Source organism: Colossoma macropomum, unplaced genomic scaffold, assembly GCF_904425465.1.
Source record: "Colossoma macropomum unplaced genomic scaffold, Colossoma_macropomum, whole genome shotgun sequence".
In the NCBI taxonomy this organism is placed as follows: domain Eukaryota; kingdom Metazoa; phylum Chordata; class Actinopteri; order Characiformes; family Serrasalmidae; genus Colossoma; species Colossoma macropomum.
Genome location: NW_023494788.1, coordinates 25,444,346 through 25,545,290, shown reverse-complemented (window position 1 = coordinate 25,545,290; position 100,945 = coordinate 25,444,346). Strand labels below are relative to the sequence as shown.

At 38.4% G+C, this 100,945-nt stretch overlaps 1 protein-coding gene across 1 annotated transcript; it reads left to right on the top strand.

Moving 5' to 3' along the window:
• Positions 1-32,445: 32,445 nt before the first annotated feature.
• Positions 32,446-100,084, top strand: glra4a (glycine receptor, alpha 4a). Its single transcript, XM_036567735.1, has 11 exons — positions 32,446-32,517; positions 33,161-33,276; positions 59,242-59,375; positions 62,398-62,465; positions 74,720-74,943; positions 79,513-79,595; positions 84,879-85,016; positions 85,116-85,330; positions 85,478-85,627; positions 94,018-94,334; positions 100,003-100,084. The coding sequence occupies exons 1-11, from the start codon at positions 32,446-32,448 to the stop codon at positions 100,082-100,084; spliced, it is 1,599 nt and encodes a 532-aa protein (XP_036423628.1).
• The last annotated feature ends 861 nt before the right edge of the window (positions 100,085-100,945 follow it).

Below are 100,945 nucleotides of genomic sequence, written 5' to 3'. Positions count from 1 at the left end.
CATGATGCTAAAATCAAAACACGCAAAAAACAGTTACCATCAAGCTTGTCTGGAATTCAGCCTCTGAGCGTTCCGGAGATATTCTAAATTCTTGTGATCAGTAAGCACTGTAAAAGGATGGTTAGCCCCCTCAAGCCAATGTCTCCACTCTTCTAGGGCTAACAGTTCTCTATCTCCAATACCATAATTCCTTTCTGCTGGTGATAACTTGTGGGAGAAAAAAGCTACTGGATGTAACTTGAGGTGAACCTGTTCTCTGTGATAAGACTGCCCCCACGCCAGTCTCTGAAGCTTCCACTTCTACTACAAATGGTTGTGTAGGATCTGGGTGTGTGAGAATGGGAGCCGTGGTGAAGGCATCCTTGAGCTCTTGAAACGTCTCCTCTGCTTTCTCTGTCCATCTGATCCTCTTTGGAGAACCTTTGAGTAGTGATGTGAGTGGGGCTGCCTTAGTGCTGAAATTCCTGATAAACCTTCTGTAAAAGTTTGCGAATCCCAAAAACCTTTGCAGTTCTTTGACAGAAGTGGGAGCAGGCCAATTAACTACAGCTTCGACCTTGTGATCATCCATGATAACACCTTGACTACTGACTACATATCCTAAATTTACAGATTCTAGGTTAAGTTCACACTTTTCTCCTTTAACATACAGATTATTGTCTAATAATCTCTTCAACACCACCCGAACATGAAGCACATGAGTATCCTTGTCTGAGGAATAAATCAAAATGTCGTCCAGGTAAGCAATGACAAAATTTCCCCAACATGTCCCGCAATAACTCATTGATGAACGCCTGAAACACAGAGGGCGCTATAGAGAGGCCGAAAGGCATCACAAGGTACTCATAGTGCCCCCTAGTGGTCATAAAGGCCATCTTCCACTCATCTCCCTCTCTGACACGTATCAAATTGTAAGCACTTCTGAGATCTAATTTGGTGAAAATTCTAGCCTCTTTTAACTGTTCTAAAGCTACTGGAACCAGAGGAAGTGGATAGGGATATGGTTTCAAAATCTGATTGAGTGCTCGGTAATCTATACAAGGGTGAAGTCCTCCATCTTTTATCTTAATAAAGAAGAAACTAGAAGACATTGGGGATGTGGATGGTTGGATGAACCCCTGTTCAAGAGCCTCTTGAATGTACACATCTAAGGCTTTCTGTTCTTCCTGGGTCAAGGGATAAACTCAGGCCTTGGGGAAAGTAGGATTTTCTATCAGATCGATAGCACAGTCATATGGTCTATGTGGGGGTAACTTGGTAGCATTGGTTTTATTGAAGACTTCTCTGAGATCGTGATACTCAGGCAGAATTTGGATCTGGGATTCTTTGTTGGGGCTTTCGACAGATGTGGACAGAACTGAGAGTGACGGAGGAATTATGCATGTACGTAAGCAATTGTCTGACCACTTGGTAATCGTGCGTTCAGACCAGGAAATCGAGGGGTTATGTTTCTCTAGCCATGGGAGGCCTAAGATTAGGTTAAATTCAGATTCAAAAAGACAAAGTTTCTTGATGAAGGGCACTGGTGTCCATGACAATGGGCTTGGTGATCTTGGTAATGGTCCCGACGCCAACGGCTCCTCCGTCCAGCGCTGCCTCCTTCAACACATTCTGAATTTCCTCCACTGGAATGTTGAGTTGGTCCATGATCCTGGCATGAATGAAGTTCCCCTCCGCTCCGGAATCTAAGAGGGCTGAAACAACAATAGAATTGAGATGACAGTAGATACTAACAGGTAGTATGAAAGACTTAGATACCAACCCTTTTGTGGGAACACTCACCACATTAGCACGTGCTTTCCAAGGGTTGGTGCCTTGCTCATTTGGGGCCTTACAGCACAGTCCTTGATGTGATGGCCTGGGTTCCCGCAGTACAAGCAAAGGTCATTTGTCATCCTGCGGATCCTCTCTTCGGGTGCCAGACGCAAAGAATCACATTGCATGGGTTCTGAGGCTTCATGTGATTCCAGGGAACTTCTAGTTCTAACAAAACTCCTTCTGAAGCTCCTGTCAGGCTTACTTTTCCCACTGTTTTGCAGCAAATGATCTATCTTAATAGCTAGACTAACAAGTTCATCCAGAGACAAGTCATCATCTTTACACGCAAGTTCATTCAATATCTCTGGTTTGAGTCCTTGTCTAAATATCACTAGTAGTGTGGCTTTGTTCCAGCCACTACTGGCAGCTAGAGTTCGAAATTCAAGGGAGCATTCTACTACTGAACGACCACCTTGTCTTAACTTAGCTAATAATTCCCCACTGTGAATTCACTTAGAAATTGAACATAAGATAAACGGTGAATCCTACTCCAGCTGGCTGTAGCCCACTCCAACACTTTATCAGCCAGCCCCAATCAGAATATTGGAGCAAAATTCCTCAGCACTTGTCAGGGTTACCGTCAAACTTATCAGGTTTGCTAACAGGGAAAGTCACCATAGAGTTTATAGCAGGAACTACCGGATTAGCAATGATAACTTTAGGTTCTGTTACACTAAGATTCTGTAACTGGTTGCTTAGTTCTTTAACACTGGCTACGAGCTGCGCCAACCGTGACTGGTGTTCAGCTTGCTGATGAGCTAAAGACCCCAGTGAGTGAGTTACCCCAGAAAGAACCTGCTGATGTCTGCCGACTAGTTGTCCTTGTTCCATTAGCGCCTTTTGGAAGGTGCCCGGGTCCGCCATCTGCATGACAGGCGAGGTATTCTGTAATGTTTGACCAGTAAGCAGACGCTCGCGGATATAAAACACAAAAGAAGTTTTTCTTGGGGATTCTGGCAAGTATAACGTCGTCAAAAAACAGGCATGGGTCAGTTCCAAAGTAAACAACAGAAGACACGAGGCGACCATAACCGACAAGGGAAAAAACAGAGCAAAGTCCAAAATACATGCGAATAGTCAAAACCGAAAATCCAAGAAACCAGGCAACAGTACAGAAGGGCAAATCCAAAAACAGAGTCAACGAGAAAAAGGGTAAGCAAACGGTCATACACGATAAATCACAACAGGAAGAACGCTCAGTCATTTCACAATGGAAAGCAACACCTCGCACGAACCTAACTATAGCCCGGGCTAAAATACTAGCTAGGTAAGTCATATGACATAAACCCACAGGTGAACATCATTAATACTCAGGCGAACTTGAGCGGTGATAGGCCGCTGATGACCTTTCCGGAGTCATGTGAACAGGTGGAGGATTCTGGGAAGTGAAGTCCAGAGTCATGTGAGCAGGCGGAGGATTCTGGGAATTGTAGTTCATTGGTTGACTAGCCGAATGCGTGACAGGTTGCTCGAGTTTAGCTAATTTGTTACCCATTTTGATCTTACTTTATGAATTAATACCCTGAGCCTCCTTATGAATCAATGCTGTCTGTGTTTGAAGCTCACTGTGTGAGGGTGGAGACTCCTGTGTTCCACACGGGAGGGGCTGTTAGCAAGCACGCAATTCCCTCCTCCTTTCTCTACTTCTCTCCCTCACCGCTGGAGCACACTTTGTCTCTCCTGTTAAAAACAAGATCTATTACCATTTCATATTTTTTACCTTTATTTTTGACCTTTTCAGTGTTATATCTTATTACAAACTTCAAAATAATTTAAACAGTTAAGCTTTCATCAATCATGCTCCCACATTTCCCTTTCTCTCTCCTTTAGTTCAATGGAAGAACATGAAAGTTGTGACACCCACAAAGTGTGGTCACTTTTGTGTTAGTATGTTTTCTTTATATTATTATTATTATTATTATTATTATTAGTTACATTTTGTCAAATCTACCTTTTTAATCCTCTTCTCAATGCACTTAAATTCTAAGCTTGGTAATAGAATGCGGGTATCCCTGCTACCAGAAGGGGGCAGTGTAGCGCTGGCTCTGCTGTGATTATCTACGGTAGTCTTGAAATTTCCTCTCAGACCAGAGAGGCATTCGTGAAAGCAAGCCACGTCTTCTGTCTCATCCTTTCAACCCTGTTTGTCACGCGAGCACTGTATTAAAAATACACTAAAATTCTCCTGAACTAGTTAGTACAGCATACGGATACGTATATTAGTACATTTGTGCCAACTTACGTGCACTGAGTCGAGGTTTAGTAGGTTATAGAGATGTAGACGTGCCGATTCTAAGTTGTAAAATGTGGGACATACTTTTTAGTTGCTTGTGTTTTAGCTTAATTTAATGATGAAACTTGTTTGAGGAAGTTTGGTGATTTTATTTTGACAGGGTGAATGAGTATCAAAATGTGTTTACATGTAAGAGATGTTCAAAGAGATTTGATAGCGCCAGTTATTAGCACTTTGAACATGTTTTTCTTTGTTCCCATGTACCACAATTATTAAGTGAGCCTCGTCTGTATCTCTGTCTTTGGTACATAATATGTAATGTTATAGACTACATATACGAGCTTTAGCCATTCTTTTAGCATATAGACATCCTGTTGTATTTTAAGAATATTGTCTCCTTCAAACCTAAAAAAAAAAAAGTGAATTGAGGATGCTGTATTCTGCTACTGGACAAAGATGCCTAAATGGGACTGTAGTATGCAGCTATCTCCCTCTGATAGGGACATGTTCAGCCTATTTTAACATATGTGAGAAAGCAAGCTAAGTATTTGTATGTTTTGGACTGAATTGTGAGGTTTGCTGGGCAAAGAACAAAAGAAAAATAGGCAGAGATATTTTTATAACAAGAATTGTTTAAATTAACCCGAGACCAGAGAGGCATTCGTGAAAGCAAGCCATGTCTTCTGTCTCATCCTTTCAACCCTGTTTTTCAGGGGCAAAGTCTGTCCCACGGGTCCCAAGCCTGGGACCTGTAACAAAGTAATCTCCTTTAACCAACTCATTCTGTGTATTTCTAATGACATGTTGGACTAGAGCTCCATTCCAATTCACTACTGCCTTTATCTTACTCTTCTTACTGTGATACCTAATTTCATTAACAACTCACAATGCTAATATAGCCTCAAATCATTAATTCCATTCCTCAATATGGACATTGCTGATCCTCTTTCCCACAGCACCTCTCTCTTATCAACCCAGAGGCGAATTTCCAACTCTCTACATTGTCTGTTATCTTCCGGGGGCCCGAAGTGACCCCACGGTAAATTATCTATTTTAAGTACAGCCTCCAATGCTTCCTCACTAGTCAACAAAGTATCTAGCACTGGTGCCAAAAAAGCCTTGCTCCAAACTCGTTTTATCCTGTCCTTTAATCTACGAAACACTGCCTGGACTTCGTCCCAATTAGCCCACTGCGTTAATCCCCACAGTTTTTTATTAATTACTGTATCTGACTGCCAGTACTCCCTTCTTCCTTTATCTTTATATGTTCTCTCACGCCACAAGTGTGTGAGAATTCCCTGCGTTTCTATTAATAGATCACAATCCATGAAACGACTACAACTGATACACAAACTCCAGATTGACACTCGTAACGGCCGTCACTGTAACTGTCAACTGTTTGTATGTAATCCTACTCTTATACTTCACCTCAAGTATCTCAATCATTTATCCTCTCCTTTTTCTCCCAAACAACCGTATTTTTATTGCTTTAAATGACAGTGCTGGTACATATTCTTGTGTTGCTGGTATTAAATGTGTGTGTGTATATATATATATATATATATATATATACCTGATATCCTGTTATTTTTATTTCTCTATCAGTAACTTTGTTACCCCTTCTCGTAATCGTAATAACTCTTATCACAACATGCTCAAAATTTCTCAAGCTTCTAATGGTTACCTTGACCTCTACATATAAAGTATAATTCTACATTCCAATCTTCTTATACTTCTGTAATTAATTAAACAGCAACCTTTAATTTTTTATCCCCCTTAACATTCATGGCCACACATCAAGACAAAATCACACAGACATACACATAACATTTATCTCTCAGCGCTTTTCTCTCTGTAGTGTTAGAAATTCGGCAAGAAGAGTCAGGAGACTGGAGCTTCAGTGTTGACTGGAGTTTATTTTCACATACAGAGTATGGGTACAGCGTGGTCGATTAGCAGTCAATCAGCAGGATCAGGAGTCTAGTCTTATTCATGTGCAGACAATCATGCACGGGCACAACTTGGTTATCAGTGTGTCACCAGTCTGGTCTGGTCACCAGTCTAGTCTAGTCCAGTCTGCGGTCCAGTCTGGAGTCCAGTCTGATGAATACATGGTCTGACATGGTTTAAGTAGAGATACTGGGGGTTGGGGGAGGAAGCAAAGAGGGAGGGGAAGTAGGTGACAATCAAAAGGTTGGGGAAGAAGGGGAAGGGGGTCTGGGGTCAGGGAAGACCCCAGGGGTAAGGTGAGGTTGTTCTCACCTCAGGGGGAACAATACAGATAAAACACCAAAAGGCACACAACTGTAAGACAAATACAGCTGACACAACAAAAAGACAACATGGGTTAGAGCATAGAAGAAAGCAAATGTCAAAAGACCTATACTTTCTCTCAGTAGCATGCTTTTTCTCTTTATCTCAGTCTCTGTACAGTCTCTGTATTTCTCTGGTGCGCTTTTTTTTCTTCGTACACTGTTTTTTGGTCAACCAGCGGCTCGCTCCAATCACTATATTATTTTCACACACAACATAAAACTACTTAATATGTCCACTCAGCCTTTTCTATTACTCCTTTTTATGATTTTTCTTTTTTCTTTTACATTTTCCTCCTTTCTCATACGGCTCACTACCCTTATCACTCTATTATCTCTTCAACACAGTTACAAATCTGTCTTTAAAATAGTTTCATTTAATATAAGCGACCACATAACCCAGTAAGCAAAGTCTGTTCACACATATATAGCAGAACTTTTATAACAAGTGTCTGCTTACCTTTTTCTCTCTAGCGCACGCTGTGGACAGACTTTTTTGTCACAGAGTCACATGGTGGCCCACGATGGCAGTCCTAGCAATCTGGTGCAGATAACGATCTGTCAGGTTGGTCACTCATCCCCGTTACAGGGCCGCCCATTTATGTCAGGACTAAGTGCGATTCCTGCTCGCTCAGAGCCCCAACATATGGATAATTAAACACTAATCCGTTCTATAACTATGTTTCAGTTTTTAATAAATCTGATTGCTTGTTCTCATCATAAATGAAAAATAAAATAAAGTTCAGTCAAAAATAAAAGAGAGTTGAATAAAAGACTTCAGCCATTGAGTTCTTTTTGAAGGAAGGAAAAGGCCCTCTTCTTTTATTAAGCTTCAAGTAGCAAGATGGCTTCCGGACAGCCAAATGCAAAGTACATTACAGAAACATCATTTTTTATACCCTGTTTGGGGGCGATGAAGTAATCGCCCCCTCCCTCTCACCTTTTCCCATATCATTTTGGTTCCCATTATTTCCTAAGTCTACACTTCAGTTGGAAACCCTTATTTCCAACCGCACCTGTCCTTATTTTTAAAAACTTTCCATGCTCAGCTGTCCCAGGCTGCCCCCATCCTTTCAAGGCTACGAATTAGCTCTTGCCTCATTAAACTGGTTCCAAAACTGATTATGACTGGTTCCCTATCAGCTTACCTCACTCTTTGCGGGTCAGCTTGCCCTCACAACAAAGTACACTAGCTTCTAGATGCTTCTGAACTTCAGGGACTTTCCTATGCAAAATCCCCTAACCTACACACAGCAAGGCCTATCCTTAGTGAGAGGATTAATACACTTTTGTTAATCAACTTTTTAGCATATGATTATGGATTTCTTATTTATTAATAGTAATATATTCATTAAAATACTACAATGGGCTAAGAATGAATGAAAGGCATAATGTTATAATTGTTATTATTATTAGAATGCAATTTTTCTAAAAATACTATTTGATTGGTGTGGATGGGAACTTTGCAATGCTTGTGCACTTTTGGGGTGAGAGCCCTCCAAGCGGGGATCAAACTGCCAACATGACAGATACCAAGGCAGGTATCAAAATGAAATAAAAAGTAACCAGAAAACAAGGCGCTGATTAGCTTCTGGGAACTGGAGTTCCTCAGGCTTATAACAACTTGCCATCATCACCCTCTGTTGGCAGTCGGCGGCATGAGCTGGACCCTTACAGATTTATGTAAAACAAGGCATAATGGGTACAGCAAAGAACTCGCAGCAGAGTTGCTGGTTCTATATAACATCAAAAATGGGTTGGCTATTGATGTCAAGCTTGTAACAATAGAAAAACCCTTTTGATGCTATAGAGAACCCTTTTCAAAAAGATTCTATATAGAATCAAATACAACACATTCTCCATCAATCTGGAGAACAATTTTACCATGCAAAGAACCATTTAAGCATGCAAGTGGTTCTTTGAGTGTTCATGGTTCTCTATAGAACCATTGTCTATATTAAAGAATCTTTGAAGATTAAGAGTGTAGTGTTGTAAATTTCATAAAGGAAATAAAATGTTATTGCTAACTTTACCAGACTGACACAGTTAATACCTAGAACAGTGTGCCTATTGTCAGCTCAGGAGATCTGTGATCTTAAAAAAAAATTGTTCACACACTAGTCTAACACACCTGATCTGGTTAATTAAGGCTTTCAGTAACACTGAACAGTCAAGTCAAGTGTGCTGAAAATAAACTCTGCAAGGAGAAGTAGATCACCAAGAAGAGAGAGGATTTTAAGGAACCCTCCGAGTGTTAAGGCTTGTAGGCCTCGATGTACATGTCAGAGTTAAATTAAACTAAACTTTTCATGAAGATTACTAGTCATTTTCACTCATTCTAATATAAATGCATGATGCATGTTTGATGTCATTTTTTTCTATTTGCTGGTTTTGCTGCTACATTTTTTGCTTCTAGAATCGCTCTTTTGGTTTGGAAATTTTTTTTTTGCTTCTGACTTTTTGCACTTTTTAACAGGGGGTGGATCTCAGAAGAGGGTGTTTGCCTGCACGCTCTATTGGTCAACTGATTTAGAATGACAGATATTCTGAACATGTAACCACTCAGGATGAACCGCCCACATCGTGGCAGAATACGCTGTACTGAGTGCTGCTATGAGTGCAGTGTTTTAATGGTATATCTGACATTGTGAGTGATGTTAATCGTATTCCTCAATTTTCCTTTCAATATTAATATTACACAAATTCATGCGTGATATGGAGCAGCAGCAGTCTGTAAACTAGCATGCTGAGATAGGAAGCCTGTTTCAGTGGCCAACACAGGCTTTCTGTGGGTAGAAACAACAAATGACTGACAGTACAGCCTTCATAATCCCCAGAACTTATGTGCAACCATGACAAATTGAATTGATTCCTTTGTGGTGATTAAACATTACCACCTATCAAATATCTCACGGCAGCAGTAACTCGTAGCTGGCAGTAATCAGAGGTATTTTCCACTCTTCACTGTGTTTAGGTGCTGCATTATTTCCGTCAACCACACAGCACCACAGATTTAATGAATTCCTGACCCAACACGCCTGATTCAGCTGATGAAGTGCTTGATAATCAGTAATGAGCTGGATCAGGTGTTGTAATATAAGGAAACCATGGCGGAGCTGTAGGTCTACAGAAACAGGGCTAGTAAACTGATTTAAATAGCTGCAAAGCTTGCCAAGTTAGCTTTTTAGTAGACATTGCAACCTTAGGTAGCGCTAGCAGTGCAGGTAAATGCCCACACCTTAAAAAGTGCCAAATGTCAGAAGCAAAAGGAAGATTTCAGAACCAAAAGGGTTATTTCAGACATGAAAAAGAAAAACTATCAGCAAAATTAGTAAACAGAAAAAACCTAAAGCAAAGACTGGCAAAATGAGTACATTTATATCAGAATGAGTAGTAATCTTTTTGAAAAATCAAGTTTGATTCAACTCATCATTTGTATTTGCAACATATTTTGGACATTTTGATACTTAATATTTTGCCTGTGGATTTTATCATTTTATTTGAAACTTTTGGCACAAGTTAACTTCATACATGTCCTATACTATCAAATTGTTATATAAACCAAATGAGATTTATTGATTTATTATTTATTGTTATTATTATTATTATTATTTATTGATTTATGATTTATTATTTCTTTTATTAGAAGGTGTTGCAACAACATTGAAAACACACAATTACATTGCCAATTAATTAATTTATTTATTCAACCAAAATAATTAAATTCAGTGCACTTTGAGAGAGTGGTCATAAGCTTGCACTAGATTCAGCACTTTGCTCCCTCCTTTGAGTGAGAAAGATCAAGCCTAACACCAGGATACAACTGAGAAAGTTGAATGGAAGAGACTTTTAGCTTGCTGTTTCTTGTTTAATGAACAAGAGCCAAGCACATGGTCAAGCACAACCATATTACATCACATGGCACCACTCTTGTCAAGTTATTGTAAAGCTCTTTAAAGATGAAGCCAGAAACTTTGATTTTAATTGTTTATTTTTTCATTTGTTAGATCTGGAGATGTTTTACTGCCAGCTACTGATGAGATTTTTTTTTTTTTGTATCGTTAGCCATTCGCCTCAGTTTAAACCCAATGCTTACGTTTATATATATTTCACTTATATTTAAAACTCTTCAGTCACTGTTCGCTCCTCTGTTGATGCCGCCATGTTCTCGAATCCTTGCCGGCATGCAATGAACCTTGGGATATGTTGGCTGGCGTAGGATGCACCCGTTGGATCCTTTGTTGCCGTGGACAAGAAGGACACATTGCTCGGCCGCATATGAAGCGGCCTTCGAAATGGGACAGCCTAGTCGTGCCGCTGTGATGCAGTCAGCCTTCAAATGCAGCCTCCAAAGGAGGCAGCCCCTGAATTAAGACACACAGTATGGCATGCGCCCGTCCCCCGGGCCCGATGACGACCGTGAGAGCAGGCAGGAAGGCGAGGCCTGAACTTCAAGCGAGGACGAAGCCCTGCAAGGACAGCGGGGAGAGCGCAAATCCCAAACACCGCCTAGGGACGCGAGTGATGGCGGGAGGAGGACATCAGCCACCAGAGAGGGGATGACGACGACGATGATGGCCACTAGAGGCACGAAGGCGAGACGCGAATCATACCTCACGTTCGATCCAGGCCGAGCTGCCAAGCGCGGGTGGTGACAGGGAGGCGGAGCAACAAGCTCTCGTTCCCTCTCAGCTCAGGTGCTCTTAATGAGAGCCAGCTGATAGTGATCTAACTGGCAGCCTGAGCCTTGTTAAAAGAGCAAAGAGGAAACAGAGAGAGAGTGAGAGAGAGAGGGACGAGCAGAAGCAGACTGTGGACTAAAGAGCTGAAAAGCTCAAGTGCGAAAAGGACTGAAAAGTCTTTGAAAAGAAGCCAGTGAAAAGAAGACTGAAAAGAAGCCAGTGAAAAGTGGCTGGCTTAGCATAGGTTTTGGTTGAGTTGGTTTTGTTTATTTGGTGTATGAATAAAGAATATGGATGCTGCAACAGTGAACCCTGCCTCCAGCAACCTCCTGGAGCCTGGGGTATGTAGCATATGATGTGCTACAATGACCATAATATATGATTGCTAGAATATTTGGTAGAAAATTAAAGTTTAGGATTTATTCAAAAAGATTAGTACTGAGAGAAGACCACAAGACTGCAACACTGATTAACTGAAAAGATCAGGTCTTTCCAGAGGGAGACAACCTGGTCCTTTCAGGTAATCAGTGTTACACTTAGTGTTGTGGTCTCCTCTCAGAACAAATTTTTCTGCATTAATCCCAAACTTTAATTTTCTACCAAATATTCTAGCAGTCATATATTATGGTCATATAAAATATTATTTTTCCTTTTGTTCAGCAATTACCCATTTTAAATGCATCCAGTAGCTGCTGCTATTGAATGATAGAAAGCAGGTCAGCAATGTCTTCTTGCCTTACGTATTGAAGGTCATCTATTGATTCCAACCCAGAGCATTTTAGCTGGCTTGTCGACTTCCGAACAGTGTTTTCATCAAGAGTTGGTAGAGCCCACAGGATGATCCCCATCAAGTCTTCTAACAAGGTGGTCATTGTTCCTATGGTGAGAGGAAGGAATGTTGAAGCACTACAGTTGTCATATCAAGTAGACTGTCCCGTTTAACACAACAATAGCATCCCTGAATTGGTGTCAGACAGTAAATACCCATGTTATAAATATACAATGCTTTATGCTTTTCAGTGATTAAATATACTGCTGAATTACTGTGGAGTACTGTCTTGACAATCTTTCCAATCACAAGCTCTTCGTGGCCCTCACTGATAACAAGCATGTTCTTTCTGTATTTTGTGCCTCTCACAATTGCTTTATGAGATCAAATCAAAGTATGCGTAGGCCGAAAATCCTAACACAGATTCCCAGATAGCATCATTGTAAGAGTTAAAAAAATTTCTGTGGCCCTATCAAAAGCAATAGTAGGTGGGAAAAGATGCCAGCACCAAGAAATGCCTGTAATATTCATCTCTCTCTGCAAAAGTTAAGCACAAGTACTTTAAAATTATGCACTTTCCTTGTACATTGTTTGAAGTAAACGTGCACAAAGTCCACAAATGAATAAATGATCCGAAGTGGATAATGAGCTCTGGATAATGGATCGGATAGTGGTGCTTGGGTTTCAGTTCATGATTAGGAAAAAATTTTTTCCTGAAATGCCAAATATTCATCAATAAAAACTCGCAAATAATCTATCTGGCCTGTGGAAATGGTGCACTAACAAGTGCAACAATTTCTTTTAGTTGTAAAACTAGTTGCCGCACTTGATTCTCATCAGATGATTCAGTTTTATCTCCAATTAGCACTGATAACAATCTCAGAAAACACACAGGAAACAACACCTTCAAACAAATCATCCCCAAGACATGGAGGCAACTCTGACTGACACATATAAAAGAAAGGCAGCTCATTGAATAGAGTCCAAATTGATGCCTCCACTATGGACTGAACCGTCTTCAAGGTTCTGAACATGCTTTTGTATGACTGTGAGGTGTGGCTTTGAAGTGAGGATCCATATGAAATGTAACTTTGTCAATTTCACAGTATCTGCAGAAGTATATACCTAGACTGAAATGTTTAAGAAAACCTTGATTATTGTGTGACCCCAGGTTGTCACCAGCAATGGCATGCAGGATTCCCTTGCATCATTGTAAGAGACTTGTCCATCTGGCAAAACTGTGCCATTGTTCTCAAGGTCTTTATGGCCATTCACCAAACACCTCAGGACCAATTCTTGACCAAAATACTTAAAAACTTGCTCTCAACAGAAAAGTACAACTTGCAGCTGATCAGTGCTTGAGCTGTTGTGTAGCAATAGGTCTGCAAGTGTCAGATATATGGCAAGTATTTTGTGCTTTTTTCCAGACTCCACAGGGGTTTACAACTTTAAAAGCATCCTGATAAAGGATTAAGCTTAATGATGACTTACCTACTTCAAGGAATTTTTCATCAATGTTTTTACCATCCCACACATTTTTGATAACCTCCTTTAACTGGTTACATCCATGTATTTTATGATGCCATTCCTTTACAGATGTGCACTGAAAAAGAGCCCTGGTTGTTTGTCTTACTGGGACATACTGAGCAAAACACTCTTTCCCAGCATCATTCTTTCCTAGACAAACAGGATTGGCTCAACATAGTTAAAGCTATTCTTGGACACTGTCTTTCTTTGCTGATCTGTTTTCAATGTCTGGCTATTGCATGCCCCGAAGAGATCTGCTGCTTTCAGATCATTAATTACAGTGTTTATGGTAGCCTCTGGAACCCCAAGTGCAACTAACTTTTCATTCAGCTTAAAAAGTAAATGTGATTGACTGACATTGTATATTGACTGCATATCTTCAATGATTGTCTAAATGACAGAAGATGGAAGCAATAATTTTGCTTGTAATTTAAGATAAAACTGCCAAATTCTTCAAAAACAAGTTCTCATCAATATTTTCTTAAGTTGTAATTCCTTTTCTGAAGACATACAACAATGAAATACTACATTAGGGACACTGCTGTGTACTGTCGTATGTTTTACATTACACCACTATGACACTAGAATGATGTCTACAGATCTGACAAGGTAACATACCAATAAAACCATGTGACGTTAAGCTACAAAGTCAACAAGCAAAGTCATCTACTACAACTTGTTTCCACGAAATTGAAAATGACTCCAGCACCACATTAGTGTCGCACAACATTATGCAGTACTGCCACTGAACAGATGCCTTAATTTTCCTTCTTCAGACTTCCCTCTTCAGACTAACTTAACATCAGCTATAGGCTAACAATTGCACCTTGCTGGTCAGTTGTTCACAGTGGTGGTGAACTGCGCTGTACCAGGATGCAAAAACAAATGGAGAAAATACACTACCATGCGTTTGTTAGTATTTTTTTTTTTTGGTTCCCATTACAAGTACCAGAAATCTTGAAGTTGTGGCTAATTGTTTTGAAGCTAATCAAGGTTGGAATCAAGGTAAAAAACACTTGTGAGTGAAATAAATTAGTCGTCATTAGCCACCATGCATATATCACTGTTAGGCATTAGCTTAGAGACTGTCTGAAGTAGGCCATGCAATAAAATAACAATCTACCTCGCTGTCCTGCCCCATAAACTGGTAAGCAGAGCAAGTCATTTGTTGTTGACACCACCAATTTCCATTGACCCTGGGTTCTTCTGCATCAGCACCGACGGGTTCTCTCTCTCTCTCTCTCTCTCTCTCTCTCTCTCTCTCTCTCTCAAACAATGCATTTATAGCCACTTTGTGTAATAACTTAATGGGATGTAGTTTTAGAGCAATTAAATGCTTGAGACGTCTGGTTCCTAGTACTACAACGGTGAGCAATTTTGACTCTGTAAATTTCTCCAGAAAGCCGCATTTCACACCGACCTACTTTTAATGATTTGGTGATTTTTATGATTTTGATCTAAACCATTGAATGGTTAAGTAATTTTGCAAAATCAGTGGAGTTCCCCTTTAAGGGAATGCAATGTTAAGACCATAGACGATATCCAGCCTCCCAGAGTTTGATGGCTAGTTGCTGAATATGCTAAAAGCACCAAAGAAAAGCAGTCTCCTTAAAATTGGTAATCTAGATGGCTGGAAATGTTATAGATGAGCTTTATATCAGTGTTTCTGAACCTTGGTGCTGGAGGCCCTCTGTGGTGACCTTTTTAGCATTTTCCCTGCTACCAACACACCTGATCCAACTAATCAGCTCATTAACAGCCCCTTATTGAGTTTAAGTGGGTGCGTTAAAGCACTAAAATGTGTATGTCAGTGGGCCTCCAGAACCACGGTTAAGAAATGAGGATGAATGATAATCAAGAACTTGAACACAAAGAATTGCGACCAGCTGCTACCACACCAGCTCCATATCACATTGCTCCTGCAATGCATTAGTTTTACAGGAAATAGCTGTTTTTAAGAATGACTGGATAATACAGTCAAAACTGGCTGTTAATTTACAGCAACAATTCATTTTACAGTAAAGAGCCATTTTTGTGTATAACAGGAAAATACTGTGGAAAACTGGCTGTTAATTTGCAGCAGTTCTTTATAGTGTAAGCAGCTTAGGACATTTATGGACAGTGCAGGACAGCATGACATAGTACAAGGGCTGGCCCAAATAGCATTTTATATGCTTTTAATACTTTTAATATAAATGTAATACTCGATTACTCTTCCTCAATATCAAGCTTAAAAAATTATATTTACATATAATAATGAATTATAATTGTATGTTCATTTTGTTTTTAATCAAAATATTGAATTATATATTTATTATTGTATGTCTACAATATATTGCATATTATATATTTATAATTAGATATTCAATTAAAATCCAATTGTTTCACTTATAACAAACAGTTTTATACATTTATACATCAATTTCTAAAATGGACATCCTAAAGATTCCATGAAACAGATGTGCTGTAATTTTGTGTCAGATCAGGAGACAGATGAGTCTGACTGGATTTTTACTTATTCAGATAGTAGCAATGATACAGAAGTTCAAGGTGTAAATCTTTTTAAATCTTTGTTTAGTGAAGTGTACTGATTTACTGAAAAGCCAAGTTTGTATTCCACTGCTAACCTGGTGGTCCAAGTTCAGATTTCATTGTGCGTGAAATAACTTATATAGTCTCATCCAGAATCAAGAACTTGACTCATTTCTGTGTTTTATAGTAAATTTGTATGGACTTATTTCCATTTCTAGAAATATAAATCGGTTAAACTGGTTGTCTAACCTGCTATTTCTGTTTCCATCACTCAGCTCTGTGCTGGCTAAACTTTGATAGATGAAAATACATCTCATCCAGGATTGAGGACTCAACTTATTTCTGTGTTTTACAGTAAATTTGTATGGATTTATGGCTGTTCATACCTCATGAGAATCGGCTAAACTGGTTTTCTAACCTGCTATTTCTGTTTCTGTCTCTCAGCTCTGTGCTGGCTAAACAAGTGGGTGAAAGTCAACTTAAAGGTCTTACTTCCATGGGTATTGTCATGTGAAATGAACACAGGCACTCCATCAGATTATGCATAGGTCTGAATTTGCATTAGTAAATGTACTATGCCTTCTCACACTGTATAGTGAAAAAGCTGTAAGATTGCTTGTGTCTGTGACTATCTGAGATGAAGATCATGATTTATTTTGTAGAAACCAAATATTTTTGAAGCAGTAGCAGATCATTGGGCCAAATCAAGGTAGTTTTACTTAATAAGTAATGCATTCATGAGTTCATAGAGTATGTAATTTATAGTAATTTAATTACCATGTTAGTCAAACTACTTAATTGCTTTTGTTTTATGATTATGAACAACTAGAACAGCTCATCCAGCTTCTACAGTGCACAGGTGAGCATTCCACCATACATTTTTAGCCATTACCCAAAAACAAGTGAGGATAGTGGAACTGGACAGAGGTTCTCTGAGATAAAATACCACAGGTGTGTATAGTGGAACTGGACACAGGTTTTCTGAAATAAAATACCACAGGTTAGGATAGTGGAACTGGACACAGGTTCTGTCAGTTAAATACTACAGTTCAGTCTTGAATAGCCGTTTCTCTGATTTGGCATACAACTGATGAGTTTAGTGGGACTGGACAGAGCTTCTCTTAGTTGGCATATGGCTGATAAATCTAGCACAGCTTCTCTGAGTTGGCAGGTCCTGGAATACTGATTGTAGGTGAGTAATGAAAATTGTTTCATTGAGACAATACATAACTGTGATTCCCTTTTTTTACAGATTGAAATTGGATATTGGTATCATGATTATAAAACAATTCTCCATGCATCTTGATGTATTTACATTTGTGATTTCTATAGCCCCCATTATGAATTTAATTTCATTTTTTACATGAACTTGTTTAATGAAAATTGTGTGGAAATCATATCAAATAATATAAAGCTGAGTGACTGCATTATTTAAGCAAAAAAGCGACAAGAGTGCTAATAGTGCCCACTGCTGAAGAAATTTCAAACTGATATATGTGCTTGTGTAAATGAATGAGTTCATGAGAGACACCATGAAGTCTTAGACTTTTATAATTTTACAACTTCTCTGAACCATCAACACTTAGGCTGTACAGAAAATGCTGAAAATTTTCCATAGGCAGTATGTTGCACTCTGGAAAACCAAATGAAAATATTGCGATTTTCTGACCAATATTGAGATTTAAATTGTAATTAATAGCCTGTCATTAAAATGACATTTAGAATAAAGTATGATTAGAATCATAACTGTTGCAATGTGAAAATCTCACTCTTCCACATTGTGATTTCAATTTATAAAAAAATCGTTCAGCCCTGCATATTTTAGTTTTTCCAGCTGTGCTGATTATTTATATCAGGTGAATTAGAACAGGAAAACAAACAGATATTACTGACAAGACAAATATGGAATACCAGAGACATAAAGGCAAAAAGGGTATAACTCTTAAAATTAAACAAAATTATATGTATACCACCAAAGGTAAATTGTGGCAAGACAAGAATTTGTGGCAGCAGTTCCCTGTAGCAGTGGCACATTGCTGCCTTGAGCAACTCACAATGTAATAACAGTTTATAATGTTTTTGCAGGTTGTGTCCTAGACTGGTTGAACTGGTCAAGTAGCAGAGTAACCAGCTCACCAACTGGAGCTGGACTGAACTTGTCAACTAGCACAGTAACCAGTTTACCAGCTAGAGCAAACTGGTCAAGCAGCTCAGTAACTTGCTTGTCAACTGGTAGATGGTCAAAATGGTCAATGAGGTCAAACATAGCTTGAACTGGAAAGCTGGTCACCGGCTTGAGCTTGTCAAGCTGGATTTTCCAACAGGGTTAGCCTGTATTTAATCATAGTGTGGATTCCGCCTATGGCCCCTTACAAGCGGTTGTCTGTAGGGCATCTGCATCCCAAGAAAGAGAGACAGTCATGCCAGTTTAATTTTCCCTTTCCACCTTAAATGGTACAGCAGCTGATGAATCAAAAGCTGATTTGAGCTTCATGTTAATGTTATAGTTGAAATGCAAACCCTTCGATTAGTGGCTAAAAAACAGAAATCTGAAGTATAGGCACCTTAGTATGGCCATCAGCACAGCCTCAATTGTATTACCCCGAAGAGGGAGATTCTGAACAAGAGCCTGGCCCTGAAAATCACAGCCTTGCAGCAGCTTCTCAGCAGCAGCTTCTCAATGATTTACAGCCAGATTTCTGTTTGCTAATCAAAAGTTTTTCATTTTAACTATAGTGTTAACACGAAGCAGAATTTAACTTCTAAGTAGCCAGTTTCTTGTCCGGAATTTCCCGTTCCACCTTAAATGGTACAGCAGTTACATTCTACCTGTGCCTGCCCATTCTATTGGTTGGTCCATGCCCAGAAACCTCTCTTTAATGTCGTTTTTAGGGACAATTTAAAATGACAGAGTGGGGTGAGCGGATGCTGAGGTGCATAGTGCGCAGAATGTGGCAACTTTCTGCAGAGTCAATCGCTACAGACCTCTAAACTTCATGTGGCTTTCAGATTAGCTCAAGAACAGTGCGTAGAGAGCTTCATGGAATGTTCAGTTTCCATGGCCGAGCAGCAGCATCCAAGCCTTACGTCACCAAGCCCAATGTCTGACTGCATTGTGCCAAGTGTAAAGTTTGGTGGAGGGGGGATTATGGTGTGGGGTTGTTTTTCAGGAGTTGGGCTCGGCCCCTTAGTTCCAGTGAAAGGAACTCTTAATGTTTCAGCATACCAAAAGATTTTGGACAATTTCATGCTCCCAACTTTGTGGGAACAGTTTGGGGATGGCCTCTTCCTGTTCCAACATGACTGCGCACCAGTGCACAAAGCAACGTCCATAAAGACATGGGTGAGTGAGTTTAGTGTGGAAGAACTTGACTGGCCTGCACAGAGTCCTGACCTCAACCCGATAGAACACGTTTGGGATGAATTAGAGCGGAGACTGCGAGCCAGGCCTTCTCGTCCAACATCAGTGTCTGACCTCACAAATGCTCTTCTCGAAGAATGGTCAAAAATTCCCATAGACACACTCCTAAACCTTGTGAAAAGCCTTCCCAGAAGAGTTGAAGCTGTTATAGCTGCAATGGGTGGGCCGACATCATATTAAACCCTATGGATTAAGAATGGGATGTCACTCAAGTTCATATGCGTGTGAAGGAAGATGAGCGAATACTTTTGGCAATATTGTGTAGCACAATTGAAATGTGAAACTAGATGAAAATGTACATCTGCAGTTAGAGTTATCATAGTGTCATATGTGGTCATATGCAAAGGTTTGAGCACTTCTGGTCAAATTACTTGTTTTGTTGCTTTTCTACGTGAAAATCCATTAACACATCCTCTACAGGGATTGCATTTTTCTGCAGATTTTAGTGCACTGTTTCTGTTTATTTGCATAGGCCACATTTACAGTGGTGCTTAAAAGTTTGTGAACCCTTTAGAGTTTTCTATATTTCTGCATAAATTGATCTAAAACTTCATCCTAAAAGTACATAAAGAGAAAATGATCCAATATTACATATCTGTGACAGGCAAATGTATGTGAACCTTTGCTTTCAGTATCTGGTGTGACCCCCTTGTGCAGCAATAACTGCAACTAAATGTTTACGTTGATTAGTCCTGCACATCAGTTTGGTGGAATTTTAGTTCATCCTTTGTACATAACAGCTTCAACTCTGTTATGTTGGTGGGTTTCCTCTCATGAGCTGTGTGCTTTGGTTCCTTCCACAACATTTCTCTTTTGACTTGGCCATTTCAAAGCATTACCTTTTGTTTTTGTTTTTTTTTTTTAATATTTTTTGGTAGAACGACTTGTGTGTGTTGGTTGACCACTCCTGGGGAGCGTAACAATTTCTTCCATTTGTACGCAATCTGTCTATCTGTGGATTGGATTCTTTAGAGATGGTTTTGTAACCTTTTCCAGCCTAATGAGCATCAACAACTGTTCTTCTGAGGTCCTCAGAAATCTTCTTTGCTCATTTTTAAACAGATTACATTTCATGTTCAAGCCTGAATCAATGTGGTATGTAAGACCCCACAAGAGCTGGATGTCACTTTGCATGGCTAAACAGATTTGCATAGAGTCTTAACGCAGATGGCAATAGCAAGACTTTTGTTGCACAGAGAACATAGGTTCTGGGATTGTGTGAAGTTATGTGATTTAGGAGCTTTATGTTGTGCTCTTTCTTACAACACAGAAACTATGGGCCACAGTGAGTCCAAGCAAAAGTGCATACCATTTGTCACTGTCTATGTAACTGTACTAGATACTGGCAACAGAGGAAAAGGACATTATTTAGTTTCTGCTCTAAAGGGAAGGGGAAACTACTTTTTCACACATACCACAAAACAAAAAAGACATTTTTGAATCATTATCACTAAAAGAATAAATGCTAACTGCAGAATGCTAAAATAATTAATGTATTTCATATTATGGGACATGAGTGTGCAGTAGTGTCCCAAATTCCTCACAGAAACAATGGCGTGACTGCAGAACTGGAGTGCTGTAAGGCACCACAAACTAGTGTAAGGACTAATGTCACTGGGCAGTTACTGAATTGGAATTGCACTGTTTTATTTCAGTAAATGAATACTGGTGATATGTGATAGGAGTACACTGCGTATACCAGTAATTGTCACCATCTGTTGGTTCAGTTTGCTTCTTACAGTGCCACCATGAGGACATACAAAAGACCTGCATATGTGCAGGACCAATCCACCAAATCACTACAAAGAGTAATTCACCCACTTTGAAAAATCTGCTCTTTGTGGGATGACATTTGAAAAGTTCTTTTGTGAACTTTTTCCTCAATCACTATTACAGAAATAGTTTGTTTTTCTTTATAGCACACAGTGCCTAATGGGCTGCCATTGCGGTGCAGCCGGAACCCATCCACTTAGTCATGCACTACTGTAATGCAGTAATCAGCACTCTCTCTCAAGCCAGGAGTAATGCTTTAGACAGTTTCATGAGCCATAGCTGACGAAATGACAACCATTTTGCACCAGATTACCATACTTAACCTTCAGCAAGGTCAGTAACTTCCTGCACAATGCCTCACAGGGAAAACTTTAAAACATAATAAAAACATAAAGTGTTGAAGATTCATGGTAATTGAGTGATATAAGTAATACAGCTTGGTATTGTCAGCCTAGTCCTGAACTATTAACCTACTCATAAAATGAAACTCACACAGACGAGTTTGCTGTTATGCATGTTTTTTCTCCACATCAACACAGCTATGAAGGTACATCACTTATTAAGCTTACCCACACTATATGTACAAATGTTAATGGACACCTTACTCATCCAACATTTCTTCCAATAACAAGGATATTAATAGGGAGTCTGCCTCCACTTTCCTGCAGCAACAGTGTTTACTCTTAAAGGAAGTATTTACACAAGATGTAAGGCTACTGCTGTAAGAATTTGATTGCATTCTGTCACAAGAGCATCAGTGAGGTCAGTTGCTTAGGCTGGATCATAGTTCTGGGGCAAAAATGGCACTCCAACTCATCCTAAAGCTATAGTGCTCCATCACTCCAGAGAATAAAGTATCCTCTGCTCCACAGCCCAATGCTGTGGAGCTTTACAGCCATCTAGCATTCCATTTCATTGGAAATGCTTTGCAATTGAGAATATACATGTGAATTTGTGCATGTATGTGTGTGTATGTGTACATTGCTAGCAATGCTGGCTGAAGTAGCCAAATTTACAAATTAGAAGAGGTGTCTGGATACTTTTGGACATACAGTGTAAATCAAGTTAGCACAGCAGTGTTTAAATACAATGTTTTAATGTTCCACATTACATATCCAAAAGAATCCAGACAGCTCTTCTAATTAGTGAATTCAGCTAGACTATATGACCAAATGTATGTAGACACCCCTCTACATTTGGGTGTTTCAGCCACACTCATGGCTAACTGGTGTATAAAATTAAGCATATAGTGGGGTTCCCAAAAAATCACTTATCCTCTGTTGCATCACTCATTACAGAGTTTCAAACTGCTTCTGGAAGCATCATCAGCACATAAACTGTGCTTCAGCAACTTTATGAAATGGGTTTCCATGTCCAAGCTGCTGTGAACAAGTATAAGATCATTATATGCAATGCCAAATGTCAGCTGGAGAGGTGTAAAATGCGCCACCACTGGACTCTGGAGTAGTGAAAACATGTTCTCTAGAGTGATGAATCAGGCTTCACTATCTGGAATTTTGATGGATGGAATGTTTAGTACCAAAAGTAAAGTTTGGTGGAGGAGGGATAATGGTGCTGGGGCTGTTTTTTGGGATTTGGGCTAGGCTCCTTAGTTTCAGTGAAGGGTAATGTTAATGCTACAGCTTACAAAGCCATTTAGACAATTGTATGCTTTTAATTTCATGGTAACAATTTGGAGAAGGCCCTTTTCCTGTGCCAGCATGACTGTGCAAAGGTGACATGGTGAACATGTTTTGACAAGTTTGGTGTAGAGGAACTCCAGTGACTTATACAAAGCCATGACCTCAACACCACCGAATACTTTTGGGATGAATTAGAATGTCAATTGCGAACCAGGCCCTCTCATCCAACATCAGTCCCTGACCTCACAAATGGTCTTTTGACTGAATGGGCACAAATTCCTATGGATGCACTCCAAAATCATATGGAAAGCTTGCCCAGAAGCATGGAAGCTGTTATAACAACGGGGAGGGGTTAACGTTCATGGATTTGGAATGAGATGTCAAACAAGCTCATATCTGTGTGATGGCCAGGTGTCCACATAATTGTGGCCATATAGTGTACTTTTACGTGCACACAAGTGTGCAATATACTGTATCTAGGGCTATGAGACATGGCACAAATAGAATCTATTCCTCAATTCCAGGCATTTGGGAAACACACGTTGACTTCAAAGCTTTGGACTAAATTAAAGTGCGAGATATTCTTCTGGCAATATTTTTAGACAGACTGTATGAAAAATGCACTTTCTACAACTCACACATCAATAATTCAGCTGTATTTTGCTTTTGACAAAGTGGAAAACAAAGTAAGATGTAAAATTTGTTATGGAAATTTTGTTACTGGTTTATTAAGTCAAGACAGAGCAGGTACAACTTAGCCAGCCCCTGATAGTCAGCTAAGTTAATTTAGCTAGCTCTGCAAATTTCTTTGCTAATGTCAAAGATAATATTGTACTTTTTAATTTTTCCAGATGTCCTTCTGTATGTCTTGGTTTTTAAAGTCAAGATTGCTGTGTGGAACTAACTCTTGAAATTGACTTCATTGATTTTTGTCACTTGGAATTGAAATTGGAGAATTTTTTGGAATAAACAGCACTACCTGTATCTAATGGTTTTATCTGGTAAAAGCATGGAACAGCTCTGTTAAATTAAGTTTTGTCTTGTCTTGTATTGTACTGCCTGGTGAGGAAAGAAGCTTGTATGTTGTGGCTTGTTTTAGTGGTTCTAAGTATTGTAGCCTGTTTTATTATTTACTCTTCTGTGCAATACTGAAGAGTCCATAGCCTGTGGCATTACATTTGGATTGCCTCTCTCTCACTCTCCCCCTCTCCGCATATTTCACACACACACGCACACACACACACACACACACACACACACACACTCGGGCTAATCTCTGCCCTCAGAGGAATGACAACTAATGGTATCCAACACTGCCAATAGAGTCCCAAACACAACTTAACCACCACTTTCCTCCTAGCCATTCACATAGCTTTAAAACCTTCTTTAATGTCCTTCCAAGAACAACCCCACCACCTACATTGCCATTTGCTCCCATCCACTGGTGCATCTTGATGATCACACTGCTGGGAGGCAAAGACCTCCATGGGGAATAGAAGTGCAATTGCAGCATTTCCAAAGGCTATAACAAGTCTGGACTTTTCTCTTCTGTTCATGGCCCCTCGGAAGTAGGCTGGAAATGACAATGGTCAGCAATGCTGAGGTAGAGCAGTAGCCGTTGTGGCAAAATGGTTGCAGCAACACTAACTTTTCTCATCACATGTGTGGAGGAGCCAGAATGGTAGAGCAATAAAGACTGGAGATGGTTCACTTTTTCATCACAGAGGGGAGCTCAATATCCACAAACATTTATGCAAAGAACATGTCAAGTGGCCAACAAAAGTAGAAGCATGGACGGTTTTCATTAGATCTTAAAGTAGAGTAAATCATACCAATGGTGAGCATATACTGGTCCACAAATAAGCACGCTGTTGAGTAATTTACCATATCATAACTAAGATTAAAATTTTGAAATGTATGAAAACGTCCATTTATAATTTCTGTGATGCTATATATGCCAATACTAAAATGAGAAGACCACATATTGAATTTAAAAAGTTATTGCTGAAGCTCCCTCTGGTGGCTGGAGAATATAGGATTAAGAAGTTTGAATGAAGGCCTCAAGGCTCAGGTGATATAAGCCAAAACATAAAATGTTGCTCTACAGTGCCACCATAAGGCCAAATGGGGTCATTTTACTTGCCATAGTAGTAGGGAGGATACTACACCTACCCTCCAAGTTTGGTGTTCAGATGACTTATGCTGTCTTGTCCTCAATCAGTTTTAGGGCAGAAAATGAAGAAGAAGAAAGACCTGAGCAAAAACAATAGGGCTCCATGCATCTAAAAGTGCTTGGACCTCTAAAAACATATGCTATGTACAGCAAGCTAAGTCATTTCTATTAACAGTACATCAGAAGGAGTGACAGAGAGCAGCCTAGCTTATGTTTATGAATCATCTATCTTTGCAGCACCTTTGACAGACCATCGCAAGATTTGATTGTCTTTAAAACCTATATCTTGCAGTTCGTTTTTTAGTCATGTGTAGTCATATATAAATGTTAATTGAAGTTTTTCACAGAAACAAATGGGACTTCCTTAAATTTAAACTTAGAGAGTATTCCATCGCATTAATTAAAACCTTAGGTAAACTTAGGAAACAATTAGAAAATGATCTAATTCATAAGATAAATTATTATTGTAATTTGGCCAAATTAAATGATGCTGATAAAGAAAAATGTAGGGAGCTGCAATCTAATTTAGATTATATTTATGTTAAGAAGGCAAAAGGAGCCTTCAAGATCAAGGGCTAAATGGATAGAAAAGGCAAAAAAGTACCTCAAATTTAAGTAGATTAGAGAAACAATGAAAGGAGAGGAACACTAATCACTTCATTTTTAATCTTAAATCATTAGCTACAGAAATATATTCTGATTTTCTTTGATAAAGTTAAAATTCACATTTCCTCAAATTCCTCAGAATTTCATACTGTCATGTATAAGTAAAGCTCCAGGTCCAGATGGAGATACATCTAACTAAATTTTTTGTGTGGAAAATTCTTTTTCCTCCAGTATGCAGCAAGGTATACTTACACTTTTACCTAAGCCAGATTTATAGAAAACCCTAGATTTATAGAAAACCTGCATACAATAACATTACTTAATAGTGACTACAAGCTGATTGCACACATGCTTCCAAATGGACTTAAAGCTAGTTTATTTCCATTTATCAGTGAATCTTAGTCTGGTTTTCTTAGAGGCAGGTCAATTCATAATAACATCAGGTTGATAATTGATTTAATGGAGTATAGTGATTAGACAGAAGCTCAGTGGAACATGGTTTCATTTTTTTAATCTTTACATCTTTATTTTGGCTTTGGTGTCAGATTTATAAATGTTGTCAAGATGTATACAGATATTAACAGCTCAGTCTCACTTTCTAATGGAACTCCAGGATTTACTGTGAAGTATGGAATTAGATGAGGGTTGCCTTGTAGCATCCTTTCTGTTTATTCTAGCTACAGAGATGTTAGCCATTTCAAATGACAACAGTGTAGCCAAACTCAGTGTCTTTTGTCAATCTGTTAATACTAGTCAGCTGGCAGAAACTACCACTCTTTTACTTAAGGAGGAAGAGCAGATAATAGCCTAGTTAGTATCTTGGAAATTAACCTAGTTAGCATCTTGGAAGTTGTTTAAGATTGAATGTGAGTAAATGTGAGACTATGCCCATTCTTAATTCAACATTCCAGTTCAGTATACAGTAAAATATTTAGATACTGTAATTACAAAAGATATTACAAAATTATTATTATAAATGATTATCACAAAAAATCAACAGACATTCTCAGGAGTTGGCTACAAAGAGAGAAATCTATTTTTGGCGAGTCTCTAGGATGATTTACCCAGCTACAGTGCTGAGAAATAGTATTTACCCGATTACCTGATTTCTTCTACTTTTGTACATACACAGATACTTAGCGTGTTTTGACAGACCAGTCACGTTTTAACAAGAATTTGAGAAGATTTTAAATATCAACTAATAATATAAAATGATGTGCCCATTCAAAATTTGTAATTCTCTATAAATAACCAACAATATATGTACAAACATTACAAAACTAAGATAAGGCCATACTGATTCTTTCTAGTTTGGGAATACTGGGAGTGTAGTCATCAAAAAAATCTAAATGAATTAATGGATTTTGCACTTGTTTCATTTTAATGTTTTTTTTAACAAGCATGCCTAAAAGATGAAGCTCACATTCTTTTTTTTTTCTCTGTTCATCCAGTTCTGCTCTCTCTCTCTCTCTCTCTCTGCTTTTTTTTCTCTCTTTGTTACTCTTTTTGCCCCCATCTTATCCTTTCACTGTTTTCTAAAACCACTGCAGCAACTTTAGCGACTGTGAACTTTTTAAACACCACTCGTGGCTGTGCCCAAAGTGACTGAACAAAAAATGAAGTGTTTACGATGTGATGGGTAAGGCCTTAGTAATTTCCTCAGTGTCCATCGGTCAGTTTCACTCAAACTATAGACAGACACAAATCCACCAATTACAGGTAAGAGGCAGATGACAAACATACAAGCCTACGAGTTACACACAGTGAGAGGCTGGCATGTGTCTCAACTGATCTTCATTGGCTCATAACTCCAGATATGAGTCATGTACAATCTCACAATGTGATAAAATTGAAAGGGCAGACTCTACAGATTCAGGAACAGTTTGAACTGTTTTTCAGCACAGTATTATCACAAAGATCTTAATAGAAACACTGAGAAAAATCTAATTTGGCACACCCAACCCCAGAGGGTTACTACACTGAGAACAAGTTGACACAATGTCATAGTTAAACTGAACTAATGTTGATATACCAACATTGAAGACGGGATGACAAACCATCATAATAAAAATGGGCCATGGAGGGCCTTTGTCAGGTTATCTGTGGGCTAGTCTAACAGCGTACTGCTCATCCAAATCCATTAAGGACCCACAGTGGGCTAAAAGATGTGGACTCAGTGTGGAGAGGCCCAACACTGGCCTGTGTCAGGTTATCTGTGAGCTAGTCTAACAGCGTACTGCTCATCCAAATCCATTAAGAACCCACAGTGGGCTAAAAGATATGGACTCTGTGGAGAGGCCCAACACTGGCCTTTGTCAGGTTATCTGTCAGCTAGCCTAACAGTGTACTGCCCACCCAAATCCTTTTTGGGCCCACAGTGGGCTAAATGATGTGGGCCCAGTGTGGAGGGACCCACACTGCGCTTCTTTCAGGTTATCTGTGGGCTAGCCCAATGGTGTATTGCCCACCCAAATCCATTAAGGGCTCACAGTGGGCTAGCTGATATGGGCCAAGTATGATGTGACCCACAGTGGGCCTGTGTCAGATTATCTGTGGGCTAGCCCAACAATATACCACCCACCCAAATCCATTCAGGGCTTGCAGTGGGCTAGCAGATGAGGACACAGTGTGGAGTGACCCACACTGAGGCTGTGTCAGGTTATCTGTGGGCTAGCATAGTGGTTTACTGCCTACCAAATCCATTAATGGCCCACAGTGGGTTAAATGATGTGGGCCCAATGTGGAGAGACCCACAGTGGGCCTGTGTCAGGTTATCTGTGGGGGAGCCCAATGGTGTACTGCCCAAACCCTTTAGGGCCCACTGTGGGCTTACTCACACTGGGCCAATACAGGGTTATCTGTGGGCTAACAGGCATGTTTGCAGGGCTGCTTTGCGAGCACTGTAAAAAACAAACAAACAAAAACAAAAATAATAAAAATAATGAGAAGAAGCCAAGAGATAACAATACAGTGCTTTGCCAAGGCATAACAATATAGTGCCAGGCGTTAACAATACAGTGCTTTGCTTAACAATACACTGCTTTTCTTTGCAAGCACTGTAATAATAATACGAAGAAGCCAAGGGATAACAATACAGACCTTTGCTTTGCAAGCACTGTAATTAATGATGTTATTTTCAGTGACAGCCCTACTGCCCATTAACTCCTTGAACATTAGCTTACACTAACTCATAGGTGTCACCCTCTAGAGACAGTAAACATCATATTCACAGACCTCAAACTGTATAAATTCACTGATGCCTGTATAGTACATTGTACAAAATGTGCCACCTTGGCAGGAGGAAGAACACTGGAGACAGGAGAGACAGTCGCAGCAGCAGTTATTTTAGTTTATTACGCACAAAGCACAACAAAATCACAACAAAAACTCAAAAATGGGCACTTTTTAGCGGCCTCTTGTTAGACTTCTCAGTAGGTTTCCAAATGTTTTTCAATTCATCAAAGTTCCTGCTGCTGCTTGTTCCTTTCCCAGCTGGGCTTGGGCAACCCCTTCCTGCCATCACATGGCACATACATGTCTGCCATTAAAATCATTGTCAACAACAGCGATTTATCCAGTGTTGATATCTGCCTCTGGCAGTTATACTAATTACTTCATACAGAATCAGAAATTTAGTTTTACATTATTTGACAATGAAAGGTAAACAGCTTCACAGCCTCTCAAACAGTTAAAGATGAACACAAAGGCAAAGAAAGCACAGAGCCAGACTGTGTTCTGTGATGAACTGACAAAAGTATCTAATGTATCCTGCTCTAAAACTGCAGGGGTGTGGCTAAAATATGGCTCCACCAATGGATTAAAACTCTTTGTATTCAGTAGTGGCATAAAAACATGGGACAGCATTTTTTGATTTAAGTTTAACTTCACTTCCAAAGAAATTAAATGCTTTTTCAAAAAATGACACAAAGTAACACCAAAAAACATTAGGGGTTAGGGTTTGAGCCATCTTCCAATAGAAAGTACCCTATGATGATTTTGTATATATTTAGCTTATTACTATCTCTATCAGTGCTTTAGCTTTAAATAAATCATAACATAATCTATGTAAGTATCTACATACTTACATAGATACGATGGGGACAGTCATGGGCTGGAGGTTAGGAAACCAGCCTTGTGACTGGAAGGTTGCTGGCTCAATCCCCTGAGCCAACAGTACGTGACTGAAGTGCACTTAAGCAAGGTACCTGCTCCCTGGGCACTGTAGATAGGGCTGCCCACTTCTCTGGGCAAGTGTGCTCACTGTCCCCTAGCGTGTGTGTTCATTAGTGTGTATGTGGTGTTTCACTGCATGGATGGGTAAAATGTGGAGGTTTAATTTCTTTTTGTTATGGAATTAATAAGGGCCTCTTAATGTCTGAATACTTAATTATTTTTTTAAAATAGTTGGGATGACAATATGAACTAATTTGGTAGAGTGGTCCATATAGAGCTGAAACTGGAAGGACCGTTTTTTATTGTTGCTGCACAGAAGGGACCAGAAGGAACGTAACTTTTTATAAAATGCTGAAATCTATAATATTATATGAACACTGGCCAAAATGAAAAATAAAATCAATCACTACATCTGTTGTAAATAAGCCTACTCACATCCTAAAGCTGTGGTGCAGCAGTTATTAAAGAGATTTTCTTGTTTAAAGACAGAAAACTCATTTCATGATGTTTCATGAAGGTAGGAGAACCTTTTAAGAGTGTTAACCAGTTCTTTAGCCCATTTTCTTTGGCCACATATACACCTACCATATATGAGCAGTTTGTAAGTCTACAATCAGTAATTGTGTCCCATCTGTTGCTAAACGCAATTTTTAAACCACTTTCTACCTGTCCATCAGCAGAAAGGGACTACAGTAGGGCCACCACTGACTATGTGTTTGGTTTTTAGATCATTCTCAGCACAGCAGTGACACTATTATGGTAGTGGAATGGGGTTGTTTTTTTGTTGCTGAGGTTTTTATATGCTGGCCACAGTATTAGATGCACCTAATTTGTTGGTAGTACAAGAGAGAGACAATAAATCTCTCTCCATTCAGAATTCCAGACTGTTCTCAACCTACCACTGACAATGAGGTGTGTGATAACCCCAGCAAAACTGTTGTGTCCAATGCACTTGTACCACCAATACACACCTAACCATGCTACTACCATATCACTGTCACTGCTGTGTCGAGCATGCTTTACCTCTCAAATAATACATGATCTGTGGTGTGCTTGTAGATGTCCCTTTCCAATTGTTGAATGGAATTGGGTGGAGCAACAGATTACAAACAGAATACAATCAATCAATCAATCAATCAATCAATCACTAAATATCTAACAACTATACTGGGAAATTACCTGGACTAAGAGCTTTCAGGACCAGAACCGATGATCATTTGTCTAACCTATACTTAAATATTCTTTATTCCTTTCTGAAGTTCTATGGCTATGGAAGTTGGGGGAAAATTCATAATCTATCTATCTATCTATCTATCTATCTATAGAATACATAACATCTAATTTAATTAATTTTATGGTAATGCTACCTTGCTTGAAAATAAAAAGTACTTGAAATTGGTTATATAGATGTCATTAGCAAGTTTACATGAGATTTACTTATTGCTTTGCTTCGGAGTTAACAGTTCACCTAAGATACAATAAACCTGAAATTAATTTATTAATTTACTTAGGCAACTGGTTTTCTCACTTTTTTAAAGTAAACTCAATGTGTTACGCTTTTCGAATTAACAGAGAGATGTCATAGAAGTCTATAATTCATATCCACTCTACACCCTGATCATTTTACCTGCCTCTGAGCCACAGTAAGCGCAGTAAGCCACTTTGACCCTCTTGTTTTTGCTTTCAGTGAAGATAAGCACACATAAATAAGAAAGACCCTCATACAACATGGTGCCAAGGTTAAGTTGACAAAAGCATTAAACTCATAAACTCTTGTATGAGTGTAAACACAGCCAGAAACACACATACATACTCATACTCACATTATATTGTGTGACTTTTATTCTATGACAATAATGAAAAAAAGAACTTTAGTGAGAAAATACATTGTTGGATTAATCTGCAGCCTTGTCTTATAGCACCACCATGTGGCTTCTAGAGAGGTGTTTTTTTTTAACAGTTCTCAACCTTTCTCATATCCCCAGTGTTCAAGTGATTGGATTACTCTTTAGGTGCCGAGAGCTTTTACTGAGGTGGGAAAATCTGCTTTTAGCTACAGTGCACCAGCAAGGTGGAATTCATTACAGGAAACTCTAAAACTTTTACTTTTACTTTTTTTAACTTTTTAATCATTTTTTTTTATTCCTTTTATTTCTTTTATTAGTATTATTTTAATTTATTTTACTATTGTCAATTTATATCTTCTATTTCTTTTATTTCATTAATTTATATTTTTATTTATTTTATCTTTATCTGATCTGTTACTTGTTAGGTTACAATATTGTAATTTTAATGGTTTATTGATTTAATGGTTTATTGGTACTTTCTTGTTATTAAATTGTACCATTATGATTTTTACTGTTTTATTATAACATTTGATTTTACTGTCCAACTTCTCAATCCCTGATTTCTGTATTGCTTGGCTACATTGTAAATGAGGCTCTCCCTCAATTTATTCCGAGTTTAAATAAAGGTTGATTGATTGATTGAAATAGATCATGTGCATGTGACATATTAGCATGATTCATGACTACTGTTTAAGATACAGCATATACCTAAACTGACATTTGATTTGACAAGGATGTAAAACTGTGTATATTAAGTCTTACTTAATATATCTTAATAACATAATTCAGTATTAACTAATGTTAATTAACTATCAACAGTATTTACACAATATACATCTTTAAAATATTTTAAAATAAATATTTAATCTTCATACATTGTGTCCATTAACGACAACACATTATTCAAAGCGGGTGCCCCCAGTCCTCTCCTGGGCCATGTCCTTGGCAGAGCAGCTCCTCGGCGTACCTCGCTCTGGTTGCGCTGTCCTCCTCTGGCCTCTGGCCCCTGTGAGAGCCCTAGAACCTTAGTACTGGTGTATCACATGGGTGTGTGCTCTCGGGTCTAGTAATAGCAGGCAAGCTAATGCTTCATTGGTCAAACAAAACGTCAGCTGCAGGGCTTTCTTTTCAACGAACCACTCACAACGATTGCGCTGCCAGTCCAAATTGCACATGGAAAGCCTCCCAGTCTGCTTTACTGGAGTACTTTGGAGACTTAAAGCTTACCACTAAACGTGGCTCCTGGGCACCACCATCTCTGTTTATATCTGCACCAGGGTTTCCAGTTGACTTCACAGAAGTTTTCCTTCACCACCACTGCTCTCACACAGCTCTGACAAGTGATATGACTCACCCCCAGTGGCTGTGGCACGCCTGAAGATGCAGACATGTTGTTGTCCTCCTCTATTGTTGTACAAACAGAATGCTCAGGCGCTAGCTTAAGCCCTAGCGGCCAAATTGTTGGAATGCCTCCCATCAGTAAAACGTTTAATTCTGAACACCAATTGTAGCATTCACTACTATTAAAAGAAACAGCTTTTGCACAAGACATGTTGCTTTTTTCTCCAGCTTTTGTTGGCCACAGCTACACCATACATAAGCAGAATTTTCTCTTAACTTACAGCTCGTTCTGCTCATGTCTGACTCTCAGCTATTTCTGCTTACACACACATCCCCCCAGTCGGACTTCAACACCAATGACTTGGACTTTGACTCAGACTTCAGCCTTATGTCTCAGAAAGGCTCAAGATTCAAAGTGGAAGAGACGTGGAGACAGCAGACAGGACTCTACACAACCACTTACTTTTCATATTAATGAATTCATTTCCTGCCATCCTGAGACCTGGTAACTCATTTTTGTCCTCTGTGGGATATTTCAATAACCACATAATTTACTGTGCTGAAACCTGGTGCATCATGTAGAGGACATCCTGGCCTTTCCTATGATATGTCATTGGGGTGTGTCATTCGCAACAGGAGTTCTGCCTTTTCACAATGGCTGCCATCTCAGGAACCATGTTTTAAGGGTGCAAGAGAAGTAAGCAGTTGAAAAATATGCATTTATGGTATGAGCTTATAGTTGATATTTTTTCGGTAGAAAAACATTTTAGCCAATAGTCAAAGCAATTTTTTTATTGATATGCATAAAAGTTTAACCAGTATACTTTTTTGATGTCCTTTGTGGTGGACACAAAAGGACTTTCTAAATCTGTTTTACATTAAATTCATGGTATCACAAGTGATAGAAAATTGACTGAGGCAGAGAAATTTAAAGGATGATCACACCTCTCATGATCCAGTTAGGGTTAGAAGCAACAACATGTAAGTTTAGCAGTTAAATATATTACTGTGATATTACTATATCTATTTTTTTTTCTTTTTGGTCCTCATTTTAGCTGATTTTACTCTTACTGCTAATTGTACAAGAGGAATAAGTGTTGGCAGTCATTTAAGCTAGGGATCTCTTTCCTAATTGTTTAGAAAATCCCCTTTTACACTGTTGTACATTTAAAAATTTCACATTAAAAATAAATTAGTTCTCTTTCATCTCCATTCATAGCTAAGATCCTTCATCCCTGCATGGAACAGTTTGCTGCTAAATGACAACACCCAAAGCTTGGGTGCCATGGAATAACTTTGAGCAGTACATTGATAATAAGGACTTTGAAGACTGATGACAAGGTTTTTGAAGATGTGGCCGCAGGGTTTTGGTCTGATGCAGTAAAGGAAACAAGAAATATGACACCAACATAATGCAATGTCCTGCTGTCCACTATAAAGAACATTGCATAAAAGTTGACTTCTTCGTCAACTTCGTATAGGAATTTGTCGTTCCACCTTAAATGGTGCAGCTGGTGCCGGAACCTAACATCATAAGGTAGGGCGGAAAATTTGACTAAGAAGCTGCCAATGAAAAAAAGTCAAGTCTTTTCTGGAAAGTGTGTTCAGCTCGGTTGTTTTGGTTTCTGTTGTCTAAACTATCTTGACTTGGAAAATGTCTCAGGACTTGAGTGTCAAGACTTGAGACTTACTTGTTACTTGCAACTTAGTGACTTGTTTCCACCTCTGTTAGTTTATGTCTCTGGTCATACTAAGCACGACTCATCATTTTATATCACATGTACATACACAGTACCTTTGGAATTGTTTCATATCAATGCTGAATACATGTAAATGAAAGGAAGCTGGTTTATTCACACAGCACACCTCAATTCCATTAAAAAGACTGTCAAAACAAAATCCAGCATTGATGGCCCACAGAATGAGTCTGTTTTGAAATGATATTTAGAGCAACATACATTTCTGCATTAATTATTTCATATGATCAGCTGAAAATGACAGACATTGGACTTGCCACTGGGTGGCAGACAAACACAGTATTAAAGTAAACAAGAAAAAAATACAGAACCACTAGATCTGATGGATAGTGATTTATAGTGCACTGTCTTCAAAAGAGCTGAATACAAAATGAGCAAAGCATCAGAAGACAAATGTATCAATGTTATATGTTCTGCACATTCTTGTGTACTGTAGCATACTAGGGGTGGGAATCTCTAGGCACCTCACGATTCGATTCGATTACGATTCAGAGGGCTGCGATGCGATTATAAAACGATTATCGATGCATCTCGATGCATCTTTCTTCTCTATGTAGCATTTATATTTTCTCACTGTGTGAGAATTTGTATTTGTAATGATCCATAATGAATTTACTTCCAATATCTATTATTAATAAATCAAATGGAAGTGATGTGGCAAGTGAACTAGAAGGCTCTCTTGCTTGGAGCACGAGAAGCCGCTTTAAATGCGATAAAATGCGCAGTTACGGTGAAATAAGATCCAGTGGTAGCGGATGTCCACGCAGCACATGTTACAGCTATTCTACCCGTTTTCTTTAGTGATTTTATAACTTCGGTTTTGGTCTCGTTGTAGTGTGTGTGTGTGTGTGTGTGTGTGTCGCTTCTCTTTCGAATTCTCCCGTTCCACCTTAAATGGTGCCGCATTTACATTCGGCGCCTCAGTCAGAATTTAAGGTGGAACGGGTAAATTCGAACAAGAAGCTGGAGGATGAGAAGCGTCTTCAGCCTCATAAAACAGTCGAACGTTGAGAGACATTTAACCGATCGACTTCTGAGGAAACGTTTTCTGGCGGAGATGGGAGGAAAGCGGCTATAATCGAAGCTTAAAGTAGAGCGAAGTATATCTGCGTTTTCGTTTATATTGTTTAGTCTATACAAGGACATTAGCACATACTGAGATATACTGGACATTACATTTTGTGGCTCCCAAGGTGGTTTGAATTTGTTGAAAGGACAAAATGGCTCTTCTTATCATTTGTGTTGTGACTCCTGACCTAGCCTGGCTTTAATGCGGAGGGAGCCGGTCGGATTTCTCGCTCACCCAGTTGTGTCTTTGTTATGTGCCACTACAGACTGTCCGGGCGCTGCACTTCCACACTTCCAAGTTCTGCCTTTTGCGTTCCGTCAACATTACGTTATAAATTAAATATTTAGAAAATCGATTTTTGACATTTGTGAATCAATTCAGAATCGTTCACGTCCGCATCGGCGATGCATCTAAGAATCGATTTTTTTCCCGCACCCCTATAGCATACTCATACGTGCACAATAATTGTAAATGTCAATGTAAATTGTCAATGCACAATGCTCGTAGGGAAAAAAAAAGATTTTTGAAAGATCATTTAAAAGGTCTAAATGACAGCAGGCATTTTCTTTCTATTAAAGTGAGGACTGTTGTCATCCATATTTTTTGTGTCTTTTTAATACTCATTCCAAGAAATTGCCACACAACAACTCTTAACTGACTGTGAATATATGGCAGCCAGTAACAGGCTTTCAGCATCTATTTTTAATAACCTCATAGCCAAAGGATTGTGCTTTGCTAACAGGATATGCACATAATTATGGTTGCTCAGCCTATAACAGGGTATACAAATATCAGAGATTTCTTGTGCATTGCTCATAAAATGTTCAGTAAATTGAAGATGGTAGAATATATTCACCAAACACTGCACACACAAACACTCACACATACACGCACAGATATACACACACCACATTGATATCATGACTACTGCAAGTGTCGAGGATGCACTGGGCTCGACGAGAGCCTGGCCACACTGAAGAGTGATTTACAATGTATGGACAGGTCGTTAGGACCACAGAGAATCTGAAAGAATGATCTGGAAGAGACAGTAGATTAAAACGGCTTGTCCCTTCTTTTCTTCATTTTACGGAAGTATCCAGACACTATTTAGTGAATTCGTTAGTGAATTCAGATGCATTGAAGTGCACAAATAGCACAATGGTGTTCAACTGTGTACATGCAGCTTGCATAGTAAAACATTGCACAGAGAATGGTATGCTCTGAAGCAGCCACACGTGAGTCCTACCCAGTGTCAACCATCAAATAGCTTTGGGATGAGTTGGAGTGGCGTTTGTGAAGAAGTAATCTAGAACTAATCATCGAACATCAATACCTGACCTCTCAGATGCTTTTGTGGCCAGATACACTCAAAGTCTAGCGTAAAGCCTTCCTAGAAGAGTAAAGGCTCCTGTGATTGAAGAGATGAATGAGCTGGTGTCTAAAAACTTTTGGACATATAATGTATCTTTTAATACCACAATTTAATCATCTTTACTGAAATGTGAAAACTGTAGTAACAGTGTTAGCCTGGACAGTGTATAGGAGACATAGCAAAGAAAACTTTATTTTCCTTGCTAGTTCACATATATGTTACATGTACTTTGTATCTGCCATCCCAGAAATTGTGAAATACAAATTGTCCCCCATGAAATGGACAAAAAGTCTGACATTATTGCATTGTCTGCTTGTTTTCCTTTTACAGAAAATATAATTGTAGACACTTCAAGTTGCTATTTGAAGCCAACATCCAAAGTAAAGGTTATGTTGCTTGAATATCTGCCTCATCTGTCCATAATTTGCCAGAATTCTTAAACTCTCTAGTTAAACCACTCTGATCTGTTATTTAAACGTCACTTTCATCGCTGCACAAAACATCATTATGTCTCCGATGATGATCAAAGTTGTAAAGAGTTTGGTTTAATTGGATTACAATAAAGATGATAATTATTTTAATTGTCAAAAGAGCAGGCCAATGTTATTGCTGTTAAACATTTTTGTAATAATACATGAGCACTGTTGGAGCAGCTGCCTGAGGGTAGTGTTACCAGCACGCATGTCATGGGTTCAATCTCCAAGCATTGTTCTTAAAGTGATGAAATGTATACTGTAAGCTCCTTTGGATACAAGTCTCTTATGAACCCGAAGGTTTAACTTCTCCTTTGGTGTTAAAATTATGAGAAATATTGAGGATATTTTGCGGAGTCAGCCACAGGTTTAATTTGTAAAGGAGCGTTTAGTTTAAATCTAGTAGATAAAAAAGCAAATGAAACTGGATTCACAGGCAATAATATAAGGTTTATCATATTTTTGTAAGACATTACAAAGTGCTAATGTTGTGTAAGAGCACCACATAGATCACAATGTCTGCCACAAAATGTTATTGTAAAGTGCATTAATGGATTTAAACTGTGGAAAAATACTAAAAACCTGTAAAATGACATGTATCAGAAATACATTACTATGCTGCAAAGACATTTTACAGTAATAAACTGTTCCTAATACCATGCCATCAAAAGTAGTTCAGGAAGGAAGAGATGGCTACTCGTTTCTCTCAGTGACTGCCTCTGGAACTAACAGTATGCATTTTACAAGACAGCTGCTGGGCTGAGGCTAACTTCGTTTGGTTATGATCACAGAAACAGTGTTTGTTTAAAAAACAACTTACTTGCTGCATTGAATTGTGCTTTTTATCAGCTTGTACTTGTTACAAATGACTGCAAATGTAGCTAATCACCATAGATATGGCTAATTACTATAGATAATCATGAGTTAGCTAGCTAGCTTATGCTACTACAACACATTTACTGTTTGGCACTTTAGGCTCACCTGTTTTCTGAAAGAAATGGGTCAGAAGCTGTTTGCTGTTTTGTTGCTTTAGCACTCTCTGCTCCTTCTGTTTGCTTTCATTTTAACCGGGTCAGAATTGGCAGACAACCACTAACAATATATGTGAAGATCAAACCACTTTTGCTTTTGAGGTGGGGGGAGGGAGGGGGGTCAGGTAAACAACAGCAGATAAGCAGAACTTATCATGGAAAATGCAGTCTTGTATAAGCTATTGCTATAATAGTAGAGAGTAACAAAATTAGAAACCAAAATCAATTTATTTCCATGGCTTTTGGAGGGCCCCCATCCAGGAAGGGGCTCTGGTTAGTCAGATTCATCATTACCCACTGTCCGACGCCCCTGCCAGGGGCTGCAAGGACCATTCCAGAACCTTCACTTTATTGTAAAGTGCTATTATTGTCAAATGAAAGCATCTAGGACCAACAACAGCACATATGCATGGCAGTACACCTAAATGTAAAACTAATAGAGTAAGCTTCTGAGTGCTGAAGCTTATTGCTTGTAAAAATTGTCTATCCTCTGTTGGATCACTCACTACAGATTTCCAAAATCCCTCTGGAAGCAACATCAGCAAAATAACTGTGCATCAGTAGCTTTATGAAATGGGTTTCCATGGCCCAGCAGCTGCACACTTCACTATCTGGCAGTCTGATGGACACATCTGGATTTGGCGAATACCAGGAGAACGTTACCTCCCTGGATGCATAGTGCCAACAGCAAAGTTTGGTTGAAGAGGGATAATGGTCTGTGGATGTTTTTCAGGTTTTGAGCCAGGTCCTTTTGTTGTAGTGAAGGGCAATGTTAAGATAAAGACATTTCCGACAATTATATACTTCCAACTTTGTGGCAATGGTTTGTTCCATCATCACAGTACCCCACTGCACAAAGTGAGACCCATAAAGACATGGTTTGACAAGTTTAATGTGAAGGAACTCCGCCTGCACAGAGTGCAGGGTTGGGATGAAATGGAATACAAGTATTCAGAATATGTATTCAGAATACAGAAATTAAGTATCTGGATTTAGTCCAAGTTACATTTTGTAAAGGCAGTAATCAGTTAAATTTTACATTTACGAGAGAATACTTAACCATAAAATAAAATTAATCAGTTCATGATTAAGTACTTAATCATGAAATAAAAATAAATCTTCAAAAGAAACACCATCAATGCTTGTTTACTATTTTAAAACCAGCACATGGCTTGTAGAAAACTAACTAATCTAGGACCTGAATTAGCGGCTTTTTTACAAACACAGAAATTCCTGTTAAAGCTTGAGTAGACTGATAAATTAATATTACTTATTAATCTCAGTGTTAATAAACAAACTAATGATCAAACTAATAATCTCCTCATTATTAGACATTTGTTAGTGATAAGCTTAGCAGGGGTTTGGAACTGGACTCCTGCTCAGGGTTATGGGTGCATCAGTGCACAGAAGCAGGCGATGACAGAGAAAAAAGTAGAGAATTTCAGACCTTCATTTAAATAACAAGCAAATCTTCCATAAAACACATCAATAGAAAAATTACATGAAAAAACTGCCAACCAGTTACAGTGAGGAATAATGTGAGTTGAGTAAAAATTACAGCAGTTTTTTCACTGGTCTTATCAATATGTATGCTAGATGTATTCTAAATGTATTCTGAATGTGTTACTTTTTTATATGTTGTAGCGTGTACTGAATACATTTTGGACAGTTTATTCAGCATTCAGCCATCACTACTTTTTCGAAGTATTTTGCCCAACGCTGACAGAGTCCTGAGCTCAACCCTCTGGATACCTTTGGCATGCATTAGAATGGTAATTGTCTTTTATGGCTCAGGAGACTTAAAGACCCTGTTTACACCTGGTTACTTCATGTGTCTTGAGTATCAGGATTATATCTTGATAAGGCCATGCCACATAAAAATGGAAGTGTAAACGCACCCAAGATGCATTTAAAATGGATACAAATTTGATCATTCAAACCACTACAGGAGGTGGTTTGAGACGCACTTGAGCCATGTGTTATAGCTGTGTAAATGCATTTGTCTCTCCAAGACACATTTAACACCCAAAACCCCTCCCAGTACAACCGAAACTCCTCCCTATGCAGCACTTCACTGGGCATGTGATCCATTTCTGCGAAGAAGATAATCAAGGAGGATGCACATGGTTGGGGACTAGACGAAATAAAATGCTTAATAGCAATATGGACAGACACTACTGTGCAAAACAAACTGAAGACAACTTACAGGAACTGTGCAATGTTGAAACAAATATCTAAACAGCTTTGGTTGCAGTGCAATGAGCGAATTTGTATATTCTGTCCCACACAACAATCGTATCTCAGTCTGACTAACTGGAGATGCATCTGACTACCAAGTGTAAATGCATGTGGCTAAAATCTTACCAAGATACAGTCCAGATACTAGTCACATGAAGGCCCAATCCTATTTCACCCCTTGCCCCTACTACTTTGCCCTTAGCCCTTCTTTTTGTACATTTAAAAAATACAATAACCATTATATAATCTCAAATGTCATGGTCCAACATGCATAACAAGCATCAAAAATCCCTAGTAGTATGCTGATGTCTCTGTAGCTAGCTTACTAAATTTCCCGTCCCACCTTAAACAGTCCAGCAGTTACATTCTGGCACCTCAGGTGTCGGAACTGCTGCACCATTTAAGGTGGAAAGGGAAATTAGAACAAGAAGCTGGCAAAAAGCTGACTTAAGCTTTATATCATGAAAGAATTAGGGGTGGGCAATAACAAATAAGTGTTACACCCCCCTTCTTTGAAAGCATATGATGCCCTAAATTTAACTAAAACCAGCAGCAAGGCTCCTGAACTTTACCGCTCCTCTGCTGTCACTGCAAGCTGGCAGAGTCGCCTACAGAGCACCGCTAGTAGCCTGTTAATGAAGTAATGTTCTTTTTTATTTGAGTACCCCTTGTAACTCAGTTCCAAGGGGCAAGATGACACTCGAAAACAAGGGTTAGGGGTAAAATTAAGAAATGGGATTGAGCTGAAGTGACTTGGTGTAAACAGGGTCAATTTCTTACTTGGACACTTGATGTCACACTGCTAATACTGCATATTACATTCATATTTAATGCAGCTAGTCTTAGATCATAAATTGTTCTAAATTAACCAATACCTAAAAATTTTGGCTAATTAGCAGCTCTTTTGGTTGTAATGAATAGAAACAGAATATTTCATATGTCATACTTGGCATTCTCTATGTGATATCTAGCTTTCATGAACTGGACAAGGTTTATGTACTTTCACCTTTGGAATCAAGGCTTACATACCTTGATTCACCTTTCTGCACCACTACCATGCTTAAGCAAGTAAAAGGAACTATTTGATAGTGGCAGAGGATTAAATGTTATTGTCTCCTTTGCGTGCGATTTGCACTTAAATATCTCCCCTCGTGTGAAAATGTAAAAAAATATATTGCTAATAGATTGTTCAAGAATGATGATTAGGAGTGAGAATACATGCATGAGTGATTTGTATGATTTATGCGATGGAGCATATTTCAAAATTATTTGTTTCTTTATTTTTCAGTGACTAGATACTCCCTCGTGCAATACTGTGAAGAGCCATGCTACAGTGCTTTTGTAGCCCGTAATGTCTATACACTTTTCTCTTTCTAAGTTTCTAATTTTATGTATTTGCATACCTTAATACAAATGATCAAGGTTGATATTATTTTCTTTTTCTTTGAAAAAGTAATAATGCTAGTTCACACACTTCCAAAGTAATGACTGTAAGCTTTCATTACTACATTAGGCTTGTCACTTCTGTACAGACCTAAAGAAGCAAACTGAAGTATTTGACTATATTGGAGTAAGTGAACAAATCATGTAAATCTGATTATTGGCCAAAATGTCACTTTAAGGATGTCTTGATGATGAAAGTTATTTACAGTGTGTGCACATTAGGCATAGCCGTCAATGCACTGAAATTAACACAGTGCTTTTTGAGTGCTTCATGTATATTTTCCAGGTTTGTTGTTGTACATGTTGAGCAGAAATTGAGTGGTATTCACCTCTTTCAGCATGATCTTTCTTGGAAAGTGAAATAATTGGGTCAAGGGGGATGGCCAATATTTCATCATTTCCCTTTGCCTTAGAATGGGCCAGCACACCATAACTTTCTGCCTTTGTTAGATACAGAAAGGCAACACAATGTGTGTCAAAACATCAGAGTAGCTTAGAGACATAATGCACTCCCACCTCTTGTTGCTGTCAGCCTGTTAACTCCACATGCCTCCAGCTAATGCAAACTGACACTGTGCCTAAATGTGAGAGCCAACTGAGTTTTAAAAAATGTAATTTAAATTATAATTAAAAAAAAAGAAATAACACATTTCACACAGCACAAAGAAATCATCTACCACCTGTAATAATGGATTAATGGGGTTACTCAGAATAAGCTTTCACATAGTCTGTTTAAGAATCAATGTAGTGGTACCTGGGTCATGCCCTGGGGCATATCCAAATGTATCTGGACACCATTCTAATTAGTGGTTGTGGTAACAGGTGCATTAAGCCATGCAATGTCCATATATCAAGGGTTCTTCATGTCAATGCCAACACCATAGAAGATGTCAACAATTTGACTTGATGTCTCTGGTTCTAATGTTTTGCCCACAAAGTTATGACTGGCCATGTGTAAGCCATGTTAGTGCAAGTGTATTGCTGGCACAACATGAACGCAGGACAGGAAGATGTTTAGACTAAAGTGGCTTATGATTTTATTTAATATCATTTTTATTAATTTGTTACATTTTCAGTGCCTAAATTCAGTACAGCAAATAGGCTTAGGCTAGATTTCTGGCTGGCTTCTACTTGTCACTAGAAGGACAGACACCCTTGGAACTGAGGACTGTCATAGGACTGAGGAACAGGGAGGAGATGGGGTGGTGGTGGGGATTATGAAAACTTCATCAAAGAAGACAGAAGGTAATGTGAGTTTATAGTGTTAGATTTGAAGGAGGTGGGGCATGTTCCTCCTCCCAAACTTCTTTTATTCCATATTAACTCCATTTTGTGATTTAAGACCGTGGACATGTGGTGGTAGTAAGGGAAGACTGATTGAAGGAGGGGAGAGAACTCCGAGAATGGACTGGAGTTCTGGTTGGCTTCTGCCTGTCACTTTGAGGGCTAGGCCCCCAAAAGAACTTCAGGATGAACTCAGAACTAAGCAAGGTGTATGAAGAGTATGATTGAGGGACCTTCACGTGATGAGAAAGATCTCTGTCCTGCAAGAGCTGATTCTGACATGGTGGCAAACTGTAGCTGCTTAGGTACAGAACTTGGTATTAATGTATGTCAGAGGGATATGGAGGAGCTGGATATAGAACAAGGAGTTGGTCAGATGATCTAGCATTTAGGTATCTGAGTAAGGTGTGGTGAATTTAATTCAGCTGCTACTTTTTTATTTAATGTGAGTTTTTTAAAGTATTAATACATGCTTATTTGGGGACCGGTCTTGTAAAAAGTTGCCCTTTTTTTCTTTATGTTTATATTCTGATTGGTGTATAACAAAAAAGGTTTGAAGCTTTGAAAGTTTACAGTGATGGTCTTTCTTTCCAAGGCCAAATCCTTGAGAAAAGTAAAGTAGCTACTCTACCCTGTCAATGAAAAATTTGTATGCCTTAGCAAAAAACAGCCTAGCCAACATCAGAAGCTTATCAAAGTCACACTGGGGAAAAAAGAAAATATCGGCTCAGCTCTTTCCGCTGATCATCCCCTGGTGGAAAACATGCTCTCATTAAACTACTTCCATAATACAGGAGAAATTACACAATGGATGCCTGCAAGGAATTCATGCACATTTGAGAGAGAGAGAGAGAGAGAGAGAGAGAGAGAGAGATTATTGATCTCTCACAAAAAGTAATAGGAAAAACTCAAGAAAGGAAATTTTATTCATCATCTGGACACATCTGAACAGTGTACTTTAAGATGTTTTCTAAACATCTTAATCACTGCATGTCCAAATGTTTGTAGACACGCACTAATCCAACATTTATTCCAAAATAAAGAGTATTAAAAGAGTTTTTTCCCTCATTGTTGCAGTAGCAGCATTTACTTTTCTGGGAAGGATTTACACTAGATGTTGAAGCATTGCTCTAAGGACATTACCGCAAACTTAAAAACTGATATTTGACCTGTCATATACAGTACTAGCCTCAATACATTGATGATGCTTAATTCAGTGTGGTATTCACCATCTTTTGTAGAATTCACATTTGACCTACACGGGAGACTGGGTAGGGTTGTTACACAGAGTAAGTTTTATATTTTATATTTATAAATAAATAAATAAATAAAAAATTATATTATAGTATAATATTATTTATATATATATATATACAAGGCCTTTTCAGCACCACAATGGCAACATACAAATGCTGGTCTTATATATGTATACACACACACACATACATGCATATATATATATATACATATAATTATATAATAACTATTACATACAGAATATTACAGGATGATATGAACATTTGTTAAAAAAAAATCTATGTTAATCAGCTGTGCAAATAGGCATTATGTTCAAGAATCAAAGTGAGAAGAGTTTTTGTTATTCTTTCTCATCACAGATGTGCTGAGAAATGAACAAAATGTAGTTTCTCCAGGACACAGTGCCACATTTAATACAGAACAAAAGCAGATAACAGTGCAGCCGGGCAATAAAAAACCCTCATATGAGTAGGGGTTGCCAACATAGGGGCCCTAACATGGGGCCCAGCATGTGCTCGGTTGCACGGCTGACCGGGGCCCCACTTTGAGAATCCCACATTAAGCCCTCACATGAAGGCTTAGAGAGGGGCCAGTAACATGCCCTTGGTTTCACAACTGACTGGGGTCCCACCTTAGGAAGCCCATACTAAACCAACATATTAGGGGAAACCCATACTGAGCCTTCATATCGCATGTGCTGGCAACCCACACTTAGCCCTCATATCAGGGTTTATGGTGGGCCGCTGACATAGGGGCCCTAAAACTGGAAGCCAAATTTTTAGCCCATATTTATGGGCCATTGTTGGGATGGCCTGCCAACACTGAGGCCCACATGTTCCCACCATTTCATATTATATGCAAGCAACCCACATTTAGTGCCTTTTAAATGGGCTAGGTATGGGTTTGGCCGCTTTAACACTCTATCAATATATATATAAACATTACCACAACGTTTATTAAGACATAATGTCTGTTCTAAATATCGAATATTAAACTTTGCTCAAGTTTAAACATGACAACAAATAAATTTAGTTTATTAAGTGAGTATGTTAGTTGTTACAGTTACTTGTGAATTACAATCAGGATACAAAGCTTGATGTGTCCACAGATACGGCTCACAAAGGTTTCATTTGCATGTTAGGTACATAACTGCTGCAGTAGAAGAATGTCCAATGTCCAGAAACTTCCAACCTGAGAGACCTTCTAACTGCACAAATCTCAACCAAACACACAAGCTCAAAAACACTATGGAAGATAAGGTCTGCTAATGTGAAAAATAAATAAAATAATAAACAATAAAATAAATAAATCTTAAAATGAATGCAAAAACATGTAAAAACACAAATGTATACATAAGGTCTGACATTAATGCCTTTGCATGCATCAATAAATTATTTATTATTTTACTTAAAAGTTCTATTAGATAATTACACTAATTATGTAAAAATGTATTATTATTAATATTGTTGTTATTAAGTCATGTATGAGATCGGATTTCGGTGGTAATTTGTTCAACTGGTAGTGAGTTTTTCCATTCCACTTAAGTAATGCAGCAGTTACATGCTGGCACCTGCACATGTGGAATAACTTAGCTGCTAGCTAATATAGGAAGTTGTAGATGGTAAAAATAGGCAGTAAAATATAAACATAGCTAAAGTCATACTTTTCCTTTTAATAACTACAAACTATGTTTATCTTTCTCAGTTAAAGAATCAAATTTAATTGTCAGTTAGTTAGCTAACTAAAATAGCTATGGTAGCTAGCTGACTACACTGAACGAGGCTAGTAAAAAAATTAAACTCAAACTGTCTTCCTTGATAAAGTCTTCTCCAGTTGCTGTTTGCCTCTTTACATCATCACACAGACAAAACTTATTAGCTATTATAAAAATTTAATTCAGTTCATTCCATATTTTGTGTTTTTACACTTTCACTCTTCTTTGCTCGGCTTCTCTCTCCACAGGTAAGCTTTTAAGTTGTTGTGCAGATACGACGAGAAGGGTCTGGTTGCAGTAGGGCTCTGCAGTGCATGTGTGACGTACATGCATCCCCGACTGTTGTCATGTTTTTCTCAGTAATAATATCACAATTCATGTGTATATTGCATTTAGCATGTTTGAATACAGTGCAGTGAGCTAGCCTACATAGTGATTTGGTAATTTCTTGCTATACAGTGTTTTGTTTTTTACTATAGGTTAAAATTTATATGACTTCCTAAGTTTAACATGAAATACCAAACTATGCAATGTAATGTTACAAGGTCATTCTCCATTTGGAGGGGGGAACCCATGTTTTTTTTGTTTTAATAATAAAGAGAGTTTAAGAGTCCTGTGTTTTCAGGACTCTTAAATTACATTTTAACATAGTATTTTTAACTCTATTAAACTGCTTCCTTGGGTCAAGGCATCTTAAGGCATCTCAAGGCATGAGAAGGCGAGTCTATACTTGCTTATTATATTTCATGAATTTACTTATTTTCATTTCAAATCTACTCTGGGCCCACCATGGGTTAACTGATGACTGATGTGGGCTCAGCAGACTAGGTGAGGAGTGACCCACAGTGGGCCTGTATCAGATTATCTGTGGGCTAGCACAGTGGTGTACTGCCCAGACAGAAACCCTTTAGAGCCCACTGTTAGATCAATGATATGGGTCCACTGTGGGCCAGTACAGGGGTGTCTGTTGGCTAGCCCTAGCCCACACAGCCCACAGAACCCCTCAGTGGGCCCACATGGGCATGTTTTGCAGGAGTTAACCACTACAAACCTGATGCGCTTCAAAGCCAATCCAGATCCTTAGTACAGTGTAACGACTACAGAGAGGCTGTGATAATTTACCTTACTTAAAAAGCTGTGGTGCAACAACTAAATTCCTACTTGCATAGGTATCACATACATAAAAGTTTTCAGTTTGGATTTAGGCCTCATCATAGTACAAAAACAGCACTAGTGAAAATTGTAAACAATCTCTTATTTATTTTCTGACCAAGGACAGACCACTCTATCCTACTAAACAGACTAGAAATCCTTGTAGGAATAACAGGAATAGCTGTTTCATGGTTCAGATCTTACTTGACTGATCGCTAATAGTTGTATATGTAAAAGGCAAATCATGTATTCATACAAAAGTCAAGCGTGGTGTCCCATAAGGCTCTGTTTTAGGACCTCTATTATTGGCATTGTAGGGAGGAACTAGGGAGAAGTGCATTGACACACAATTGTGGCCCAGTGCTGGAGTTGCCACAAATATACAATTCTTATGCACACTGGACATTCATATGAACAGTGCTTATTTTCCATTTTCATTTTTGTGTAATATATGGTTTAAAGGTGCTGTTATTATTGTCTATAATACCATAAATGACCATAAATTCATGCTAGTAAATTAAAAAAAATGGCCTTGATCAGTGTTACTATGATAGTAGTACCTGGCTTTTTCGATGTTTTACAGATGCTACACTGTTAGCAGAGCCAAAAATAAATCTTTATTTTTCTGCAGGATTAAATAAATACATCTGTGATTTGCTGAGAATTCTAGGTGTATATGACTATTGTATATATGTATGTATATTATAATATGTATATATTATATTTCTTCTTATTGTGGCTGGTATTACCTCCACCAAACAGTCAGCCCTGGGAAACTGCTACTGAATTCTCAGTGGTGGCCTACTCTTCAGTGGTAATGTCATGGTTGTCTTAAACTCCACATTTTTGAAATGATAATAGATTCCCCCATTGTTTCTTTTTTAGTTGTTTTTTTGATGGGCTAACATTAGACAATAACAGATAGATAGATAGATAGATAGTTGGATAGATACATAGATAGATAGATAGATAGATAGATTATTATTATTATTAGTAGTAGTAGTAGTAGTAGTAGTAATAATTAGGAGTTCATGAAAACTTCAATGTAGGGTGGGCAGCTAGTCCAAGGCAAGTGGCAGTAGCTGGGGCGTGGGCAGCTGGTCTGAAGCGGGTAGCAAGGCAAGTGGCGGTAGCCGGGGTGTGGGCAGCTGGTCTGAAGCGGGTAGTCGTTTACTCGGAAAAAGGTAGGGAGATGGAATTAGTTTTGTTCTGTTTGGGTGTATGTAAAACAGAGAATGTGAGCATTTCCAGAGTGTGGCTAATGACTCCGGCAGATCTGACTATAACAGCTTAACTAAAAGGAGAGAACCAAAAGGACACACAGATACGGGAGCACCCTGAAACAATTTGGCATCCTTCCACTTCACCGTCGACAAACCTGAGTGATTGTGTGCGAGCGGCGGGACGACAGCATCAGCGTCTCAGTTTACTATAATTCCCTGTGTCCATGGACCCCTGGATCTGCTGCCTTTATCTAAGGGGGAAGATTGACTACCAAAAGCTAAACTGAACAAGTCAGTTTTCAGCCTAGATTTGAAGATTGCGACTGAGTCTGAGTCCCGAACATTTTCTGGAAGATCATTCCAGAGTTTGGGGGCTTTATAAGAAAAGGCTCTTCCCCCAGCTGAAGCCTTCTGAATTCTGGGAACCATTAAAAAGCCAGCACTCTGTGATCTGAGTAATCGTGGTGGCTAGTAATAGGAAATAAGGTCTTGCAGGTACTCAGGAGCGAGCCCATGTAGGGCTTTTTACGTCAATAAAAGAATTTTGTAATCAATATGAAATTTAACAGGCAGCCAATGAAGTGATGATAGAACTGGGCTGATATGATCGAATTTTCTAGTTTTAGTGAGGACCCGACTGCAGCATTTTGAACTAGTTGAAGTTTACTTAAATTCCTGCTTGTGCATCCTGATAGTAGTGCGTTACAATAGTCTAGCCTTGAAGTAATAAAGGCATGTACTAATGTTTCTGCATCATGCAGGGATAAAGGTTTTCTTATCTTGGCAATGTTGCGAAGATCTCTAATATTAATATAGCTCTCTAATATTACCCTTAGTTACCTCAGACTGCCGCAGACGAATATCATTGGCTGGCACTTAGCACAAACACAGCCCCTATCATTATCACTAGAGGTGGAAAAGGGGATTAAACTAAACTAAACAAAAATACCAGCAGTAGCCATGATATTGCAGGTACTTACCGCTTATGGCTGATTTAGGAACTTACACCAGAAATGTTGCTGTAGGGGCGGGCAGTCGCTCGCACAAACGCGTAGGTGTGCAGTGCAAGCTTTACTTTTTGGTTCCCCATTGAATCAAGCTTTGCCTAAAGTTTATTCCAGATTTACCAGCTGCACAGCTACAAAAGGAACTTACAAAAGATTGGTTTTGATACAAATGCACTAAAATAGACCCAAAATTACCTTTCAGACAGACAACAATGCGCAGCACTGAGTAATTACAAAGGTTTGGGCCCAGTTTTATCCTATACACACACACACACACACACACACACACACACACACACATATATATGTTCTAGAGGTTGCTTTGTGTAAACACAAACTGGTTTTAAATGCTAACAAAACTAAGTTCATGCTGTTTTCCAGATCTACTAATACTGATTTTAATTCTGTAAATATCACTACCCTGATGGGATCCAACATTGAAAGAGTCACAGTGTATAAATACCTTGGCATATGGCTGGATGATAAACTCACTTTTAAACCCCATATTATTAAATTGATTGGCAAATGTAGACAGAAGCTCGGTTACCTATATAGAAATAAATCCTGTTTCCCCATGTATGCAAGAAAAAGAATTGTTGGGGCAACCTTGCTATCTGTCATGGACTACGGTGATGTAATTTACAAACACGCATCTGCCAGTTCCCTCAAACCACTGGACTCTATCACTCTGCTCTGAGGTTCATTACTAGAGACATATATAACACTCATCACTGCAGACTGTATGAAAAAGTTGGATGGCCCTCACTAGCAGCACGGCAGGAAACACACTGGTTTATTTTTATTTATAAAACACTCTCCGGCCATATGCCAGAATGTATTACTTCAATGATATCTGTAAATAATTATATTTATCAGACTCACTCCAGTGGTTGGATCACATGCCAGGTACCGAGGGTTTTTACTGAACTGGGAAAATCTGCTTTTAGTTACAGTGCACCAGCGAGTGGAAACTCACTACAGGAAACACTAAAGCTCAGCTCGCTGGTGTCACTCTTACTCTCTAACCACCTCCACTCTGCCTGCAACTGTTTTACCTGATTTTTTACCATTTTTATCTTATTTTCATTATTTTATTATTTATTTGTTAGTTTATTTATTATTATTCATATTCTTATTTTAATTATGATTATTTTATTATTATTTTAGTCATTTTAATAATTTTTTCCTTTCCATTTTAGCTATGTTTTAATAATTGCTTTATATTTTTTACTGTATTTTTATGTATTTTTATTTTTAATGTTTCACTTCTTTTTATACGTACCTGATTTGAGTCTTTTTTTATTAATTAAGTTTACTTTTATTATTTGATACGTTCTTATACATTATCAATCCCTTGCTCTGTATCAACTCGGCAACTTTGTAAATGAGGGTCACCCTCAATGTTCTCCAAGATTAAATAAAGGTTGATTGATTAATTGATATGTACATGCTGTCAGAGTGTAGCCATTAACACAGCAGCAGCCATTTCAGACAACAGATGTTATACCAAATTCTGACTCCTACCACAGAACACGACTCTTTTTCACTCTATGCAAATCACTCAGACATATGGACCAGATTGCATTCGCAATTTCTGTTGTTTCTATGTGTAGAACAAATGAGATTTTTCCTGAAATCCTCCTTTTTTGTTTTTCCTTTACACTTACCTTCAACAGAAACACACACCCATGCACACATACATGCATACTTGCATGACCACACACAAACACACAGGCCACAGGTATACAATCTTGTTTCCATAAGTTGGGACGCTGTGCAAAATGTAACTAAAAACAGAATGCAATGATGTGCAAATCATTCAAACCCTATATTTAATTGAAAACAGTGTAGCTTTGAAAGGGAAGTGTTTTCCCATTCCTGGTTGATATAAGATTTTAGCTGCTCAACAGTTCAGCACTTTGTCACATCTTTCGTTTCATAATGCGGCAAATGTTTTCAGGGTGTGACAGGTCTGGACAGCAGGCAGGCCAGTTTAGCTCCGGGACTCTTGCACTACTGAGCCATGCTGTTGTAATATGTGCAGAATATGGTTTGTCATTGTCTTGCAGAAATAAGCAAGGTCTTCCTTGAAAAAGAAATCATCTGGATGGCAACATATGTTGCTCCAAAACCTGCATGTATCATTCAGCATTAATGGTGCATTCACAGATGTGCAAGTCATCCATACCATGTGCACTAATGCACCCCCATACCATCACAAATGCTGACTTTTGAAGTGTGCGATGATAAAAAGCTGGACAATCCCTGTCCTTTTTAGCCCTGAAGATGTGGTGTCTATGATTTCCGAAAAGAATTTAAAATTTTGATTATTCAGACCATAGGACATTTTTACACTTTGCCTCAGTCCATTTTGAATGACCTCGGGCTCAGAGAAGGCAGCAGCATTTCTGGATCTTGTTTATATATGGTGTCTTCTTTGTGTGGTAGAGTTTTAACTTGTATTTGTCGATGCAACAATGAACTGTATCATAGACAATGGTTTTCATAAGTGTTCCTCACTGTGCATGAAAGCAAAACACACATGCTTCCTTTTTCATGTCCAGTTGATTGAAATGTCTTTTTATTGCTCTTATAGTGGAGATGTAATTTCAGGTGTAAAGCTATGTATATATATATATATATATATATATATATATACATATATCTTTCAAGATAAAAAAAAACAAATAGGTGAGCAAATTTTTTACAAAACAAAACAAATGTGTTTTAACTGAATATGTGATTGAATCGTAAATGTTGCAGGTTTCTCAGTAAAGTAGTACCAAGGCATTGTGTAGCAACAACCTGAAGTTTTCAGCAATAGCAGCTAAGCTCAGTAATTATGTTTTTGAAACCTCCACAACCCAGCCATGTGCCAGGTAAAGCTCCAAAACATGAAATTTTAAGGCTAACACTGACATATATATGTGTCTAAGAGTAAATGTACTTCAACTTTGAGGGATGAAATTGACTGACTGAGCTACAACAAAGAATGTGGGATGTTTTGTCGTACCTTCTGTGTGCATCACAGTTTGGCTGAGAAGTAAGAAGCTACATTAGCTGCCAAAAGTAACCCATCAAACCACATAGCTTGTTTATTGGTGTTTTATTCTGTACATGAAATGGAAAGAAAAGCTAGATTTGTGTGAATAGAACAGGGTTTAATACTAGTTAGCCAAGCTCTGCTTAAAAATGGGCGTTTAAAGCATTTGAAGCTTGTCATAGATGTTCAAGTGGTTTATTCTTTACATTGTTGTAGTTTGGTAAAACATAAGTGAATCTTATTGAAAGAGACTGTTAACTGTCTGCTGTGCTGTTCAGCCTAGACCTAGTTAAACAAAGCATTTCACTTCATATCAGGGATGTAGAAAAGTGTTTTAAGTTAGGGGTGCTGAAATTTTTTGGCAGCATATAGGTGACATCACGCTAAATTCTTTGTATGTGTGTGATTTTTAGTTGAATTATTTGAATAACATGAACTGAACGTATCATGGTAAGAGACAACAGACAAGCACATACGGCTGACACAGTAAATGCTAAAGCACACTCTCTGTTGCTAGACAAATTTTATGCAAATGAGCTGAGTGTCAACCAATCAGACTGTTGATATGAGACGTGGAACCTATTTGTGTCACACCCATAGTCAACCTACAAATCTAGCAAGAGCTAGTTAGAATGGTTAAAAAAATTAGACAAGGCAGGGACAGATCATGGTGTCATGAGGCCACTGGGCATAAGTGTCTCTGTAGGTCCCAACATCCCTATGCTTCGACAACAATGCAAAAAAAACCAAAACAAAACAAACAAAAAAAAAAACTAAAAAAAAGAACTTTAAGAAACAGTTTACATTGGTTGATGTGCACTTTGAACAATGCTGGAAAAAGGTGAAATATAAACAAACAATACCCTATTATTTTCTGCACAGTTATACTTCTATTTAGTCAGGGGGCTTTTTAATTATTTTAAATATTGCAGGGTGTGGGTGGGCTGATGGGTCTTTAAGTTATTTCATAGCAACCAGCAAATAACAAGGGCTTTTTGTTCATCCAGTAGCCATCTAGGTCCTTGTGGTCTAAGCCCCTCTGAGGCCCCTGAGGTCCCTGGCAGTCAGAGGCCCCTGGGCACTGGCCCTATTCCAGCCCAGTTACCAGGGCACAGAAATAGCCTACAACTCCTACTTGTGTTTTAGTGACATGCCACCAAAACAACTGGTGATGGATTCACTTCACTCTAAAATGCAGCATCAACGTAAACAGTGCATTGCTACTGCAGATTCTGAGCATATGTAAATAAAACAAAATAAAAATTCACACAAGGACCTTTGCTATGCTCAAAGTAAGTTCTGTTCTTTAGGTTGCAAGATGATATCAGAATTCCCAGGGTTCCCAAACTTGCAGCCCACACAAACACCCACAAAAACTTCCACAGCCCACAAGATTTTACCAGCCAGATTGTTTTTTTCTGACGTGCCTAATGAGAAGGCTGATTTGGCAGCTACTGTGTGCTGCAGGTCAAGCTCAAGAGAGGAAAACTGCAAACAGAGTTCTGGCTCGATTTGACAAGTTTAGATACGTATTCACTGTGTTTGGTTTCTAAATGATGGTGTTATTAGGGTGGTGCATCATTCCAATTCATGCAGTGACACTGACATGGTGGTGGCATATTAGTGTGTGTTGCACTGGTATGAATGGATCAGATATATTACCCACACTGCACAATGCGAGAAACACTAAGCCAAACTCAGCCAAAGTTGCTGCAACAGTGTAGTACAGAGAGAGCCAGGGCTTTGGGAAAGCTATTGTAGTGGTTGTCCGCAGCTCACAGCAGAGGGGGTCATAACTGGTTCACTAACAATTTAATCAAAAGCATAGCAGGAAATCAGCTGTGTTCCAGTGTGGCAACCACAGATAAAGAGATTCATCAAAAGCCAGGCCTGAGGGATCCAGACTGTTTTGCTGTGGCCTGAAAGAGCTGTCAAAAACAGAGTGACCCCTGCTGGAGCAGGAGCTTTTTCTCCCTTGCAGTGGTAATCGAGGCAAGGCAAGACAAGTTTATTTATATAACACCTTTTATTACACTGCGGTCATTCAAAGTGCTTTGCAAAAGATATAAGAGAATAGAAATTAAAAACATGATTAAAACAGGATTATGAACAACGCTTACATGGCCAGGGCCTGCTAGTGGGTAGTCTGTAAACTAGAATAGCTCAACTAGTTTGCATTGAGGTTCCTGTAGTAACTGAGTAGTAAACCTTAGTATGTAATATGATGCAAGAAGAAATAAACGTTACATTAAAAAAACAAAAACTAAATTGGATAAGAGAGTGCCATTACAATGTAGAAGAACAGTGTTTTAAACTGAGCTAAAAGCCTTAAATAGGAACATTTTCAGCCTAGAGTCTAGATTTAAAGGTATTTAGGTGTCAAGGCTCTTCAAATGCTCTCTATCAACTGGGTTCATTTAACAGCAGCATAGCTAAATGTTACTTGTCCACGTTTAGTGTTTACCTAGGTAGGACTAACTGACTAATTCCTAACGACCTGAGAGTTCTGCTTGGCTCATATTGCTACAGCATATAAGCAGTACTCTGAAGAGTACTTAGCTTTAAATGAAGCCACCCCGACAGGCTATAGCTATGTACATAGTCCTTGCTTAAATGGTCGGGGTGGAGGCGTAGCAACCATTTATACCAATACTTTAGGAATAAACCAGAAAGCAGACCATAGTTTCTCTTCTTTTGAAATTTAGTTTCTCAATGTTAGCAATCAAGGAACAAATGAGAGCTCATTTTCGCTCATCATAATCTACAGGCCACCGGGCCATACTCTGAGTTTTTACAGGAATTTACTGACCTGTTATCTAGTTTAATAACAATCTTGAATAAAGTAATAATTGTAGGAGATTTTAATATGCACATAGACAAACCACAGGATCCGCTAAGTAAGGCATTTGTATCTATTTTAGACTGTTTTGGCTTCACTCAAAATATTATGGGGCCTGCTCATTACTGTAACCACACTCTAGACTTAATATTAACCTTAGGTATAGACATTAAGCATTTGGCCATCCTTCCTCAGACCACAGCAGTGTCAGATCGCTACTTAATCTCATATGAAATCAGTTTTAGTCATATGTCCATCCACACGCTATAGTGCTAAGCGTACTATAACATCGTCTACACCCCATAGCTTTATTGAAAACCTTCCAGATCTTTCATCCTTAATTAGCTGTCCGTCTGAACTTAATGAATTAGATATGCTGACTGAATGTCTGGAGGACACCTTTCGCTCTACTTTAGATATTTTGGCTCCACTAAAAAGTAAAAGAATAAGGCAGAAAAGGCTCGCCCATGGCATAATGATCATACTCGAGCTATGAAACAGACTGTTAGGTGATTAGAGACTAAACTTGAGGTTTTCCAATCTGCCTGGAAGGAGAGTCTTATAGACTATAGGAAAGCACTAAAGTCAGCACGTTTAGCCTATCTCTCGTCAATGATTGAAAATAATCCAAGACTACTATTCAGTACAATCTCTAAATTAACTAATAACCAAGCAGCTACTGAAGCCCAGATTCCCTCTGCCTACAGCAGCAATGACTTCATGAACTTCTTTAATAATAAAATTTAATCGATTAGGCGCAAAATTCAAAACGCACAGCTAACAAGTGCAGTGTCCTATAAACCTAATCTAGATCTAGAGTGCAGTATAACCACTACAGAGATGCTGGAGTCTTTTACTTTACTCCAACAAACAGAGCTTGTCCAAATTATTTCGTCTTCAAAAACAACAACTTGTATACTAGATCCAATTCTTACAGGTTTACTTGAAGATGTTTTGCCAGAAATAACCAAGCCTTTTCTATCTATAATAAACTCTTCTCTCAGCTTTGGCTATATTCCAAAGTCTCTTAAATTAGCTGTAATGAAACCCCTAATTAAGAAACCTAATCTTGATCCCTCTGAGTTATCAAACTTTAGACCTATTTCAAATCTTCCCTTTTTATCAAAAATTTTAGAGAAAGCCGTGGCAAAACAATTATGTTCCCATCTGCATAGGAATGATATACATGAAAAACTTCAGTCTGGCTTCAGGCCTCGCCATAGTACTGAAACAGCGTTAGTGAAAGTTGTGAATGATCTTTTATTATGCGCTGACAAAGGAAACATATCCCTACTGGTTTTACTTGATCTTAGTGCAGATTTTGACACAATAGACCATTCCATTCTATTAGACAGGCTTGAAAAGCTAGTAGGAGTGACAGGTAAAGCTCTTTCGTGGTTCAAATCTTACCTTAGTGATTGCTATGTAAATGGTGAATCATCAGCCCTCACAAGAGTAAAGTATGGTGTTCCACAGGGCTCTGTCATAGAACCTATATTATTTACCTTATATGTGCTACCACTAGGTACCATCATTAGAAAACATGGCATCAGTTTCCACTGCTACGCCGATGCTACACAATTGTATATTTCAGCTAAACCAGAGGACAAAATTGAACTTAATAAGATAGAAGACTGTGTAAAAGACATTAAAGACTGGATGTCAAGTAACTTCCTCTTACTAAACTCGGACGAAACAGAAGTTCTTCTTCTTGGTCCAAAAGCTGCTAGGAATAATCTGCCTACGTAACTCTTAATCTCAAAAGTTTCTCAATTGCACCAGGCACATCTGTAAAAAGCCTGGCCGATCTGGCCTTCGATGAGCACTTTACCAATATTACCAGAATAGCTTTCCTCCACCTGCGTAACATCGCTAAATTAAGAAATGCACTGTCGCAGGGTGCAGAAACGTTAGTTCACGCCTTTATTACATCCAGGTTAGATTACTGTAACGCTCTGCTTTCTGGTTGTTCTAGCCAAAACCTTAACAAGCTTGAGTTAATCCAGAACGCTGCAGTCAGAGTTCTCACCAAAACCAGGAAATTTGACCACATTAGCCCAATTTTGTGTACCTTACATTGGTTGCCAGTTAAATTCCGCATCGAGTACAAAATTCTTCTGTTGACGTATAAAGCTTTGAATGGCCTTGCTCCTCAGTACCTCAGTGACCTTAGTTCCTACTATCAACCAACACGCCCACTTAGATCACAAGGTGCTCATTATTAGTACCTGTCACCTTCTGGCTCTCCCTCTTAGTTATGCTGCCATAGCCAGGCCTACCGCTGCACTCTGTCAACTCTCTGTTCTGTTTTGTCACCCATAACAGAACTAACTATCTGTCCCCCTTATCCCCCGCTCCCACCCCTCTTCCCCCCCTCCCCCTCTCTTTCCCTAAGCTGAGCGGCTGCCCGTCCTAAGAGGGTCTGATGTGAACACCACTCAATCCCGTCCCAGGGGGGTCTGATGTGGCCAGTGCTCCATCCTGTGTGGTGCTGTCGCTTCCATACCCAATACTGTACAGAACTGTAAAACTGTATCCATTTATACTGTTTTGTGTCTGTGCTGTTATCTGTTGTCAACCAGAGGAGGATGGGTTCCCCTTTTGAGTCTGGTTCCTCTCGAGGTTTCTTCCTCCTGTTGAGGGAGTTTTTCCTTGCCACTGTCGCCGAGGCTTGCTCACTGGGGACGTGGACCCGGATTCTCTGTAAAGCTGCTTTGTGACAACATCTGTTGTAAAAGGCGCTATATAAATAAATTTGACTTGACTTGACTTGACTTCCTTTCTTTTACTCCTATAGTGAGAACTCTGGCAGCTGTATTTTGAATCAACTAAAGCTGTTTTTTGGGAGTGCAGTTAGGAGACCGTTACAGTAATCAGTCCTGCTAGAACTAATGCCGTCAATGAAATTTTACAGGTTTCTGAGAGTCCAACCCAGTTCTCAAGTCTATCTATACAAATTTTATAGTCAGTTTTATCAAAGGCAGCACTGATATTAAGCAGTAGTAGAACTGATATGTTTTCAGAGAATTTAAATGAATATCATTAATGATCTTAATTACAGCAGTCTTAGTATTATGATAAGGCCAGAATCTTGGTTGAAATAATATATAGTCAAATAGTCAAAAAGGATAGGATAGAAAGCCAGTGAGTTGCATGATGATGATTATTTACAACAGTTCAGTTATAAATCTGTCCCCACCACCCTCATTTGTGAAAACCCATCTTTTCCATTAAGGTGAAAAGTTATTTGTTGCATGTAGTATTAAAAGAAAGTAACGAGAATAAGGCACAAGACAGGTGATGCTATTTGATTCCTGTTGTTATCATGTTATGTTGTCCTCATTATCATTATCAAATCTGCTTTTCTTCTTAAATTCGCCATCAGCTTTAACTCTGTTTCTCATTTCTCTCTCTCTCTCTCTCTCTCTCTCTCTCTCTCCCTCTCTCTCTCTCTCTCTCTCTCTGTCTCTGTCTCTGTCACACTTGCAGACCAGGCTCCTGTAAAGAGGAGATAAAATTCCAGAACAGACCAGCCACAAAGCCAATGTCCCCATCTGACTTCCTTGACAAGCTGATGGGAAGAACCTCTGGTTATGATGCATGCATTAGACCCAACTTTAAAGGTGAGACAGAAGGAGGTGTTTGCAATCCATAAAAATATAATGTATGGACAGTCTACAATTTCTTATTCATCCCATGAAAGGAGCCTTACTGTTTAATATGTTATTTGTCATATCTACAATCTCTGTATGATTTTATCATGTCCTAAACATGCATACATACACTGATTATGGAAGAAAAAAACCTTACGTTTATATTTACATTTATGAAAGTGCAATCCAGAGAGCTATGAAAGAGACTGGTTGGCACAAATCAGTGTCAATTTACATTCCAACCAAATGTTAAAAGCCCAGCACGCTGGTCAGGTTATTAATAGCCTTTGACCTCAAGGACACTTTTTCACAATAAAAAGTTTTGGAAATTGGAATGTGTATGTTTGATATTACAACACCGAAACAAAATAGTGTCCATTACAAGCTAAAAATAATGCAACGTACTTGTCTTTCCATGACAGAGAAGAGCACTTCCAAGTCATATGTGCAGCACAGATGTTCTGTACCCAGAATTTCCTCATGTTCTTGATAGCTACTGCTACACTGGCTACCTAGCATTGGAGGCATCATGAATAATACTATAATATAAAAATCGGTTTTATACTACAGACATTGACCACTAAAATGTAATAAAATGAGAGGCGATATTGTATTAGCCAATGAGAATCAAACTCACAAGGAGGGGCAAGGGCAATATCTACCAGCAAGCTAAAGCAGCCCTGCTTATATAACAGCTAAAACAGTAATATGGCCAGACACTGCACGCTGGTGCCTAAGCAAGCTTCACTAGCAGAAAGAGCAACAGGGTTGAACACAGAGTTAGTTTGTTGAAGAGATCCATCATCTGGTCACACTGGTATACACAAGAGTAGCTCCTCAAGCTAGAAAGCCAGAGAAACTAGAATCAGTTAGACCAGGGGGCAAGGGCCTTGCTGGTAATAAAAGTGGCCACATACCTATACCTGTGGAAGATAAAAGCAAATTTAATCATTCCCCTGTCAGTGCAGTAGGTTGAGCTGCCAAGAAAGGGCCAAGATCTCCGTTCAAAGTATGTGCCATTAGGGCAGAGGAATGTCATTACAAATGTTCATACATCTCCATTTGGAAAATCAGCTTGAAAACAAAACAGCCTAATTACACACCACCAGGAAAGTGGAATTACCATGAAGAAATTACCATGGATAGAGTTCATTTTATGCCTTGAAACTCTTAAAAACATACAAACCCAATTGGGGTTGTACCTTTTTCTTTTTTTTGGACACAGTAGAAATCAAAGTAAGTGCTTAACATTAATGTTATTTTCCCACCTCAGGCTGTAAAATCAGAAACTATATGAGCTCTTTTCATAATAAATGACTAGGTAACAGGGTTAAACACAGAGATCATATTCCCCATTTAGTTGATATTAATACAGTAGAAAATATACAGTATACATCATCAAATAATTGAAAGTAAAAAATGGTTAACAGGGTTGCAAGTAACAGGGATGCAAATTCTGTCTAAAATAAACTAGCACTCCGATGGTTAGCTTGACAGGATACACACATTGCATGCTATCAGAGAAGTAAAAGAAGTGAAGCATCTGAATACATTGAAGTAAAAGCTAAATAATTGGGATGCTGTGCAAAATTTGAATAAAAACAGAATGCCATGATGTGCATATCATTTAAACCCATATTTAAAATTAATATAGTACAATGTCAAATGTTGAAACTGAGGAATTGTATTGTTTTTTGAAACAATATACAAATGCTAACCTTCTTTTACCCCACATCATAACCTTGTAACTTTTAGCTGGGAAGCAGTTATAGTTATATTTTAGTTGCAAACATGATGAATGCAGCATAAATTATGCTAAAAGACCATATAAATCTGCTTGAGTTTGATGTTTATCAGCACTCTTACTGTGAGAGAGCACTTGGGCAAGAAGGTTGCATGGATTGCAGACTAGCAGTCTCGAGACAGCAAGTGTCAACTTAAAAGCACAAGTCCTGTCATTTTAGGCCATTTAGAAATCTCAACTCATTTTTAGGTCCTAAAAAAGAGGATATCTGGGCAAGGGGTGTATGGTCACCCTAATTTAATTAGTGGTGTGACAGAACAGTTGAATGAAACTTCCTTTTCTTATCTTTTCACAACAATAGCAAAAGTTAGCTGCTTACCTACCAGTGTTCAGCTAACAGCTGCACTGATACAAAAGCAGCTCATACTATCATACTTAACACTTTGCACTCATGCATTCTGTTGAATTTCTCTTTGTGGTTGAAGCTGGTATAACGTTAACTGTTCACAAGTTAGCTCCTCAGTAAGGGAATCCTAACTTGTTTTATCTGGTTTCACAAAAGACATTGAGAAAAAGAGGTATATAGGCTCTCCTGTCAGAGATGAAATGGCAGGTAATATAGTATTCCTACAGCTTGTAGCTCTCGGTCCTGTACAGAGAGGAGAGTATTTCCTCCAACCAAGCCAAGCTTCCGATTAATCAGTGGACCCCGCTGACTTTTTTCTCTTTATGACATTTGTGCATCACATATAGAATTTAGCAGAGGAAGCAAAGTAATACAACAAAGAGAATATAAAGCAATTGTTACTCCAATAATCACAAGCACTAACAGAGCTGCTTTTTACAGTTATAAAGACTTTCTACATATTTACATGGATTTCTTTTTATTCTTTGAACAAAAGCCACAAAGTTTGGCTGTTTGTCATAAACATTGCATTTTCATTTGCTGTTCATTTTGTTAGGTTTTTCCATGTCTCTGTGGAACTTGCCTCAAGAGAATTGCTTGTGCACATTCCTGAGGTGCACAATTCCATTCCTGGAGGGATTTTCCTTCTCAAACACACTCATTTGTTAATTGTTAGATCTAGTGGGTTTGTTTGAGTGGGGGAACCACCAAACTGTGTGGGACAGTGGGCCTCCTGTTGTGCACTGAAGTCCCTGTAGTTACTTAATAATACGCCTTAGGGTCTAATAAACCTGGGATTTTAAATGGTTAATCGAAATACCTGTTTTTTACTCTTTCTACAGGTCCACCAGTAAATGTCACCTGCAACATTTTCATCAACAGTTTTGGATCCATTATAGAAACAACAATGGTATGTATAACATGAGTTCTGATTTGCTTTAAAACTTTTTTTTTTGATTAAGTTACATATTTTGTTGATTTTTGAAGTAATAAGAAGTGAACCTCTGCAGCAAACTAGATTTAAAAAAAAATCTACAAATGTTAATGCAATTACTTTTTATTTGATTAACCTAAAACCTAACCAAGTTGAAAGCCTGACTTTATACATACAAAATGTTGTTATTGTTTAGATAATCATTAAGTTGGCTATTGACTAGTTTCCCCAGAACCTTGGAAATACACTTTAAGATGGAAATAGCCCTGAAGCAATTAGGGTTGCTTTTGTCACCATTCTTAAAAAGAAGTCAGGGAATGGTGATTTTCTAGTCTGTTGAAATTTGGACAGTGCAAAAGATCTATAATAGGAGCAGCGATAATGGAGGCTGTTATTTAAAAAAAGAATGAATCTGACCCTGCAGGCTTTTCAGGATGAGCACAGTGATTGGCTGTATTCTTCTTTAAAAATAAAGAGATGGCTCCATGCAAGAGGCTCTACTTATGTCACTTCAGCAGTGATGAAGGAGTTGTGCTTTCTGGGTTTATGTCCAGGGGCCGTATTACAGAAATATCCTAACTCTGAAATCTTGTCTGTTTTACTCACCATAAGAACTTTAGTTAGGATTCAATTTAGGACAGTAGCTACTACAGAATAACAGTTCCTAAGTTCGTAGTCTTATCTTAACTCCACATAAGAAAACAGTATTACAGAACCATCTTAACTAGATAAAATTTCCTAAATGCTGTCTTAACTTTAGGACAAACCCAGTGGTGTCCTAACGTCTGTTTTTTGCACATTACATTTATCAATACCGCAAAATGGTGGTTTCACTTGTGAGAAGTTTTGAAAAAAATGTCTGCATTTTTCTGCATTTTAAGAAATTCAGACACTGCAGACATGATCTTCACCATGTTTACATTTCAGCTGCGTGCATATCACAAACATGACAACTGACTGTCGACGTCGATTGAGTAGAGTTCCTTGCTCGTGGTGAGATAAGATGCTGTAAGATAAGATAAAATCATAAATTAAAATAAGATTTGCTTCTGCAATACAAAATTTTGAAAAATCTTAAGTTAGAACACATTTTACCTTTTACTAATATATCTGTTAATAGCTAGGAGTTAGGATATGATTATGGACTTAGGAACTGTTGTATTTTAATAGCTATTGTCCTAAATTCAGTCCTAACTGAAGTTGATATGGTGACTAAAAAGATTTCAGAGATGTTTCTGTAATACAGCCCCTTTTTATGTTTTGATATCCTTACCCTGCTTTTGAGCTCTGACTCCCATGCTGCTTTCTCCAGTGAGCTCACTGGTAGTCTGTGCACATGTGCTATGAGACTTGCTGTAGGCTTTGGTGTCCCAGTGCAAATCTTGTTTTTAAACTCACAGGCAGTATTTTACAATAAGGGTTCATTCTTTAACAATATATAATATAGTATGATGCATTGCTAAATGTAATGTAGGTATTGATTAAATAGTTTAATTCCAAAATGCTGTATATCCATTACAACAGTTTGGGATATGAACAGCTGGCCTATAATTTAAAAATAAATTTTTTATTTCTCTAATAAAGGGTGTATTAATCATCATATATTCATATATAATCATCATATATAATGACATTACTTATGTGAGTTATGCTCATTCCCCACAACTTATGTATGTAATAAAAAAATCAAATATTTACAAAAGTGGTGTTAATGCATTTTGGAACAAAACTCTTTATTCATTCAATTAATTAAATGGTTAGCTAATTATTTTATTTAATCTTATTAAGCAGTTTATAAGTATTGTGATAGATAGATATGATATGGAATATGTTTCTTTGCATTCCCTCTAGTTGCATAATTGGTGCATATTGAGGAGATTATCTATAACTGAGCATAATCAACATATTGTTCACATCTTTGTGCAAAGTGTAAAATATATAGTGTCATTTTAGGCCAATATTACATATGTTAATGTGATATTATGATGATAATATATGATAATATATTATTTTTAACTTGACCACTGTGTTTTGAGATTTTGGCAGGAACAAATTGTCATTTACCTTTTTTAACAAAGTCAGAGAAAATGTGCTTACTTTTTACGTTATTGTTTTGACTAGTGAATGTCTCTGAGTCATTCTGAGACAATGTGCAGTTTGCGGCTATCAGTACAGCCAAGTGAAGATCAAGTATTGCAGCAAGAACAACAATGCTACAAGTATAAATAGCACAGAGCTGACATGTGAATGTGGCTGTTTGCCACATTGACTCCTTGAAAAAGCCCAGTTGTTAGAGTTGAAATCTGTGCATATAAAATGCAACCAGATGACAAACTGCTAGGTAAACATTACTTTTTGCTCCTAACAGACTTGCAGACTTATATGAAATATTCTTTTCATTACAGGCTTTTGTAGGCTGAGCAGGCAGCAGAAGCTAACCAGATATGAGGCTAACACTATAATAATAAAAGACAGACTTTAAGTCTTTAAATAAAGTGTTACTTAAAAAACGAGAAATACAAAGTAAAGAATGTCACCTACATGCCTGTTAAAAGCTAATATGTATTTAAACTAGAGCTGACATAAAAATCCCAAATAGTGCTGACCTAACCCTGCTACCCTGACACTAACATAACTGGCTAACATGGTGAAAATACAAGTGAAGTGCTGGTTTAAAAAACAAATTTCTACATTAGACACTTTCTGCCAGTAATATATTATACACAATTCAACAGAATAAAATAAAATAACATTGTATAACATAATATAGCATTGATACGTTTTGCATGTATAATGTAAGGATTTGCATATATACTCCCAAGAACATAAATGGACTGAATTAGTTCAAATTGTGGTCCCACAGTAACACTATTCAGACTTTTATAAAAATTATCTATTTCAAAGGCATTGATAGAGATAGTTATAAGCTAAATATGTACAAAATTATCATTTGTAGGGTACTTTCTACTGGGAGGTGGCCGTCCCAAATCGCAACCCCTGAAATTTAACTTGAGAAAATAATACTTACATTTCTTATTTCATTTTTAAATGTTATATTTTAAAATATCATTTTTATTTCTTTAATAGATTTACATTTGTGATGATTTAAATTTTTAAATAAAAAAAAATTCAAAAAATGCTCCAAAAAATACATGACCACTGTTTTCATGTTGCTACCAAAGCACACAGAGCTGTAGTCCATGGGCAGCAGGAAGTAAGACTGCAGCCCTGTCCCTCATGGTCACACGGTGAACAATAAGATCCCATTGTTTTGAAGTAAATGTGTCCTGAAGTCTGAAAATCAGTGTGTAACATTAAGAATTGTCACTACTGAAACACATACTTTCTGCAATAAAATACACTTGTTTGTGCTTTAATGACAATATTATAATTTTATATATAATTTTATATGTGTACAAAGCTTCAAAGCTTTGTTTGCTAGTCCTGTACTGGCTAGTATTTTTGAGTTATGATAAAAATCAGCTTAAGTAGCGAAACAGTCACTACCACATATTTTGGAGACGTTATTATTGTATTCGTTTGTAGTGGCAAAATGGAATATTCAATAATTTGTTTTAAATAAGCATTAGAAGACATAGGACCATTCAAAGGAAAACAATTTTCCAAGTATAACGCTGGGTGAATGAACAAGACACTCGCGGATGTAAAATAAGCCATAAGGTTTATTTAAAAGAGGATGATCCAAAAGAGTAGGGTCAGTGCCAGACCAGGTCAAAAATAGAATAAGTAAAATACGATACATGGGACTAGGCAAATAGGGTAGTAAATAAACAAGCAAGGGTGTAAGCCAGAAAACAATCAGGCCGGTAACCATAACCAAAAGGCAAAATCTGATAAACAGTAGTGAGTAAAATAAGGTCATAACAGAGAGACTGACAAAAGACAAATGCTCAGTATGCACTGGAAGACACAGAGGCAATACTTTGCAAAGTCTGTGACAAACAAACAGGTATAAATACTAGTAGACACAAGTGAGTAGAATTAGATCTCAGGTGACAGTGATCTGGAAACTGGATGCTGATTAACTGGCTGCATCATGTGACTGGCAGATGCATTCTGGGAATTATAGTCCATAAGATTGACGGTACATAGGAGCACCAGGAAGCGTGATATCAAGTTGGTTATGAGTCTGAAATGCATTTTGAAGCCCGACTTTAAACCATTCTGGTAAAGATATTATGAAAAAAGGAATATAATAATCATAATATTAAACTCTAACTATTGATGGTACATAACATGACAACCCTACATTTAAAAGTTCACAACAGCAGGCTGCACTATAATAAGCCACAAACTGCCCAATGATATTCACATAGCCTTATTGCATTAGCAAGATTGCAGACTTCAGTCATGAGTTACTGTATTTAACTGAAAATAATACAAAGACAACATATCAAATGTTGAAACTGAGGAACTTTATTGTTTTTCAAAAAATATATGCCCATTTGGAATTTGATGCCACGAACACATTTCAAAAAAGTTGTGACAGGGGCATGTTTAATACTGTGTTGCACCCCCTCTTTTTTTAACCACACTCTATAAGCATTTGGGAGCTGAAGAGGCCAATTGCTGTAGATTTGAAAGTGAAATGTTTTCTCATTATTGCTTGATATACAATTTCAGCTGCTCAGTTCAGGGTCTCCTTTGTCATATTTTTAATTTTATGATGCGCCAGATGTTCTCAATGGGTGACAGATCTGGACTGCAAGCAGGCCAGTTTAGCACCTGGACTCTTTTTCTACAGAGCCATGCTGTTGTAATATGTGCAGAATGTGGTTTGGCATTGTTTTCCTGAAATAAGCAAGGTCTTCCCCAAAAAAGATGTCATTTGGATGGCAGAGGATACAGCATCCATGATTTCCAAAAATAATTTTAAATTTTGATGTCCATCTTAAATGAGCTTGGACCTAGAGAAGGCAGTGGTGTGTCTGGATCCTATATTTATATAATTTCTTCTTGGCATAGTAAAGTTTAAAATGGCATTTGTGCATGCAACAATGAACTGTGTTCGCAGACAGTGGTTTTTGGAAGTGTCCCTGAGCCCATGCAGTGATCTCCACTGCAGAATCATGTCGATTTTTAATGCAGTGCCACTTGAGGGTCTGAAGATCACATCTAGCCATTGATTTTCAGCCCCTTGCAAACAGAGATTTCTCTGAGTTCTCTGTATCTTTTAATGATCTTATGTACCATGAGGAAATCCCGAAGTTCTTTGCTATTTTATTTAAAGAAATGTTATTCTTGAATTGTTACACTATTTGCCTGCACAGTCTTTCTTAGAGTCTCCCCGTCTCTCTGGTATGCTAGCATTTTACTGACCTGTTGCCAATTATCCGCCAGGTGTTTTTAGCATTATACAACTATCAGGCATAACATTATGACCACCTCCTTGTTTCTACACTCATTGTCAATTTTATCAGCTCCACTTACTATGGAGGTGCACTTTGTAGTTCTACAATTACAAACTGTAGTCCATCTGTTTCTTCTTCAGTGGTCAGGACCCCCTATGGACCCTCAAAGAGCCGGTACTATTTGGGTGGTGGATCATTCTCAGCACTGCAGTAACACTGCCCAACAACGCTGGTCTAACGTGGATCAGACACAGCAGTGCTGCTGGAGTTTTTAAACACCTCAGTGTCACTGCTGGACTGAGAAGTCCATGTGTAGTTCTATTGCTTCACCAGTGGGGATGGGGAGGTGTCCACCCCCCTACTGTCTTCTGTAGTCCACGGTCATCTCTTTAGTTTTACTGTCTCACTTATGTATTTCCTTTGTCCAGGTGGGTAAGTGCAGTGTGTGTGGCCAAGGAAATGGTATAATCAGTGGTCCTATTTGGTTTGTATGCAAATTGAAGAGGGTCCAAGGTGTCAGGGAAGAGCAAATGTGGGTTTTGACTGGTCACTCGAAGCACTTCATGATGACTGATGTTAGTGCAACAGAGAAGGAGTTATTTAAACAGGAGACCACTGGTTTCTTTGGGATTGGAAAGACGATGGATGCCTTGGAGGGGGTGGGGACCACGGACTGACTCAGGGAAAGGTTGAAGATGTTGGTGAACATCTCTGCCAGTTGATCAGTTGATCTCTGCCAGTTGATCCTGCAATTCACTCTTATGGTGTTTTTTTTTTTTTCGTGTTCAGATGGATAGTTCCGCTTCATCCTCTCATCAAAGTTAAATAATAAGCAGCTTTGACTCAAGGGGGAGGCAGAGCCCTTGCGTATTTTGTGGGGCCCTACACAACGTGCACAGTGAGCGCATAGGGCCGGCAGACTCTGGGTATGCACAGTGCACAATTAAATGACTTCAAATACTTTGTTTGAAGGAGAAAAGAGATATCTTGGCTTGTTTACTAACAGGATATGGTAAAAATTTAGTTTATCCAGCCAGTAACTTGAAGTTTGAAACACAAAAACTGACGCTCTTGGTAATATGTCCATTACTGTTCATAATGGAGGAGCAAGTTGTTTTTTTTTTTGGGGCGGGGGGGGGATATATTTGGCAAAAAAGAATTTCAGCTGGTCACTACACAGAAATGGATGAGAAAATAACTATTTCAGCCAGACTTATTCCATTAGTGGCTTGATAGAATAGTGGTGGACAAAGTTTACTGCTGCTTAGCAGTGAGTTTTTTGGTTTCTGCGGATAACAGGTGTCCTTTCCACATGCTTTTTAGTGGGTGTGACAGCACATAGTTTAGCAATTACTGATCTGAGGATTTATCTTTGAACATTCTTGAACATAGCTTCCAGTTCTTTCCACATAACTTTTACGGTGTTATAACAGTTTGTCCTACTCGTCTTGAGCCTATTGTGCATGCACATATCATTAGTATAGCATAATAACTTGTGATAAGGTGATTTAAGCTATCAAAATATCCTACCTATAGCTTAATGTAGAGATGTACCTACAAATATCTGCTGTCATAGGACATATCGACAAGACAGGATAATTCATCACCATCTGTATCATTACAGACAAAAAAGAGGCTGCAGACAGCCGCTTATGCATTCATCAACTTTTATTATGTGTCCAGTAATATCTTCTAAAGCTAATGAATCCAAGATTTTACTGAAAATCCAAAGGGGGCTGCCATTATGCCTCACTATTTTGGTTTGCAGTTTTTTGCTTATTGTTGCACTAGAATTCCAGTAGTGCTAACCACAGAAGTTTTAGTGAGAAAAATTAAATTGGCTGTGGTATGGACTACATAATTCAAACATGAAGCATGATGTGTACTGTTGTCCATGCCACAATAACTTCAAAAAATTAAAATTGTGATTAGAAATGCTTTGAACTCTACCAGGTCCTTAAAGACCATCCGTGCCCTGCATGCTATGCGTTTCATTCCAGACCAAACAAAAAGGAAGGGAAACTGGTGTAGCTTGTAACTGAAGTATTCTCCAAAAAGGATATAGGTGGCAACTAATGCGGCGCATCAGAGCAGAGCGTCGCTACTAAGCTAAGTTGTTTTTTGGCTTAGCTTTTAGTTCGACCAGACTAACTAGCCGTATTTTTTAATTCTTTCATTTTTATTTTCTGTTTTAAGTTTTGAGTTTTATTCAACAGAGCTCCTGCACTGACTGGCCTAATATACAGACTCTTTATTTCTTGGCCTATTTTCAAACTACTGAGACACTTTTCACCATGCCTCCATTTAGCTCTCATGTGGGGTGCAATGGCTGTGTATGGCTAAGCCAAAAGATTTTAGAACTTGAAAGAAGAATTTCTGTACTTTATCAAATAAAGGATGACAAGGATCTTCTTGACTCTTTGCTGGCATCCACACAGGCAAAGACCACCGGGTTGGTTGGCAGTATTCCCCAAGCGGCTGCTGCGGCAGACCAAGCCGAGAATCCCTGACTTCTGCCCAGGGCTAAACACAAAGCTAGGGAGGCATACTGCTCCATGCCGTGCCTTAGCTGAGCTGTGGTCCACTGCCGGCGGGAGTATGTGTGGTGGTAGGTGCTCCAGTATCACAAAAGCTTCAGCTGAGTAATAGGTTCTTCATGCTGGAAGAGCCGGAAGACACCACTCCGTCCTCTCCTATCCACCTGAGGGACAAGTAGCCATTAGCAATGTGCACATGGGTGAGCTCTCTGGCCATTCACTTTACCCTGGCTCTGTCCTGGAACTCCACTGGGCAGCGGACCCGCCACCCCCTTTCAGAAATTGGTTTACCATGGTTTTAACATAGCATAGTATCCATGTTCTTTTGGCAGAAAGAAAACTATGGCATGGTTATTATGGTATGTCTGCCATGGTTTTACCGTAGTATGGTATCATGTTTTTTGTCATAAAATAAACTATGGCGTGGTTACTATGGTATTTTTATCATGGTTGTTAAGGAAAGGACTTTCTGGTTGAAAGAGTGAGGAATGCCACAGTGTGTCTGATTAAAACACAACGCGAGGATGTAAATATCCACATAGTTCATAACTGGCTTGAACAGGATGCAGATGGTTGATAACAAATAGGCAAATTGGATGAGCATGGGTGAATAAATAAGAAATGCATAGTGGATGGATAAAGAAAGGCTAGTTTACAATCTATGAAACAAAAAACCACACAGGAAACATATCCATCCTAGTATCTAACAAACAACATCTAGCATAACATCAAGAACAAACAGTATCCAAAGAAATTTGAGGAAACACATAATGCATCCATTATTAGGATTCTAAACGTGTCATGCTGCAGAAACAGATCGTTTTCAAACACATGGTAGGAGAGAAGGAAAATGACTTCCTGTTCCCTTACAAGATTTGGTCCCTGTCTACTTCCTGTCCCACAGGACTTTAGGTAATGGAGATCTCATGGCTTTACCATAGTATGGTATCCATGTGTTTTTGTCAGAAAGAAATTATGGTGTGGTTACTATGGGATCTCTGCTATGGTTTTACAGTCATGGGCTGGAGGTTAGGGAACCAGCCCTGTGACCAGAAGTTCGCTGGTTCGATCCCCTGCGCTGGCAGTAAGTGACTGAAGTGCCCTTGAACAAGGCACCTAAACCTAAACCTAAAGTGTGCTCACTGCCCCTAGTGTGTGTGCATTCACTAGTGTGTATGTGGTGTTTCACTGCATGGGTGGGTTAAATGCAGAGGTGAAACTTCCCCATTGTGGAACTAATAAGGGTCACTTAATCTTAACAGTAATTCTGCTGGAAAGAAAACTATGGTGTGATGTGTCGTGAGCCTGTCCCCCAGACCCCGATGACCGGCGTGAGAGCTGGCAGGAAGGTGTGGCCCGAACCCCTGTGCTGATGAAACCTTGTGAGGTTGGCGTTGAGAGAAAGAGAACTGCGAGGGAATGGTGGACGGCAGGCAAGTCCCAAGCCCCGCCTCCTTTGAAGTTTGATAACTGATAAGTAGCCAACTTTGGTTTGGTGGATTTTATTTGCTTTTGGTATAAAAATAAAAGTTAAAATGGCTGCTGCAGACCTTTCTCTTGCCTCCAGCATCCTTTATGTGCCCAGGGTAGCACATGGCATGCTACATTTAGTTACTATCGTATCTCTATAGAGATGGATAAAAAAGCATAGTATCCATTGTTTTTGGTGGAATGGCATGGTTACTATGGTATCTCTACTACTATTGCAGAAACACTGCTGCCGTCTGTGGGCATCCACCATAGGACCGTGCTGCTGAGCACCCTTACTGGTCCTTAACAGGCAGCGTGAGGGCCCCCCCCATCCCCACCTATGAACAACACCATGCAGCCCCCACGACTGGACTCTGCCTGGTAGCAGGAGCGCCACTCCCCACCTCTGGGCACCACCACAGAATGCCAAGCGGACTTCTCAACCTTCCGCTTCACAGGATCCTCTCAGACAAACCACCTGTTACCCCCCACTAACAACTTTGACAGTAGGTGACTCTATTATCTGAAACATTAAACATCACACAGCTGTTGTTCATGTTCATCCTTTCTGGTGCAAAAGTCTCAGATATTACACTGCAATTTTCCAATTTTTTAAAGAGATACCGTTCTGCACAGACGCTAATCATACATGCTGGATGCAATGATATCAGATATCACAGAACTGTTAAAAAGAGACTTCGCATCCTTGCTATCTTTTATAAAAGACTATGGGAAAGCTGTTTTTTATCTCTGGCCCAATCCCAAGATATTTTAAACCTTCATAATTGGCTTTAAGCTTTGAATGTTCATGTTTAAGCTAGAGCTTAGCATAAATGCCATAAACATGAATGTACACCATCACTAGTTTGCTGCTAACATAACACTGAAAATTTTACCAGCAAGCTGCCAGAAATTGTCATTATTGTAATAGTGGCTATTTAAAATGTAAATTTTGAGGTTTTGTGCTAAATATCACTAACGTTTCTGCATAAATTGAACATACAATTTCCAATTCAATCATAGGTATTGTATATAGTTTATTTCAGTTCTGCTGTGCTGATAGGAGGTGCTGCTACCCACAGGTACAGAAGAGAAGAGCTGCCCCATTCATATTTTAACCAGTGAACCTGCCTTCTGATAATAGGTACTTTAAGCATGGATTACTGAAGGGAAGGGCTCTGCAACAGGAAACAAAGAAGTCACTAGGCAACAATTCTACCTCAATGGCAGAATGGTGTGTTTCACTGTCTTTGCTCACCTGATAACATGTCTTAATAAAAATGGAAAGATCTACAAAAGTAACCAGTATCTTTGAAAAATGTATGCTGAATTCACTAAAGGAGTAATGTTGTTATTTAGTGTTATCAAGTGTTAATAAAATTCTAATTCAACACAAAAGAAAATGTGAATGTATCATGTTAACAGGTTCAGTATTAACATGGCATTACAAAAAAAATACACAAAAGTTAACACAAAATTATGTGTACATGTTAATGTCGGTATTTCTACATTAACACAAAATTAGGTGTGGTATTCCCACATTAAAACATGGGTATACCCCCATTAACACAAAATTACGTGTACGTGTTAATGTGGGTATTCCCACGTGTATTGACTCCCAAAACCTGCCATATACTGAAAGGATGTGTAGCTGTCAAGAAGCTGTTACTGAGAAAGGGAAAAAAGATAAAAAAAGAAGAAACATTGCACTAGAAATGGAGATTTTTGAAAGTAACAGAATTGCAGTATATTGCTGAAACAATGAAAGACTGTTCAAACCATATCCAAACAGGCAATACCATTTGTAAAAGATTTGCACACTGCTAAGAAGGTGAGGACATACCAAACAATAAAGTTGATATTGCTCTCAGAACATTAAACTAGCCACCACAGAGCCCAGACCTCAGCATCATTGAATGTGTTTAGGATTTCTTCAATTGTGAAAAGCACAAAATGCAAGACTAAACTTTGAGTTGTAGAAAAATATCCCTGTAGGTTTCTTTGAAAAACTGAAAGTAAGTCTCATACAAAGGTTGGAAGCTGTAATAAAGGCAAAGAGTGGGCACAATAAATACTGGAACATTGGATATTATATTTTGTAGTTCTGCTTCTGTTTAATTTTCTGCTAAACATATCATTTCTTTTTGAATAACATACTTAATGGCTGTTTTGACTGGAAATAAATAAATAAAGGATGGTCTCTGACTTTTACATGATAGCTTAAGCTAAATGATAATGATTCATGATAATGAAGCTTAATCATTTGCCAATTTTATCAGTTATTTGCTAGTGAATAAATTAAGATTTTATTACAAAATATGATGATTTAATAAGTACAATAAACACTGATAAATCAAAAAGTCTTTAGGTTTTTATTGCAATTATTATGCTACATGTTATGTAGCATAATACTTAGAACTACTTAATAATATCTAAAATAATGTTGGTTATCAATATTACTATATTATTTATGATTAATAGACACATTGCTTACACATTACCATTAAATAATGATGAATACTGTCTGTATTGTTAATTAATGTATCCTTACTGGTAAATGTGACTAACTTAAGTAATGAGAGATATTTCCAGCTGGACCGGTCTTAGTTCCAGCCTAAGTGGTTTTGATGTTTTTTGTAATTAACATTCAATAAATGTTTGTTCTACAGTTCCTGTGTGTTTTGTGGTCAGTGAGCTGCTGTTAAAGAATGTTAAAACTAATAATGTTAAAAGTGGAAATCTAAAAATGTGATGAATCACGTTTTGAATTTGAGTTTTATTTTAGAAAAGTGTTAGATTTGAATAAGTTTTCTCTATAATGATTTGCATTTTATAATACGTTTCTCTTCAGAACTACAGGCTTAATGTGTTTCTGCGTCAAGAGTGGAATGACCCTCGACTGGCCTACTGTGAGTATCCAGACACATCTCTGGATCTGGACCCCTCTATGCTGGACTCTATATGGAAACCTGATCTCTTCTTTGCCAACGAGAAGGGTACAAATTTCCACAAAGTCACTACCGATAACAAGCTACTACGGATCTTCCAGAATGGAAATGTACTGTATAGCATCAGGTAACAGGGGATAAGATTTAGCTGGGAAGAAATATGTTATCATTGTAGGAACCAATTTTGGATATTATTTGTGTTTTTAAAATGCTGCCAAGGCAACACAAAAGTCTAATTTAGTATGGCTCTAAATCAACCAAATCAGATAGAAAAGTTTGGTGACCCTTCCCCGAGGAAAGAAATAAATTAGATCTCCTCTTTATCTCATTTATGTCTCCTAGACTCTCCTACCAACCGTCAAAATTCAGAAATCATTCATCCTTTATTATTACAATACTGAGACCTGCTTTACTTCTCCTGAGACAAAGACATGTTGATCTTAAGAGACATGCTTCCTTTGGGTTTCTATGAATACCATTCAAAATTATAATTTTATAAGGCATTACAAGGTTGGCTAGAAATATGTATAAATGTACATTACACTATATAGCTAGTTTATTATGCATTATGTATTACAGTCAGTTTGTACGCTTATGTCACATGATTTGGACTTATCAAACTTTTATGTCACACATGGAGATTAATTTGACTATAACCTACAGAAGAGGTGCTATTTGGTTTGAATGAAGTTTAGTTAGCTACAGTGGTGGAACAAGTACACAAATACAGTACTTGAATGGAAGTAGAGATGCTTCTTCTAAAATATTACTCCAATAAAATTAAAAGTCCTTTATATTTCTGTGTTTATATTAAAATATTTATATTTATCTTTATATTTCTACTTGACACAAAGTATGAAAGTAATTACTTTAAAATGTACTTGAATCAAAGTACAAAATTGAAAGTACTATAAGATATTCTGGCTAAAACAGCTATTATATTATTTTAATAATAAAAAAAATCTATTAAGACGTGTAGCTGCATATGAAAAACAGAGTTTAAAAATAGGCAAATGTTCCTGTTTACTAGCAAAAAGGCATTAATCATAAACAATATTTCAACACAACTCTTTAAAACATGTTGCACGCACTTCTACAGCTCTCCTTTTTTTTCTCTCAATGTCAACACATAATAACATTTCAACATTTGTGATTTGATAACCTACTCCAAAGCCATGGTCAACACTGAATGAGACAGCACAATTTAAAGTCATATTCTTTTTGAAAGTGAACTTTCAAGAGCAAAATAGTGAAAAGATATGAGCTACAGCTATCCCGTCAAGCCTACCTGGAGGATTTTAAAACTGAAATTGCTACCCTCAGAACTTGCATAGGGACGTAGAAGCTCTTTGGACGGAGGCACTATCCAATGCTCAAAAACTATGCCATGATTTGGGGAAGGAACTCAGAAAGCTTTGCCAGGACCACAAAGAGGTAACTGTGGAGCAGGAAACCATGGCACAGAGCTCCAACATCATGGTTGAGTGGATTGCTCAACTGGACCACCAGAATGAATCACAGTCACTCAAACTGAAACTACAGATTTTCTGAAATCTGCTTGGGAGGAGGAATCGGGCATTACCAAAGTGGGCTATACCTAATGTACGATATCAATAATCACCATCCAAAGCTGCTTTGTTTCTTGGTTGATGTCTATACTGTATATTGTGTTTGTACTGTATGTGTTTCAGTGTTATGTCTGTTTTGAGTGCAGTACTATACACTTTTTAATATACTATAAAATCTGTATAATGGGCTCGTTGTTCAACTGTTAACTAAAATACCAAAAACATGTTACATGCAAGCTTTTAATTTTTATAGATAGATAAACAGATAAAACAAATCAGCCAGCAGATCCGTTGCTAAGCTGAGCTGAGTGGCTGATTCTAGTACTCTGTGCCAATGATGGATCTGGACTGGATCAGCACATTACTAGTAAGAGCATGAAACTGTTTAACATACAGTCTCTAAATTTGTATACACAGTTCTTAATCTTACTGAATTTATATCCATCATTTAGGTTGGCTTAATAGCTTATGAGTGATGGCACCTTGTGACAATGTGTACAAAGAAAATAGGAGTGGTCCTAGAGCAGATCTGTTTGGGACACCATATTTTTGTAAATTCAGAAAATTTTTCACGTGTATTAACTGGTAGCAATCAGGATCTGAACCAAGAGAGTGCCAGTCCCAGTGAGATTTTCTAGCTCATCTAGTGCACTGTTATGGTCTAGTGTGCTAAATACTGCATTGAAAACAAGTGGCATGAACAAAGAGATGTAGCACTGGTTGTCTAGCAATAGATGCTTTCTACAAGATTTTGGAGTGTGTCTGTGGGAATTGTTGCCCATTCATCGAGAAGAGCATTTCTGAGGTCAGATTCTGATGTTGGACGACAGGGCCTGGCTCACAGTTTCCGTTCTATTTCATCTCAAAGGTGTTAGATGGGGAAAGAGGTCAGGGCTCTTTGCGGGCCAGTCATGTTCCTCCACACCAAACTCACCCAACCATGCCTTTATGGAGCTTGCTTTGTGCACTGGGGCACAGTCATGCTGGAACAGAAAAGGGCCTTCCCCAGGCTGTTCCCACAAAATTGGAAGCTGTTGGATAGAAGTTGGATAGAATTGTCAAAAATATCTTGGTATGCTGAAGCATGAATTTCTAGGCCAACCCCTGAAAAACAACCCCACAGCATCCTCCACATCCTCCTCCACCAAACTTTACACTCAGCACAATGCAGTCAGGCAGGTAATGTTCTCCTGGCATTCACCAAACCCAGACTCGTCCATCAGACTGCCAGATAGAGAAGCGTGACTCCACTCCCCTCCGACGCTTGCCATTGTGCATTTTGATCTTAGGCTTGTGTGTAACTGCTTAGCCATGGAAACCCATTTCATAAAGCTCCTGAAGCATGGTTATTTTTTTTCTGATGTTGCTTCCAGAGGCAATTTGGAACTCTTTAGTGAGTGATTCAACAGAGGATAGGCACTGTGCACTTCAGCTCTTGCTGGCAACACTCTGAGTTTGTGTGGTTTACCGTGTTGTGGCTAAGCTATTGTTGCTCCTAGGCGCATCCACTTCACAACAATAGCACTTACAGTTAACAGGGGCAGATATAGCAGGACAGAAATTTCACAAACTGATTTGTGGCAGAGGTGGCATCCTATGACAACCCAATCTACTGCCAGTGTTTGTTTCTCAAGACTGCAAGGCTATGAGTGCTCTATTTTATCCACCTGTTAGCAATGGGTGTGGCTGAAACACCTGAACTCAGTAATTAGGTGGTGCAGTCCGCTGCATGTGTGTAAGCTCTCTGCAGGCGTCATGTGGGGATTATGTGATTGGTTCATTTTGTAATGTAACTGCTTAGACATATTGCATTACTTCTCTTTTCAAGTTTGGTGATGGCGGGTGAAGAATTATTGTGGACAAAAAGTGTTGTTCTTCACTGCTTGAGTGTTTGTATCCAGGGAAAACAATAAAAAGCAGAAAGCGGATTAAGATATTACCTAACACTTTGCACACCCGCTCACGGAGGTGAAAAAATCTACAATTCCTACCAAAGTCTGTCTATGCTGACTTTAATCTGTTTGACTGAGAAGAGTTGTGAGGCATAAATACATTGATACTTTCGCTGTAAAACAGGCTGTAGACAGTCCTACCATGTACATTCTGGTTATTAGCTTCAGTGCACAGCGCTGCTCAGTTTCTCTGCGTATTTGCTCAGTACTTGGCATGCAGAATGTTATTTGGAATGAAACAGCTTTATTTGAAAACAGAGCTGTCTGTAGAGGCTGCGTTTCATGTAGCATGAACGGATTATTTTCCTACAGAGTGTGAGTATATAAAATGTAAACTTTGTCCATGTATGGTGGTCTATTCAGATTTACAGTGTAACTCACCAAAGAACAAGATTTCTAAAATTGCACAGTGCATCTCTGGCTTTAGAGGATATTCAGCTACAGCTCAACCAGCCAAACAACAAGATGTAAAGCTCCACAAGTGACCTCCTCGGATGCTTTAGCCTTGGATGTGATTCCTGGTGTCACCGGGCCACAGACACTTATGTTTAAAGAGACAGATGAGGCGTACTTACTGACATGTTGACTACAACGCACACTATGCGTGTGTGTGTCTTTATATATGGCCTATTAGGCTTAAATGGGAATATCTCTGATTTTATATGTTTTTGCATAATTAAATGATTAAAATGAAAACAGTCATTCAGTGGTTTGATGTGAAATATTCTGTTCCAGAGAAACTTACCAAGTCAGAATTGTTCACAGTGGAGGTGATAGGAACCATAAGTCTAAAGTGTTTAGTGTCTCAACCTACATCATAGAACACTAAAGGAATATTAAAAAATCTGGGCCAGCTGTGTTATTATTTTATTTTTACTACAAAGCTTCTTTTATCCAAACTCCATCCAGACTGGATGATTGTTGTGGTGTTTCCCATGCTTGCTTGAAAGTCTAATGTGTCATTATTACAAACTAACAGAGGATTGTGTAAGGCATTTAGTTTGCTATTACTGAGAAGCCATGTGATCAGAAAGCACAGTAACTTATGGCTTGTTTACAGATACAATAAACAGCACTGTTCATACCAGTGTCTCTTATTATTTTTATGATCTACTGTCTCTTCCTTGACCTCATGTAATTCATGTATTTCTTCCTTCTATTTTTGCACCGTCTCAGGCTATCACTTATATTGTCCTGCCCAACGGACTTGAAGAATTTTCCAGTGGACACTCAGACCTGTATGATGCAGTTAGAAAGCTGAGTCGCCTCTTCTCCCGTTCTCCCAATCTGTGCCTTCTTTATTCTTATACTATAATGGCATGTGACAAAAGTTGATGTGTTTAAGCATAAAAGTTCAATGTGATAAAAGTACTGATGTATACTCAACGAGCACTTTATTAGGAACACCTCCTTGTTTGTACACTCATTGTCCATTTTATCAGCTCCATTTAACATATAGGTGCACTTTGTAGTTCTACAGGTACATACTCTAGTTAATCTGTTTCTCTGCATACTTTGTTAGCCTCCTTTTACCCTGTTCTTCAATCGTCAGAACCCCCACAGGACCACCAAAGGGCAGATATTATTTGGGTGATGGATCATTCTCAGCACTGCAGTAACATTTGTGTGGTGGTGGCATGTTACTGCGTGTTGCACTGGTATGAGTGGATCAGAGTGGATCATTTTCTTCTGTGTGAATATATAGAACATATATGTATTTAAATGTTTGCAGATGCCTGCTCATCCAATGTTTCTTCTGAAATCAAGGGTATTAAAAGGGGGTTTGTCACAACAACTGTGTATAGTGTACACGATGTGTTATTGTACTATTTGTTGTTTATTTGTTTCAGTTTTGTTAATGAATACCCTTTCCCTCCATTCTTTTTCATTGTGTTTTGCTATCCGGAGGTGACAAGATAGGGGATAGGTTCCCCTTTTCAGTCTTGGTTCCTCTCAAGATTTCTTCCTCTTGCTCTTATGGAGTTTTTCCTTCCTTATGTAGCCCTTGGTTGGCTCACTTTGGCTTGCACTTGGATTCTCTGTAAAGTTGCTTTGTAACAACACCTGTGGTCTTGACTTGACACTCGGTCATAAGAGCATTAGTAAGTTCATTCGAGTTCATCCCAAAGTTGTTTGATGGGGTCGTGGTCAGGGTTCTATGCAGGCCAGTCAAGTTATTCCTACCCAAATACTGCAACTCTCTTTTATTGCTCAAAACCCTTAGAAACTCGCTTTTGTGCCCCACCCCAACTTGAAAGTAAGACCCCTTCCCCTAATTTTTCTGATCATTAAAATCAAAAAGTTTTGTGATGCCAGTGAAAATATTACAAAATGTAAGGTTGTCATGGACAAAACGCTGTTTTCTTGCATTCACATGACTTTAATACACCTTAAATAGACAAAAGAAATGGAAAAAAGCTCTTCTTTGATCGTCACAGATTGTCGGCAGATGCTTTTACCGTGGCAATGTTTACACAGGTGCATGCCGCTGTAAGTTGTGCAAAAAGGCATGGAAAGATGTTTTTTTTTTTTTTAACACCAATAAAACATAGAATTAGCTTGCTCCACTGTTTCTTCACTGAGCTGTGCAAGTTTCTATAGGCTACTTTCCTAGCTAAGTAATAGTGGTTGACTGTGGTAAAGAAAAAAGTTCAATACCGTGATAAAGCAACGAGAAAATCACAGTAATCAACTACTCACACTAGACCTCTACATCAAGTACTGCAAAATGGTAGGTGGTAGGTTAATTAGCCAATAGGCCTGGACAATAGGCTGATGTAATCAGATATTGTCGATAATGAACAAGTAACCCGATGATGATGTGCAAGAGGTGATAATCGCTGTTTTGGTAAAAGAACTGGGGGAGAATTAGAGAGGACTAATTTACTATTAAACAGCTTAAAATACATTGGGAAACTAGGGTTCACGTAAGAAGTGTGCAGGTTTATGCACCAGCAGCCAGTTTCACAGAGAGAGAGAGAGAGAGAGAGAGAGAGAGAGAGAGAGAGAGAGAGAGAGAGAGAGAGAGGGAGGTTTGTAAAGAAACTGCCTGTGTTTTTTCTCTCTGCTATACACTGTAATGCAAGCTTTACTGCACGGATTCCCCTTAATTTAGTTCATGTGAATGGAATCGAAAAAATGCCAACTCTAACCTGAAGAGAAAGTTCCTCTGATCCCCGTCTATAGCCAGTGTGCAGTATTTTCTCTACAGATTAAGTGTCCCGGTGGTTAGCTGAATTATGAAAACGCTGCTGTAATGATAGAAAATGCCTTGTTTTTAATGTGGGAAGCGTGTGGGCATGGCTTTAGAAGCACACAAGTTGCCATTGAATCTGTGGCAGAAAAAGCTCATGAACGCACGTGTTTGCAGTAACATTTATTATAATGCCAGATGAAGTAGTTCTCAAAAGATATTGGACTACTAGTATTTTATAATTTAAATTTATTCAAGATTTTCATTGAAACAGTTAATATTAAAATATATATAGATTAAAACAGAATAGAAAATAGGTCAGAGACTGCATGTATTTTTTTTTTATTTATTTACTTTTTGGGGGGCTAGGGTAGGGTGGCAGTACTATCAATAATTGCAATTTCTTAACTAAAAAATGATTGTGCTAGTTATTTTTAAATATTGCTCGGGTCTATTAGCCATTGTGACTATAACACATGTCTCCGGACCTCTGGACAAACATTGTCAAGTGTAAACTGTACAGAAAGTCTTATAGCAGTTTCCAAACAGTTAAAGAATTTATAATCAGTCTATGGTGGATGTTGGAAAAGGTCTAGATTAGTTCAGATGGATGTTGGGGGGGCAGTAATCTGATCACCTCGAATGGTAACACATTACAATACTGTTTCGTAGTTATTAAGTAACTAATCAGGAACTAAGCAAGAACAAATGAGTACCTGCTGCATTAACACTTAAGTAACTACTATTAACTACCAAGAACAGACTTATAGCCGCTATTCTCACATCCCCAGCAGGATACTTTTCGTCAAAAGTAGAATAATTTCCTGTAAATATCTCTCAACGTTCAATTTTTTACGAGGCTGTAGTCAGCTTTTCATTCGCCAGCTTCTTGTTCAAATTTTTCTGTTCCATCTTAAATGGTGCCTGAGGCGCCTGAATGTAACTGCTGCACCATTTAAGGTGGAATGGGACAATTCAAACAAGAAACTAACTTTAGTTTCATGACTAGCGTTTAACAGTTTCTTATTGCAGACTAAACGTGCCAGGAAACCAGCTGAGTGCTTATGAATGCCAAATTATCGATGTTCGCCTTAAATCCTTCTCTTTGTCTTGTCGTTTGCTACTAGCTAGGTATGATTCTGACCCCTGAGCCAGCGTATGGAAGCACTTTGGCTTCTATGAAGGAAAAAAGGACCTGGACAGGAGCCACACTATATAAAAGTTGTGTCACACTAGACCAAAATATTTTGGAAAGGACAAACATGAGAAACCATATCACACGGTTGTAGTTGCTGCCAACCAACAGACCATTGAACAAGTGAGGTCAAGCTTCCACCCAACTCGGTAAGGGTGAAGTAAATTACGAACACTATCGCAACTTTTATTGCCAAGGATTTGTGTCCGTTCTCAGTCGCTGAGAACCAGGGCTTTCGCGCTATGTCCCACACTTTGAAGCCGAGATACAGCGTCCCATCTCGAAGATATTTTACTGACACAGTGATCCCCACTCTCTACAACGAGACCAAAACTGAAGTTATAGAATCAGTGAAGAAAACTGGTAGGACGGCTGTAACGTGAAGCATGGACATCCACTGCCACAGAATCTTATATAGCACATTTTATCACAGATGAGTGGCAGCTCGCGTCTCATGTGATCCAAACAAGAGCAGTGAATGAGAGCCTTACAGTTGACTTGGCACATTGCTTGTTTTATTAATAAAAGATATTGAAAGTAAATTCATTATGGATCATTACAAATACTTTACTTTGAAAGTACCAAGTCGTCGCACAGTGAGAAAAAAAGAAATCCTGTATAGAAAAAAATATGCATCAAGATGCATTGATAATAGTTTATAATCACATCATAGCCCTCTGAATCGTAATTGAATCGAATCGTGAGGTGCCTAGATATTCCGACCCCTAATTGAAATACACTACACAGTGTGCAGTCGCTACAATGTAATGAATTATATCCTTCATTATTATTTATAGAAAAATTTATAGTGAACTCTTCAGTAACAACCCATTCACTGCCGGTGTTTATCTATGAAGATTGTATGGCTTTATGCTTGATGAATCTGCCCACAAATTAGAAGGAATGTACTCACCCTTTGGGCCATGTTTACTGTTTAGATGCTCTGAAATTATTCTTACACAAATGTGAACATATAATAAAGTGGTCAGAAAAAATCTTTTCTGAAGCAGACATGTTTTGGGACCTGCCAGCATAAACACATAGAATTGTGTAGTTTGACGTCTGGATACTGGATTAACCAGTTCTACATTATTATAACAAACTTGCAAGCCTTCAGTCACACATTTTAACATTTTAAGGCCCTCGAGCAGCTGATCTTTCAAGTGGCTGAAAATGAAATAAGAAATATATGGATATGAACAGTCATGTGAAGAAGTAAGTACACCCCATGAACAGTTTATACTTTTTCAGCTTATTCAGACATACAGATATCCGGTCTTCATGTAAACAGTGCTGGCAGATGAAGGTGATATATAACAAGTGACACCAAAAATTAACATTTTTGTCAACAGAAATGCAATTTCCTTATGTAAAAAAAGCAAATACACTACTATATATATATATATATATATATATATATATATATATATATATATATATATATATATCACCTCTTCGAATGTTTCAAATTGAAATCGGATGCACCTAATCAGGTGCTAATGATTAGAACACCACTAGAGAATATCTTATAGGAACCTGTCTTATTAAACCTCAGATATATGATCTGGTTTGAGCTTTGTTATTGGAGTTTGAGGTATCATCATTTGGGGTACTGGTCACAGTACCAGAAGCCATGTTTGGGCAAAGCCAATGACTGCATTTGATAAGAAGAACCTCATACCAACTATAAAGCATGATGGTGAAAATGTTATGGTTTGGGGCTGCTTTGCTGCCTCAGGGCCTGACCAACTTGCAATCATAGAATCAACTACGAATTCTCTTTCATACCAGAGAGTGCTTTAGGAGAATGTGAGGCCATCTTCCAAAACGTTGAAGCTGATAAGGTGAACCTTCCAACAGGACAAAGATCCCAAACATACAAGTAAACGCTCCAAGGAATAGCTCAAAAGGAAAAAATAGAGTGTTGTGTAATGACCTAGTCAAAGCCCAGATCATTCCAATTCAAATGCTGCTATACATGCAAAAAGCCCTTCAAACATTGCACAGCTTAATTCTAATAATTCTGCATGAAGTTGGTGTAGATGCCATCTGGTGATCAAATGCTGGTATGCCCACATACGTCACAAAAAAAGAAACATTTCATGGGGTGTACCTACTGTTACACATGAGATATATGCATATATCTCTGTGCAGTTGGCTACACCATGAATGAAATGGTTTTCGAGTGGCTTTCTGAGGGTCTTGTTCAGGTGGCAGATGACTTGATGCTCCCACAGTTTGTGCTGAAGGAGGAGAAGGATCTTGGATACTGTACTAAATACTACAATACAGGTACTGATACCCACATGGTTTCATTATCCATGTCAGTACGTCTACTTTAGGGCTGTGCAACACAAGACAAATGAGTGGATATGAATCTCTGTCCCACAGGTAAATTCACCTGCATAGAAGCAAGATTTCACTTAAAGAGACAGATGGGCTACTACCTCATCCAAATGTACATTCCTAGTCTGCTGATCGTCATACTGTCCTGGATTTCATTCTGGATTAACATGGATGCTGCTCCAGCCAGAGTGGGGCTTGGAATTACCACTGTGCTCACTATGACCACCCAAAGCTCAGGCTCAAGGGCCTCTCTACCAAAGGTAATACAACCTTATTACTCATTTATTTAGCTGGATAAAGTATTTATTCCACTCTTCTCAGACAAATTGTAATATTACTTTTTTGGACGCTAGAACAGCAGCATTTTGTTGGATTAGATACAGAATTACAATGACCTTCTATCTCAGGTTTCCTATGTAAAAGCCATTGACATCTGGATGGCCATCTGCTTGCTGTTTGTGTTTGCTGCACTGCTGGAGTATGCAGCAGTCAGTTTTGTTTCACGGCAGCACAAGGAGTTCATCAGACTGAGTAAGAGGCAGCGGAGACAGAGAATTGTAAGACTAGCACACTCACACAAGTATCCACATATGCATATCAAAAGAATGCCTATTTAATCATTCTTTTAATTTATACAGTGTCTTTCTTACCCTCAAGGTCACTTTACAGTTGTGAGAAAGGAAAAAAAAGGAAAGAGAGACTAGGAGGAATAAATGTGAAACTTTTTAAGACAAAAGGAATGTTTTAAGATGAGTCTCACAAAAAGCAAAGGAAGAACAGTCACAGAGGTGTCAAGGGATGGTATATCGGAATTTGAGGGCCATAGCACTGAAAGACCTCACTGATGTCAGACTGGGGACTAATAGTAGATGGTGTGTAAGATACGAAAGTTCAGAGAGATAATGTTAGGCAGGGCTGTGTAGTGCATTATGTGTGAGAAGCAGACATTTATACTTAACTTGCTGAACAACATAGGCCCAGTGGCAGGATAAATTTGGCAAGGGGCAAAAGTAATGACTGAGGGGCTATGACTCCCCTTACCCAATAAACCGTGGGCAGTGGGCTTCTATACTTAACTATCAACACATTTTCTTCAGCATTACCATTACAACACAACACTGTAGAATCAGAAATATCATAGCTTACCAAATACTAAGATAAAAATATTAACTTTAATGAACAGCAGCGTACCAACACCAGCCACACATGGAAACCAAACAAAACTGTAAACTGCTCTTTCGTGTCCTGTTTAGATCCTGCACCAAATGTATAGAGGAGGTTCAATCATGCCCTCTGTAAAACAAGGGCATGCACTGAAAAAGTATTTAAGCAGTTAAAGTCCAGAACTGTCCTTGGCATAATCACGCAACAAAGATAATGTCACATTGTAGTAGCCTATGTACGTTTAGGCTAGTTAAATGGTTAAGTTAGTATGATTTAGTTTGTCCAGGCTTAGTTCATTTTCTAGGTAAAAAAATGGCAATTGCTATCCATAATGCTGGTTCAACATGAGTAAGAATCTCAGGTAATAAATATTAAATGATTATGAAATGTCTGGATTGCTTTAATGTGCTTATAATATTTTTTAGCAATGATGAACTTATGACTGAAAAAGAAACAACATATCATTTTCAGTATTTTACTTTTTTAAAAGCAGTATACAGGTACAGTCATGTGAAGAAGTAAGTACACCCCAAGAGATGTTTCTTTTTGCTATTCAGATAAACAGTGTTTATAGGTAAATGTAACATAATACAACAAAAGGTAAAGGTATTTTGACTTTGCTATCATTTATTTAAAAATACATTTAATAAGATGTCTTTTTTCTGTTGAAAAAGTAAGTATACCCCTGGCTTCAGTTACTGGTATTGCCCCTTTTGTGGGCATTTCCTATAACTGTATACCAGTTTCTGGCATCTACTGAGATAATTTTTTGCCCACTCCTTCATGCAGAATTATTTAAACTGTGCAGTGTTTGAGGGTCTTAATATTTATACAGCATGTTTCAAATCCCCCACATCATTTCAAAACAGGTTCAGATCTGGGTTTTGACTAGGCCATTCCACAACCCTCTGTTTATTCTTTTCTAGCCATTACTTGTTGGATTTACTTATATGTTTGGGATCTTCATCCTATTGTCCTTTATCCTGCACAGGCATCACATTGTCCTCAAGCACTCTCTGGTATGAAAGAGAAATCATAGTCGATTCTACGATTGCAAGTTGGCCAGGCCCTGAAGCAGCCCAAACCATAACATTTCCACCATCATGCTTTATGTATGAGGTTCTTCTGATCAATTGCAGTTTTTTGTTTTCACCAAACATGGTTTCTGGTACTGTGGCCAAACAACTCATATCTTTGACTCATCTGTCCACAGCACTTTGTTCCAGAAGTCCTGGACCTTGAATAAACATTGATTAGTAAACCTTAGTCTTGCCTCAATGTTCTTTTTAGACAGCAAATGCTTCTCTCTGTTGCACTTCCCATGCAGGTCAAATTTGTGCAGTTCATTCTAATGAAAGCTGCATGCACATTGACATCCACAGTGGCAAAAGCTACTTGCTGATACTCTGATGAAATGTTGGAGTTCTCAAAGACTGTTTTTAGCATCTCTTGGGTTAAATTTGCTGGGGCAGCCTGGCCTGGACATTTTCTACAAGATCTTGAAGTGTTTCTGTGGACTTCATCCAGAAGTCCATTTGTGAGGTCAGATGTTAATGATGGATGAGAGGGCCTGGCTCGCAATCTCTGTTCTAGTTCATCCCAAAGGTGTTTGATGGGGTTAAGGTCAGGGTTCTTCCACACCAAACTCACCCAACCATGCCTTTATGGTCCTTCCTTTGTGCACAGGGGCACAGTCACACTGGAACAGAAAAGGGCCCTCCCCAAACTGTTACCACAAAGTTGGAAGCATACAACTGTCCAAAATGTCTTGGTATGCTGAAGCATTTAGATTTCCCTTCACTGGAACTAAGGGGCCTAAGCCAACCCCTGAAAAACAACCCCATTGCATTATCCCTCCTCCACCAAACTTTACAGTTGGCACAATGCAGTCAGGCAGGTAATGTTCTCCTGGCATTCGCCAAACCCACACTCATCCATCAGACTGCCAGATGGAGAAGCGTGATTTATCACTCAGAATACGTTTCCACAGCTCCAGAGTCCAGTGATGGCGTGCTTTACACACGACACAGATGTAGCAGGACATACATTTCACAAACTGAGTTGTGGCAGAGGTTGCATCCTTTGACAGTGCCATGTTTAAAGTCACTGAGCTCATCAGAACGACCCATTCTACTGTCAGTGTTTGTCTATTGAGACTGTGAGGCTATGTGCTTAATTTTATCCACCTGTTAGAAATGGGAGTATATACATATACATATAGTCGTGTACTTACTTTTTCCACATAAGAAAACTGCATTTCTGTTTATTTCAATTACATAAAGGATGACAAAAATGTTAAGTTTAGGTGTCACTTGTTAAATTATATCACCTTTATTTATCAACATTGTTTAAATGAAGATATCTGTATGTCCAAATACCTAAAAAAGTCTATGCGGTGTGCTTACTTCTCCATATGACTATATATACATGTACCTGTCTATTTCATACATTTTAAATACTTTTCCACAATATTTCATATGTTCATACCATCTACAGTTAGGATGTATGGAATGGAGATTTCCAAGATGCTGGAAAGAATCTTTATTTATTTTTTTAATTAGACATATCGTATCTTATTGAAAAATGAACATGTGACAGAAAATGCTGAAGATAAACGGCAGCACAGTAAGATCTGTATATTAGGTTATATACCCACAAGACAGTAGTTTGTTTAGGGTTCTCATTTATTTCCCATGTTTATCCCCATTCACACCTCAGTAGGCATTTTAGACCATAAATTGCCATCTCCCCTTTGAACTATCCACCTCTGCAACAAATAGTTCAAGAAAAAGCCTTCCCCAGGATTTTATTACAGAATTTGGAACAAAATTCCTTTTGATTTTTGTCTTCTAGACCTGAATTGCACACATCTGCACTTTTGTGGACAGCTTAGCGTGCATGAATGTATCATACATGGTGTCTACGTGTGGGTGGACCATTTGAGGCTGAAACTACATCACTACTATCAGCTAATAATGCTTAATGTAGGTTTCTGTTTTTGTAGGTTTGACGTCCTGATTTTTCTCATGGACAGCCCTATTTTTAGAGGTCTGTTATTTTTCAAACTTACAGAGAAAAAAGGTCTCCTGTGTCTTTTAGATTATGAATGTTATCCAATTTATTGATGCTTGTGGTCGTCAAAATGTCCCAGTCAAATTCATTACGTTACTCATCGTTTATAAAAGTAATATATGACAAAAACCCAAGATATGAGAACACAATGAATCACATCACTCTAAAGCTCTTGTGCAATTACATACTAAGGAACATCAGCGGGCATGACCAGTGCCAGGGGTGGGCTTATGGGGCAGCTAATGTTTTTCACCGTTGGTTCATAAGTTATGATGCACATCCTTTTTCCTCAGTGAAATCCTTTAGAACTTCTTCTCACTCACTGCACATGTCACAACCCCACCCCCTACAGTTACTAGTTCTGATAACATTTAAAGCTGAAACTGGCTACTTATTCCCGAGCTTCATTTTGATTTTTCTGTTCCACCATAAATTATTCATTAGGGGCTAATTTCTGACGAAAAACAAAATTTGAATAAGACATTTGTGGATCAGTTATATGCTGGCACCTTAGAAGCTAACTGCTGCTCCATTTAAAGTGAAATGGAAAACTGAATAAGAAGCTGGCGAGAAGCCAACTTCAACTATGTTGGTAACGTTAACATGCACATTACTATGTATTTGAAAAAAAAAAAGTCAATCAACATAATTAGCCCCTCAGCAAAATGCTTTTTCAGGTATGTGTAGATTTAGTAGCTATTAGTACTGATAGGGCTTTGTAATGTAGCTGCTCTGGTATCTATTGTGGTTGCTATGATATTCCAGGTGGCTGCTAGGGTGCTGCTAGGTGGTTGCTGTAATATTCCATATCATATTGATATGGATGTTGTTAAATGCTTGCTTATGCTATCTCTTGTGTTTGCTAGGGGTTGCTAGGTAGTTGATATGGTGTTTCAAGTGCATGCTGTGGTGTTGCTAAGCAATTGGTGGTTGCTAGATTGGTGGTGGCTATGGTAATCCAGGTGGTTGCTTTGGTATTCCAGGTGGTTGCCAGGGTGCTGCTAGGTAGTTGCTGTGGTATTCCAGGTGGTTGCTAGGATGTTGGTAAGTGGATATTGTGGTTGATATGGGTGTTGCGTAATGGTTGCTATGCTATCTCTTGTGTTTGCTAGGGGTTGATATGGTGTTTCAAATAGGTGCGGTGGTATTGCTAAGCAATTGGTGGTTGCTAGGTAGTTGCTGTGGTATTCCAGGTGGTTGCTAGGGTGTTGGTAGGTGGATGTTATGGCATCTCTGGTGGTATATTTATTGTTATTGTGATGAATTATGTCACATTGTCACATGCTTTTCTGAACATGTTGTGAATTTCATCAGTACTTAAAGAGCACTCACCAACTGCATTTTTCATTATAAAGGGGGCTGTTTTCAATCCTGTTTAACTGAATTTAGTGCAGTGCTATATGTGAAATTTTGAATAGAATTTATTGTCTTTGTAGTTTTTGACAGTATTGTAAATATGTGCTTCTTTTTTGTCTTTTCCAGTGTTTCAAACCTCAGCAAAACTAAATATTGTGATGCAGATCATGTAGATCATCATCAAGAACATATGTTGAAGTTTTGTGATATAATATTTTTGTGATGTCGACCCCCCCTTGTTGCCAAATTGTTGCTAAGTGGTATTGTGGCATCTCTGGTGATTGCTAGAGCGTTGCTAGGCCATTGCAATGACATTCTAAGTGATTGCTAGGGTGTTATTACATGGTTGTTTTGATATTCCGGGTGGTACCTACAAAGTTGCTAAGTGGTTACTATGTTATGTAACCAGGTGGTTGTTAGGGTGTTGATAAGTGATTGCTATGATGTTCCAAGTGGTTGTCAGAGGGTTGCTAGGTGGTTGTTATGGTATCCCAGGTGAGGTGCAAGGTGCAAGGGTTGCTAATGTACTTTTATCACCGTGACATAAGAGGGGTGTACAAACCTTTGGCCACAAAGTTCCACCAATCATTCCTATCCTATGCTGCGCAGAAAACATGCATCCAATTTAAAAAGCTGTATACAAGCCCGCCATTCACAATTGAATCATACATTCTGGAGTTCCGGCCTTAATTATCCCATTGGGTTTATGGGCATGTGCCCATTTGCCCAAGCCACAAGGGGGGCCCTGCAAGCAATTATGACAGTCTAAACAGCTGCCTTGACTCGCAGTGGGTACTTAACTAGCGGCACAGTGGAAAAAACTGATTTCAAAACTTGTATTCCTGACACTCTCCACATCTTTCCCAAAAGGCCTACATTTTTCCTCACTTCACTGCTTAGCTATCGTTCCACTCTTCGCCATTAAGCTTTCAGCGCTTTCAGGGTTTTTTTTTTTCACCAAACTAGTATTTTTGTGAATATATTTTGAATTTGCAGCTACTTCCATGGTCTACTTTCACACATTCATCAAAGGTAATATAAATGTTCACAAACATTTTCAGTGCCTGCCATGGCAGCATGCCTTAGCCTAGGCAGCTCTATGGTTTCAGTTCTTTTTGCAACAACAAATAAATGACAAATAATGTAAATTTACACAATATTCTAGAAATACTTAGATAACCCAATTTTAGTTTTTGTATACCACAAGCCCCAGACTATACAGCTTGGTAAGAACATTTAAAATTCTTCCCAAAAAAATAAATAAGTAAATCAAATTTTAAAAACGCTTTTTTAGTACTACACGCCCAACACCACACTTAGTATGTTGCCATCATGGTGCTGCACAACCCTCATGTAACCTGCTATGTCATAGAAAAATTCCCTGACCACCAAAAAAGTAGCCAAGTAGCCAGGGACAAACATTTGCGCCCAGGGGTCTATAACTTTGATTGTCCGGGCGTGCCAGAGTTGATTTGGTGCTGACATCTCAAAAACTGTGGGTCGAGATAAAAATCCAGCAAAAAGATAATAGCAATAATAATAAGAACAAGAACAAGAAGTCTGACACACCCTCTGTGTCTGTTTGAAGTTCTTGTTTTTTGCGCAGCTGATCAAAATCAACATTTGATTGCAACCTAGTTTAACTGGATCATTTTGCTGAACTACAAAACACAGTACTACCGGAATAGTATATAGAGTGTATTACACATTACAGAAGAATAATACACCACATCATTACAGAAATCTTACAGTTTCATAAAAGCACATACAAAAAAGAAGGAATCATGTAGAAATCCCTGTAGTATTACTACAGATCTTTTTCACAAAGGAATGACTAGTTCTTACCTTATCTTTTAATTTTAGTTATTTGTTCTTCAGTGTTAATATAAATAGCGTGTAGCAAATTATTATGATCCATGATGATCCATTTACCCATGATTCATGAGTTAAGGTGACAGATGAAAAAGAATGGAGAGAGGAAGCAGAACCACAGCTTTACCAGGGCAAGAATGCAGACAAGCAAGTGAAACAGCAACAGATAGAGCAGAGAGAGAGAATGGAATGGTTAAATTGCAAACAATAAAAATGACTGCCTTATGCACAGGCTTATCATGATCAGACATTTTTACTTGACAGTGACCAGTCATATAATTAGTCCCAGGAGACAGTTTATTTTTTGCCAATTTTATGCCACTGTAGTATAAGCCTAAATCTCATTAGCTGGCAACATAAAATTGAAAAAACAAAATGAAAAACATGATATATGTGATATGCTTATACATATATTCTGCACACACATTCACAAAAATATCCACAATTACACAGACTTGTGTACAGCAAGCAAAGCTCACATTTTTCATCTTGAGAGTGTGAACTGGCTTTGTAGATCATTTTTCTTGCTAGTTAGGTAATACTGAAACGAAACAATAGACTGCATGTTTTGCACAAACACACCCACAAATGTGATTAGACAGAATAATATATAGAGTCAATCAAAGCTTAAATGTATTGTCTCGAGTCATTCCGGGTGCTAGTATAAATGCTAATGATGTAAGTCACCTTGGCAAACACAAGCAATCAACACATTAACATACTGTTCTAGTTTACATTGTGGTGTTGGTCATATATTAGTGTAGTCCAGCTGAAGACAGAGGACAGATGAAAACTTCCAACTGACTACAGAAATAGTACAAGCTTCTCTATAAGTAGGTTAATAAGTGTTACAAAATAGTTCACCTTCGGTTTATTGCCATGTAAACAGATGAAATGTTGAAATATAATGACCATAGAAAAGTAATTGAGCCTCTCCAATGAAAAACCACGTATTAACCATTCCACTTTTTTTTTTTTAGAGTGTTAGTTATTAAAAAGCCAACTATGCTTTGCTTACATTTTAGTGCCCCTTGTATTTTAAATACAGGGCATCAAACAATGACATACCATGCTTATATGTTTTTTCACAAAAAAATGTTACACTGTTTTTCATTGCAAGGGCTCAACTGCTATACCTGTGTCTCTTCATTGTTTCACGGATTAATTTTCTCTGATTGTTTTAAAAAAATGAAGGTTCTCTTGGTGTCAGACTTGTGGTATGCTTAACCAGAAAGTAGTGAACATGCTGCTATTCCCACCTTTGAGTACCAGCATTATGTGCTGTTGGAACCCATTTGAGCAGGTACCAAAAACCATCCAACAAGAACCTTCAGTACTGGACTGATGGCCAATAGAAAAATCACAGTTCTGGTGCTAAACATTCTGGTACTTTGCACAATGGAAAAATGTTTTATTTCTTCACTCTATTGATGTACCTATTGTAAGACTGTAATATCTATCTCTCCTTTGCTTTTCTATTTAGGAAAAGGAGATGGTCCAGGAGAGCTGTGGCCTTTATTTTCATGGTTATGGGTTTGGCCACTGTCTGCAGACAAATGACAGGAAAGCAGTAGAAGGACACACCATGTTTGCCGCTCCCCTTCCAGTAGAGGTTCTGTATGACGGTGAGGCACTCCAGAAGCACTTTGTGAACCGAGCCAAGCGTATCGACACCATATCCAGAGCAGTGTTCCCCCTCAGTTTCCTTATATTCAATATATTTTACTGGATCACCTACAAAGTACTACAACATGAAGACATTCATGCTGATTTGAAACAATATCTTCTCACCAATGGGAGGCAAATCTGGCCAAAAAGGAAATTAAAATTAAAACAAAATAAATCTTTTGCCATTTCTTTTCATCTGTGCAAATATCCTGCCAAAATTAAAAATGAAATGAAATTCGCATTTTCATTTTTCACATAAGCACGAGTCATTGGTGGCAAAAATAAATATAAGTTTAAGACAGCTATTTGTCATTTTATTTTAGTCATTATTCTGGTATTTCATGGTCATATCTAAAATGGAAAAGCTAATAAAGAAAAGAAAATCCAAGCTAGACTTTGCCTTTACTTCATGAAATGCGTTATTCATGTCAAAACTAAAATCAAAATGCAATGTTTACGTTCTTATTTCTTTTTCATAGCAATAGGCTGCATAGCTGACAAAATGAAAATGCAAAACAGATAAATCAATGGCAGAGTGACAGTTTGCGATTCAGTTTTCGGCGTGGACACGTTTTAAGTGTCAGAATGAAAAGGCGAATGCAAACAAACATCGGCGCCATCTGGTGGTGATTTACTTTTCATTTCCCACTTTGCTTTTATGGCCTCAGAAAAAAAGGTGTCAGACCAAACGCAAGCATGGTCGAGCATATACACTGGTTCATAGAACTTGGAAAACTATTGTGTATTCTCGATATAAATGCCAGTATAACATTTTCAGTTTTTTCTGAGGCCGTTTGGTCTGATGTTCAGTTACACCAGATCTGAGACATGATGATGGTTTTCTTGAGACTCAAAGTCATTTAGCCTGAGCAATGATGCCGTTCTGACTCTGAGGTCTGAGGATATCCTAAAATGTACCCCGTAGCCCCGCCTAATGCTAATTAACATATATTTGCATGTTGGTCAATGTTCTTTTGCATTTGCCTTTTCATTCTGACACTTAAAACGCGTCCACGCTGAAAACGGAATCCCAAACTGTCACTTTGCTGTTGATTTATCCGTTTTGCATTTTCATTTTTATTTTGTCAGCTATGCATCCTATTGCTATCAAAAAGAAATAAGAATGTAAACATTGCATTTTGATTTTAGTTTTGACATATTACGCATTTCATGAAGAAAAGGCAAAGTGAAGCTTGAATTTTCTTGGATTTTAGATATGACCATGAAATACCAGAATAATGACTAAAATGAAATGACAAATAGCTCAAATGGCTCATGGAAATTGCAAATGTAGGTATTTCATTTCATTTTTAATTTTGGCAGGATATTTGCGCATATGTTTAGAAAAAGAAATGGCAAAAAGACATTGCCATTTACATTTTGTTTTAAATTTTTCGGCCGGATTTGCCTTCTATATCTCACCAGCTTGTAACATATACCTTATCCATCTTTGTTGTTAGGGTAACAATGGGGGAAGACTCCCTCCTGGTATAACTTCCCACTCTTTATTTATATCTTGACCAAATAATGGGACTGAATCAAATCTCAGCACATTTATCAAATGGCTATGCTCTGGCTATATTTGTACCTTTTTGAATGAAGTCTGTTGGGGAAGCTGTTGTCATGGGATATTAGTGTTCTATGCATTTATGTTAAGTTTTACAACAATTTTCTTTTAATGGGGGAGGAGAAAGTATTTAATTTGGTGTCTTGAAGAAAATTAGTTTTTTTCTTCTGAAGTGAAAATGTAAAGTTAAAACCTCAGGGCGAGGAGCCTTTTCAGAAAGGGAGCAAAGTACCCCATAATCATATTATAAACACACAAAGTTTATTGTAGTTTTACTGGCTAGCTGGGATAGGCTCCAACACCCCACCGTGACCCAGAAGGATGAGCGGTTTAGGTGTGTGTGTGTGTACTGGCTAGCTGGCATTAACATTATATGCTAACATAATGATCATTAGCATTGCTAGCTAGATAAAATTAATCAACATTTTTAACCTTGTAGGAGATGAGTCTTCATGTGGGTTTTGCAGTATTGTTCACTCCAGGCATAGTTAAATCCACACTTAATTTGTTCTGTCATGCGTTCTAATTATTTGCTCTTTTGAATCCCTTGCAGTTCTCAATTGAATGTTAAATGTTATCTATCTCATTCTCATACTCTCTCAGTATGTTTCACCAAGCAAATAGCCAGAGCTGTTAATCTGCTTCATTGCCTTAGCTACATTTGAGGTACCAAGCAGATTTTTATTCTTTTTTTTAACTTAAGAAAAAAAATTACATCTAAGTTGAATTTTATTAAGAGGTCATTATGCTCTTTGAAAGATTTTTTAAACATCAATGCAAATGAACATGGATAAATTCTTGTCTAATGAAGAGTAACAATGGGATTTAGTATTACATTTGTGATGAATGATACTGTATATTGCTAATGATGTGATATTAAAAGTAGAAGTTTTACTATGTATATTCTACATAGAGTCAACAGACAGCACAAATGTGTATTTCTTTACGTCTCAATTTAAATAAATAAAACTTCAATCTAGGAATTCAAACTGTGTGATGCAAAACTGCAAATAATTCAATATGTTGTCATTGTGCTTCTGCAGAGGTTACACATCCAGTAGACTTTACATAGCTTTCCAGATGCAACAAATGAAAACTGATCACTGTAAAAACACTGCAGAATACATACAGCAATAGAGACCTGAGAAAGTGTATGTAAAACATACTATATGTATATTCAAACACAGTTTCACAAAAGATCAGGTAAAATGCAAATAAAAACAGAAAGCAGTGATTCATAAATCTACTTTGACCTTAATTTAAAAAAAAATAAATAAATAAAAATAAAAATAAAAAAATAGTACAAGATACATTATATGGTGTTACGTTCCCCTCAGATGTAACTAGGGGTGGAGGGGAAATAACATGGCATGTGATGGAGACAGAAGGGAAGGACACAAGTACACAGTAGTGGCGCTTGCAATCAAGTCTTTACTTTGCTTCTCACGTGCAAAAGTGTCTGATGCAGGAACAATATATTTACAAGGAAAGAGGGATAATACAATAAGCCGAGCTGAATGCATATAGATTAAAAGAAAAGGAGTTAACTAACCACCAAGTATGCAAGACCATTGACCAACCGCAAGGGTGGATGGAGGACGGTGCCAAAGAAATGAAACCAAGAAAACCAAAGTCTAATCTGCCTAGCCAAGGCTATTCCTCACCAAAATACAGCGAGTGGTACTCGCACCTTACCTGATGTGTCTAAACAATCCGACCACTATTGTGTGTGCATATGTATAGGTGCGCCCAACTTGCCTGTCCAGGCATGCGCTGGGAAAGAGAAAACAGCAGAGAGAGAGCTAGAAGGAGCACAGGAAACTAGCATTACTGGCTACATATACTTGGCAGATAAAAGGACTTACCATGCACACAGTCATGCATGCGAGGTAGAGGATAAGAGTCTGATAATGTAACAGCATTGACCTTTCTGTAGTCAGTACAAAATCTGAAAGTTCCATCAGGTTTTGGAACCAATAAGTAAGGTGAACTCCAGGGACTTTTACTGGGCTTGGCAAAACCATGTTCTAAAAGATATTCTACTTCCTGTTGCATAATAGCTCTTTTGGCAGTATTAGCCCTATATGGGTGTTGCTTACCTGGAGTGCTAGTTGTAACTTTAATGTCGTGCTGCAAAACAGTAGTTTGGAAAGGAACGTCACTGAATATTGATATGAAACTTGTCCAAGAATTTACAAGGTCATCACGCTGTTCTGTTGACAAATGGTCTAAAGTAACTCTGATACAGCCTGAGTGTTTGAAAGTCTGGCAGAAGGGAGAGTCTGGCTATGGAAATTTAGCCCATCTGCATCAACAGTGATAGGGACATCAGGAAGAGTACTTACAACAGCCATAGGAGCTGAACTGAAATCAGCATCCCCAACAGGTGCATTTCTGGAACGATAAGCCTTCAGCATATTAACATGACATACACGAATGCTCTTTTTCTGCTCTGGAGTCTCAGTAACATAATCAGAACTTACTGACATAATCCAGTACAGATGTGTTTTCTCCTACAGTATCAGCTAGAAATGACTCTTAGTAACTTTAATGGACCACATACAGTGTGTCCAAACACAAGCTCAGCAGGGCTAAAAGACAGTGGACTCTTGTACTGCCTCACAAGCTGCAAATAAACCAAAGGAATACCCTCATCCCAGGCCTTTCCGGTGTCCAGGCAGAATTTGCGCAGCATAGACTTTAATGACTGATGGAATCGTTCAAGCGCTCTTTGGGACTCTGGATGATAAGGGCTAGAAACTACATGGTGAATGTTCAAAGTTTTCACAACTTGTGCAAAGAGTCTAGATAAAAAAAGTTAGTACCCTGATCAGTCTGGATTATTTTAGGCAACCCAAAAGTAGAAAAGAATTAACACCTGTATCACCACTGGAGCTGTGATCTTCCGCAAAGGCACAGCCTCAGGGAAGCGTGTAGCGGTGCACATGATAGTGAGTAGAAATTGGTTACCTGTTTTTGTCTTTGGCAATGGTCCTAGATAGTCAATCAGAATCTTTTCAAATGGTTCACCAACAACTGGGATTGGACACAAAGGAGCTGATGGAATAGTTTGATTAGGCTTTACTGTTATTTGACAGACATGACGAGCGACAGTAGTTTGAAATGTCAGTTTTCACTCCAGGCCAAAAAAAATGTTTAAGGATGTGATTATACGTCTTCATAACACCCAAATGAACTGTCCAAGGACTGTCATGAGCTAGAGACAACACCTACTGCTTATACACCACAGGGAGTACAATCTGATTAACACTGTCAGAATCAGGATCTTTACATGAACTCCATTTGCGCATTAATACATTGTTGTCAACAAAATATGTTACCAGTTTGTCAGGTACTTCCTCTGGTTTACTTATCATGGAAAAATATTTACTCAAACTAGAGTCTGCTGTTTGTGCCTCAACAAGCTGACTGTGACCAACTGCCCATTCAAGGTGCTGCTTGTCAGAGATATCAGTGGAGTCACTTTGGTCTTTTCCTGCTCTTTGCCCTGAACTGACAGTAACTGCTGGACATAAAACTTCAGACTTGTCATCACCAGAAAGAAATGAGTCAGCTAAATCTACCATACTTCCCAACTTCTGAAACTGAGCTCGAGTAAGTAGACAGGCGGGAAAAACATCAAACTGATCCATAACAACGTCAGAGGACACGAAAGTAGCGCTGGGAGTACTCAAAACATCTAAAATGGGCAAAACCTTTCCTCCAGCTGTCATTTCCCAAAATAAAATCAATTCCCTTCACAGGGAAGTATGTCAGGGGCTTGAAATGGGCTATGGGCAGACAGCAACTTTAAATACACCAGAACACAGGTCAGTACACAACTGAACATGGTGCAATGGCTCCTTAACATAGCCCATTTCAAGCCCCTGACATACTACAAACGAGCCACAGAAAGACAGAAAATGGCAGCACGTTAGCTAAAATAAATGACTGAGCAGCCCCGGTGTCTCTTAAAACATGCCCTTTAGAATAAAATGCTGATGACACGGATCAACGCCAGGCAGTTCTATTGAGCTAGAGACAGACACTCCAGGACTTAAAGAACCAGCAAGTGCTACGCCTTTTGTGAGAGGGGGTTCAGTCCCGAAGTGGCATCTGGCAGCAGGAAGTGGCAACTCCGCCGTCCGGAAATGGCACATACTGGCATGTGCCACTTAGCGAATGGCACCTGACACCGACAACTGGCACATGCCGCTCGTGCCACTCGGTTAGTGGCACTCGCCAGTGGTACCCGCCACACAGAAACGGCGTGTGCCTCTCAAAACAGGCACATACCAACAGCTCCTGTGAGTAAGGCAAAGACTCTGGATAGCGGCTACTCGGCTGGGCTAATTAGCAGTACATCATAGCTCCACCATCGGCCATCAGAACCTGGGAGAAGTCATGGAGGAATGTTGACCTAAAGACTCTGTGCAGATAGTCTGTCATTTTGGGCTTTTGTTGTGGCACGGAGAGCTGAAGAAAGCAGCTCGTGTTACAGATGTACTCAAACTTCATTGTGGTGTTATTCATGCTAAATCTAATGTATAGACCATTTATCAGTGTGTTTATTAAACAGGACAAGAGGAACGCAGGCTTGTGTTCTTGTTTTCATTTATTATTTTTTCAGGAGTGGCACTAGCCATTTACTGAGGGTAAAGGCACTGGCATGTGCCGCTCAGGAGTGGCACTAGCCATTTACTGTTGGCCAGCATTTTGCTGGGTGGTGGGGGAGTTCATTATATTTACATGTTACTGTAAGGTGTTGTTACTAGTTCTGGTCACCAGGTGGCAGTATACGCGCTACGCGTTGTTTCTCTCTTTAGTGTTGGTGCTCAACAAGGAAAGCACAGTATTGTGTGCTTCCTTAAAGGTGAGACATGCTGACTGTGCTCTGTGATGAATCCTAGTTAACCCTTCAAAAATATCTAACATCCATCGGTGTTTTGGACAGATAACCACTGGATAACATGTTATGTTCAGTTAGTTGTCCAAATTAGTACATATTTTCATGCTATTTTTTCGTTTTTTTAAATATTGCAAGCTAAAAGAATGTGGTGTAATACTAGTTGCTAAGCTCATTTGTTTTATCAGTTTTAGTTTAATGTGACCTGTTTTACATGTAGGCTTGGGAATTTAAACTGTTTAAGCAATATATGTATTTTTTTTATTTGTA

Excerpts from the sequence above, each read along its gene's own strand:
- glra4a (XM_036567735.1), top strand. The coding sequence starts at position 32,446 with ATGTCCTTGGCAGAGCAGCTCCTCGGCGTACCTCGCTCTGGTTGCGCT. Across the intron at positions 74,944-79,512 it reads AATGTACTGTATAGCATCAG|GCTATCACTTATATTGTCCT; the intron begins GTAACAGGGGAT and ends GCACCGTCTCAG. Across the intron at positions 85,331-85,477 it reads CAAGGGCCTCTCTACCAAAG|GTTTCCTATGTAAAAGCCAT; the intron begins GTAATACAACCT and ends CTTCTATCTCAG.